Source organism: Ranitomeya variabilis, chromosome 8 (genome assembly GCF_051348905.1).
Source record: "Ranitomeya variabilis isolate aRanVar5 chromosome 8, aRanVar5.hap1, whole genome shotgun sequence".
Taxonomy (NCBI): Eukaryota; Metazoa; Chordata; class Amphibia; order Anura; family Dendrobatidae; genus Ranitomeya; species Ranitomeya variabilis.
The window spans coordinates 34,759,987-34,904,165 of NC_135239.1; the positions used below are offsets into that span (position 1 = coordinate 34,759,987).

The 144,179-nt window shown below is 43.5% G+C and overlaps 1 protein-coding gene across 1 annotated transcript; it reads left to right on the top strand.

Annotated features, from left to right (window-relative positions):
* Window positions 1-2,880: 2,880 nt before the first annotated feature.
* On the top strand, window positions 2,881-64,066 carry SHISAL2A (shisa like 2A). The gene is made up of 4 exons (XM_077278061.1): window positions 2,881-3,249; window positions 25,409-25,548; window positions 59,979-60,184; window positions 63,948-64,066. Exons 1-3 carry the CDS (start codon window positions 3,068-3,070, stop codon window positions 60,161-60,163), a joined length of 507 nt encoding a protein of 168 aa, XP_077134176.1. The 5' UTR covers window positions 2,881-3,067; the 3' UTR covers window positions 60,164-60,184; window positions 63,948-64,066.
* Window positions 64,067-144,179: the final 80,113 nt, after the last annotated feature.

The window sequence follows — 144,179 nt, forward strand, 5'->3', positions numbered from 1 at the left end:
GCGCTGAATCTATCAGCTCCGGCTTGTCACTAAACAAGTACCGACCTATCCTCCCTGAATAAACCGCCTGGACAGTGAGCAGATGTCCCGGTCTGTGATAACGTAGTAAAGGAATGATTAACCTGTGAGCGAGATCATTCCTCATTTTTATTGATTTCTCCTGCCGAGCGCTGAGACACATTAAACATATAATGCCACCAGGGTCACTCCCGTCAGCCCGGGGCGGATAATAAACCCTGCAGGAGTTGTGAATATATTCATCCAAATCCACAGGCTTCTAAATACTCTGCAATTGGGACTTTGTCATTTCAGCAAAGACTAAAACACTAATACTAAATATATAAGTATTATTTATATTTATTACTTATATTAAAGGGACATAAAGGCTGATTTCTATTTTAATATAATTGCATTAATCACAAGTAGAATAGTGACTAATGATATATATGCAATCAAGGGTGTTCTTGGTGGAAAAGGAGATCCCCAAGGTGCCCAGAAGCTCCATTTCCTAACAGACTAGGAGAAAAATCCAGGGAACTGTACCTTCAACGTACTTTGCATATATCAACAGTACAAGTAGATACAAGAAACTTTCTAATGTATTTCATCAGAGAAATCTGCTTCCATCCCCACTTATGAGCCACTTCTTTGCCTCCATCCCACCCCGCCTTCTGCACTTGGACATCCTCTTTGAAAGAACAGCTCAACTCCATCTTGCTTAGACAATAGGACTACTCAGATTGAGTAGCCTATTATACTCTTTGGAGAGATGAGGAGGGAGCAGAGTGAGGAGAGGAAACAGGCAGAGGGAGACAAAGAAAGATCATATTGAGCTTTCTAATAAGTCTTTTATCTCACTCCACAGCTGGATTTACATCTACACTGCTCAGTATTTTTGTTTCGTATCATCCATATTGCTGCTTTTTCTTCTACGTGCTAAAAAAAGAAACGAAGAACAGGAATCGATCCTCATGTGCTTTGTATAAAATAAAACACAGCAGCCAGTCTTCACCCACCAGCTCAGAGTTAATTGCAAATAAAGAAATAGAACCTTCTGAGTGAGAAAACTGGTGAACATGAAGGATACAAATTATATAATGAGCAGAAATAGTTTAACTACTTATCTACACACACAGGATAGTTTATTCTGAAAAGTTACATAAAAGTTTGGTAACAGGCTGGAACTCTTTCTGCTGCTACCACCAGGTGGAGCTGTTTACATATAAATTGATTCTTGAGTTCAAGGAGAAATGTATAAATCTCTATGCAATGAGCTCCCCCTAGTGGTGGCAGCAATAAGAGAATTTTAGTATCTTTTGGACAGAAAACCTATCTAAAAAGTTGGCAGCATTTTACTGTCTTTGTTGTGGTCAACAATCCACTTGGAATCCTCTCTTTAAACATAGTTTGTTGCAAGTCATATATGTAGCCATGTTCATAAATGTGTACACTTATATGACGCTGATTTTTTTTTCTGCATAACACCCTGTCCCTCCCAGAGGTTGAGCCCCGACCTATGTGATATAGATACATGTTACACCATCTATAGCTATGACCGATATTTCAACAGTTAAAATACCCATTCGCTATATGGTTCACTGATATTAGCCATTTCATGCTGAGTATTTTTTTTTTTTTCAGAAGATTCTTAAACATTTTTTCCATAGTAACATAAATATGCAAAAAATAAAAACTATACAAAAAAGTACCACTAAAGCTTCTGTAACAACCTATAAAGTTATTCCACGAAGAATAAATAAGTAAATAATTTTAGTGGTTATAAATAATAGATTTGACGATACTCTTGAAAAAATATATATAAATCCATGCTATAATTGCAGATTGTTTATTCTTCCTCCGAAAAGTATACATTAAAAACAAAATATATATATTTTTTCCAAAATGGAGACTTAAAGGGGTTTTCCACTACTTAGATATTGGCAACTTATTACCATTAGGATAGGTTATCAATAACAAATTGGTGGGGGTCTGACACCCAAAACTCCCACCAATCAGCGTTTTTCAGCTTTACCTACAACTAGATGTAAACAGTGCATGGAGCCCGAAGAGCACAGCGCCGTACATTGTGTAGTGGCCGTTCCTGGGTACTGCAGCTAAGCTACAATTGAGTCAGACCCCACCAATTTGATTTTGATGACTTGGGCCCCCATAAAGCTACGGAAAAGTAAAAGAAGTTATGGATCTTGGAATGCAGCAATATAAAAGCAAGCTACTTTTCTAATAAAAAAAAAAATGTTATTGTGCAAAAGTAGTAAAACATATAAAAAATATAAAAATGTGCTATGGTCATTTATATATTTTATATTACATGGTGTACGTCATAAACAAATTTAAAATGAATAATGGTGGAATTACTTCTCCTCCCCCCCCCCCTTTCCTGAATCCTTGAATCCTTACAAAAAATGAATTAAAGTTAAATACATAGCCTAAAATGATACTATCTGAAAAAAAATAATATATATATATATATATATATATATATATATATATATATATATATATATATATATATATATATATATATATATATATATATATATATATATAAAACCCATCCCAAAAAAATCATGGAAAAGAAAAAAAAAAAATTACTGCAAAATCAAAAATTTACATGTGTACATGAAGTAGGGATTGGAAATAAAATCACACGCTTTATAGGGTCGCATGCGATCATTCAGATTAATATTGAGTTTAGCTTGAACCTTTGAAAATATTGCAGTAAATATTTAGCTTTGTGTTGTTTTATTTTGCGTATTAATTGCGATCAATTGAAAGACTTCTTCTATCTTTCATATGTTGTGCATCCCATCACCACCAGAGGGAGACAGAGATGCATTTTGTGCCTGCGAGCAGTTACTGCAGCTGCTTGTGTGTAGGGAGCATCACTTGTGGTCCTGATGAGAGCGGTGATGCTGAGGATGCAGCTCTGAGGAGCTCATGCCATGCTTCTTCTCAGGACTAAAGCATTCATCTTTTTGTCCATGGGATGGTGGTAACATTGGAGCTCTTTTCATGTTGCTGACTTGGTGAAGCACACAGGAGGACTATGAGTGCGGAGTGCTCCAGTTACACCACAATGGAGAAGGTGCTGGTTGGGGCTTTTAGCTGTCCGAGGGCAGATAGTGACCTGGGAGCCATATATTGCTGTGGATTTAAGGACTTCAAATATTGCTGTGATGACCCCAACAGTTTTTTCCCCTATGAGCACAGTTACATGTGGTGGCTGAGGTAAGACGCTGTCTAAGTATCACTTTGGGATGAATGAACTTCCTTGGATAATCAAGAAACAACCGACTAAGACTCTGTTCACATGTCCACTTTAGGAACGGACAAAAGGTATAATCGATCCTGTGCATCAGCTATGTAAATTGATGGGGTTCGTTGGGTGTCCAATATTTAGAACGGAAAAAAAAATCCATTATGCAGAACTTTTTTTTCCGTTCTAAAAAAACTCCGGAATTTAGACAGACCCCCACAATAATCAATAGTGCCCCTTCTGCTTCCGGTTGTATAACTGTTGAAACCGATCGCTTATTCTGATTGTCTGTTCCTGAAATGGAACATGTGAACAGAGCCTAAAAACTCCGAAGTCAAATGTTACTTCTTTGTCTTGTTATGTTATTATTTATTTATTTTACTTTTTTATTTATACAATTTTGGAAATGTAACAGAACTGAATTTGTAACGTGATTCTTGGGTGGAGGATCACGACTTAATGAGTTACTTTGTAGCAGGAGGGTTCCTTGCGCTCTTATGGATGATATTTTGTAACATTTTATCCAAGTGGTAAACTCAGCTCTGCCAACTTTAGGAAAACATTGAGTTGCTACGTACCATGCTGTATCAGCATAGATCTAGAAAATAACAGCACTGGTTGGTAGAGATCGATTCTGTAAAACTTGACAAAGTGCTACTGAGTGCGCAGAGTTTGTGGGAAAGGACAAGATTCTGAGGAAGGGAGAACTGAGAACAGTTAGATTAGCGAGGCACAGAGATAGACTGTGGTTTAGGCAAGCTTAAAACTGTGGATGCTGTGCTGGAATTCAACCAAATTGCCTAGGATAGCGCATCCCAGAGAACTGGTGCAGCACGAGAGAAGTTTGAATAGTGGGAATGAGAGGTTTGGATTATAGGTAATGTTATCTTTAGGTGATTATCAGAATGGAGGGCATGTGTAGAGTAGTAGACAGAAATGTGAATCAGACGAGCAATCTTTACACTCAGCCAGCAAGCAATGCTTAAAGATTTCTGCTCTAAAGTTTGCAGAAGAATATTATAATACAAAATTATTCAGCATGCTACATAGGACACATGTATACACTGAACATACGTCACTGATGTCACCAAAACCTCCCAGATTCTGGATTGTACAGAGCCCTAATGTCCAATGTACATTCAGGGAATAGTTAATGGGGTGTGGTATGGGTGTGTAAGGGGCCGTGGTCATAGGAAAAATTTTGGAGTTACACTTTGCTCATCACAGTTAAACGCCGCTCAGTCATCAATTCCTGAAAGTTTGAAAGTTAGCAAGTATGATTTAAAGAGGTTCCCTAGAACTAGAATATTGATGGCCTACCCTTAAAATAAACCACCATTATCCGATTGATTGGGGTCCAACCATGGGTGTACCACCTATAGCGGTAGACCATGCTGCATCTATGGGGCCCATGAGTCAGGGGATCCGTTTTGGCACCGGACCCTGCCCAGCGTCACAATTCAAACAGTGTCTACATGTTTAGGATGCAGATATCGTGTAACAGGACAGTGGAACAGAGAGCCATCGATTCTCTCTTCCACCATTCAGCCTGTGAGTCTGACACTCCGCACAGCAGGCATGATGTCACTGAATCACACCTGCTGCGCAGAGCCTCAGTTCACACAGTGCACAGACTGGAGCAGCTTATCAGAGGGACAGGGATTACGTGAGTAGTTTTATTTATTTTATTAGTAGTTGTAGGGAACACAACACTGTGTGTGTGTGGGGGGGGCAATATACTGCGTGGAGGTGCTATAGCGGCCATCATACTTTATGGGAGTCCATTTCACCTTGTGGGGGTAATTATATTATGTGGTGGAGCAGTGGGGGACATGATACTCTATGGATGGCTATCATACAGCGTAGGAGGCCATCATACTGTGTGTGAGGATTTTTGGGGTCCATCATACTGTGTTGAAAGCTGTGAGAGCCATCCTACTGTATGTGAGGGACTGTGGGGACCATCATATTGTGTGTGGGGACCTGTGTGGGCCATCATACTCTGTGGAAAACTGTAAGGGCCATCCTACTGTGTGTGAGGAACTGTGGGGATCATCATATTGTGTGTGGGGAGCTCTGAGGGCCATCATACTCTGTGGAAAACTGTAAGGGCCATCCTACTGTGTGTGAGAGACTGAGGGGACCATCATATTGTGAGTGGGGAGCTCTGAGGGCCATCATACTGTGTGGAAAGCTGTGAGGGCCATTCTACTGTGTGTGAGGAACTGTGGGACCATCATATTGTGTATGGGGAGCTGTTGGGGCCATCATACTTTGTGGAAAGCTGTAAGGGCCATCCTACTGTGTGTGAGAGACTGAGGGGACCATCATATTGTGTGTGGGAAGCTGTGAGGGCCATCCTACTGTGTGTGAGAGACTGAGGGGACCATCATGTCGTGTATGGGGAGCTGTTGGGTCCATTATACTGTGTGGAAAGCTGAGAGGGCCATCCTACTGTATGTGAGGAACTGTGGGGACCATCATATCGTGTATGGGGAGCTGTTGGGTCCATTATACTGTGTGGAAAGCTGTAAGGGCCATCCTACTGTGTGTGGGGAACTGTAGGGACCATCATATTGTTTGGTGAGCCATGAGGGCCATCCTACTATATGTGGGGAACTGTAGGGCCATCATTCTGTGAGTGGGTTAATTTATTGTGGCTCAGGAGGGGGCATCATAATGTGTGCCCTTCTGTGACTGCACATATGCATAGTGCCCAGCCCACTTTGTGGAGTTTTTCTCTTTTGTAGTAGGGAGGGAGACCCAATTAAGACTTTTACCATGGGGCCTCATGATTTCTACATATGCCCCTGGTCCAATCTCAACAGTTGAGTCCCATTTACCTGAATGTGACTGTCATGCAAAGAGCTGCACATATGTTACCCTCATGAAACGGGCTTGTTCCTTCAATCGGCTGATCAGTAAGGTGCAGTTTGGGCCTCCATCGATCTGTTAATGATAGTCCATCATAAGAATCAGCTATAGCCTGAAAAATGATTTTTAAAAGGAAATACAGAAGTATGTATAAATTTTACCTGCTGTAAATGGTGCTGTTCTCCTAAATCCGTTGTTGCTTTTCTTTTGTTCCTGCGACTTTCCATTCTTGAGATACGGCCCCCTCTTTCATGTATGTAAATCTAGTCTTGTTAGCCAAGTGGGCGTAGTCCTCAACTTTTTCTGTGGGCATGTTCTTGAGGACCACGACCAGTTGGCTAAAAGGACTAGATTTATATACAGAGACTATATCTCGGGAACGGAGAGGTGCGGAGAGAAAAGAAAAACAACGCCGGATTCAGGAGAACAGCGGCATTGACACCATGTAAAAATGATGACAAGTGAAGGCGGAAATATCAGACATAGCCAGTGTATGAGAGTAGCACTGTGCTAGAGGAACACTGACACGTTGCTTATCTATACATATTTGTGGCGAGTGAACGGTCCTCTTCTTTGTCTTTTTCCTTTAGGTCCTCTTAAAGGCACATCTTATGGACCATACCACTGTAGTCAATCCCATGTTTACGTTACTAGGATCAGGGTGGCAATACCTAAGAAAGACCACTACACAATGGCGGGTGGCGGATTCCTACCGATCTGGATAGGTCATCAATATCTTATTCCTGGACAACCCCTTGTAGGGAACTGATGGCCATATTGTGGCCTTCACCCTTATGAAATGTGCCACCCATGAAAAACATGAATATGCTGTATTCAAAGATAATCAAACCCTCTTTATATTTCTCTCATCGCTTCATTTCTTTCCACTTCATTAGGTTAAACGGTCTATAAAGAATCTAAAAAGTATTATCAATAGTGTGGCAGCCATGGTTCCTGGTTATGGTGGTTTTTTTGCATTACCTACAAGGTCGTTAAAAACTTTTGGCCCCATCAGAAACAGTGAAGTTGTGACATGAGTCATGATAAAGCTGCAGTTTTACTATTGTGTCACCATAGATAGTGATGAGCTCATGTACTCGTTACTTGGCCTAGGGTGCTCATGAATGCACCGAGTATCGCGGGTGCTCCAGTGACATGTTCGAATCTCCACACCAGCATGTTTTTTGCTACAAAACATGCCTGGCAAAAACTGGGCAATCCCTGCATGTTTTGAGGCTGTCTAACAGCTGCGAAACATGCAACCACGGGCACTCAAACATGTCACTCGAGCACCCGCGATACTTGGTGCATGCCCGAGCACCCTAGGCAAAATCAAGCAACGAGCACTAGCGCTCATCACTAACCATAGAGCTTTATCCTTAGTTGTAAAAATATTGCAACCAATTTAACCCTGTGTATATGGAAATATTCCTGCCATGCAGTTACAGGATTATTTCTACTAGACTGCTTATTGCACTTATATATTTGTTGTAAAAAAAATACCCTGATCGAAAATGTGCATAGTGGGAGCCTGCCATAGCTTCAGGCTACATGCTAGGTTCTATGTACTAATGGATCATATTCTAGCTGCTGTGTTTGCTAAGCAGCAGTCTGAATCTGCTCAGACTGTGAGCTGCCGATAGAAGAGGTGGCCAGCAGGTGACAATGTTGGATCTCCAGTGTTGCTGGGCCAGCAGGTGACAACGTTGGATCTCTAGTGTTGCTGGGCCAGCAGGTGACAATGTTGCGTTGGATCTCCAATGTTGCTGGGCCAGCAGGTGACAACGTTGGATCTCCAGTGTTGCTGGGCCAGCAGGTGACAATGTTGGATCTCCAGTGTTGCTGGGCCAGCAGGTGACAACGTTGGATCTCCAGTCTTGCTGTGCCAGCAGGTGACAATGTTGGATCTCCAGTGTTGCTGGGCCAGCAGGTGACAACGTTGGATCTCCAGTCTTGCTGTGCCAGCAGGTGACAACGTTGGATCTCCAGTGTTGCTGGGCCAGCAGGTGACAACGTTGGATCTCCAGTGTTGCTGGGCCAGCAGGTGACAATGTTGGATCTCCAGTGTTGCTGGGCCAGCAGGTGACAACGTTGGATCTCCAGAGTTGCTGGGCCAGCAGGTGACGTTGGATCTCCAGTGTTGCTGGGCCAGCAGGTGACAACGTTGGATCTCCAGTGTTGCTGGGCCAGCAGGTGACAATAATGGATCTCCAGTGTTGCTGGGCCAGCAGGTGACAACGTTGGATTTCCAGTGTTGCTTGGCCAGCAGGTGATGTTGGATCTCCAGTGTTGCTGGGCCAGCAGGTGACGTTGGATCTCCAGTGTTGCTGGGCCAGCAGGTGACAACGTTGGATCTCCAGTGTTGCTGGGCCAGCAGGTGACAACGTTGGATCTCCAGTGTTGCTGGGCTAGCAGGTGACAACGTTGGATCTCCAGTGTTGCTGGGCCAGCAGGTGACAACGTTGGATCTCCAGTCTTGCTGTGCCAGCAGGTGACAACATTGGATCTCCAGTGCTGCTGGGCCAGCAGGTGACAACGTTGGATCTCCAGTGTTGCTTGGCCAGCAGGTGACAATAATGGATCTCCAGTGTTGCTGGGCCAGCAGGTGACAACGTTGGATTTCCAGTGTTGCTTGGCCAGCAGGTGACATTGGATCTCCAGTGTTGCTGGGCCAGCAGGTGACGTTGGATCTCCAGTGTTGCTGGGCCAGCAGGTGACAACGTTGGATCTTCAGTGTTGCTGGGCCAGCAGGTGACAACGTTGGATCTCCAGTGTTGCTGGGCCAGCAGGTGACAATGTTGGATCTCCAGTGTTGCTGGGCCAGCAGGTGACAACGTTGGATCACCAATCTTGCTGTGCCAGCAGGTGACAACGTTGGATCTCCAGTGTTGCCTGGCCAGCAGGTGACAACGTTGGATCTCCAGTGTTGCTGGGCCAGCAGGTGACAACGTTGGATCTCCAGTGTTGCTTGGCCAGCAGGTGACAACGTTGGATCTCCAGTGTTGCTGGGCCAGCAGGTGACAATGTTGGATCTCCAGTGTTGCTGGGCCAGCAGGTGACAATGTTGGATCTCCAGTGTTGCTGGGCCAGCAGGTGACAACGTCGGATCTCCAGTGTTGCTGAGATCAGTGGTTGTCACATTCAGTAGTAGGGATGGTGGTGATGTGTAACTACTCCTGCAACCAACACGCACAGAAGAAGGACATGAGCTGGATAGAAGACTTGATCTTCCTTGACATAACCAGCAGGAGTGGAGAGTGTTTCTGCTGTAGTAGAACTTGTAATACTGTTATATCTTCTTACAGTAAGATAGCGATTGTACTGACAGGGTCCTTATCAGAGCTGAACCTCGACATTTCATCACCCAACAAAAAGACTCAATATGGACACACATCTAGAACTTAAAGGGAATCATCACTTATGAACTAATTATACGGCAGCATCTGTCTTTTAAGGCTGATTACTGTCATCCCCATTGTGTGGGGGAAGTTTACAATATATAGTGATACTCATATGAGAAAACATGCTTGGATAAGGCATTAATTGAGCATGCTCGGGTGCTAATCGGCTCGGGTGCTAATCGTGCGTCTTCTGTGTGCTTGAAAAATATGTTTGAGTCCCCGCGGTTGCATGTCTCGTGGCTGTTCAACAGTCGCAACACGTGCAGGGATTGCCTGTTTGTTATGTAATCCGTTCATGTGTTGCAGCTGTCGAACAGCCATGAGACAAGCAGCCGCGGGGACTCAAACACATTTTTCAAGCACACAGAAGACTTTCGGTTAGCATCCGATCATGGCGGATAACACCTTATCCCAGCGCGTTCTCTCATAACTAATACTCACCTTTTAAAACTTCTTTCACTGTTTGTAAAAAGTTGGAAAAAATTGACTAGTTGGCAAGGCGTGCAATATCGGGGGGCACCAATCCTGCCTCGTCTGAAGATAGCATACCCACTGAGGCATGACTTTGATCCTGAATTCAGCCTCAGTCTCTCCTCCTAGAACTTTGCATGATGCAGTTCCTTGTGAACTTCACCTGAGGCTTGAGGTCGTACTGCACGTACCTAAAGAAGCAGGCGGACATGAATGGTACTGCAAGCTGCCTCCCCTATAAATGGCGACAAAAAAAAAAAAAAAAGTATAATTTTTTTTACTGAAGGTTTTTCTGAGATAACAGTGGCATGTACCCTGCTTGCAAAGTGTCTTTGCAGCGCCCCAGTCCTGGTTGCTGTAGTAATATTATTCTTCCACCAAGGGGAGTGATATTACGTCTGAAGGTAATAAAGGAGTTCATCTTTCCAGGTATCACCAAACATACACTACACTTCACACTCCAATCCACCAGGGGGAGCCATGCTCCTATCTAGTAGGGCACTCCTCACAGAAGGGTAAAACTGGTGGTTTGGATAGAAAGTTAGAGAGACGCTGGCTGGGCTTTGCCCAGGCAACACCTGTCAGGCAGACAGGGGGAAAAGGAGGAACATCGGAGCTGCAGACAGAGGATCCCTGTCAGGGGTGGGATCCTGACAGAGGCCTAGCGGGATAGAAAGCTACGGAGCTGCGCCTGTCCCACGTGCGGCAGCATCCTAAGAAAGGACACGAAGAGAAGTGTATTGTAGAGAGTGAGAAACGAAGTCACAGCACAAGGAGATAATACCGGGAGGAGTTCTGCCCCGAGATCGTCAGCCTCCTTCTGAGGCGTGTAGCCGGTGACCGGAACACCAAGGGAGTAATTGACTCTACACTTTACTTCAGAGACCGGCAGGACAGTCAATTCCAAGTTGGCTGCCCAACCTAAATACCTTTGAAGACACGGTGGCAACTTGTGGGGGTCGGGGCGTCTCTAGGGTCCCTATAAACAAGCCTCAGGCCATCAGTCAAACGGGTTTGTCCTATCTATACTATCTGGGGGACAGAGAGAGAGAGAACATCAGAAACATCCACGAAAGTTGTGAGGACTATCCCATGGTGCTCAGCAGGGAGGTACTACAACACACAGGCGCTAGTAGGAAGGCTACTGATTTCCACCTGGATAAGGGGACTCTGGATTTGCCTTCGGACCGGCCGGACTCTGCCTACCTTGTGGTCCGCACCCTGGACTGTGGATGCTGAAGCTTCCAGTAAAAGGTAAAGAGACCGCAACCTTGTGTCCTCGTTATTCACCGCACCTTACATCGTCCACTATCACCACCTACACCTGTGGGAAGCCCTGGGGATACACTTCACCTGTGGGAAGGTATACCATCTAGCTGCCATAACATCACCCCAGCAGACCCCTAAGCAGCGTCGGTCATCCTGACCAAATACCACAGGTGGCGTCACGAACCTTATACAAACTTTCCCTTTTTATTGGACGCCCCTTAAAGGGCCACGGACCGGGTCAGGCCACCATGACATCCCCTGAACTGAGAAGGACCCGGTACCGAGTACCCCATTGCCCTGACGTGGGGGCGCTCCATCTTCAGGAAAGACTAATAATTTTGTCAGTACTAGCTCTTCTCACAAGTTATGATATCACTAGTGATGGATGCTGGAGAATAACACTGGCATCGTGTGGGGAGGGGGCACAGTGGTTGTTTCACTGTGTACAATAATTTTTTGGGGCACAAAATAATAATTAAAAAAGTAGTAGTAGTGGCATTGCTTATGTAGATGATTAGTGCTGAGCGGATATACTAGTTACTCGTGAGTTCCCGAGCATGCTCGGGTGGTCTCCGAGTATTTTTAGTGCTCGGAGATTTAGTTTTTCTTGCAGCAGCTGAATGATTTACATCTGTTAGTCAGCATAAGCACATGTGGGGATTATCTGGTTGCTAGGGCATCCCCACATGTATTCAGCCTGGCTAACAGATGTAAATCATTCAGCTGCGGCAAGAAAAACTAAATCTCCGAGTACTAAAAAATACTCGGAGGACCCCCGAGCGTGCTCGAGAAGTCTCGAGTAACGAGTATATTCGTTCATCACTATAGAGGATCTTGGGGCAGTCCACATGTCCCGAACTTCTGGCCATGTGCTCAGGATCTCAGGGCAAGAGCCACTTTGAACTGTATGAGCAACAACAGTGTGTAGAGGGATCTTCCTTTGTCTCATTTGCACATAGAAGCACAAGAAGCAATGGAAGGAAAGTGGAAGGGAGAAGATACAGATTAGATATTAGAAAAAAACTTTTTGACAGTGAGGGTGATCAATGAGTGGAACAGGATGCCACGAGAGGTGGTGAGTTCTCCTTCAATGGACGTCTTCAAACAGAGGCTGCGAAGATATCTGTCTGAGATGGTTCAGTGAATCCTGCATTGAGCAGGGGGTTGGACACGATGACCCTGGAGGTCCCTTCCAACTCAACATGATGCTTTTATTAGTTTGATCCTGTGGTGGAGCAGAGAGCAACAGACTCCCTACTCCACCACTCTACATGCTGTATGTCTACAAGACGCGGCCATCATTCTAGAACCGGCAGAGTATTTATCTCATTGTCCCCTCTTTGTCCAGGGGAGAAGAGGACTCAGTTGCACAAATTAGGCTACACTAAACTTTATTTTGTTTTGTTAGGGGTGGTACAAAGGTGGCAATTTACTCTTTAGAGAAGGCGTTTAAAGGACATCATTACCTTTTAAAGGGGCAGTAATATTTTTTAATGGGGGCATTCACACAGGCATAATTACTGGGTTAGGGGTTGCAATACGTGCTTTTCACTGGAAACTATCCAGATGTCCTAACGTGGGCTTAAAAAAAACACTTTAAAGCCTAAATTAATTTTCAACTTCACAGAAGATAAAACTTCATACCCAATTCTTCCTACACATCCCTGGCATAGCTTAAGATCAATTACGCTCATCATCTTTGGTTTCATGGCCAGTGTTTGGGTCATGTTAGATATCTGAGTTGTTGTTTCTCTGTAGAAAGACTTTTGCGAAAACTGCGGATGGCTTATTATTTCCACAACGTATTCCCAATCTAAACAGCCTTTTTTTTCCCTGCCCATTCAGTAACATACAATGAAACTGAAGGTCATAGAAAACCATTTAGCAACCAAAAAGCTTAAGTCATAAGAAGAGTGGTACATTGTTTCCATAGAACATTCTCTGTGCACAATACATAGGTGATATTTTAGGAAACAAAGTAGCTTTTTAGGCAGTTTGCTATTTCACGTCAATTTGACGATTGTTTGCAGCTTCGTTGGGCTCATTATTATTTTACAGTTACGTGATTTCGATTGCTGCTTCTGTGAAGCGCGGAGTGTATAAAGTGGTTTGTCAATATCTTCATTGACTATCCTGGTTTCCAACAGAGACTGAGATTGGTAAAATGTCCATTGATTAGCATCAGATGCAGAACATTGTTTAGTTCTTGTTTTGGCATTGATCCTTCAGAAGACAATTAACCCCTTCACTCTGAGAAATTTTTCTTTTTTGCGCTTTCGTTTTTTTCCCCCCTTCTTCCAAGAGATATAACTTTTTTCTTAATCTTTTAATCTTTCCATCGAAATCACATTATGAAGGCCCCATGACATGTGAGAGCGGTTCATTCAGAAAAATCTGAATTAACCGATTATGCAAAATTTATTCAAGATTAGATAAGAGGAGGTGGCAGTGACCTATCCAAACACGTCTGCATAGAACGTACCTCTAGAATCCCAGTAAAACCCACCCAGTAACAACCCCAGATCAGGATTTGCCAGGAAACACTGCTAGAAAGACAGAAATAAAATAGTGATGTGCGAATATGCTGGGATACAGTGTTATCTGAGCATGCTCGGGTGCTAACTGAGTGTCTATGACGTGCTCAAATAATATTTTTGAGTTCCTGCGGCTCAAAGTCTCACGCAATCAGTCTTTCTAACAAACTGGCAATCCATGCATGTGTTGCGCCTGTTGCAAAGCCATGAGATATGCAGCCGTGGGGACTAGAACAGAAGGGGTCAGTGGGGAAAAAAGTATTTAGTTAGCCACCAGTTGTGCAAGTTCTCCCACTTAAAAAGATGAGAGAGGCCTGTAATTGACATCATAGGTAGACCACAACTATGAGAGTCAAAATGAGAACACAAATCCAGAAAATCACCTTGTCTGATTTGGCAAGATTTATTTTTTAAATTATGGTGGAAAATAAGTATTTGGTCATTAACAAAATTTCATCTCAATATTTTGTGATATATCCTTTGTTGTCAATGACAGAGGTCAAACGTTTTCTATAAGTCTTCACAAGATTGGCACACAGTGTTGGTGGTATGTTGGCCCATTCCTCCATGCAGATCTCCTCTAGAGCAGTGATGTTTTGGGCCTGTCGCTGGGCAACATGGACTTTCAACTCCGTCCAAAGGAAAAGTTGAACATATATAGTTAAAGCATTCTCCACTGTGATTGAGAGCTTTGACGAACTGCTTCATCAATCCAAGTTTTATGTGTAAGGGAGGAAAGACAATGTCCTTCCTATCCACTAGAGGATCATGAATGACATTCTTATCGCCAGATGCCACACTCTGTCGCTGAGGCCATTCAGTTCTCACCCAATGCTCTGCTGTAGCTCTACTGTCCCAGTAGCACAGAAAACAAGAGGAATTATGCAAGTTCAAAGAAAACAAAGATACTCTCACATTTATTGGGAGACTAAATGAAAACTAAATTTACCTTAGTGAACCGTGTAAACCGGCACTTTTCATACTCTACTTATATTTATCATGGAATTCTTGAAAATGGGCTATATACCTATAGCGCAAAAACGTGATGTGATAGAGAAATTATAAGATCAGATTTGAATTCAGCACCCTCAAATTAGTCTAAAGCTGTTCTTAAAGTCCATGCCAGAATTTTTTTTTTTGTAGACCAGTGTAATAGATAGATAGATAATAGATAGATAATAGATGATAGATATATAATAGATAGATAATCAATAATAGATGATAGATAATAGATAGATAGATGATAGATAGATAGATGATAGATGGATAGATAATAGATGGATAGATAGATAGATAGATAGATAGATAGATAGATAGATAGATAGATAGTAGATAGATAATAGTCTATTATCTATCTATTATCTATCTACTGTATCTATCATCTATCTATATATCTATTATTAATAGATATATAGATAGATGATAGATAGAAAATAGATAATAGATATATGGATAGATAGAATTAGATATAGATTTTTAAATGTCAACATAAATATTTTATCAAAAAGGCAAAAGACTGAATAAAGTGGTGGCCTCAATTGTTGGTAAAGATCATTGTGGATTTATACCAAGCTTTAGTAATGGAAACCCTTGGCATTAATATAGACAGGAAAATAGAATTATGGGGTTTCAAAGGGGGATGTGTGGTGGGGTGAAGACAAAATAGCCCTTTATGCAGATGATTTATTATTTGTTTTTGGAAGATTTTGAGAAAAATGTATTATTGGTTATACTCAAGTATAACAATCAAATTAGTAATATATCTGTATTACTGTTATTGATCTTAGGGTATCCTCAAATGAAAAAGTACATGAGGGCTTAAATATACATCCTCTGATTGACAAATTAAGAAATAAAGTATCAGTATGGAATAAATTACCCTTGACTCTCAGTTAGGGTATGTGCACACGTTGCAGATTTTCCTGTGGAATTTTCTGCCAGATTCTGCATCTCTTGGCAGAAAACGCAGGTCAAAATCCGTGCGGATTTGATGCTGATTTTCATGCGTTTTTTTCATGCGGATTTGTAAGCTAAACAAAGATCTATTATTGAACAAAAAAAAAAAAATTGTGATGTAATTTCTTGTCCAACCTCTTAATTTACATACTCCATTGAAGACTAATGTTTACACACACAGATCTATAGATAGATAATAGATAGGTATATAGATAGATCTATAGATGTATCTATCTATTATCTATCTATAATCTTTATAATCTTTATTTTTTTTATGTAGCGCTAACATATTCTGCAGCGCTTTACAGTTTGCACACATTATCATTACCGTCCCCAATGGGGCTCACAATCTAAATTCCCTATTAGTAGGTCTTTGGAATGTGGGAGGAAACCGGAGAACCCAGAGAATAACCCATACAAACTCCTTTCATGATGGGACTACTACAGTCCCATCATCGGGCTAGCTGTTACTGTAGCAGGCATAGCTGGATGGGACCAGTAGTCCCATCGGACTATGCCTGCTTACACACAGCCCCACACACACAGCCCCACACACACACATACAGCCCCGCACACACGCACACACACACAGCCCCGCAGACACCCGCAGACACCCGCAGACCCACGCACATGGAGCACCCCCAGACGCAGGGCCGCGGGGTACTCGGTACCGGGCCTCACTGTCTCGGTCCTGGGGTTGTCACGGTGGCTAGACCCGGTCCGTGACCCTGCTAAGGGATGTCCAATGAAAGGTGTAGGTGGTGGTGCGTGGTGCAAGTCGCGATGAATAACGAGGACACAGGGTTGCAGTCTCTTTACCTCTTTACTGAAGGCTTCAGGATCCGCAATCCAGAGTGCTGCTAACAGGGCTGGCTGAGACCGGCCGGTCCGATGGCACCTCCAGAGTTCCCTTCGCAGGTGGAAATCAGTGCCTCCCTTCTAGCGCCTGGGTGTTGTAGTACCTCCCTGCTGAGCACCATGGGATAGTCCTCACAACTGTTGGGTCTGTTTCTGATGTTATTTATCACAACTCGTATCTGTTCTGATGTTCTTCTCTGTCCCCCAGATGATATGGATAGGACGCACCCGTATGACGGGGTAGGCCTGGAGTTCTTCCAGGACCCTAGTGACGCCCCTCTCCCACAATTGCCCCCTATGTCTGCTTAGGTGATTTAGGTGAGACAGCCAACCTATAATTAACTGTCCTGCCGCTGTTTGAAGTAATGCTTGGAGCTTAATACTTCCTCGGCGTTCCGAGGATGTTGCCTCGATCTTACGTCACGACTCCTACTGGCATTTATCTCCTTTGTGCTGCGATCTCGTTTCTCACTTCTCCAAAATAAACCTCGCTTCTTTTCCTTTCTTTGGATACCGTCGCAATGAAGTGCAGGTGCGGTTCCGTAACATTCTGCTCTGTTCGCTAGGCCTCTGTCAGGATCCCACCCCTGACAGGGACCCCCCTGAATCTTCCCCTGCAACACCCTCTGCCACAGGATGTTGCCTGGTTCCAACCCAGTCAGCTTTCTGTCTAACTTTCTGTCCAGCCCCCAGTTTTACCAGATTGTGAGGAGTGGCCTAATCATAGAACCCTTTGCTCCCCCTGGTGGCCGGAGTGTGAAGTGTATTGGTGTCTGTGATACCTGGTCAGGTGAACTCCTTAGGTGCCATCAGACATACCATCACTCCCCTTAGTGGCGGAGCGACAGTACTGCAACGACCAGGACTCTGGGGAGCTGCACACACACACACAGACACACACAGCCCGCACACACAGATACACAGCCTTGCACACCCATGCGCACACCCACAGACACACAAACACCCGCACACAGGCACGCACATCTCCGCACACACAGTCTCCGCCCACACACACAGACTCCGCCCACACACAGTCTGCGCCCACACTCCACGCACACACTATCCCCCCTCCCAATCTGCAGCATTTTTCGCAGGCACATCCGCAGCAAATCGGCAGATCTTTTTTATACCTGACACAATGGAAGTCAATGGGTGCATGCAGAAACGCTGCAGATGCGCAAAAAAAATTGACATGCTGCGGAAAATAAAACACTGCAAATCCACGCATTTTTTTCCGCAGCATGTGCACACAAATTCTCAATTTCCCATTGATTAACATTGCTTGTGCACTACACTGCGGATTTGATGCAATTCCAGGTGTCCAAAAACGCTGCGGATCCACAGTTAAATCCGCAACGTGTGCACACAGCCTTAGGTATGGCCATACTAAACATGGTACGTCTACCCCAATTAATTGATATAGTAGGCAATTCCCCAGTCATGTTGGAAAATAAATGATTTAAGCAAATAAAAAAGAAAGTATACTGCTAACCAATTGATTTATCCAAAAATAAAATAAGAAAATAGAAATAAAAATAAAAGTCTTACTTGGCAGATCCTGAAAAACATGATGGATTATCATTCCCACGATGGCGAATATATTTTATAGCAGCTCAAGCAGTAATTCTGGTGAACAGGGAGTCTAATGTTTTCTTGAAAATAATAATTAAGGGCAATGAGGGTCTGATGAGGAATATAAACTCTGGTGGATCTGTGCCATTAAAAGCAAAGTATCCCACTCAGTACCTAATTAGGAAGATTTGGGGAAGATTAAGACAAGAGGTAGGAGAAAAGGGTATAATTAAAGATACGTTATTGTTTGATAACACAGAATCTAAAGAATTTTTTATACTACAGGATATTAGAGGGTTATTTAAAAAAAAGAACAACTAATTCCCTAACAATAGAATAGAGCATAACGTTCTGGCTGCTTGGGCCCCGGGCCCCAACGATCCCAAGATTGCTGCTTTGGAACTTTGAAAATGTGGCTTTACATCTCCTAAATGGAGCTCAGCCCCTGCTCCATTCATTGTCTATGGGACTAATCAAGCACTGGATTTGGGAGTCGCATAGACAATGAATGGAGATGAAGCATGCACACTTTTGCTCAATTTCTGATGGGGTGGCAGAGTTCCAAAGCCCCATCTCTGGGTCCCAGTGGTCGGAGTCCCAGCGATCAGCAAGTTATAATAACTACAGACCGGCCTCCAATCTCCCCTTCATCTCTAAACTCCTGGAGCGCCTAGTCTACTCCCGTCTTACCCGTTACCTCTCCACTCATTCCCTCCTAGACCCTTCACAGTCCGGTTTCCGCCCCCTACATTCGACAGAAACTACACTCATCAAAGTGACCAATGACCTTCTGACAGCAAAATGTAATGGTGACCACTCTCTGCTCATTCTTCTCGATCTTTCTGCAGCTTTCGACACTGTTGACCACCCTCTCCTACTCTCTAGGCTCCAGTCACTTGGCATTAAGGACACTGCTCTCTCCTGGTTCTCCTCCTATCTTTCTGAACGCTCCTTCAGTGTTCTGTTCTCTGGCTCCACTTCATCTCCTCTTCCTCTCACTGTCGGGGTACCTCAGGGCTCAGTCCTTGGCCCCCTTCTCTTCTCTCTCTACACAGCCCCAATTGAACAGACCATCAGCAGATTGGGCTTTCAGTACCATCTTTATGCCGATGACACACAACTATACACGTCATCCCCTGACCTTACCCCCCGCTGTACTACAGAACGCCACTGACTGTCTGTCTCCAACATCATGTCCGCTCTCTATCTGAAACTCAACCTCTCCAAAACTGAACTTCTTCTGCTCCCGCCATCTACTAATCTCCCTAAATCTGACATTTCCCTCTCCGTGGGTGGCACCATAATAGCACCCCGGCAGCAGGCACGCTGTCTGGTGTTATGTTTGACTCCGATCTCTCCTTTACATCCCATATACAATCTCTTGCCCGCTCATGCCGCTTACACCTAAAGAACATCTCTAGAATCCGCCCTTTTCTCACCATCGAAACAACAAAAACCCTCACTGTCGCCCTGATCCATTCCCGCCTGGACTACTGCGACTCTCTATTAATTGGCCTCCCCCTCACTCGACTTTCCCCTCTCCAGTCCATCCTTAATGCAGCAGCCAGGGTCGTCCATCTGGCTAATCGTTACTCGGATGTGTCCGCTCTTCACCAGTCGTTACACTGGCTGCCCATTCATTACAGAATGCAATTCAAAGTACTTGTTCTCACCCACAAAGCTCTCCACAGTGCGGCACCCCCTTACATCTCCTCCCTCATTTCTGTCTATCGGCCTAACCGACCACTGTGCTCTGCAAATGACTTTCGACTAACCTCTGCACTAATCCGTACCTCCCACTCCCGACTACAAGACTTCTCCCGTGCTGCGCCAATCCTCTGGAATGCTCTACCCCAAGATATTAGGACCATTCACAATTTGCATAGTTTTCGGCGCGCCCTCAAAACACATTTGTTCAGAGCGGCCTATCACTATTTTAGGTTTGTGTGTGTGTAGCCCATTCACTACTTCCATCTATCCCCCACCCCCTGAAGATGGCTGGACCATCATTGTAAATACACACCTGTACTTTGTATCTCCCTCACCTCATTATAGATTGTAAGCTCTCACGAGCAGGGTTGTCTTATTTTGCTTTAATTATTGTATTGTTAACGTTGTTACTTATGACTGTTGTGTTTGAAACTGTTAAACTGTAAAGCGCTGCGGAATATGTTGGCGCTATAAAAATAAAGATTATTATTATTACCCTAAGTTGTTTTTTTTAAGGGGAATAATCCTTTAATTACTGGGGAACTAAAGGTCTATTTTTTATATATCAGTTTTATGGGAATAGAAAATTGAAATCTATGAATGATCTAATAAAGGAATATGACATATGTGGCACCCCAGGAGTTCAGGTACCACAGTGGTATTGCCTTCCTCTCGGGGAGGGTAATGCCATGCCTGGAGACAGGAGGGATACCTTTGGCAGGTAATCTTACATGCAACACTTTCTGACTCCATGCCAGAAGGGGGAGCTCTAAACCCGGATTAAGGGGAACTTCCCTAGATACATCCTGGTCTGGAGGAAGAGTTAGACAGTTGGTAGCAGACAGTGGAGGAGCACAGAAGGACCTAAGAGCTAGAGGAGGGCTGTTACTGGGCCCCTCTAAGCAGAGCGCAGAAACTGGGCACTGGGAGCCCGAGGCTGTGTGGAACCAGAAGTCCCACAGCAGAACCGGAGGGCAGGAAGCTGAAAGTAACCTGCCCACATAAAACCTGAGGTACAGCAACAATTAGAGCCTGGAGTCACCGTGTACAGAGACCCCAAGAGAATGGCTCAAGTGGCCTACCATGCAGGGACTGTCCTAGGACAGAGAGTCACTGAGGACCTTGTCAGGACACTACAGGCAGCAAGGGACAGCAATCAGTTCAAAGTGGAAGGCTCCCAAACTGACCTGGCAAAGGGATTGCCTCTTGTCTTCAGGCTGCCTGGACTCCATCGACACCTGTTGCTTGTACCCTGGACTGAGGCTGACTACAACATCAGTAAACCAGGTAAAGACTCAAACCCTGTGTCCTCCATTTATTTGCCAACATTACCATCCCCGCCAAACATACCAGGAGGAAGCGTCACCATCTTTGCTGCAGTAACATCGCCCCAGAGGACCCCTTTTAGCGTCGGTCCCCTCTGACCGAGAACCAAAAGTGGCGTCACGAACACAAACTTTATTCCAACTCCCTTAAAAGGCCTTTCCCTTTTACTTGGGTGCCTAGGGCCACGGACCGGGTCGCTGCCACCATGACCACCCCTTTAATTGCGACCGGACCCGGTACCGAGTACCCCAGGCCCTGGCGGGCGACTCACATACAGGTAACATATTACAGATATCTCCAATTAAAAAGTGCTGATCAATACACAAGGAAAAGAGAGGTTGTCATGAGTGGGTCACATCCTCTAGGGATATCTGGTGTTAGAAGATCACTATTCACTACGTATTGTGAATCACAGATCTTCCATTTAGCCTGTGTGCTTGTGTCCCATATTAAATGGATTTGGTTTCCTTTGGTGCTGAAGAGATTAACGACCCTTCCTATGTTGGTTAGAAACTTGCAGCTCCATCTCACAGCTATTCCTGACCTGGTCATTTCCTCTTGCTATAAAATCAGGCCAGACCTTCTCTTCCTTGGGTGGAGAGAAGCAGAGACGCCTTTGAATATTTTTATGATGAAAGGGAAGAAGAAAGCAGTATCTAAAATGTATGGCACAATAATTTTAAAGCTAGGCATTAATAAAAAAAAGTTTAATAGTGTTAAATTGGAAAATTAATTGTTCAGATAGGATCTAGATTTTTGTATGAGTGTTTATAGAAGTGCAAAAATTTTCTAAAGAAAGGGCATCATAAAACAGCACAATTTTTATTACACACAAATTGTATTTTACGCCTAATAAATTAAAACATCATTGCTTTAAAAAGAGCTTCAAAATATCAAATTATTTTTGTTAAATATCTTGGGAATAATGAGAGAAATTTATGGAGATTGGGTATGTGGAGATATAATTATATTATTAAATTGGATGTGTGAATAGTACAAAAAGTGAAGAAAACAAGTAAAGAATCGATGTATAAACAACAATTCTTGGCCAGGAATTCAATGGCAAAAATGCTCCTAAAGTTGTTGCAATGGAAGATAGAGGTGAAAAAAGTAAGAATGTATATAAAAAAAGCTGTTCTAAAAAGGTCAATAAAAGAAGCATAAAACAAATATGTAATTAATGAAAAAGGCTAACAGATAAGGTTTGCTTTCTAACCTTTAATTTTTTGTATGCAATCAATAAAAAACTTGGGGTATGTTCTTTGGATCAAATAAGGAAATAAAAAATGATGTAATGTGTCAAGGTTCAGGGAAATTATTTTGGAATTATTAAAAGAAATCCTTTTGCTGGCCTTCTCCGGCTTTTATAGTGGCTTGAATTATTTTAATCATGGACAAGAACTAATGATAATCAATATCCTCCTTCAAGCTGGGTCTATCTTTCTGGAAGAATGGCTGACAGATCAGCTTTGCAGGATGAAGCCTTGTCACGGACCAGTGACATCAAAACTGTTTGGTCATGTCATTGATTAGATATGTCTTCTCTAAATAAAAAAAATGTAATACTCTCCGTTGTGTGACAAGATGCATTATCTTACAGAGAAATAACGTCCTTCCTCACTGTTCTTCATGTCTGGGAGTTGTGGCTGCTATGCTCCTGCCAGCTGTAGGACCCCATGTGCAATACCTGGAGCTGAATTATTATAAGGGTCCTAGGTCTTAATTAAAGTAGGGGGTCTGGTCTGGGATCTACATTTATTTAGGAGTCCTGTCTAACATCTCAGTTAATATAGGGGTCTCGTTTATGTTCTGAGTTCACTAAAGGACAATGTTCGGAACGATTTAGCATTGTGGAGCCTAAATTTAATGGTCGGGTTTGAGGTGTGAATTTATTTGGGGTCTGGTCTGGGATCTGAATTCATATAGAAGCCTGATCTGAGATCTGAATTAATTTAAGGATCCAAATTGATTTAAGGCTTTGGTTTGGGGACTGAATTAATCTTAGGGAATGCTATGGTGTCTCAAGTCATTTTGGGGTTTGGCTCGGGGTCTAAATTTATTTAGCAGTCTGGTCTAAGGTTTGTATTTGTTGTAAAGTCCTTTCTGGGGTCTGGAATAATTCAAGTGTGCGGTTTATCAATTGATTTAGAGATCTGTTATGAGTGTTACGCACCTGTCCTGGGTTCAGGCTCAACTTCCTTCACCTCGGTCCGCTGCCCACTGTTGTGCTCCACATTGGGGTTTGCAGGTTGCCCGGCATGTGACATCTCCTTAGGCCTTTTAAGGCCAATTAGGACACACACCTGTGCCTTCAGATTGTGATTGTAGACTTTAGTTTGGTATTCTCCACCTCCTTTGCACACCATGCTAACCTGCTATCTTCACTTATCCACCCTGCTGCTCCCAAGACTCCTGTGTGTGCCATATCTCCTCACTTTCCACATGCCATTGCCAGCTGCATCAACGAACAGGGTCCGTGTACTCACCTGGACCTGGGGTCCACTTCACAAAGTGAGCCTAGCAGAATCAAAAGACAGGTGTGGGTTTAGGGAGATAATGTCAGATGACGGGCAACCTGCAAAGCCCAACGTGGAGCACAACAGAGGGCAGCTGGCCGAGGTGAAGGAAGCAGAGCCTGGTCATGGCAGCGTTTGATCGAGGTCATGTACAAGCATAGAAAAGTCACTGGTTTTACAAAAGGCTATATGGGTCAAGGAGGAGTGTATGAGTTGAGGCAAAGTGACAGCCAGGCAATGGCCACGATAGAGGAAAGGCAGAGAGGCAGAAATGAGCCAAGTTAACCTTAAGTATGTCTGGTGTTTCAAGTGACATTTCAGATTTAGCTGTGCTTTGTGTATACATTAGGGATAATACTATTTCTGGCTAATCTATGACTTTTTATACTGTATTTTGTTTTATCAGTTATCCACTCACCAGACTCTATCTCTAATTTTAGTTGCCTGAGCTGATGGAAGAAGACTAGCTGCTATTATGTCTCTCTCCCACACAGCACTCAGATACATGAGGGATTTCTCTTCTTCCTGTATACATGTAGCACATGTTCATAAACAGCACCAGCCTAGGGCACATCATACAGAAGTACTGAGCAATGTAGCTGTAAATCCAGCACTAGGGTGAGATAAACACTAACTACAAAACTGCAGCCATCTGTATTTCTCTACCTCTTCTTATTCGGCTCTTCAGACTCTTCCCTTTCCCCTTTTCTACATGAACTTCAATGAGCAGTTGTAAACCGAAACTTCGGTGAGCTGGAAGCCCATCCTGTTTTGACCGAGACAGATTTCATCCTTTTTTTTGCAGAGCAAGTGATGAGTTCAAGAGGCAGAGAGGAAGAGAAAAAGTCAATAATAGAATATATTACAAATTGTCTTATATTTGCATGTATCCTTGATTTATGCAACGTTTGCTAAAATGACAGTGATCGTTTAAAGCAGAAAATCCTTTTTATCCAGGTGGAAACTGTCAGTAAGTACAGAGTGCTACAGTAAGTCATTGGGGGGTATATTCACATTGCAGATTCAGATGATTAAGAGTGTTGTTTGATAATCATAAATGGGTAAAATTGCAAAGTGCAGTTAACTTGTTATGAAAAATCAACTCCATTCTCAACAAGATATAGATCTTATTGCTTGTTGTCTAGGTTAATGGCCACCTCTGCGGTCGGTAAGTGGGAGCCGGGCTCTAGGCAAAGCGTGCACGCTTACAAGCTCTTTGCTAAATAGCTTGTAAGCACTTCTTTGAAACTGGACGGAGTACTGTGCTCCTCCGATACTGCAGAGACAATGCTACCTTTGCTTGAAGCTTTAGAGAATGCACATTTTGTGCCATTGGTGCAACGATGCCTTTGGTCCAAACTGTAAGTGATTGATATAATCATGTTGCACTATATTCGTTTGGATAGCCATAAAACTGAGCCTCTAAGTTTAGCTCAAAAGGTGGAACAAAAATGTTACATTTAATCACATAGGAACCATAAAACCTTGTGTGGCTTCACTATAATTAAATGCGCCATAAATGATGGAGGAATGTTTCAGTTTAGCAGATATATTTGTACTAATTCTATCAAATGAATATATAATTGTTACTAAACCTCATTGTATAGGCCGGTAGGCATTCAGCTTGTGCTCTTGTTTCTGCAGCGTGGGGGCGCTGGTGGGCTTATCCATAGCAGCGGTGGTCCTGTTGGCATTTATCATCACTGTTTGCGTTCTCTGCTATCTGTTCATCAGTAACAAGCCGCACAACAAGCTGGATACTGGGCTGAGCCTACAAACGGCAGGTGAGCTGAGAGTTGTTGCATTTCTAGGCTTTGAGCCATCTTGTGTATATCCTTTATGGCAGAGAGGATACCGAACTACAGAACGATGTATCGCTCTGTAATGAATCTCCGAGTTTTGGATCCATTCTATCTATAAAATGATGACTAGTTTGATATAAAAAGTTGCATAAAATTTCTAAAAGTACACCAAATGTGTTTAAAGATATGATAAAAACCTGATATAATAAATCCTTTTTCTCATGGCACATGCACTTTAAAAAAATAAATATTGCACTTTGCTGTGGTGTAGTTGGTGAGGAAGAGCTACCCTGTTATGGTTTACATTTGTGTGGTCGGGGCCATATCAAACACCTCTCATTAATATGACAGGTTTTTTTCCCTATTGTCTATACTGTTGGGCTGGACACTTACCCACTGTACATTATTCTGCTGTGTTGGTGGTTACACTTGATGTTGACTTTTTTTTTTTTGTTACAAAGTATGTCTTAGCATTTTGCTAGGGCTCACCTGGAGAGTTAGATTTATGAAGCCGAAGGTCAGGCTGAACACATGTATGGAGGCTTATGGTACAGCAGGATGGGTTTGCCAGATAATGTGTGGCACAGAGAAGACCTGGACAATGGGCTATGCCAGACAATCAAAGCATGACACACTGTAAGCTGCATAGTCAGGAGTATAGATCTAGGATGTAGAAACCATAAAAGATGACTGCAGTGTAAAGTGAATAGTCTCTAGATAGCAGTTCATAATGCTTACAATAGATGTTGGGTTAATCAGCTGGTCTGTGGAGCAGTACATGCAGGTTGCACTGGTAATTGCAGACAAATGTGATAAGTCTCTACATAATACTTTGTATGCTTACAGCAGATGATGGGTTAAACAGCAGGTCCAAGAAGCAGTAGTAGCAGGCTGTAGAACCCACAGGGGTTTGCACAAATAATTACAGCTTAAGGTGATAAGTCTCTAGATAATAGTTTGCAATTCTTATAGCTAACGATAGGTTAAACAGCAGGTCCAAAAAGCAATAAAAGCAGGTTGTAGAACCCACATGAGTTTGTACAAATAATTACATCTTAATGTGATAAGTCTCTAGATAATAGTTCGTAATTCTTATAGCTGACGATGGGTTAAACAGCAGGTCTGAGAAGCAGTAGAAGCAAGTTGCAGAACCCACATAAGTTTGCACAAATAATTACAGCTTAATGTGCTAAGTCTCTAGATAATAGTTCGCAATGCTTATAGTTGACGAAGGGTTGAACAGCAGGTCCGAGAAGCAATAGAAGCAGGTTGTAGAACCCACAGGCGTTTGCACAAATAATTACAGCTTAATGTGATAAGTCTCTATATAATAGTTCCTAATGCTTACAGCAGATGATGGGTTAAACAACAGGTCCAAGAAGCAGTAGTAGCAGGTTGTAGAACCCACAGGAGTTTGCACAAATAATTACAGCTTAAGGTGATAAGTCTCTAGATAATAGTTCGCAATTCTTATAGCTGACGATGGGTTAAACAGCAGGTCCGAGAAGCAGTAGAAGCAGGTTGCAGAATACACAGGAGTTTGCAGACATGATAGCAACTGAAGGAACTCAATCGCCAGATCATCATTTTGGGCACCATGTGCATGTGACATTAATATGATGCAAAAATGAGTTGAGTGACAGGTGTTTGGGTGGTGTGTGTAAGGCTGGAAATGTTGGTAAAGGGCCAGACGCAGTTAAGACTAACAGATGGTGGTATATGTACTGAATTTTGTACCAGTCTTAATGCCAGAACCAATGTACAAGGGTATGACTACAGTGTAAGAGCCGCATAATCCATAAAATGAGTAATATCTAAAGCAGGTGTAAACAGAGTAAATGCCAAACTACTTCTGCAGATAATGACTCAGCCACAAATCCAGATGCTATACATACGACAAAACTATTCAGCCTAATGGCATTCATAATGTGTAAAGTGCTGGACTATATATGGATCCCAATTCCCAAATATCATTTAAGTTGACCTTCGTGTTATAATTGATTTTAGCTGTCACTTATAAAAAAAGGGGGTTGTGAGATGTACTGATGACCTTCCATTAAGATAGGCAATTGATATCTGATTTGTGGGGGATTTGACACCCGGAACTGCATCTCTGTCCAGTTCTGTTGAATTAATCGTCATGGGTTCTGGCACTCAGACCCTCTCAGATTAGATATTGATGATCTAGCCTAATGATAGGACAGCTTCCTTATGTCATTTATACATTTATATAGTTTTATCATTGGAATCTGATTAATCATGAGCATGGTCAAATCCAAATCGGACATTGTATTTAGCCTGGTGTGCTTTCCATGCTATGACCTCCTATTGACCATGTCATGCCTTGACTAGCCACTTCCTTATGGGGTGCCGGAATAACCCTTAAATATGCAGTTTTATGTAAGGACAACATATTATAACTACAGGTCTGTACGTTGCACCTACAGTTAGCGCACAACAATTTGCATGTGGCGGCCCATCAGCCACGTCAGTAATCTGTGGCTGCTGGACATGAGCTTTGAGAATATCCTCTTACCTGCGGACATCCGTGGCTCCTCGTTTGTTTAGCTAGCCTGGTATGACGTCATTGATGCAGCATGATGCACATGTGACATTGCGCCATGCTGATTAATCAAAAGAAGAGCCACCAATTATCGACGGGTTTGGCCAATAGTCTAATGTGTATGGGGCACCGGACGACTGTAAAAAATGAATTTGAAATTGAAGACCTAAACAAATACAGTAAATACTTCATATACCTCTATAGGAGTTTCTGTATGATATCGAGTAATGCCACCTATTATTGACCCTACAAAGCCCTCTAAAAGCAGTAAAAGAGTAACGGTCCCTTTAATTTTTATTTAATAAATCAAAAGCACACATGAAAATAATCAACTTTGTAAAATATCTAATCAGAGAAATACGCTTCTTTCTCCTCCTGGACCTATAATTCACTATCAATTCATAGGAAAAATCTATAAAATCTGTATAAAATTGCTGAGAAGAGCATCAGGCTGCGTTTCTGCTGTAATATTAATGTTATGTATTATTAACGTTTTTTTGTTTATTCATTTCCTGCAGGGTATTTGCTCATTTTGCTTTTATCTTGGGTTTTCTCTGTTAAATAGCACAGTTCTCCTATACATTACACTTATACCAACTTACTCTCTGGCTCATTTCTTTGGTTTTGCTACAGAATGTTGTAGTTTAACTGCAATAAATGCATTGGAAATATCCTTAGGTTCAGCTGTAGAAGGGTTTTGGATAATAATTAGTGATGTGATGAGCTAACATGCTGGGATAAGATGCTATCTGAGCATGCTCGGGTGCTAACCGAGTGTCTTCGGTGTGCTCGAATAATATGTTCCAGGCCCCGCGGTTGCATGTCTCCCTGCTGTTCGACAGCCGGGACACATGCAGGGATTCATGCAGCGGCAGGGACTCGACCATATTATTCGAGCCCGTCGAAGACACTCGGTTAGCGCCTTATCCGAGCACATTCGCTCATCACTAATAATAATCATTGGTCCTGAAAAAATACTTTTAAGCTTGTCAGATACAATTTCTACCAAATAAACATTTACATGACTTATGTGAATGGGGTAAATAAAGTTATCTTGTCTGTGACCACCAACATATAGATACATCTCATTATTTTGACTCCATAACTAGGCTGTGAGAGTAGGGCACTTGATACTCCGTCTTTATGGATGTCTCTACGTACCAGTACTCACACGAAGAGATATCATCAGATAGCTTGACTCGACTACAGAGGCACGTATAAAGATTCCAGAGGAATATTTGTTTTCAAACTGAATTCTTGTCATTATACCCAATTACAGTAGGCAAAAAAGACTAATCTGAACCAGAACTGCAAGACATGAGCTTCTTAACCCTTCATCAGGCGCAATAGTCCTGACAGGCGCAGCTCACACATTTTTGTTTCCCCCTCCTCTCCAAAGCAGCAGAGGATCCCACAAATTCCAGTACCTTAATATCTTTAGGTGCTGCTTAAAACCCCCCACTCTGTTTTACCGCCGTCTTTGCGGAGAGCAGGTGTGACCTCCGTGGCCTCTCAGACTCATTGCGCCTGAAGGTTCTCACATTTGAAGGTTTGTACTTTCTGGGGTTATTTTGCTTGTCTTATGGATGAATAATGCAAAATTTTAGAATATTTTGTAGAAATAAGTAGGGTTTTCTTACAACAAGAGGGTTTGGCGGCAGTTGTGAAATTTGTGGACTTTTTTGTTGTATTACGTTTATGGTTATTATATGTTTGTTTTTTTGCATCTGATTATGTGTACTCTCTTTTAATGCATCCCTATGAAGTTACTTTTAGAGCCTAGAAATTGAGAAAATTAGATATTATAGGTGGTTTTCTAACTTGCTCCTGAACTCAGGAGTGACAGAGATGCGCCTGACTCAGGGTTAAGATGGCTGCAATACAGAGACTAAGGAAGAAGAATGGAGGGGTTACTGACATCAGAGCTAGGGAAGCAGACAGGGAGAGAGAGAGGACAAACTTCTAAAAGGCAAACTTTATTGCATTGCTACGTAAGACCAACAATACAATACTGTATGATTCCCAAGAAGTGGGACATGACACTCACATTGTTGCCACAGGTACCATATACAAAGTGTATATTACTGGATATCTCTATCAGACTCAGACACAAACCTGCTGATTCTATAATAATCCTAAATAACATGATTAATAATTACCTCCATAAGAAATAAAAATAAATTGCAATAAAATATAAAGCTGGTAATTCTTAGCTTCGGTACATTAGTCTAATGAAGTCAATTAGGTGGATAAGCTGTTTACACAAGGTCATTTGGGCGGCCGCCATAGATTTCCTGTGTTGGAGAGTTCCTTAATGAGAGAAAGCGTTAATTTAACATTGAAGTCAAGATGAACCGTGACAAAGTGTTCCAATGTGACAAGGAGCAGAACAAATTACATTTTTAATGTCCCATGAACAGCGACCTATTTTGAGTCCTTGGAATTATAAAGTAGGACAATTTTCCCTTCGGAAATTGGTAAAAGGAATTATGATTTTCTTTTGTTCCTTATACCGCACATCTATAAATTATATAATAATCTATAAATTGTTAGCTGTTTATGTCTTAGAAAATCCATAGGAGATAGAAATTAGGAGATATGTGATTTAATGTAAGTTCTGGGGAGAAGCAGATTTACATTAATGCCTCATTAAGTAACGTCCTTGGTGTATCGGTCTTACCCGGTGACCGCAGAGCATTGGCTATTACACGGGTAAATGTAATCAGGACTTCATTGCTCTGTATTGATTTCGATCTGGTGACCACATATCTGTTATCTGCCAGGATGAATTTTTATGGAAAATACAGACCTGAATTTTAATGTTATTTCTGTCTAACCGCTATAAGTGGTGGTCTTCACGTTAAATTAATTTTGGCCAAACTTGACAATTTTGGTTATTTAATGTATATTGTGAAGCCCTGCTCTATTCGAATGGCAGAGGTCTGAAAAAAGTAGGGTTTTGTTTGCAGAATTTTAACAAGTGTGTGAAATGTAATGTTACAGCTCTAATCTCCTGGTCTAACCTCCACCATGATTAGAAAATGTTTGAGTAGAGCACAGATACAAATATAGAAAAAAATGAAATAACACGGACAGTACTAGGAGAAACATTATTAAATTGGGCTGTAGTGTTCAGATAACCCTTTATCTTTAAAAACTGAATATTCATATGAAAAAAATCACAGCAGTCAATAGTTTTTTCTGTATATCAGATATGACTTGCCTATTTAAGTCTACAGGTGGGCAAAAAGAAATAATGGATCCCATACAGAGCCACCGTATAGAATCTGATTTTTATGGATGCACTCTTTAAAATAGGAAGATGTATTTAGTCTTGTAAATTTTAATGATTGCTGATGTATAAAAATGATTTCCATATGGATGACAATATCAGAGGAAAAACGATCCATTCTTTTTTGAATGAAAATCAGATTTTTTTTTCCTACGGTCTTCTGAACTTAGCCTAACTGAGATGGAAATATAACTTTAAGGGAAAAGAAAATCTGCAGAAAAATCTCATCTAGATCTAGTCCTAAAAGTGCGTTAATTTCAACAGGTTGAAGATATACAGTCACATATAACAATACAGGTATATATATATATATATATATATATATATATATATATACATAAAAAGTTAGGTCATCCATATTTCATAAGAGGACACGGCGCAAGGTCAATAATTCATAACAAATCTCCGCTCTTCTCTGAAGGATTTCTAGAAGCTCCTTTACCCCTCTTATCATAAATGCAATTTACAGAAACAAGGCGATGAATCATAAAAGGAGAATTAGTATTCCTTTGTGGAATAAGACTAATTAGGTCTCGTGTCCGGGCACAATGGCTCCTAAAATTCTTAATGACCTAGTTGAAGCCCGAGACCTCCTTGTGAGTTTATAATTATGCATCCCCTGGGATAATAATAAAGCTTTACGTGAGATCTTTTACACTTAGGATGCGCATGTCCGTGCAGACTCCATCATGGAAGTGACCGTCGTTTTCTAAAGAAACCTTCCATACGAGGTGTTACTAATAGACCTTCCTGAAGGACACACACCGTGGTGCTTTATCATCTTCCTATTAGAACCGTTTCTTGGATATGGATCCTCTACAATTACGAACAATTTGGGAATAATTATGTGTTGTCAATGGCACGGCTGTGAAGACAAGGTTGGCTTCTACGTAAGGAATGCATTATTTGTCATATTAATCCTTTTCACTTACATGTAAGGCAATGAAATGAAATTCACTCGCCAATTCCAGACTAGTTGATTATCATGGCGGGTTATGGGTCAAGATGGGTCAAGGTCATGCTGTCTCAAAACAATGAAGATACTAGAAAGCAGCAATTCACATTATATCAATAAGGCATACACAATACAACATTAATCCCTTAAGGATGCCATTATTTTGGGCCTTGAGGACAAAGCAATTTTTTTTCTGATTTTTCATCATTGCCTTTCAAGAAGCCTAGCTGTTTAATTAAGTAGTCGAAGTGGCCATACGTTTTTTTTTGTGCATTATCAAAAATGTTCTTTATTTTTTGTCTTTAGCCTTTTTTGTTCTAAAAAAAGTAGCAAAATTTGGGTAAAAAATCCAAGCGTTCAAAAAATCATTTCAGTGAGGTGTTGGGGGGAAGGAGAGGGGACTGGAGTATATTTGCTTAAAAACGTTACAAAAGTCACAATTGATAAATCAGCCAAAGATATCTGGAAAACCCACACCTTTCCCCAAATGGTGAATATGCAGCGCCCCAGAGTCCTGGTCGTTGCAGTAATGTCGCTCTCCCACCAGGGGGAGTGATGTTACGTCTGATGGTACTAAAGGAGTTCACCTGACCAGGTATCACAGTCACACACTACACTTCACACTCCAGCCACCAGGGGGAGCAAAAGGTTCTATCTATTAGGGCACTCCTCACACTCGGGTAAAACTGGGGGTTGGATAGGAAGTTAGAGAGAGAAGCTGACTGGGTTCGACCCAGAGAGGACCTGTCAGGCAGACAGGGGGAGAAGGAGGAACATCGGAGCAGCAGACAGAGGTCCCTGTCAGGGGTGGGATCCTGACAGAGACAGAGCGAGAGATAGAACATTACGGAGCTGCGCCTGCACCTCATTGCGGCAGCATCCTAAGAAAGGACATGAAGCGAAGTATTTTGTGGAGAAGTGAGAAACGAGATCACAGCACAAGGAGATAACACCGGGAGGAGGGTCTGCCCCAAGATCGGCGGCCTCCTTCTGAGGCGCGTAGCCGGTGGCCGGAACACCGAGGGAGTAATTGGCTCTACGCATTACTCTGAACTACGGCAGGACAGTTAATTCCAAGTTGGCTGCCCAACCTTTAACCTAATGAAGACAACGGAGGCAAATTGTGGGAGAGGGGCGTCTCTAGGGTCCCTATAAAATGACTCCAGGCCTACCCCGTCATACGGGTCGTCCTATCCATACCATCTGGGGGACGTAGAGAGAGAATATCAGAAACATACACGACAGTTGAGAGGACTATCCCGTGGTGCTCAGCAGGGAGGTACTACAACACACAGGCGCTAGTAGGAAGGCTACTGATTTCCACCTGCAAAGGGAACTCTGGATGTGCCTTCGGACCGGCCGGATTCAGCCAGCCCTGTGAACAGTACTCTGGACTGTGGACGCTGAAGTCTTCAGTAAAAGGTAAAGAGACTGCAACCCTGTGTCCTCGTTATTTACTGCGACCTACACCATTACCATCTATTCTACTGGGAAGCCCTGGGGACATACTTCACCTGTGGGAAGGTATTCCATCTAGCTGCCATTCCATCACCCCAGCGGACCCCTAAGCAGCGTCGGTCACCCTGACCGAATAGCACAGGTGGCGTCACAAACACTTGACAAACTTTCATCTCCTTTAATTGGGCACCCCTTAGCAGGGCCACGGACCGGGTCGGGTCACCGTGACATCCCCAGAACCCAGCCAGAGAGACCCGGTGCCGAGTACCCCATTGCCCTGCGCCTGGGGCGATCCAAATATATACATATATAAACAAAATAAATAAATAAAACAGATGAACATATATAAAAAAGACTTTAAAATAAAGTCGCAAATGAAAAAAAGGTGAAAATCATCAAAAGCTAGACGAAAATAAAAATGTCGCAAATGCAATAATGAATCGGGCCCAGAGTGAATCTTTGTAAAATGATTCCCTTATGGTATTATCGTTGGCACCTAGGAGACTGGAAAATTATTTTCTGGAATACAGGAGGTCTCACGTTTTTTTCTGGGAGTTAGCTGTTTATGAAAAATGGAGAAAATGGGTAAAAAATTGAGTTTTAGTTCTACCACCGCTGATTAAAATTAGCACAAAAGTAAAAATCGAGAAGCTGAAATTTATTAAAATAAGTAAAAAAACTACACAAAAATCGCATCTCAATATTGAAATAATGTCTTAAATGTGCCAATCATGTTTATGCTTGGAACTCTGAGCCACAAATTAAAACAGAAAATGCAGCTCTGGAGGACAAACTGCAGCTCATAACACGGAAAACACTTTGAAAACATCAGTTATAACGTATAATGTGCACATAAAATAAAAAACTAGACATGAGAACTATCTATTTTTACCATTGTCCTTCTTTAATGGCGGCGTCAGCACTTTTAGACGTGTCAGTAAATCACATTTTGGTGGCTTCGTGCATTTAACCCGGACGGATAACAAAATTAATTAACCTTTTCCATGCGATGGAGAAAGATGCAAAGCTTGCAGGTCGCTCTTATCCTGATGAGATTTCATTTTGGTACAGATGAAATTAAAAAAGGAAAATCGATGATGTTGTGCAAAAAATACGACTTAATGCAAGTAATCCAATCATTGAACAAAATGTTACTTCTCTACCCACTTCATCACTTGTGCCTCGTGGTTACATGGGTCATGATGGAGAGGTCAAGTGGTTTCTGGGAACATGTCGTTCACCGTTGTGTTCTCAATCATTGAGAAAAATGCAAGGCTACTTCACCCAGTAGGGATGAGTGGCCATTATAGCAAGAAGGCAGGTGTTGTGTCGCCATGACCCTACTATTATTATTCTCATACTGGGAATAAAAGCTGCAAGGATTATTTCAGACTTCCCTTATATTAAACTATAGAATTCGCCACTTTCATCATTCTGGTTCAATAAAACCTTTTCTCTTATGTATACAAGTCTCAAACGAAAAGAATTAATGTTGCCGGGGGACACGTAAAATGTAGAAACACCTCACTCCATATTCTTTGTGTGCCCCAGAGCCGTTTTAATAATGAAGAGTGCACCATTCTTTGTAAATTTGTCATACATTTTTTTGACTGTATATAAACCCATCAACCGGCACCAAACCAAGAAAAATGTTGATTATTTCCTTAAAATGGCACCTGTCATGGGGAAGGATATAATAGGCAGAAAGTAAGGTTTTTTTTAAGTTGATGTCTTTGGAAGCAGGAAAAATGGGCAAGCGTAAGGATCTGCGCGATTTTGACAGAGGCCAAATTGTCAACTTTGTCAGAACATTTCCAAAATGGCAGGTTTTGTGGGTTCCCAGCATGCAGTGGTTAGTACCTACCAAAAGTGGTCCAAGGATCCAGCTGGGGGGGTGAAGGGTACTCAAGGCTAGCTGATGTGTGTGGGAGTGAAGCCTAGCCCTTCTACTCCAATATCACTGAAGAGATATGTGAGTTGAGCTGAGAAGCAGCAGAAAATTCAAATTGGTTGATCCCATGGTGTTGACGGGTTTCTATGGCAGTTATAGACCTTCTTTGCCACCATCTTTGTGCACCATCTAATAAAATCTAAAATTATTCCACCCGTAAAAGGCATAAACCCCCCAAACAATTCAAAATCGCTGTTTTTCGGTTGCCAGTTAGAGTCAGAGCCAAGACAAGAGGGTGGGCAAATTTCACACCGAGGTCAGAAAACACTAGGCATCAGGAAGACAACACAAGCAATGACTACAGCACAAGCCAAGTAGCAGAACTAAATTGACTGGCAGTGGAAGTCAGAGACCCAGGGTTTAAATAGCAGGCAAGCCTCCCGGAAGGAGGAAAGGAGTAATCAAAAGACAAACAATTAACCCCATAACTCACTGATCTAGTCCCACGAATTAAACAGGACTTATACGGTCAAGCATCACCCGCAACAAAGGCACGGTGGGACCAAAAGGGACAGGAACTGGCACCGATGTTTTAGTACTCTGTAAAAACAAAACCTAAAAAAGAATGGTGAAATTGCATTTTTGTCACTACCTCACCCCATTTGGAATTTTTTCCTGTTTTTCAGTACATTATATGGTAAATTGAATAGTGTCATTCAACACTACGACTTCTACAAAGTCCGGTAAAAAAACAAGCCCTTACATGGCTACTTAGACTCAAAAATAAAAATAATGCTTTGGGCTAGGAAGGAAAAAATATGAAATCACCTAAAACAAAAATTTAACCGGTTGGAAAGGGGCTAATGACAGTCATTGCAGAATTTATAGGGGGTCGCCTAGCTTTCCACTAACACTAAGTGGCAAATAAATCTACATTGTAAGGCTAGGTTCACTTTTTGCGTCTGCGTCCCTGGAAAACTGAACTCGGACATATCCACTGATGGGGCCATTGACTGTACAGTAATGATGCAGATAGAGTCACTCTGTGCTCTGTTGGACATAATTTTCAGCCATAGGTCAACCATATCTTGGAGCCCACCTCAAATAGGTGGATACAACCACAAAATGATGTTCAAAAGAGCACACAGTGTCTGCATCATTATCGTCCATGCCCCGTTTTCCAGGGACAGTGTGAAAGCAGCTCTTCACGAACGATTCTGTTGGCACAGAAACCCATACAGTATTTGGTGCTAAGTCAACCACCCAAATCAGGCTATTACAGCTCACAAATTAAGAGAATTACCTTAATGAAGAGAATATTTTCCTTCATTATGTAGCATTCACAACTGCAGAATATGTACATTCTATTGCACCATGTTGCATTTTTGAAGAACACATCCATTTTTTTTAGCTACGTTTTTTTCAATTATGCCACCACATAAGACCAGGACAAAAGGCTGTCCAACATGTTCCTTTCATCCAGAGCTTTTTGTATCGGTAATTGAAAATACTTAGACTGTGAAGAAGCAGAGATCCTTTTCTTCCAACAGTTATTTCTTTTTATTGAATTTAAATTGCATATCTAAAAAAAATAGTTTTCTTGGAAATGACGAAATTGGAGTTGAATAAAAAAAAAAAATCAAACTTGTGTTTTTGACATCTTCATGGCCACTTCTAAAGTCCATTAATAGCACTTTCCATGCCATTTAAAAGGGGTTACTGGTACATATGACCCCTTCTCCCATTAGAGCATTCCATGGGACCCCCATCTCTCAGCCATTTGTTTTGGAGGACTGTCAAAACCCATTGATATTAACAGTATCGATTGCACCGAGAGCTGTGCTTTATTTTCCACGCCCCTTCCCAGTTGGTATTTATGGGCTCTGTACAGGTTTGCTGGGCTTTGTGGTTGGCTGTAATTTTTGGCCCCCTTTAAATAAAAAAAAAATATATATATATATATATATATATATATATATATATATATATATATATATATATATATACACATATATATACGTATATATATTTTTTTTTCCGAAGTATTCTGGCTTAGGCAATTAAAGGTTGTTATTGTGTAAAGAAAAGTTATGCAGTTTTCTAAAGCTTGGGCTACTTGAATTGTCGTTAATCTTCTAGTGATTAAATGTACTTTTTTGCATACCTTGGGAAGGTGAAGAATTATTATTTGTGCTCCTTGCTGAAGCTGGGAAAAGGAGAGCACACCAACCCTTAGTTTTCTTTATAGAGGTGAAGCATCCTTGGAACAAAAGTCAGCCGAACTCTCCAATTTCGAAGAGTTGGCCAGTCATCTCATCTCTACGACTGTACCCTGACAGATGATATCGGGAGAAATAAGGATCAGGTTATTTGAATTTAATAGGCTGTTCCTTTTGCTTGACAATTTGACAAGCCGCCATCAGAGGTGTCAGCAGCAGCTTACGGTACTTCACTTCCCCCCATCGAGAACACTTGAACGTTTGGCAAAGCCAAAACTTTCATGTGTATGGAGAAGCCAGGAGTTCAGCTCATAGTTACCTAAGAGATATGGGCACACCAGTGAAACATAGACTTTTCTCGTGTTGTGAAAACTCAGCCCAAATGCTGGGCCTGAGCTAATTGCTTCATATATGTCTATGAAGGATTTTGCTCAAGTCAGGAGACCCAGCAGTGGTGCCTGGTTTTCCAATGCTAGAACAGTCTGTGTTTCATGCAGGAGAAGAAAGCCTCAGGGAAAGATCAGAATATAGACCTTTTGTAGTACAAAGGCTCTTTATAATGCAGAACTCCAGCTGCGTTGGAGGTGGTAGTGGGACACCCTTACTCTTGGGCCCTGGAGTTGCACCAGTGATATGCTGCCCCTGGTTTTACAGATGTATTAAGCTGGCCTAGTTTTTATACACTTTTTCAGTCAATTTTATTGCCATCTAGAGGAAAGATGTTAATAGATGGACTACATAGTTTAATATGCCTGCAAGTCTGAGGTAGGGTACATATATTGTATGTCTGCTATTATTTTTTGAGGGTGGTTTGATCCATTTGTGTCCTGTTGGTACCTGTTTTGGATTTCTCCATTTTGTCCAACTGTAGTACGTAAAAATTGAAATAACACAAATCAACAAAACAGGAGATTTTCTGACCTCCCATTCTAAATCCATAGACAGCGATGTGGAGTTGGTCAAAATGCAGATATAATGGCTTCTGCTTTTCTGGGAAGATTTTCTACAAGATTTTAGAAGCGTCTGAGGGAGTTTTTGCCCCTACATTCAGGAGAGCATTTGTGAGGTCAGACACTGATGTTGGGGGAAGGCCGGGCTCACAATCTACATTCTAGATCATCCCAAAGTTGTTGGATGGGGTTGAGGTCCAGGCTTTGTGCAGCCGGTCTTGTTCTCCACACCAAGCTCCCTCAACCATGCCAATATGGGCTCTGTCCATGGTATGTACACTTTCAGCTGCTATTCCTTGACTACAGAGATATTAAATGGGTTGTCTAATCTTCTTTCTTCAGGAGCCTCCAGGTATGGCCACGGGCTTTTTTGGAAGCAGTACGCCCCTAAAAATTGCCAAGCGGCACAGTTGAATCAATGGTCTGAACTGGGCGCTCTACCATGCTGATAGTAGAGGTAGCTTTGCCTCTGTGACATTGAGGAGCACTGAAAAGAGCCAGATCCAGACAGCTCCAGAGCTGAACTTTCCAGCTGTATAGCAAATGACTTGCAAGCGCACGCTCCTTACTTATGAAAATGGCCACCTTTTATAGACCGCAACGGCGGTTGGTAACCAAGGCAATGAGCAGTAAACTGAAAAATTAAAAAGTCCCTCCATTCTTGAGAACAAAAAGAGCTTGATTGTAAAGATGCTTGTTTTTACAAGGGCTTTGTAATTTCACAAATTTAAGAAGTTGAGAATAACCCTGTAAAAACTGTGTGAAATCGATATAAAAAACGGTTAAATTAAATAATTAATTAGTTAATTAAAGAGCCACCATAAGACCATAAAATGTGTTAATCAATTCTCTCTTTAAAAGAAAAGAACAATAAAAAACTTAAAAAAATCCAGCAGAGTATACACAAGATAACAGAGAGAGCATTCATGTGTGGACCTCAGTGATCACACATCACACGGTACAAGCCACCTACACTGCCGATAGCTATTTCCCATTATATAAACCATCAGAATCTGGTAATGAGGGTCTCGGGGCATGAATTCCTGAAGCACATGGATGTTTTATGTGTCTATATTTGATCTTGCTCTCGTAGTGTCCTGTAGGTGAGTTTTAGACTAATTTGTGATGAGTTCTGTGATGTAGGAAGAATGAAGCCCAACATGACCGCGGCACTCTCTGTAAGAATAATTGGATTTTATGTTCTTTCAAAGCAAATATTAATGGCTCCGTAGGGAGAAGAAAATGTGAGGAAAGGCTAGGAATATATTTGATGATTTTTCAGTGAAGATTAGGAAGAATGGCGGTAATTATAGGGTGCATAAAACCTTACTAGAAGGGAGTAAGTACCTATGGGAGCTCGTAGTAGCTAGAAATCTAAGATCAGCTGTTGGCAGGATTTGATGGCAAGACCCAAACTAAACAGCCATGTTGTAGAGAAAAATTAAAATCCATAAAGACATCTCCATAGAGGGGACATATAACCCTTACATTGAACATATGGGATTAGTTATAGCTGGGGAAGTGAGCAGAAACTGACACTTCAACCTAAATTGAAGTAGGGACCTTCTACAGTGACCAGGTAATAACTGGAGATCTGCTCTGAGACCAGACACTAAGTTTGGGATTCATTAATTCAGAGGAGATGTACACTTCCAGGGCATGAACTTCCTCTGATCAAAGCACAGGTCACAGATCTGTTGGAGCCAGTGATCAGTGATGAATATTGGGGTTTGCATCGACCTGATATTAATGGGAGATATATTTTCAGCATTGTATTGAAGGGACGAACATAACGCATTCCCTCACATCACCGTAAGGCTATACTGACCACTAGAAACTTAATATCAGCCAAATTAATGATTCTATCCATGCCATCCATGTTTCATTTCTATAGAAAGGTAAAATTGCAATAGGTGACATGACACCAAAATTTATCGCCTGGGACCTCCAGGGGCGAGGATATCCTGAATGTTGAGAATCTTATAATCTGCTAAAAGATCTAGCACATCCCACCACCAGCGCCAATATGAGCTCAACAACTGGAGGTAAGAGGGTGTAACTTTGATCTAATAAAAAACACAGTTTGAGGGCTCTTTCACACGTCCTGATATTTCCGGTACCGGAAAAACCGGTACCGGAGATATCCGTGTCCATATGTCCGTGTGCTCAAGTGGCACATACGTGCGGCATCCGTTTGCCACCCGTGTGCCGCCTGAGGACCACACGGACCGTGCAGGAGAGACAGCACTACACTAAGCGCTGTCCCCCCCGCATGTGGTGCTGAAGGCAGAATTCATCTCCCCAGCGTTCGTTGGAGAGAAGAGATGAAAGATCTTTTTTTTTTGGGGGGGGGGGTGAAAAATAAGGTTTGCATGTGCGTCCGCGTCCCCCCCCAGTGCGCCGCCTGCCCCCTTGCCGCAGAAATACTCACCTAGCTCCCGCGATGTCTCCTCTCTCCTCTCAGCGCTGGCAGCTTCTCCTGTGTGAGCGGTCACGTGGTGCCGCTCATTACAGTCAGTGAATATTCCCTGACTGTAATGAGCGGTCCCACGTGACCGCTCACACAGTAGAGGCTGCCAGCGCTGAGAGGAGAGAGGAGACATCGCAGGAGCTAGGTGAGTATTTCTTCTGCAAAGGGCCGGGCGGCGCACTGGGGGGGGAGGCGGGGGCACATGAAAACTTTATTTTTCACAAAAAAATACAAAAACTTGATCTTTCATCTCTTCTCTCCGGCGGGGGAGAAGAGATGAATTCCGCCTTCAGCACCACACGCGGGGGGGGGGGGGGACAGCGCTTACTGTAGCGCTGTCTCTCCTGCGGGTGGTACGTGCACACGGAGGAGAGTGCACACTGTTCTCCGTGTGCACGTGTGCTGTCCGTATTGTGGTCCGTGCTGCCGGTAGAAAACGGACATGTCTACGTGTTTTCAGCACGGACATACGGTCCGTGTGAAAACACGCACATGTGCATAGACCCATTCATTTGAATGGGTCTACGTGTGTCAGTGTCTCCGGTACGTGAGAAAACTGTCACTACACGTACCGGAGACACTGACGTGTGAATGAGGCCTGAATGTTTGTCATTGTTCATCCTGGAAGTCATAGTTTGCTGTGAGAGTGTTCCATTTTCACAATCGGAGTGCTTCACTCCATAAAGATAAGAGCAATTCCTATAACATCAGGTTTAGTATTTTCCTTTCAATTTTCATTTTTATTTTATGTAATTGTATATATCATATTGTTTTGTTCCCATTTTACATCATATTGTATATTTTTTATAAACACTGCCTCTGTTTCTTGATTAAATATATAAAATTTAGTAGGTCTGTTCCTCTTGTTCTGTAAACCGCACCACTGAAGCCATATGCTACCTGTACAGGAGTCCAATTGGCCTGTATAAATGATCGGTGGTGGCAGCTAGTGGTTCATTCTGTTATTGTGCAGTTGGCAGTGACCGTACTGGGGTATATATGTATATTCCATGCCTTGAAATCGGAAGCCATGGGGGAACGGCTGTGGTGTAGTGGGGTTCCAGGAGGCAAGGTTGCTGCTGCAGGAGTGGGACAATGCTGCGGGCCCTGGCTGGAAGGAAGGGTTGCTTGGCGGTGCATGAGTGTGTATACACACATAAATGTCAATCACTGGCATAAATTAATATCAATAACTACAATACTAGACATTATTCAGCTCTGCGACTCATGTAACAGCTTCCCCTTAAGAATTAAAAAAAAAAAATCCTTTAAAAATAGCTTTCAGGCTGGAAAAATCTGATAACCAGACGATAATCTTCTCTGTAAAATGTAGTGTATCTCTCTTCTAATTTACCATTCACAAGCTCATGAATGGAAATGCTTACAGGTCACGACATTATTATTATGTCTGAATATATTATTAAAGCTAAACCGCTGTTAGCACTTTCATTAAATTAAGATGTAATACATTCGTGTGACCATTCTACACCAGTGCAGAGAAAGCTTTTACTACAGCTGACTTAATAACCCAAAGGACGTCAGGCTGATACAAGATATTTATGATTTATTAAATTGCAGAGCGCAGCAGTGATTGTAACTGTTCCTATGGACGTGTGTAATCATCATGATCTTTCAAGTAGCACTTGAGTTAACATACCGGCCAGATTCATCATTTTTTTTTTCATATTACTTTCCTTTTTCTTTTGCTTTGTGGTATGTGCTGCTGTTTTTTTTTTTTGCTCCAAATTCTTTAAAATGGTGCACGAGGTTCATGAACTTTGCACAAAATAAAAAAAATGCTCTATACTTTTGTCTTTACTTTTACTTTACTTTTGTTTTCACGACTTAGTGCAAACAGTCGCATGTTCCTCTAATTGTCATAATATTTGCACAAAAATATCAGACATGAATAAAATTGCTCCGAAGAGGATTTTAGTATATTTGCACCAAAAAATTGCAACTTTTTTTTTTTTAAGTTTTGATCGATGAATCAGGTGAAAAAATCAGCAAACTTGAAACCTTGCCTACAATGACAAACTTAAAAAGGTGAATGCATATAAATTAGTTTTTAAAAAAGGCTCAAATTAAAACAAAAATAAGGCGCAAATGAAAAATAGATAAAAAATCACCAAAATCTACATACAAAAAAGGCACAAATGCAATGAGTCAGGGCCAACGTTTTACTTTAGGAAATTTCATAATAATCAGAATTATTATTGATTTGCTGTGGATATGCTGCTGGGTGTGAGGATTGGACCCACTATGAATTTTACTTATTATTTCAGATTTTTTTTCCGCAGTGGAACCAAAAATCAATTAAAATTTTTCCTGCACAGGGTTTTGAAAACAACATTCATGTACATAGTATACAGGGAGGAGAGGAGGAGTTGTAGTTGGGAGTTTACCGCGCTGGAATATGACTCTACAGAGGTAGGAGTTTCGCACAAAGGATGCCGATCCCGCTGGTAAGCACATCCAGCTCAGAAGAAAAAATAATGAGGATCTGTATCTGGGACACGGCCATCTGAATAAAACAAGAAATTGATTGAAAAGACATTTAAAATCAGGAATAAAAAAATGGAAGCCTGACGCATTTCTGGCGCAGCAGAACCAATCACCATAGAGCATGTACTAATTGCATTACTGTAATACCATTAGTATATGCTCTATGGTGATTGGTTCCTATATATATAGTACAGACCAAAAGTTTGGGCACACCTTCTCATTTAAACAATTTCTGTATTTTCATGACTATGAAAATTGTACATTCACACTGAAGGCATCAAAACTATGAATTAACACATGTGGAATTATATACTTAACAAGAAAGTGTGAAACAACTGAAATTATGTCTTATATTCTAGGTTCTTCAAAGTAGCCACCTTTTGCTTTGATGACTGCTTTGCACACTCTTGGCATTCTCTTGATGAGCTTCAAGAGGTAGTCACCGGGAATGGTCTTCCAACAATCTTGAAGGAATTCCCAGAGATGCTTAGCACTTGTTGGCCCTTTTGCCTTCACTCTGCGGTCCAGCTCACCTCAAACCATCTCGATTGGGTTCAGGTCTGGTGACTGTGGAGGCCAGGTCATCTGGCGTAGCACCCCATCACTCTCCTTCTTGGTCAAATAGCCCTTACACAGCCTGGAGGTGTGTTTGGGGTCATTGTCCTGTTGAAAAATAAATGATGGTCCAACTAAACGCAAACTGGATAGAATAGCATGCCACTGCAACATGCTGTGGTAGCCATGCTGGTTCAGTATGCCTTCAATTTTGACTAAATCCCCATCAGTGTCACCAGCAAAGCACCCCCACACCACCACACCTCCTCCTCCATGCTTCACGGTGGGAGCCAGGCATGTAGAGTCCATCCATTCACTTTTTCTGCGTCGCACAAAGACACGGTGGTTGGAACCAAAGATCTCAAATTTGGACTCATCAGACCAAATCACAGATTTCCACTGGTCTAATGTCCATTCCTTGTGTTCTTTATCCCAAACAAGTCTCTTCTGCTTGTTGCCTGTCCTTAGCAGTGGTTTCCTAGCAGCTATTTTACCATGAAGGCCTGCTGCACAAAGTCTCCTCTTAACAGTTGTTGTAGAGATGTGTCTGCTGCTAGAACTCTGTGTGGCATTGACCTGGTCTCTAATCTGAGCTGCTGTTAACCTGCGATTTCTGAGGCTGGTGACTCGGATAAACTTATCCTCAGAAGCAGAGGTGACTCTTGGTCTTCCTTTCCTGGGGCGGTCCTCATGTGAGCCAGTTTCTTTGTAGTGCTTGATGATTTTTGCCACTGCACTTGGGGATACTTTCAAAATTTTCCCAATTTTTTGGACTGACTGACCTTCATTTCTTAAAGTAATGATGGGCACTCATTTTTCTTTACTTAGCTGCTTTTTTCTTGCCATAATACAAATTCTAACAGTCTATTCAGTAGGACTATCAGCTGTGTATCCACTAGACTTCTGCACAACGCAACTGATGGTCCCAACACCATTTATAAGGCAAGAAATACCACTTATCAAACCTGACAGGGCACACCTGTGAAGTGAAAACCATTCCCGGTGACTACCTCTTGAAGCTCATCAAGAGAATGCCAAGAGTGTGCAAAGCAGTCATCAAAGCAAAAGGTGGCTACTTTGAAGAACCTAGAATATAAGACATAATTTCAGTTGTTTCACACTTTTTTGTTAAGTATATAATTCCACACGTGTTAATTCATAGTTTTGATGCCTTTAGTGTCAATGTACAATTTTCATAGTCATGAAAATACAGAAAAATCTTTAAATGAGAAGGTGTGTCCAAACTTTTGGTCTGTACTGTATATATATATATATATATATATATATATATATATCGTCTGTGTGTTTTAACTAATTGCGCCTCTGCTGCGCAAGAAACGCATTGGGATTCCGATTTTTGTTCGTGTTTTTATGTGTTTTTTTATTCAGATGGTTGTGCCAGATAAAGATCCTCATTACTTTTTCTTCCCTACATGGGATATGGGTTGTCCTTGGGTTTGACTTAAATTCCATGCCAAAATATGCACTAAATTTTTGTGTCAAATTGTACAATCTTTTAAAATTGAAACTGAATACCTTCTCATGTTGATGCTGCTTCACTGATTCTGGAGCAGTTTTTTTTCTTTTTCTTCTGTACCCCTCTGTTCCAAAGTTATGACCCCCTAATAACAAGGGTTACATTTTTCGCTTCAACCAACCGAGTGAGTACAGCATAACTTCTCTGTGGGCATGGCCATGTTTTGATTGGCCAGAGTTAAAGGAGATAGCAGCAAACGCCCACACCCAGCTGGTTGAAGGGAAAATGGCATCTTTATTTCCTGGGGGCATAACTTTGGAACGGAGCTGCACAGAAGAAAAAGAAAAACTGTTTCAGAATTAGTGGAGCAGTACCAATTTTAGAAGATGCTCATTTGAAATTAAAAATATCCAGTGAAATGTCCCCTTTAAGAGAGAAAATATAAACTAAACCCATACTATGTATATTTATTATTATTATCATGTGTTCTCGTTTATCGCCTCCTTCTAATAGCCTTATCTGACAGAGCGGTGTTTCTGGCTTATACAATATGGACTGTAAACACAGCAAATAGACTGGCATTACCATTTACCATGTAATTCTGTCCGGAGGTTTTTCTCTCTTGTCTGTGTGATAAATGACACTGTTGATTATCAGCACCGGTGATACGTGTAAACACAATCTTCTGATCACTCAATATCAGCCAGCAACGCAGATGTCACCACCACCCAAGGCAACCAGATCCTCAATTTATCTTCATATTGATCAACCTAACAGGCAGTAGTTTTCTATAGACATGTGCCTTCTTGTCCCACAGTAAGCAGATGCGTTGGAAGTAGGAAAAATGGGCAAGCACAAAGGATCTAAGTGACTTTGGCAGATGCCAAATTGTGATGGCTAAATAACTGTCAGATCAACAAAACAGCATAAAATGTATATATTGAACAGCGCTCCATCCAGGTGTAAAAGTCTTCAATACAAACTTTATTTAAGCCATAGTAAAACAGCGACGTTTCGACCACAACATGGTCTTTATCAAGCATGCTTGATAAAGACCATGTTGTGGTCGAAACGTCGCTGTTTTACTATGGCTTAAATAAAGTTTGTATTGAAGACTTTTACACCTGGATGGAGCGCTGTTCAATATATACATTTTGGTCTGACGATATCCAGGATGGTTCCCTGGATGTGGAACGAACGCCCCAGTCAACAGTGAGTGCTGTCAGCCTGTTTTGTTTTTTTGTGGACAACAAAACAGCATGTCTTGTGGTGTATTCCCAGTATTCAGTGGTTAGTACTTTTACTAACCTCTCCTTGATTCAGTGCCAGATGCCGTGTCTTCCTCATTCTGTTGACCTTCTCCTTGGCCATAGCAACCCAACACAATCTTCTAACATAACACTCCCAGGTATTACAGGCCGCTTTAGGCAGAGGTATGCTGCCTGAGTATTCAGGTAGTTAGCATCCATGCTGCTACCCTGAACTGATTCCCTGCCCTGCTTACTTCTTCCTGACAGACCTGCTGGGTAATACGGCTTTATCGTTGATCGGTTCTGTCTTAGACTGTGTGACAAACCAAGCTCTGCTACTTTGCTGGGTAACTCTGCAATACCACTGGCTAGATCTGCCTAGAACTTTGTGACAAACCCAGAATACCTATATTACTGCGTCAACAATGCCATACTGCTGCCAGCTCTGTATTGAACTCTGTGACAAACTTAGCTCTGGTATATCACTGAGACTGAGTCAACTTTGCAATTTCATTATGCAGCTCAGCTCTTTTCCTCATTGCTGATTGTCCTTGGTTTCCTTTGTGGATTACAACTCTGTTACACTTCTTGTCGTAAACTCATATCTGCTTAATCAGATCTCGTGATTCCCGTTTGTTCCTCCTGGTGCTGTTCTGCTTGAGTTGTTCCATATGGATCTTCCTGCTGCACCAAAATCATCAGTCAATTCTTCTCATGTGAAAAAAGGGCTGTGAGGATCAACGTCATCAAATGAGATGTAGCAAGCACCTAGCAAAAGTGGACTGGCAGTGGTAGCAGGAAATCATTAGGTGACTGTATGCTAATTTTTTATTTTTATAGCACACTCAGTCTGACTCAGATCAAACAGTTAGGTCCAAAAATATTTGGACAGTGACACAAGTTTTTTAGCTGTTTACCAAAACATATGCAAGATACAGTTATATTATCAGTATGGGTTAAAGTGCAGACTCTGAGCGTTAATTTGATGGTATGAACATCCTAATTAGAATAAGGGTTTAGGAATTGCAACTCTTTAATATGTAGCTACCTCTCTTTAAAGGGACCAAAAGTAATTGGGCAATTATCTTAAAAGCTCTTTAATGAGCAGCTTGGGCTTTTGCTTTTCCCTGGTTAATGCATCATCAACTAAGCTGGTAAAAGGTCTGGAGCTGGTTACATTGCATGGACAGATGTCTTGACATTCTCCTTTAGAATTTGCTGTTATGGATCAGAATTCATTGTTCCATCAATGATGGGCCGAGATGCATTAAAACAGGCCTAAACCATGGTACTACTACCACCGTGTTTCACAGATGGTATGAGATTTTCTATGCTGCAACACAGTATTTTTCTTTCTCCAAACATAATGCTACTTATTTAAGCTAAAAAATTCTGTTTGGGGCTCATCCATTCACAAGACATTGTTCCAATAGCCTTCTGACTAGTGTTGAGCATTCCGATACCGCAAGTATCGGGTATCGGCCGATATTTTCGGTATCAGAATTCCGATACCGAGTTCTGATACTTTTGTGATATCGGAAATCGGAATCGGATCCATATTCATGTAAAAAATAAAGAATTAAAATAAAAAATATGGATATACTCACCCGTTCGGGGGCCCCTGGACCTTACCGATTGTAACCGGCGGCCTCCGTTCCTAAGAATGAGCAGTTTAAGACCTTCGATGACGTCACGGCTTCTGATTGGTCGCGTGCCGTTCATGTGACTGCTCACGTGACCAATCACAGGCCGCGACGTCATCGCAGGTCCTAAACTCCTCAGGAGTTTAGGGCCTGCGATGACGTCGCAGCCTGTGATTGGTCGCGTGAGCGGTCACATGCGCGGCACGCGACCAATCACAAGCCGTGACGTCATCGAAGGTCTTAAACTGCTCATTCTTAGGAACGGAGGCCGCCGGTTACAATCGGTAAGGTCCAGGGGCCCCCGGACGGGTGAGTATATCCATATTTTTTATTTTAATTCTTTATTTTTTACATGAATATGGATCCCAGGGCCTGAAGGAGAGTTTCCTCTCCTTCAGACCCTGGGAACCATCCAGGATACCTTCCGATACTTGAGTCCCATTGACTTGTATTGGTATCGGGTATCGGTATCGGCGATATCCGATATTTTTCGGGTATCGGCCGATACTATCCGATACCGATACTTTCAAGTATCGGAAGGTATCGCTCAACACTACTTCTGACTTGTCCAGGGGATCTTTAGCAAACTACAGACAGGCAGCAATGTTCTTTTTGGAGGAGAGGAGTGGCTTTGTCTTTGCAATCCTGCCATTCACTCCATTCTTGTTCAAAAACATCCTAAAGGTGGACTTATGACCATTAACATTAACTAATGCGAGAGAGGCCTTTAGTTGCTTAAAAGTTACCTTGGGTTCCTTTGTGCCCTCACAGATTATTATACCCCTTGCATTGTTGGTCGACCACTCCTGAGGAGGGTAATAACGGTATTTAATTACCTCCATTGTACACAACCTGTTTGACTGTGGATTGATTAATTACAAATTCTTTAGAGATGGTTTCACAACTTCTTATAACCTGATGAGCATTAACAACTTTTCTTCTGAGGTCCTTAGAAATCATCATCCTTTGTGCCATGATACACTTCAACAAACATGAGCTGTGTAGATCAGACTTTGAAAGATCCCTGTTCTTTAAATAAAACCATTTGTTTTATTTTGTTATTTTTATCTACTTTTAGGAATTGTGTGAAAATCTGATTGGTTTAAGGTCTTATTTATGCAGATATATGAAAATTTCTGAAGGGTTCAAGCACGACTGTGTATACACAAACAGCAGAGAAGTAGGTTTAATCAAATATCTTGCAGCTCGGGATATGGTAGACCACAACAATAGCAGAGATGTATATACAGTCAGGTGTCTTCCAGCTGGGATACAGTAAACCACAGGAGCAGCAGAGTTGTATTGTGTAGCTTATTAGCAGAGCTGAACATAGCTGAAAGAGCGATAGCAACAGGATTTGCCTGACTGAGCTAGGATGTACTGTAATAGTTGAATGCTGGAATTTTTTATTTTAGTGGTGAAAAAATATTCAGAAATTTGTAAGAAAAAAATGGTTTCTGTTGCCATTTTCTCACACGTGTAGCTTTTTAACTTACCTTTGATGGATCTGTAAAAGGGTTTCATTTTTGTGTGGCAAGCTGATTCATTCCATTTTGGAGTTAGATGTTTTGATTGCGGTAACCAAAAAAATGGCAACTCGATGTTTTTGTTGTTCTATGGTGGTTTTTTTATGGGGTAAATAATTTTATGTTTCGATGTGTCGGATTTTTATGAATGACGTGATGCTTCTTAGTAGGTTTATTTTTCAATGTCTTTATTTTCAATACATTCCATTCTATATGTATATATTTTGCATCGTTCTAGGACGTTGTAGGGCATCGTGACAGTGACATAGGCAGAAATAAGATAAAAAGATAGAAATGAGATCTGCATTGCAGGAAATCGCATAAAAAATATACATATATACATATAAAAGTATTGGCACAAAAACAAGGAGTGTTATACAGCACATCTCCCAACCTTGGGATTTCTAAAAGAAAGGATTGGATGTAGTCAGGGCTCATTCTGCTGCCTGGGAGACGTGAACATCGGAAATCTTATAAATTCAGATGAATGCGGAGAGCATATGTTGTTCAGACTTTTTGAAACCTTGAAAATATAAAGAGACTAACAAAGGCATGATAATACTTAAATACTACAAAAATGTATAAGAGCTGTATATCAGCACTTGAAAAATATTTCTCGATACACTCAAAATGACTGTGCCAAGAAGTGCAAAATAATTAAACATCCACACTTCCCTTCTTGATCCTTGTCTTAGTTGGATTGTCCCTGACTTCATCCCTCTTGCGTAAGTTGAACCAATAAATCTAACGTCTCCTTAAAGTATGTATGTAGACTACAGTAAGGGACATGTAATGATGAGAGCTGGTTCCTGAAGAAGGAGTGCTCCGAGTCCAGAGCCCTGGAAGAAGTAATGCCGGACAGGGAAGGAAAAGGGATGGTGGAAACAGAACAGTGTGTGGTTGTCAGCCCTTGTACAGTAGTTGAGTAGAAATTAGTATGGTATTAAGTTTGTGAACGAGGAGGCTTAGGCAGCAGGGTAGTTGCAGACTCCGAGACAGTGTAGAAAAGTACGAGGGCAATGGAATCCTCTCAGTCCTTTTGCATTGCCAAGAGAATATAAGTTGAGCCTTTACCATGAGTTCTGTGTCTGCGAACAATAAAGGATCATGAGGCCATTTATGTCGGGGTTTGTTTTCCATCCATGGAGTGGGCTCACTCACAAATTTGTCTTAGAACGCGACCATGAATAAATAATGGGATCTAAATATCCTCCAAGAGGAGCTTCATCCAACCACCCAGGAGAAATTTGGTGACAAGTCTTTTTCCAGCATGATTTAACATAATAGCACAAGGCAATAGAGATAACAAAGTGGCTCGTTGTACAAAACATTGACATTTTGAGTCAATGGCTAAGAAACTCCCCAGATCTCAATCCCTATGAGAATGTGTGTCCAATGCTCGAAAAGTGGGAGGACAAACTAAAATAAAAATATTGGAAAAAGAAAAGTGGGAGGACAAACAAAAATTATGATAAACTTCAAGATTTGATTTGGCAAGTAAAAAGGATGTCATCAGCCGGGATTTGACAGAGAAGTTGATATCTACCATCCTTGATGGGATTTAAAGGCAGGACTCCTACACGACGCAAAGCAACAGTGCTAACCTCTGAGCCACTCTGCTGCCTTTTGAACAGCTGCACTTTCTTGTCCATTTTTATGGTCACATTGTTTAGGCCAAATATGTGACTTTTAAAGAGGACCTGTCATTTACCATACATTCATATTTTTGTTTTACCTGGTATAAATGTGGAGCGCCCCCACTGCCGCAGGGCCGAGGGGTACCCGGTACCGGGCCTCTGAGTCTCTGTTCTGGGATTGTCACGGTGGCTAGACCCGGTCCGTGACCCTGCTGAGGGGCGTCCAATGATAGGTGTGGATGGTGATGATGTTATGGTGCGGTGCAGGTCGCAGTAAATAACGAGGACACCAGGTTGCAGTCTCTTTACCTCTTTACTGAAGGCTTCAGGATCCTCAGTCCGGAATACGGTTAACCGGGCTGCGGGAGTCCGGCCGGTCCGATGGCACCTCCAGAGTTCCCTTTGCAGGTGGAAATCTGTGCCTACCTTCTAGCGCTTGTGTGTTGTGGTCCTCCCCTGCTGTGCTTACGGGATAGTCCCCACAACTGTTGTGTCTGTTTCTGAAGTTCCCTCACAACTAGATTTTGATGTTCTTCTTCGTCCCCCCAGATGATATGGCTAGGACGCACCCGTATGACGGGTAGGCTCGGAGCTCTTCCGGGACCCTAGTGTCGCCCCTCTCCAACTGTTGCCCCCTATGTCTTCTTAGGTGATTTGAGTGAGACAGCCCGCCTATAACTGACTGTCCTGCCGTAGGTTTGAAGTAAGGCCTGGAGCTCAATACTTCCTCGGCGTTTCCGGCCACCGGCTACGCGCCTCAGTAGGATGTTGCCTCGTCTTACAGCACGACTCCTACTGGTGTTTCTCCTTGTTGCGTTGATCTCGTTTCTCACTCAGCACAATAAACCTCGCTTCTTGTCCTTTCTTGGGGTACCGCCGCGATGAAGTGCAGGCGCGGTCCCGTAACGTTCTTGTTATGATCCGGTGACCTTGGAGCCGCATGAGACTTTCTCTGGAGTAGGTGGAAACTGTACTGACCGCAAACCCTAAACTAACACCGCAACTAGAAGTAGCCGTGGGGTGTACCTAACACATCCTAGACACCTCGACACAGCCGGAGGACTAAATACCCCTATAGATGGAAATGGGAATTCTATCTTGCCTCAGAGCAGAACCCCAAAGGATAGGCAGCCCCCCACAAATATTGACTGTGAGTATTAGAGGAAAGACACACACAGGCAGAAAACAGGATTTAGCAAAAGAGGCCACTCTAGCTAAATAGAAAAGGATAGGACAGAATACTAAGCGGTCAGTATTAAAACCCTAAAAATATCCACAGCAGATAATACAAAAATTCCACCATCTAACTAAAGACATGGAATGTATATCTGCATCTCCTGAGAATCCAACTTGACTGAAGAAATCCAAATATAGTCTAAGCTGGACAAGAAAAAACAATGAATAGTACTGAATTGTAAAGCACACAGCATGTGTGCTGCAGAAACAAAAACCCAGACACTTATCTTGGCTGATTTGGCAGCAGGGCAGAAGGAACCAGACAGAGATGTAAAACCTCCAAGAACAATGGACAACTGGCAAGGGCTAATGAATCCTGCACACCTAAATACCCAGTCAGAGCTGCAATCAGCAGGAACACCTGCTCAGGATTGCAACCCAGGGAAAACTGTATTACCACCAACAACCACCGGAGGGAACCCAAGAGCAGAATTCACAACAGTACCCCCCCCCCTTGAAGAGGGGTCACCGAACCCTCACCAGAGCCCCCAGGCCGATCAGGATGAGCCATATGAAAGGCACGGACCAAATCAGCAGCATGGACATCAGAGGCAAAAACCCAAGAATTATCCTCCTGGCCATAACCCTTCCATTTGACAAGGTACTGAAGCTTCCGCCTCGAAAAGCGAGAATCCAAAATCTTCTCAACCACATTCTCCAACTCCCCATCAACCAACACAGGGGCCGGAGGATCAACAGAGGGAACCACGGGCACCACATATTTCCGCAATAAAGATCTATGGAAGACATTATGGATAGAAAAAGAGGCCGGAAGGGCCAATCGAAAAGACACTGGATTAATAATCTCAGAAATCCTATAAAGACCAATAAACCGAGGTTTAAACTTAGGAGAAGAAACCTTCATAGGAACATGACGGGAAGACAACCAGACCAGATCCCCAACCCGAAGCCGGGAACCAACACACCGACGACGGTTAGCAAAACGTTGAGCCTCCTCCTGAGACAACACCAAATTGTCCACCACATGAGCCCAAATCTGCTGCAACCTGTCAACCACAGAATCCACACCAGGACAGTCAGAAGGCTCAACCTGCCCCGAAGAAAAACGAGGATGAAAACCAAAATTACAAAAGAAGGGCGAAACCAAGGTTGCCGAACTAGCCTGATTATTAAGGGCAAACTCGGCCAATGGCAAGAAAGCCACCCAATCATCCTGATCAGCAGACACAAAGCATCTCAAATAAGTTTCCAAAGTCTGATTAGTTCGCTCGGTCTGGCCATTTGTCTGAGGATGAAATGCAGAAGAAAAAGACAAATCAATGCCCAGCCTAGCACAAAAGGCCCGCCAAAACCTAGAAACAAACTGGGAACCTCTGTCGGACACAATATTCTCCGGAATACCATGCAAACGAACCACATGCTGAAAAAACAACAGAACCAAATCAGAAGAGGAAGGCAATTTAGGCAAAGGCACCAAATGAACCATCTTAGAGAACCGGTCACAAACAACCCAGATAACCGACATCCTCTGGGAAACCGGAAGATCAGAAATAAAATCCATAGAAATATGCGTCCAAGGCCTCTCAGGGACCGGCAAAGGCAAAAGCAACCCACTAGCATGGGGACAACAGGGCTTGGCCCGCGCGCAAGTCCCACCGCCTCGAAAGGAAATGGGAATTCTATCTTGCCTCAGAGCAGAACCCCAAAGGATAGGCAGCCCCCCACAAATATTGACTGTGAGTATTAGAGGAAAGACACACACAGGCAGAAAACAGGATTTAGCAAAAGAGGCCACTCTAGCTAAAAAGAAAAGGATAGGACAGAATACTAAGCGGTCAGTATTAAAACCCTAAAAATATCCACAGCAGATAATACAAAAATTCCACCATCTAACTAAAGACATGGAATGTATATCTGCATCTCCTGAGAATCCAACTTGACTGAAGAAATCCAAATATAGTCTAAGCTGGACAAGAAAAAACAATGAATAGTACTGAATTGTAAAGCACACAGCATGTGTGCTGCAGAAACAAAAACCCAGACACTTATCTTGGCTGATTTGGCAGCAGGGCAGAAGGAACCAGACAGAGATGTAAAACCTCCAAGAACAATGGACAACTGGCAAGGGCTAATGAATCCTGCACACCTAAATACCCAGTCAGAGCTGCAGTCAGCAGGAACACCTGCTCAGGATTGCAACCCAGGGACAACTGTATTACCACCAACAACCACCGGAGGGAACCCAAGAGCAGAATTCACAACAGTTCTTTCCTGTTCGCTAGGCCTCTGTCAGGATCCCACCCCTGACAGGGACCCCCCTGAATCTTCCCCTGCAACACCCTCTGCCACAGGATGTTGCCTGGTTCCAACCCAGTCAGCTTCTCCCTAACTTCCTATCTAACCCCCAGTTTTACCAGATTGTGAGGAGTGGCCTAATACATAGCACCCTTAGCTCCCCCTGGAGGCCAGACTGTGAAGTGTATTGGTGTCTGTGATACCTGGTCAGGTGAACTCCTTCAGTGCCATCGGACGTACCATAGCCCCCCTTAGCGGCAGAGCATCAGTACTGCAACGACCAGGACTCTGGGGCGCTGCACTCCCCCCTGGTTAATTCCAGTACTCCTGGACTGGGAAGAAAACAACAATACATGTCAGCAAAAAGACATACAATTTTGAAATGCAATAACAATAAGCAAATTTTAACAGAGCTTCCCTTTATGGGAGGTGAGGACACTTGAACGTTACAAACATGGTTAAATACTTTGAATAACATACTATAAATAACTTTTCTTACCCAACCGGGTATTCTAAGTGCAAATTTTTGAACAATAATTTAACGTTGCCTTTAAGGACGTACACGCTGAATCCACTAAAGACCTTCTTATAAAACACTATAAGGCTAATCAACTTTTTCTTCACTTTCCATCCTTACATCTGCAGGACCGCCTGACTATCTGCCCCAGGCCTACTGCCTCTCGCTCTGTTGCAGGACCGCCCCTTTCCGCCCGGGCCTACTGCCTTTCTGCTACTATACACAGTATAGAACTTATCAACCTTCTCTCAGTTCAAGATCGCTGAGCCATCTCGGTATGGCTCCAAGGAGGACTCACCGACTAACCCCATACGGGTTCACTTCCTGTCCTCATTCTCTACCACATTATTAAACATTTCTTACAATTAACTAGCTAACTACATATAACTTCGACATGTAAGCATTATTCAACTTTAAGTGCTATTGGTGAACGTCCCCTTTAAGAAGGGACCAAGTCTCTCGGATGTAGTGCAACTTCTCAAGCTGCAAGTTCGTATACAGCAAGGACTCCGGTGCTGTTTCCAAGAACAGTTTCTTCGCAAAGAGTCCTTTTCTTTGTAAAACCAGTAGAGGGCACCTTTAAGAAGGTGCAAACTATTTACAATAAGTTTGTAATCATGCAGTGTTCATGATCCAGCAGTTCTTTTCAACAATGATAAGACGAGAAACAAAAGCAGAAGAAGGGATCCCGGGTAAACAAAGGGATCCCTTTAAGAGTAACCCTGGACGGGTTGTAGCAGCAAAAAAGACACATAGAAAGACAAACAGTTAACTATTTACATCCTTGTCGAACATTAGGGCTTCATAGTATATTGCAAGACATCAGCCGGTAGTGGACATCTCCTGACCGTGGCGGCTTCGGTCCCTGGTCTCCGGCTGATGCGGTATCAGGATCGGTGGTTGATCTCTCAGGTGCAATCAGGTCACCCGGTGTCTGGATTTGAAGGCTAACCCTAGCTGCGAGCTCAGTAGCCGCAACAAGGCGTACGGTGGCGATAGTAGCAAGATCTGTCAAGTCTGGTTCAATCATGGTTGAGGCAACAGGTGACGCCCCCTCAGGCCCACATCATGGGACGTTCCGAGCGCACCATCCTTGTGCACTCCGGTGGCGGGTGTAGGTCACCTGATCCCCCCTTTGCAATAGTGGGTCACCATATCGGTTGCGGAAAGGAGTCTTCACGTTGCAACTGGTAACGAAGACGTCAGTCGGTAGTCCCGGTTCCTGTATGGAGCCCCAACCCCGCTTTGGGTGAAAGGCCAGCACAGTTCCCCGCTTTACCACGTCTTTCCTGCCGTGCGCAGGCTTTGGATGTTTCACTTTTGGTGCGTCAGTTTGTTCTGTCTCTTTTCGGTTTTTCCAGTGTAAGATCAGGCATTGTTTATATTGCTCCCAAGTGAGCACAGCAAGGGTGAGGCCCTCCTCCCTGGATCCATCTGGCCGGATCCAGGGGGTGTCCCACTGGAGGATCACCCCTTCTGAGCTCATGTCTATGGCTTCTCCCATCTTGGTCGGTAGTGGAGGTACCAGCTTCCCCATCGTGTCAGGGGTGAGGATCACCCGCTCCACCGAGAGGAAATGGTTATTGTTGGGGTGCGGAGCGGTCGCGGGAGCGGGACCGGTCAGGGGAGCGGGACCGGTCAGGGGAGCAAGATCGGTCGGGGGAGCAGAATCGGCCGGGGGAGTAGGGGCGCCTTCCATACCTGCGCCTGATGTGATTCCACCGATGTCGATCCGTTCCGCCGACAAGGACACTGGAATTGGCTGCAGCCCGGACCGCGGCTCCTCCAAGGCGGCCTCTCGATGTGGCTCCGCTCTCCATGGCTCAGCACCTGCTGGCTCCATGGTCGGAATAGGTAGGCTCGGCTCCTCCGCCGGCGGCTCCAAGGAGTTCAGATCCTTCAGCTGCGGTGGATGCGGTTCCGCCTCTGGTGGGTGAGGGCAAGCCGGGATCACTTCGTCGTCGCTCGGGCACCTGCTGATCATCTTCGCTGTCTTGAGATTGGCAGCCGTGCATGCACCTGACTCCGCCATTTCTCCGGGGTCGAGCTCCCTCTTCACCTCGTTCCCGCCGTTGCAAATCAGGGGGCGGTTCTCTCTGCTGCTGGGCAGGTCGTCATCTCGCAGCAGAAGTCGGAGGGGGCGGTCGCTGCTTTTGGCGCCGCTTTGGTAGTCTCCTCCCATGACACGCCCTTCTTCTTCCTCTGAGCTCTCCTCAGCGCTGTAATGACGGCGGTTCTTGGCGGGAACTTTTGGCGGCAAGTGGCAATACACAGTCTTTGCAATAAGTCACAGTCCAAGTATAATAAATCACAGTTCCAAGGCACACATGACCTGATTCTTCAGGCTTAAGTAGATCCTGTTCGTGACGCCAAGTTGGAGTGCCCCCACTGCTGCAGGGCCGAGGGGTACCCGGTACCGGGCCTCTGAGTCTCTGTTCTGGGGTTGTCACGGTGGCTAGACCCGGTCCGTGACCCTGCTGAGGGGCGTCCAATGAAAGGTGTGGATGGTGATGATGTTATGGTGCGGTGCAGGTCGCAGTAAATAACGAGGACACCAGGTTGCAGTCTCTTTACCTCTTTACTGAAGGCTTCAGGATCCTCAGTCCGGAATACGGTTAACCGGGCTGCGGGAGTCCGGCCGGTCCGATGGCACCTCCAGAGTTCCCTTTGCAGGTGGAAATCTGTGCCTACCTTCTAGCGCTTGTGTGTTGTGGTCCTCCCCTGCTGTGCTTACGGGATAGTCCCCACAACTGTTGTGTCTGTTTCTGAAGTTCCCTCACAACTAGATTTTGATGTTCTTCTTCGTCCCCCCAGATGATATGGCTAGGACGCACCCGTATGACGGGTAGGCTCGGAGCTCTTCCGGGACCCTAGTGTCGCCCCTCTCCAACTGTTGCCCCCTATGTCTTCTTAGGTGATTTGAGTGAGACAGCCCGCCTATAACTGACTGTCCTGCCGTAGGTTTGAAGTAAGGCCTGGAGCTCAATACTTCCTCGGCGTTTCCGGCCACCAGTAGGATGTTGCCTCGTCTTACAGCACGACTCCTACTGGTGTTTCTCCTTGTTGCGTTGATCTCGTTTCTCACTCAGCACAATAAACCTCGCTTCTTGTCCTTTCTTGGGGTACCGCCGCGATGAAGTGCAGGCGCGGTCCCGTAACATTCTTTCCTGTTCGCTAGGCCTCTGTCAGAATCCCACCCCTGACAGGGACCCCCTGAATCTTCCCCTGCAACACCCTCTGCCACAGGATGTTGCATGGTTCCAACCCAGTCAGCTTCTCCCTAACTTCCTATCTAACCCCCAGTTTTACCAGATTGTGAGGAGTGGCCTAATACATAGCACCCTTAGCTCCCCCTGGAGGCCAGACTGTGAAGTGTATTGGTGTCTGTGATACCTGGTCAGGTGAACTCCTTCAGTGCCATTGGACGTACCATAGCCCCCCTTAGCGGCGGAGCATCAGTACTGCAACGACCAGGACTCTGGGGCGCTGCAAATGCCACTGCTCTTCCGAATCTGAAGTTGATTTTCCTTTGTTCCTGCTCCTCTCCATTGTTGCTCTTTCTACCCTGTAAGTAAATTTATTGTTTTTAGCCAAGTGGGTGTGGCAATAAGCTTTTTTTTAATGGGAGTCTTCTTGATAATACTGCTCAGTTTCTAACAAAACAAGATTTATACACAAGTAAAAAGGGGCAAAATCTGAGGAACGGAGAGGTGCAAGAACAAAAGAAAAACACCGTCGGATTCAGGAGAAAAACGGTATTCACACCAGGTAAAAAAATACATATTTATGGCAAGTGATTGGTTCTCTTTAAATCCATTTCGGTGAACCTTGGTTTTTATGTAACTTAGAGAATTAGCGCTATGTACTATTATCAATAAATCAATTTTTAACTAAAATTTTACTCTGGAAGAAAAGTCCTACATATGTGACTCGTTCTCAGCATTTCTGTCAAATGCAGCTGAAATATATGATACTGCAATTAATTGGAAATTCCTCCTTTTTTTTCCATTAGGCATAGAACAAAACTCTTTGGAAGGTCCCAGCAGATCCAGCCAATCATCAGTGCCCAACGGCTTTAAGCGGCATTTTCTGAGCCATAAATTGGACTGTGACAACCAACCCCAGGACCCGGACAGACTGTTTCAGAGATGTTTCCTTGCAACTGTGACAACAATCAATGTACAAGGACCTTCTTGAGCTCAGCTGTCATTATAACACGTACGTATATATCATTTCTTCACCTCTGAAATTCGTTCTGCACTGACAGCTTTATCACTCCCACTCTGTGTTATGGCCAGTAACATATTTTTTTTTTATATTTACTTTGGGAATAACCTCCAGTTCTAGAACTAATTTCTTATACTTCATTTTTTCATAAAACATTTTTCTTGATCTGTAACGTATTTTCATCCGTTTTTGTTCGTATGCTAATCTAAGGAAAGTGTCGGCTGATTTTTTTTGAGAATAAAGTGCATCCCCCCAAGTCTGATCCTTCATAATGAATGTTACACATGGCAAATTTTTGTTCAGATTTTCAATTTTTGCAGCATGTTGAAAAGGAAAAAGAAGATTGAAGGTTTCCGTGCAAATATTCATTATGTGAAAGCAATGTGACAAAAATGTGATAATAAAAGAGTTATTATTGAAAATCCTAGTGGAAACGTCTTGGAATAGGCTGTAGCTTGGAGTATCCATTGATAAGTTGGACAATTTAAAGAAGAAGTGCACTTTAAAAGGTTATTCCTCCAAATCACAATGTCGTCTTATTGTATACATATTTTCGGTCCCCTTCAACTTTCCAACCCTTTTCCACATATCATGCTTCAAACATAAAGATACCAAATGTAAATTATTGGTGAAGAATCAACAACAAGTGTAACACAATTGTGAAGTTGAACGAAATTTATCGGTTATTTTAAATTTTTGTGGAAAATCAAAAACTGAAAAGTGGGGCATGCAATATTATTCGGCCCCTTTACTTTCAGTGCAGCAAATTCACTCCAGAAGTTCATTGTGGATCTCTGAATGATCCAATGTTGTCCTAAATGCCTAATGATGATAAATATAATCCACCTGTGTGTAATCAAGTCTCCGTATAAATGCACCTGCTCTGCGATAGGCTCAGGGTTCGGTTTGAAGCAGAGAGCATCATGAAGACCAAGGAACACAACAGGCAGGTCCGTGATACTGTTGTGGAGAAGTTTAAAGCCGGATTTGGATACAAAATGATTTCCAAAACTTTAAACATCCCAAGGAGCACTGTGCAAGTGATCATATTGAAATGGAAGGAGTATCATCCCACTGCAACTCTACCAAGACCCGGCCGTCCCTCTAAACTTTCATCTCAAACAAGGAGAAGACTGATCAGAGATGCAGCCAAGAGGCCCCTGATCACTCTGGATGAACTGCAGAGATCTAAAGCTGAGGTGGGACAGTCTGTCCATAGGACAACAATCAGTCGTACACTGCACAAATCTTGTCTTTATGGAAGAGTGGCAAGAAGAAAGCCATTTCTCAACGATATCCATAAAAAGTGTTGTTTAAAGTTTGCAACAAGCCACCTGGGAGACACACCAAACATGTGGAAGAAGGTGCTCTGGTCAGAAGAAATCAAAATCGAACTTTTTGGCAACAATGCCAAACGATATGTTTGGCGTAAAGGCAACACAGCTCATCACCCTGAACACACCATCCCCACTGTCAAACATGGTGGTGGCAGCATCATGGTTTGGGCCTGCTTTTCTTCAGCAGGGACAGGGAAGATGGTTAAAATTGATGGGAAGATGGATGGAGCCAAATACAGGAACATTCTTGAAGAAAACCTGTTGGAGTCTGCAAAAGACCTGAGACTGGGATGAAGATTTGTCTTCCAACAAGACAATGATCCTAAACATAAAGCAAAATCTACAATGGACTGGTTCACAAATAAACGTATCCAGGTGTTAGAATGGCCAAGTCAAAGTCCAGACCTCAATCCAGTCGAGAATCTGTGGAAAAAGCTGAAAACTGCAGTTCACAAACGATCTCCATCAAACCTCACTGAGGTTGAGCTGTTTGCCAAGGCAGAATGGGCAAGAATTCAGTCTCTCGATGTACAAAACTGATAGAGACATACCCAACGCAGCTGTAATCGCAGCAAAAGGTGGCGCAACAAAGTATTAAGTTAAAGGGGCCGAATAATATTGCACGCCCCACTTTTCAGTTTTTAAATTTCCACAAAATTTAAAATAACCAATAAATTTCATTCAACTTCACAATTGTGTTCCACTTGTTGTTGATTCTTCACCAAAAATTTACATTTGGTGTCTTTATGTTTGAAGCATGATATGTGGGAAAAGGTTGAAAAGTTCAAGGGGGCTGAATACTTTTGCAAGGCACTGTATTTACTCATTTGTGCCTGTATATCTCAGTTTTAAATCTGCCCTGTTTTGCATATGTCACTGCCCCTCCAGGATCTCTGTACCCTCCAGTTGCCATTGGAACCTTCCTGCTGTAGTTCCAGTTCTTCTGGACGATCATGTACAGTGCAGTGTCTCTCTGCAAACTTTATGCCGACATAGCACCGTTCTGGGATGTGTCTATAATGTAGCTGCTCCTGTGAGGGATGTTATCACTGGAAAGAGCAGAACTTCCTTCCTTACAGCATGGAACTCATAACAAAAAGCAACAGTGTGCTGTTTTGCTGATAGCTAAGAGGAGCGATGTACTGCAGTCTATGGCTGTTTAGAGAGGGTTGAGAGGAATTATATAGGGTGGGATGGGGCTGTCCATAGAGGGTACTGAAAGGAAAGTTATTCTGAAGTATGGGGCTGTGTATAGAGGGGCTGAGATTAGCTATATACTGCAGGGTGGGGCTCTACAGTATATGAGTGGCTGAAAGGAATGATCTACTAAAGGATGTGGTTTTATATAGGGGGCTGAGAGGCATGATATATTGCAAGATGGGGTTGAATATAGGATGCTGAGAGGAGTGATATTCTGCAGCATGGGGCTCTATATAGAGAGGCTGAGTGGTGCCGAGTTGTGTTTATTGCTTGTTATGGAGAAATCAGTGATGTGAAACTCCAAATGCTGCTCTGTTGATGCATATGACAGAAGATAATCCTCTGCCATATGGACTGAAAGAGTTTTTTTTTAAATATTTTACAAACTTTGCCCCTCATCTATCCTGCTTTCACAGCTCTTTGTCCAGTTCTTGCTCCCTCATGTTTTCTGGCACTGACTCCTAGGCCTCTGGCTTATTTCACTCTGACTAGGCTGCAGCATGTCATTGATGTGTACGACATGCATCGCGCCTCACATGACCTCGGCTCACCGCACATCATAGATGTCAAAGATGTGCGTGTGGTCTGTTCATATGGGTCGTGTCGGAGGCCAAGCTGTCAATGCTAAAAGCCAGAGGGAACAAATGGATGATCAAGTAAGGAGTACATGTGTGGGTCAATGTATGTTTTATTGTTTTTTAACCCCTTGCTTGTCCTAAAATGAGCCCATATATATGGTAACCTGGCTGGCTGCCACTTTTCTAGATTCAAGACAAATCGAATCACAAAACATTTGGATTTTGGTAATTCTGATTTTTTTTTTGTGCCATTCCAAGTGCTTTTGATTTGATTCAAATCGATTTTCTCATATCCCCTTAATACCTCTCTTCCCTGTTGGATTCAATTCTAGTTTTGCCAAAACACTTCGATGAACCACAAGGATACCAGAACATAAATGGTAGAGGAAAATTTGCAAAACATGATAAATCCTGCACAAAAAATAAAATATTTAATACAAAAGCATTTATGATCATTAAGGTTTTAACCGTTAACCAGATACTAAGGCAAAATGGAATCGTCATCATGATGCATTCTTAAAATTTAGAGATATCGACAGATTTAAGTCTCTATATCAATAATGTCGCTTTTGAAAGTCATTCTAGTCAGTCTTGGTTCTCATGTCACTAATTTGTATTTCCTTCTTCCTTTCTCCATAGGTCATTGTGCTCTGATTCAGTGTTTTCAAACAGCTGCTTGGCTTCGATCGCCCGTTCCTGCCGCCTTACTACACACGTGCCACGCATTTCATCAATAAACATTTTTATTGCCTCTTTTACATCCGCTTGTCTTTGTGTGACATTTGTACTAATCTTTCTTTTCCCGGAACACAGTCTCATTGCTTAGAAATAAAAAGGTTCTGTGGGCTTTGATGGCTTTCCAGTTGCCTTATAAATGAGTCTACGAAGGATCGAATGTAACAGAAATGTTAACGTTTGCTTCTGGATATTTGATAAATGGGCTCCGTTCTTCACAATAAAAAATAACATCGGCTTAGAAAAGCATTTTGGAAACACAGTGGGGCAGAGTTATCAAATGATGGAACAGCGAAACTATCTTTGTTGCCCATAACAAATTCTGTAGAGGTGCCAAATTGTGCCCGTCTCCCCAGCTATACACAGTGTCTGCCTTATCCTCTTGGTTGCTGCCACCAGTTCCTACACAGAGCGCAGCAGTCTAGATAAGCTTGTCATCAGCTCCTGAGCTCTGCAAAGGCGGCGATCGAGGCGATCATACATATCTCTCAGAATATGCCGAGCTCAGGAGCTGGTGGTACTCTAACCTCAACTACTGCATTCTGCATAGGCAGCAACTGAGATGACAGAGGCTGAGCAGCTCTTAGGGTTAGGTTACGGTTAGGGTAATAAAATATAATACATTTGGCTCAGTGGATAGCACTGCAGCTTTGCAGCGCTGGAGTCCTGGGTTCAAACCCCACCAAGGACAACATCTGCAAAGAGTTTGTATGTTCTCTCCGTGTTTGTGTGGGTTTCCTCCGGGTTCTCTGGTTTCCTCCCACATTCCTAAGACCTCCTGATAGGGAATTTAGATTGTGAGCCCCATCGGGAACAGCGTGCAAACTGTAAAGCGCTGCGGAATATGTTAGCGCCATATCAAAATAAAAGATTATTATTTATTATTATTATAAATACTGAATTTAGGGTTAGGTTACAGTTAGGGTAATAAAACATAATAAACATAATAAAATATATAAATAAATGATGAATTTAGGGTTAGGTTACGGCTAGGGTAGTAAAACATAATAAATATAATATATAAATAAATAAATAATGAATTTAGGGTTAGGTTACAGTTAGGGTAATAAAACATGATAAACACAATAAAATAAAAAATATATATAGGATTAGGTTACGGTTAGGGTAATAAAACATAATAAATATAATAAAATATATAAATAAATAAATAATGAATTTAGGGTTAGGTTACGGTTAGGGTAAAAAAACATAATAAACATAGTAAAATATATAAATAATGAATTTAGGGCTAGGTTTACGGTTAGGGTAGTAAAACATAATAAACATAATAAAATATATAAATAAATAATGAATTTACGGTTAAGTTACGGTTAGGGTAATAAAACATAATAAACATAATAAAATAAATAAATAATGAATTTAGGGGTAGGTTACAGTTAGGGTAGTAAAACATAATAAACATAATAAAATATATAAATAAATAAATGAATTTAGGGCTAGGTTACGGTCAGGGTAATAAAACATAACAAATATAATTAAATATATAAATAAATAATGAATTTAGGGTTAGGTTACGGTTAGGGTAATAAAACATAATAAATATAATAAAATATATAAATAAATAAATAATGAAGTTAGGGTTAGGTTACGGCTAGGGTAGTAAAACATAATAAATATAATATATAAATAAATAAATAATTAATTTAGGGTTAGGTTACAGTTAGGGTAATAAAAAATGATAAACACAATAAAATAAAAATATATATATATTTTTATAATATATTTTAATCAATATATAATTTATATATATATTTATATATAATTATATATAATAATATATAATTTAAAAAAAATATATATATATAAATAATAAAGAAACATAATAAAACTAAAAAAAATGAAATAAAAAGTAGAAGAAAAATACAAACTACATAATTTTGCTGTGAAAAAATCTGCAAGGGATTTTTTCCATACAAGTCCTGGCACAAGTGAATATACCCTAAAACTAAGCTGCAGATAACTTGTAGTGAATGCATCAGAGGCAAGTGTAAACTAGAGAGTATTACCAAGAAATAAAGCAGCATTCTGTAGCGCTATAGCATACAAACATGAAGTATATGAAATTTGAATTGCATTACTGCTCTAGAAAATGAGAAAAATTGCAGCAATGCAATTCAAATTTCATATATGTCATGCTTGCATGCTATAGCGCTACGGAGTGCTGCTTCATTGGCTTGTTATAAATGGAGATATGGCTACTTTTAGTAAGGACCTGTTCACACCTGATTTCTGTTTGGATGTAACAGTCAGTCTTTTGATAGTTTTAAAATAACGATTAGTCACATAAAAATGCCACTAGTGGTAAAATAAAGAAAAAGTTATAATAAAAATTTGACAATCTTTTTAAAGCAAAGTATAATAGGTCTCATTATTTTAGCTCAATGTTGAACTTGTGCCTTTAATTCACCTTTTCAAAGGCTCTTCAGTAGAGTTGGTACAAACGATTCTCAGTACCCCGCTCAGCCGCCATGTCAGTAATCCATATCCGCACCCGCGGCTCTTCTTTCGATTAGCCGGCCTGGCACGACATCAAATGTGCGTCACACCACAACGATGGGATACCACTTCCACCTTCAAAGTACCAAAAGTGGTGCATTATGATGAGCTACTGGCCTGCAAAGGTCCCACATAATCTTCTTGTACAGGGGTCTCGTACTGTGACCACCCTTGTGTCTATGGAACAAGATCCTTCAGTTTATCTCCATCATTATAAATAACATACAGGTCTGTAGTAATTAATGAGCAGATAATTGAGGCGTTTTTGGGTCAGTTACTATCATTACTAAAGCAACAAATAATGAATTTCCAGATTCCAAATGAGGTGAAACACATGTTACGAGGCCAACTTAAAGATCTACTAAAGAGCACTTGAAATGGCGCCTGCAAGAACATTCTTAATTGGCGTCCCGATGTAACTTATAACAACTGGGCTCTATCATTAAAATAAAAAATATCTGCAGGATAGGGGTTTTTTTCTGTTAATATTAAATTCTAACGATGGGTAAATCTGCTGAAATTCGAAGTTCGCAGTTCACTCGAAACCTCCCCAAGAGATTAAATTTTTATAAAATGTATTTAATGTGATCCCCTAAGCATAATAATTGTAGGGTAAAAATAACCTGTCGAGGCCTTCAGCTACACAACTCATGACGTGTGTCCTGAGGCCAGGGGTCTGTCATTTTTAAAATAGTTTTGATTATTTGAGAGTATTTTTTCCAACTTCCCCCATTGCTGCGGTTATATTAGAACAAGTGGGAAAATTGCAGGAGTTCAGAAAAAACTAAACTAAAATAAAAAAAATATATATATACTGTAATGTATATACGGTATATATATTGACAGCTAGTACACCTCTGCGCTACTTAGATACCTGCTTTACTAACAAATTTGCACTTATATCAGTAAGTGGCCGAAAGAAGAGAACCATATGCAGTAGTAATGATAAAATGTAAACTTTATTATAAGACATTAAAATACAAAAAAGAAAAAGGCACTAAAACATAAAACAGCAAAGTGTCCAGTAGGGAGGATACTAATCCTATCCAGAGAGAGTAGATCAATTAATAAGTATATACAGGGTGGGCCATTTATATGGATACTCCTAAATAAGATGGGAATGGTTGGTGATATCAACTTCCTGGCATCTAATATTAGGCTGTGTAAAAAAGAAAAATATATATAGATTTTTTTCTCACTCATATCATGAAAGTAAAAAAAATAGAAAAATAAAAAAAAATATAAAAAATAAATTTAATATACAAATAAAATAATTAGATCATTTTCTAATTAAACATTTCCTTTAATCTTGATTTATTGCATTTAGTCTCAGAGCTCCTGGTATCTCCTGCTGGTTCAGTGTCTATACAGAGATTTGTCCTGTAGATACTATCATGACAACGGTGGGGAAGACTCTGGTAAATGTATCTAGACTTGCACCATATCGATCCTCTTACAGATCGTTCATCAAGGCCGTTAAAGAAAGCGGGAGTTCAATATTTGTATCCCAACACTGTTGCAGAATAATTAGTTGCATCAATTAGTTTTATCAGCCGCCACACAAATTGTGAGTTCAGCTCTGGAGAATAAAGTACAAATAATACATCTAATAAATGCACAAAGTTACTTCCATTTTTTCCAATAATCCTGCCCATCAGAGACCCTGAAGAAAAGACTGAGAATAACAGCGCTTGTGAGTTTAGGTAGACTCAGATGAGCTCAGCCGTGACTGATATCAACTCAAAGGGGGGTTCATGGATATCCTAGTAAAAAGAAAAATATATATAATAAAACATAAAATATCATCTTAGGCTTTTATGAGTTCTTAGGAAGCAAAAATGTGAAATCTCCCCAAAAATAATGCAAAACGTAAAAGGCACAAGCCCCATAGCCTACCCAGCTTTATATCTCACAAAATAGAGATGCAAAAATTCTGTAAAAAGTGCAAGAAAATTGACAAAGTTTGCCTGGTTAACCCCTAGCATACATGAAAAACATCAAACATTCTAGTAAGAGTAAGATTTTTTTTTAATGATTTTTTACCGATCATTTTATGTGCCCTATTTACCTTCTTCACACTTAATTTTAATGTAAGTTGATTTATATAGAGTTACATGATGATGGGAGAATAAACTTGCAGGAAACTTGCAGGTCTAGTGGCAACATCAGGAGTTTACGGCTGCCGAACGGAAACCTTGAAAACCACTTCCTACCAGTCAGCATCTACTGCTTCCCTTTTGATTAGCCAGACCGATGCACGATTTTTTGCCACGATGCTTAATAAAAGAGTAGCTGGGGATGCCAGCAGGTGGGAGGCAGTTTGTAGATCTTACGTTCGAAAGCCATGGATTCCTGACATTGCCACTAGTCCAGGGTCCTGCAAATAAATTTACACATCTCCATATAAGAATGGTGATATACTATGGATTAATGCATTATGCAGCACAGCAGAGTCAGCGCTAGAACATGTTAAATTTGGGCAAATACCAGGAGACCTAAATACTCAGCCTAATGTCCTGCCTAAATCTGGATCTTGCCCTGGACTATAGTCTCATTGCATAATCGCCTTATTGGAGTTGTAGTTCCTCCGCTCTATGGCCTTCTCATTTTAATACTAGACAGATTCCCACCGTTGCCGGCTCTGGTTTCTTACATCCTTTATAGGAGTTCCAGCATTGAAATGATGACATTATTAATATTTAATCTGCTATTGATATTCCATGAGTGAAGAATATTAACGTAAGACCTTGCTGTAGTGAAAACAGTCTGGCTTATCATTACAACCACAGGACGTCACGTGCGAACGATTTTGGGTTAGTTTGGCCACTGCTCTCTCTTGGGCAGCATTGATAACCCAGAGCCTCTGGGTCAGGGCATTGATACTATGGGTCACAGTGCCCTTTCAGCAGCATTGGCAACAACCAGAGACCTGGCATGGAAGCACAGATGGGCAACCAATAAGCACAGAACAAACAAGCAGACAAATGGGGATAGCACAGGAGCTCATGGACAGATGGGAAACACGCAAAGAGGGGGCAGACACAAACAAAAATGGGGTAGGGGACAGCACCAAGCTAGTATACATTACTTACATGCTGTACATTGCCAGGACCCATTATATAAGACACACATCACTGTTCACATTACATGGAGAACAGTATGACACTATACACATGGCGCGATTGTTGTCTTCAGTGGCGGGAAAGCAGCAGAACAGATCATCACTATTACACTCGCCTCATGCAGCAATATCGGTGATGTCCCGTGACCAGTGCAGCCAGTCAGAGGCCTACATTACCAGTACAGTTTCCAAGGTTGGGAGTGGAGAAGGATTTTTGGTGACATCATGGTCATGTGACCAAAGGTCCATCACCCTACGGAAGGATGGAGGAAACGAGAACCCGAAGAAACTGAGGTGAGAACCTCTGCGCTCTCCATCTGTATGGAGTTTGTCTTTCTAACATACGGTGCGTGGGTAGCATACAGAGAGTGTGTAATATGCAATTTGTTTGCAGCATGAAGTTTGTTTGTGCAGCATAGTGTGTGTGTAACAGCCGCAATTTAAAATACCGGCAGTGCAGATGAGAGTTTGTAGGTGAAACACGAATCAGTAAAAATGTTTATGTATTAGGTGACTGGATCATTTAGGCTAGAACAAAAATCACTGATCTCCACAGCAAACAGATGTTGTGCTGTCAATAACATGATACTGTACGGGGACCGCTAAAAAAGTGGGCACAGCGATTGGTAGAGCAGCAGTCAACTTTCTTGCCCTCCCCAACCCTATCTTACATGGAGTGCAAGTTTGGCGCCAGGCAAGGAAAGGCTGTTAAAAAGCTTTGCCCCCGCAACTTGCCGCCCTAGGCACAGGCCTTCTAATCAAGGGAAAGAAAAGTTGTTGTTCCAGCGTCTGCTAAAATAGTTCTTTCTTTATTTTAGGTCCATTAAAAATTTACAAAAATTACAAAGGTTCTATAGACAGGGCAAGGGAGCAAGAAGCGTTTGAACACTCACTTGCGTTCTTTATCACAGCTGTGATGGACCTAAAATAAAGAAAGAACTATTTTACCAGACGATGGAACAACAACTTTTTTTTTTCCTTGAGTATAATATCTGGTGTGGATCCACCTGGTTCCGTGCAAGCTGGGCTTCAAGTACTAGGTGAGCTGGCTTTCTCTTTACCATATGTGACAGGACTTCTAATGCCTACAGGATAATGAGGTTGTCGGTGAAAGCCGTTCATTCCACGTCCCTTACGGTCCTATATCATTTTAAGATATATCCTTACAAAGGAGGAGACCACACACTGCAGCTGAATGAGGTTGTGACTTGGGGAAAAAAAACAACTAAAAATACAACCATGTGACATTCTACTGCAAAATATCACAGTCTTGTTGTCACAGTATGGCAAAGTTATATTGCGTTGATTGCATTTTTCTTTAGTCCATCTTGAAAGAAAAAAATATATATAATGATAACAAATTAAATTAAAAATACAAGGTATGGTCCCAGTCTTATTTTTTATGTATGGAAAGTGCCGGCAATTTGTCAACAATTTAAGAGATTGTGACTAAATGTAATATGAAAGAAGTCTCTGAAGGACTGATACAAATTGCAATTCCATGTATGGTTAGTGGTAGGTCTGAGCATAAATTTCTCCAATCTATGAGTATATTGATTGCTCGCTGTAACACATGCCTGGATTACATCGGATCTGGTTACTGTAACAGCTTAGTTTTGAAAATCACAGTTTGCTAACTGTTCCCCATACACCTGCCAGAAGGAGACAGATTGGAAGGAGACAGATTTATATTCCATACTGTCCCCTGTAACCAAGGAAGAGAACAATTCTCTGTTGGAATTTTAATAATTCATGTTTCACGTAAATGTATTCACCAAAAGCATTAGCATTTGAGCATATTCCTAAAAGCAAAACGTCACTGGAGTTTAATGCATATTTTACGATATACTGACGTTTCATCATCATCATCATCATCATCATCATCATCATCATCATCATGCAGAAATTACTGTATGGCGATATATTGCATTAAAACTACACAAGGAAACTGTAAAATGAGTTAAAAGGTTTCTGTCCACCTTTTTTATTCTAAAAGTATCTAAAATAAAAGATAAGGAGATTTTGGAAATCATCCTGATTATTAACACCGCAAGATTTTGTGTATACAGTTCCGATGGAACTCTAACATTTGGAATCCGATGGAATTCTAAACATTTTACAGTTCCGATGGAAATCTATGTCTCTCACATCAGAAAGTAACATTCTATTTTATCTGTTCTTGCAAATATAACAAATGTATACCAGCGAAATATAGAAACAGTTGGAAAGATTTAGAAATGAAGAATCAGACTACAAAGGGTATGTCTGCGGTCTGCAGCCAGGGGGATCTCTGGAGCCATAGCAATCGGGTGATTGAAACGTTGTTTATTTATTTTGCAGCGCTCTACAGACTTTATCATTACTCACTGTCCCCATTGGGGCTCACAATCGAAATTCCCTATCAGTATGTCATTGAAGAAATGAGCTGAAACACATGTTGGGATAAGTGCAATGTGTAGGTGCACAGTAACACTGAGGCTATGAACATACGTAATCTAGGAAAAAAGCAAAATAAGCAAATACTGTACAGTTAGTAAATAAAATGTAAATAACGTAGGATACTTAGTTGACACTATTTTGGAAAAAAAAGTGTAAAAACCATCTCACAATGACAAGGGTCGTATTATAATGCCATTTATTCCATGGTGCTTTACATATGAAAAGGGGTATACATAATAAAAAAAACAAGTAGCCTTTGCAATCAGGATGGTCTATCTTTAGTATTAAAACTCTATATGTGTCAGCAAGCCACAATAAACGAGGACCAAGGCCGGAGGCTGACTTCTGCATACCGACATGGGCTGCCCATGAGGTCACTGCCATTCACCGCCCATCATGGGCAAACTGATGTATGCTGATTGGTCGGCATCGTGTATTGCAGTGTAGGGAGCCAGCGGGTCTCTGCACCACAATACATTTCAACTGAATGTACGTCCGAGGACGCTCATCCAGGCGAAGCTGACGCTGGCGTTGGGGACCCCCTTCCATATGGGTCCGGTTGCGGTTGCATCCTCGGTGACTGCAATTGTAACTGGAAAGGGTTATCATCAAAAACTATACTATGCATTATAAATAAATCATTAAAACTTTCTGATTTTAGTTTTGGGGGTGATATAGAAAGTTGTGCTTCCAGCAAAGATCCGGTCTTCACGGGTTATTTGAATAAAAAGTAACTTTATCTAGAATAAGAATAACAATTAAAAAGGAATCAATAAAGATGAAACATCAGAAGAAACACGTGTGCATGGGGACAACCCCATAGTTAGAAGGAAGTCTCCCTTGCACCCCAAAGGGCGCGGCATTTCATTGAAAACTGTGGGGATTATGCGAACATCGAAACCCCCCAAAATGTTCAGTTTTCAAAGTTCATTTTATGACTGATGGATGAACACATTGTTCTCATACAGATAACGAAGTCAGCATTGTCCTTGGGCTTTTCTGTTCTTACATGAGAAAGACAAGAATGACTCGACAATAAGACTCCATCCTACGTCATTCTTGCAAAAACATATTTTCCATTGAAAGCAGATATATGTGCAATGCAATGCGGTATATATATATATATATATATATATATATATATATATAGTAATAAAGACATAATGAAATAATACCGTAACCTGAAATGTTGCACAAATAAGCCTGTTCCAGCTTGTTGTAAGCAGCCTTCAGAATATTGCATTTGCTTTATAAATTACATGTTGGGCTACCAAACCTTTTGTCACTGAGCGATGTACTATTAAGTCGTGGCAATTATGAAAGTAAATGTATTAACAGGATTTGGAAACATTGCTTTATTTTTACACATATACAAGGTTTGGGTTTATTATTGCAGCTCAGATCCATTATAGAACTTATCTGCAATACCATGTCCAACCTGTACACTGGAGAGACAATGTTTTGCAAGAAAGTGATTTTTCAAGTTTAACTTATACCCCTAAACCAAAAATTGCCAGACAATGGGAAAAAGTGTTGCTAAATGCAAAAAAAAGAAAAAAAAATCCAACCGTATGCCCTCAACTGGGCTACTTTCTGTAGTTTTGCTAAAATCACAGTTTTATTAGCAGGAGATTATCACTGGAGGACTAGTATACCTCCTGCCATGTTGTCCTCCATAGTCATGAGCTGTGTCTAACCCTGCCCCGCCACTGATTGGCAGCTTTCTGCCTTTGCTTAGTGAACACAGTGATGTGTCACTTTCTGGGCTACGTGTTACAGTTTTGTTAAAATTATTGTTCTGCAGATCTACCAGTTCTCTGAACGCTGAGCTGTATATAACTCCACTCACACCACTGATTGGCTGCTTTCTGTGTCAGCTGTACATAGGCAGTAAGCAGCCAAGCAGTGGTGAGAGCATGACTTGACTAACTGGCAACAGGCAAATAGTCCTCTAGTGATAATCTTCTGCTGATAAAACTGTGATTTTATCAAAACTACAGCAAGCAGCCCAGTAAGTGACACATTGCTGGAATCAGGGTCAAAATTGCATTTGCAAAATTGCAGTGGAATCATTCCGTCTGAAAAACCCGTCTCACATTGAATGTACTCTTCATATAAACAATTGAGTTTAGAAAGCTGATTAACCCATTACTATCACATTGAAGTTATCCGAGCAGCACATGGAGATCCTTCCTGATACCCAAACTGATCAATCCAAGCATATTCTTAGCACCCAACAATCATCCTCACCCCAGATCTATAACAATAAGGTTTTTACCTGCAGCATAAACTGCAATTTATAATATATCAATGCCGGAAAAAAATGAACGTTTATAGAATAGTTCAAAGCTCAACCCATGCAGAGCGCTGAGACGTAAGACACTAAAGTTCTGGCCGCACTTATATGACTCTCAGCTTCTTTCTACAATTGATTTATTAATGATAGAAAAATAATATGTGTAATTACAGCGAAGAAGTAACACTTGTCGAGTACTTGTGCGAAAATCAATATAATTGTGCCTGATGATTGCTCATTATATAATCACTCATCTCCGTGACCTCTCGAAGACCTTCTCGTTGAGCTTAGTCTACAGTATCACATCCTGTAATATTGCTACATAATAGTGGTAAATGTAGCATAATTATCAGAATTATGTAGAAATATTGAATTTTGGACGGTGTTTATTAAAATGCACAAAAAATAATAAAGAAAATCACTTTCCTTAATCTAATTCATTTCTATAATTCTATTTTGTTTCATATTACAAATATATATATATAAACTTATTTTCTGTGTATCTCAGCCATCTCTACCTTTTTCAGTATCCAATCAGTGTATAGCTGCAAGACAACTGGCTGCAGCAGGAGCCTCCCCCCACCGTCCTGTCTGCTGTAGATCACTAAGCCCAACCCTCTTTGTGAAAGGGGTGGGGCCAGGGGCGTAACTACCGCGGTCGCAGGGGTCGCAATTGCGACCGGGCCCGCAGTGCTTAGGGGCCCACCCAGTCCAGCAGACTGGGCGGGCTCCTAAGAACTCTAAGCTACAAAATGGGCAGCCGGCCCTTTAAATAATTCTTCCTTACAGGCCCTGCTGCGCGTGCACTCGCGATCACGGGTGGGACTGCACTTGACCCGCAGCAGAGCCTCTCCACCGCAGAGAGCCGCACACCACTACTATAGCTGCCACTGCTCTGTGCGCACAGGACCTGTGATGAGGTCACAGGAGGGGAGGAGTTGGAGTCACATGATCAAGGGCTTCCGTGTAGTGCAGGACAGTAGTGCAGTGCTGTTTGTCATCATGCTGGAGGAGGGTAAGCTTTTGTGTGAGGTCAGGAGGGGTTTGTGTGGATGTAGCAGAGCAGTGTGTGTATGAGGTGTACGGAGCGGAGCCGTGTGTGTATGAGGTGTACGGAGCGGAGCTGTGTGTGTATGAGGTGTACGGAGTGGAGCCGTGTGTGTATGAGGTGTACGGAGCAGAGCCGGGTGTGTATGAGGTGTACGGAGCAGAGCTGGGTGTGCATGAGGTGTACGGAGCAGAGCTGGGTGTGTATGAGGTGTACGGAGCAGAGCTGGGTGTGTATGAGGTGTACGGAGTGGAGCCGTGTGTGTACGAGGTGTACGGAGCGGAGCCGGGTGTGTACGAGGTGTACGGAGCGGAGCCGGGTGTGCATGAGGTGTACGGAGCAGAGCTGGGTGTGCATGAGGTGTACGGAGCGGAGCTGGGTGTGTATGAGGTGTACGGAGCGGAGCCGGGTGTGTATGAGGTGTACAGAGCGGAGCCGTGTGTGTATGAGGTGTACGGAGCGGAGCCGGGTGTGTATGAGGTGTACGGAGCGGAGCTGGGTGTGCATGAGGTGTACGGAGCAGAGCTGGGTGTGTATGAGGTGTACGGAGCGGAGCCGTGTGTGTACGAGGTGTACGGAGCGGAGCCGGGTGTGTACGAGGTGTACGGAGCGGAGCCGTGTGTGTATGAGGTGTACGGAGCGGAGTCGGGGGTGTACGGAGCGGAGTCGGGGGTGTACGGAGCGGAGTCGGGTGTGTACGAGGTGTCGCATCTCTGCTTCAGGAAAATGGCCGCCGCGATCTCCATCTGGGCACGCGCGGCATCCTGCGGCCATTTTCCTGAAGCCGCGGCCAGCAGAGCGCCGCTTCTGCGCACGTGCGGCCAAAGGAAGATGGCCGCCCCACCGATCACCAATGAAATGTCGCACATCACGCTATTTTCACACCCCTGTGCAGTGGATTCTGGACTTGAGCATGCGCACACCACTACGCCACCAACGGAAAACTAAGCAAGATCTGGGGGAAGACACCACGCCCATCTGACCAGACCAGCCTGATTGACAGGCGAAAACGACTACTTTGGTAACGTATTTCGGCAGCATAGGTGGGGAATCGGGGTCCACAAAATACACTATTGCAATGCACAGCTCAGGCCCTATTTAACAGTATTTTTATCTCATACGGAAAAAACGGGGTGACAGGTTCCCTTTAAGAGAAAGCCAAAATAACCCCGGGACAGAAGGCGAGAGCAGGGGGGAGGTGCGGGACAGAGCCGCTTTAGGCTAGTTTCACACTAGCGTTAACTGCAATACGTCGCAAATGCGTCGTTTTGCCGAAAATACGCATCCAGCAAAAGTTCTTGCTGGATACGTTTTTTCGTCATAGACTAACATTAGCGACGCATTTGCGACGCATTGCCAAACGTCGCGTCCGTTTTGCGACGCTTGGGCGTGTGGTAGCGGACCGTCGGGAGAAAAAAACCTTACATGTAACGTTTTTTGCTCCCGACGGTCCACTTTTTCCGACCGCGCATGCGCGGCCGGAACTCCGCCCCCACCTCCCCGCACTTCCCCGCACCTCACAATGGGGCAGCGGATGCGTGGGAAAAATGCATCCGCTGCCCCCGTTGTGCGGCGGAGACCACACTAGCGTCGGGAACGTCGGCCCGACGCACAGCGACGGGTTGTTCCCGACGCTAGTGTGAAACTAGCCTTAGTCGCTAGTGTGAAACTAGCCTTAGTCAGGAGAAGCTGAGGAGCTGCAGCCGGTTTACATCAGCCACCCCTGTACCAGAGAGGAGATTGTGAGTTGTGTATATGAGCTGGTATCTCTGGTGTGTGTGTGTGTGTGTGTGTGTGTGTGTGTGGTATCTGTAGTGTGTGTGTGATAACTGTAGTATGTGTGTGATATCTGTAGTATGATGTGTGTGTGTGATATCTGTAGTGTGTGTGTGATATCTGTAGTGTGTGTATGTGTGTGTCATATCTGTAGTGTGTGTGTGTGTGTGTGTTATCTGTAGTGTGTGTGTGTGTGATATCTGTAGTATGATGTGTGTGTGTGTGATATCTGTAGTATGTCTGTGTGTGTGTGTGATATCTGTAGTGTGTGTGTGTGATAACTGTAGTATGTGTGTGATATCTGTAATATGATGTGTGTGTGATATCTGTAGTGTGTGTAATAACTGATGTGTGTGTGTGTGTGTGTGTGTGTGATATCTGTAGTATGATGTGTGTGTGTGTGATATCTGTAGTATGTGTGTGTGAGGCAGCGGCGTAACTACTACGGTCGCAGCTGCAAGCGGCTCTGGCAGGTCAGGGGGCCGTGAGTCCCCTTGAGCCTGTCTCCCTTATGCTTATGTCCCCATGTGCCAGTCTCCCTTGCCCATTAGTCCCTGTGTGTCCCCATGTGCCTGTCTCCCTTGTCCCCTTATGCTTGTGTCCCTTGTCCCCGTGTGCCAGTCTCCCTTGCCCATTAGTCCCTGTGTGTCCCCTTGAGCCTGTCTCCCTTATGCTTGTGTCCCCGTGTGCCAGTCTCCCTTGCCCATTAGTCCCTGTGTGTCCCCATGTGCCTGTCTCCTATGTCCCCTTGTGCTTGTGTCAGTCTCCTTTGCCCACTAGTCCCTGTGTGTCAGTCTCCCTTTCCCACTTGTCCCTGTGTGTCCCCTTGTGCTTGTATCCCTTGTCCCCTTGTGTCAGTCTCTTGCTCACTAGTCCCTATGTGTCCCCTTGTGCCTGTCTCCCTTGTCCCCTTGTGCTTGTCCCTTGTCCCCGTGTGTCAGTCTCCATTGCCCACTAGTCCCCTTGTATCAGTCTCCCTTGCCCACTATTCCCCCACTATTCCCCGTGTGTCAGTCTCCCTTGCCCACTAGTCCGTGTCCCCGTGTGCCAGTCTCTCTTGTCCACTAGTCCCCGTGTGCCCTTTGTGTCAGTCTCCCTTGCCCACTTGTGTCAGTCTCCCTTGCCCACTAGACCCCTTGTATCCTTCTCCCCTGCCTCCTAGCCCCCATGTGTCCCCTAGTGCCTGTCTTCCTTCCCCCCTTGTTCCCTCTCCTCTGCCCCCTCGTCACCATTTGCTCGTGTCTTTGTCACTGCCCCTGTATGGAGGGGCTGCATTATACTATGAGGGGGGCTGCATTGTATTCTATGGGGCTTACATTGAATTTTATGGCGGGGGGGGCCCCATTTGGAAGTTCGCACCGGGGCCCGTAACTTTGTAGTTACGCCACTGGGTGGGGCATCAGACATCTTCCAGCCAGCAAATGGGACTGATTTGCAGAATATTAACCTTTGTTTTCTGCAGGATGTTTACAAGACTGACTGTTTTACAGCTGCAATATCATTGGGTGATTGATACAAGCAACAAGTGTACAGTTTCCCTGCAGCGCCCCCGGTGGATACATCGAGCATTACAAAATTCCTATTAAAATGAACAGACTTTGCCTCAAATCCGCGCTGTGGCTGCTAGATGAGGATCCTGCCATTCTATTCATTCTGATTCTGAACTCCCCAATATTGTCTTTTAAAGACAATAAATGACTTATTTAAGTTGAGGATCTGCTGCCAAGAGCAAATTTAGACTTGAAATATCACCTGACACCGATTGCTTTGTATCAAACATTATGCTGTACTGTGTAGTTTTAGGCACCTTTGTATTTTCTTGGCCTGGTCCCACTATCATCTATCTTGAACAGATCGCGGTCAGGCTATAGATCAAAGTTTAATGTACGCTGTGACAGGGCGCCAATAACTAGAAATGCTCGTTGGAGCTGAAAAATTGTCGCCTTATAATTGAGGTATCGACTGCTGAATGATAAACTGCGGCTCCTTCCTGTCCTAATTGTAAATGCTAACGTCCTCTATAGTATACCTTATTAATTACAGCAGTACCTACAAAGAAAAGGCTTCGTTAACCCCTCGGGCCGTGTTCACACGTTCAGTATTTGGTCAGTATTTCGCATCAGTATTTGTAAGCCAAAACCAGGAGTGGGTGATAAACACAGAAGTGGTGACGTGTTTCTTCGATACGTTTCCTCTGATTGTTCCACTCCTGGTTTTGGCTTACATACACTGGTGTAAAACACTGACCAAATACTGAACGTGGTCTTAACGCTCCAAGATTTGATAGGAATGTGCCCATCATGCTGATTACATGAGGCAGTACCCGCCCAATCGGCTGACTGACCCAGTTCCTGGTAAAACTGTAGGGATCGGTGGGAACACTGATCAATGCAGTTTAACCCCTTAGATACTACTATCAGTAGCGACAACGGTGCCTAAGCGGTTTGACAGGGGGAGAGAGCTTCCTCTGTCAGCCCTTGGCATCCCTCTAGCCTAATCATAAGGAAGTGTGAAGCTTTCTAACAATGACTCCATGACTGCCATCTTAGCCCTCTTATTAGATCCAGCAAGCAGTATGTGTTTTTCTGCACATATAATGCATACTTACCAACAATATTACACTTTAGCTTGTTGTTTTACCCCAGCTTACAATCACAGCCCAAACATTTCCCCCCTTCAGTACTGGCTAGGTGGGTCATATGAGATCAGGTTTGACTAGCAGTCCGGTGCCTACTTTGATGTACAGACATGATGTCAATCTGTGACATCATGTGAACTATAGGATGATATCATCACCTATCAAATCCCTCCTGGAAGATCTTGGACCCCTTCACACCCAGCTCTGCCCTTCGCGTCCTTTGTGCATCCTCCATGCAGCTGAACATATTGATGACAAAGTTTGATTGATGAAAATACCTAAGAGAAAACCTCTTAAAACTCTGTTTTAATTTTTTATTCATATCTAAGGGGTAACATTTCTCCTTGTGGAGAGTGACAAGTCAGGCCTGGCATGTCAGAGTGAGAAGACTAAAGGCCCCGTCACACATAGCGATTTACCAACGATCACGACCAGCGATACGACCTGGCCGTGATCGTTGGTAAGTCGTTGTGTGGTCGCTGGGGAGCTGTCACACAGACGGCTCTCTCCAGCGACCAACGATCAGGGGAACGACTTCGGCATCGTTGAAACTGTCTTCAACGATGACGAAGTCCCCCTGCCGCACCCGGGTAACAAGGGTAAACATCGGGTTACTAAGCGCAGGGCCGCGCTTAGTAACCCGATATTTACACTGGTTACCAAAAAAACAAACAGTACATACTCACCATCTGATGTCCGTCAGGTCCCTTGCCGTCTGCTTCCTGCTCTGACTGAGTGCCGCCGTACAGTGAGAGCAGAGCGCAGCGGTGACGTCACCGCTGTGCTGTACTTTCACTTTGCGGCGCTCAGTCAGTGTGGGAAGCAGACGGCAAGGGACCTGACGGACATCAGATGGTGAGTATGTGTAGTGCCCCCACTGCCGCAGGGCCGAGGGGTACCCGGTACCGGGCCTCTGAGTCTCTGCTCTGGGGTTGTCACGGTGGCTAGGCCCGGTCCGTGACCCTGCTGGAGGGGCGCACAGTTTATGAAGTGATGGATGTAGGTAGATGATGGTGGTGGTGATGCTGTAATGGTGCGGTGCAGTAAATAACGAGGACACCAAGTTGCAGTCTCTTTACCTCTTTACTGAAGATCTCTGGGTCCTCAGTCCGGAATCCGGATAACCAGGCTGCGCAAGTCCGGCCGGTCCAATGGCACCTCCAGAGTTCTCTTAACAGGTGGAAATCTGCACCTACCTCCTAGCGCTATGTGTTGTGGTCCTTCCCTGCTGTGCTTACGGAAAGTCCCCACAACTGTTGTGTCCGTTTCTTAAGTTCCCTCACAACTCGATTAGATGATGTTCTGCTAATCCTCCGTCCCTCCCTGATGTTACGGTTGGAACGGCACCCGTATGACGGGTAGGCTCGGAGCTCTTCCGGGACCCTAGAGTCGCCCCTCTCCACAAGTTGCCCCCCAAGACTGCATAGGTGATTTAGTTGAGACAGCCCGCCTTAGACTGACTGCCCTGCCGTTGGTTTAGAGTATTGCTTGAAGCTGAATATTGTAATACTCCCTCGGCGTTCCGGCCGCCGGTTGTGCGCCTCAGTAGGATGTTGCCTCGGTCTTACAGTACGACTCCTACTGGTATTCTCCTTGTTGCTTTGATCTCGTTTCTCACTCAGCACAATCTATCTCGCTTCCAGTCCCTTCTTGGGTACCGCCGCTATACTGTGCAGGCACGGCCCCGTTACGTTCGCTCAAGTTGCCAAGCCTCTGTCAGGATCCCACCCCTGACAGGGACCCTACTGAATCTTCTCCCACAACACCCTCTGCCACAAGGTGTTGCCTGGTTCCAACCCAGTCAGCTTTCTGACCAACTTCCTGCCTGACCCCCAGTTTACCCACAATGGTGGGGAGTGGCCTAGTGAATAGAACCCTTAGCTCCCCCTGGTGGCCCGGCGGTGAAATGTATTGGTGTCTGTGATACCTGATCAGATGAACTCCTTCAGTGCCATCAGACGTACCATAGCTCCCCTTAGTGGTGGAGCCACAGTACTGCAACGACCAGGACTCTGGGGCGCTGCACTCCCCCCGGTTAAATCCAGTACTCCGGGACTGGGAAGAAAACAACAATACAGGTTAGCAAAAAGACATACAATTTTGTTGAGTGCAATAATAATAAGTATACTTGAACAGAGCTTCCCTTTATGGGAGGTGAGGACACTTGAACGTTACAAACATGGTTAGATATCATAGCAACATGCTATAAGTAACTTTTCTTACCCAACCGGGTATTCTACTTAGTACAAATGCTCGAACAATAATTTAACATTGCCTTTAAGGACGTACACTCTGAATCCACTAAAGACCTTCTTATAATCACATTATAAGGCAATTTTAACTTTTCATTCTCCTTCTTTAAATCTGCAGGACCGCCTGTCCTAACGGCTCCAGACCTACTGCCTCTCCCTTCTTTACAGGACCGCCCCTTTCAGCCCGGGCCTTCTGCCTTTTCAACTACTATACATAGTATAGAACATAACATCACTTTCGGTTTGAAATCACTGAGCCATCCCTACGTAGCTCCTAAGAGGACTCACTGACTAACCCCTTACGGGTTCACTCTCTGTCCTCATTTTCCTATCAACATTATCAAACATTTTTCACAATTAACTTGTTAAATACACATAACTTTTTCATGTAAACATTATCATCACTTTCTTACGTCAAGACATTATTGCTACCTGTCTTAAAGCAATATCACCATTTAAGTGCAACAGGTGGACATCCCCTTTAAGAGGTGACCAAGTCTCTATGAGGTAGCATATCTTCTCAAGCTACCAGTCCATACTCAGCAAAGGCTCCGGTGTGGTATCTTCACAAAGAGTCCTTCTTTAAGTAAAACCAGTAGGGAGCACCTTTAAGAAGGTGCAAACTATTTACAAGCAGTTTGTATCATGCACTGTTCATGATTGCGGCAGTTCTGGAAACTTGTACAAAACTTAGAAAAAGTAAACAAAACAATAGGGATCCCGGGTCAACAAAGGGATCCCTTTAAGAGTTAACCCTAGACGGGTTTAGCAGCAAAACAATAAAACAGTAACTATTTACATTCTCATGGTATCGTGTTGTGGATTCTGTTTGTGGGCTCCCTCTGGTGGTTACTGCTGGTACTGGGTGACTTTGGTGGGTTGCGGCCTTTGGTTTCCACCTGTCCATCAGAGGCTGGGTGTTTCCTATTTTACCTGGCCTTTCTGTCATTCCCTTGCCGGCTATCAATGTATTCAGATGTGCTCTGTTTGGTTCCTGCCTACCTGCTCCCAGATCTTTCAGGATAAGCTAAGTGCTGATTTTCAGTTGTTGGTTTTTTTGTCCAGCTTGCTTATTATGTCTCTATGCTAGCTGGTAGCTCTAGTGGACTGAGGTTCTCCCCATGTGCCATGAGTTGGCACATGGGTTCTTGTAATCTCAGGATGGTTTTTTGATTAGGGTTTTTTGCTGACCGCTCAGACCCCTTTTGTATCGTTCTGCTTTCTAGTTTACAGCGGGCCTCAATTTGCTGAACCTATATATATCATCTCTATGTGTGTGCCTTCCTCTCATTTCACCATCAATACATGTGGGGGGCAACTATACCTTTTGGGGTTCATTCCTCTGGAGGCAAGTGAGGTCTTTATTTTCTCTGCAGTACTAGTTAGCTCTTAGGCTGGTGCGTGGCGTCTAGAACCAACGTAGGCACGCTCCCTGGCTATCTCTAGTTGCGTTTGTCAGGCGTAGGGCAGCGGTCAGCCCAGGTTCCATCACCCTAGAGCTCGTCCGATATTTTGTATTACTTTGCTTGTCCCTTGCTATCCCTAGCCATTGGGATTCATGACAGTATAGCCGGCCCACAAAGTGTTAATTGTTTGGGCTGAAGCAGGAGAAAAAGAAGTGTTTAAGGGAATTTTTTTTTTTTTTTTTTCCTTCAGAGTTTTGCTGCCTAGCCCTTAATTGCTGTCTAGCTGCTTCTTACCTCCTCTTAACCCTTGAATGGCTCTGATATTAGCTGTTTAACATGGATGTCCAGAGTTTGGCTTCCAGCCTGAGTAATCTCGCGGCAAAAGTTCAAAACATACAGGATTTTGTTGTTCACACTCCCATGTCTGAACCTAGAATTCCTATTCCAGAGTTCTTTTCTGGAGATAGATCTACCTTCCTGAATTTCAGGAACAATTGTAAATTGTTTCTTTCTTTAAAATCTCGCTCCTCTGGAGACCCTGCTCAACAGGTCAAGATTGTAATATCTTTCCTGCGAGGCGACCCTCAGAATTGGGCATTTGCATTGGCACCAGGGGATCCTGCATTGCTCAATGTGGATGCGTTTTTTCTGGCATTGGGATTGCTCTATGAGGAACCCAACCTGGAGATTCAGGCTGAAAAGGCTTTATTAGCCCTCTCTCAGGGGTATGATGAAGCGGAAATATATTGTCAAAAATTTCGGAAATGGTCGGTGCTTACTCAGTGGAATGAGTGCGCCCTGGCTGCAAACTTCAGAAATGGTCTTTCCGAGGCCATTAAGGATATTATGGTGGGGTTCCCTACGCCTACAGATCTGAATGAGTCGATGGCTATGGCCATTCAGATTGATCGGCGTTTACGGGAGCGCAAACCCGTGCACCAGTTGGCGGTGTCTTTTGAACAGGCACCTGAGACTATGCAATGTGATAGAATTCAGTCCAGAAGTGAACGGCAAAATTATAGGCGGAAAAATGGATTGTGTTTTTATTGTGGTGATTCAGCTCATGTTATATCAGCATGCTCTAAACGCACAAAAAGGGTTGATAAATCTTTTGCCATTGGTACTCTGCAGCCTAAGTTCATTTTGTCTGTGACTCTGATTTTTTCACTGTCTTCCATTTCCGTCGATGCCTATGTGGATTCGGGCGCTGCCCTGAGTCTTATGGATTGGTCATTTGCTAAACGCTGCGGTTTTAGTCTGGAACCTCTGGAAGTTCCTATTCCTCTGAAGGGAATTGACTCTACACCATTGGCTATGAATAAACCGCAGTATTGGACACAAGTGACCATGCGCATGACTCCCGTTCATCAGGAGGTGATTCGCTTCCTTGTACTGTATGTTATGACCCCAATGGCGAGGGTCTCAGAGGAACGTGGAAGTCTGCAGAATACAAAAATCCAGCTCATAGGGCAGTGGTAACTGGGTTGACCATATATCTACTCCTAACGCCAACACTAGAAGTAGCCGGGGATCATTCCTACGTTGATTCTAGATGACACGCGCCAGCCGGAGAATCTAGCTACCCCTAGTAGAGGAAAACAAAGACCTTTCTTGCCTCCAGAGAAGGGGACCCCAAAGCTGGATAGAAGCCCCCCACAAATAATGACGGTGAGGTAAGAAGAAATGACAAACACAGAAATGAACCAGGTTTAGCACAGAGAGGCCCGCTTACTGATAGCAGAATAAAGAAAGGTAACTTATATGGTCAACAAAAACCCTATCAAAATCCACACTGGAAATTCAAGAACCCCCGAACCGTCTAACGGTCCGGGGGGAGAACACCAGCCCCTAGAGCTTCCAGCAAAGGTCAGGATATAGATTTGGAACAAGCTGGACAAAAATACAAAACCAAAACAAATAGCAAAAAGCAAAAGGCAGACTTAGCTGATATAACTGGAACCAGGATCAGTAGACAAGAGCACAGCAGACTAGCTCTGATAACTACGTTGCCAGGCATTGAACTGAAGGTCCAGGGAGCTTATATAGCAACACCCCTAACTAACGACCCAGGTGCGGATAAAAGGAATGACAGAAAAACCAGAGTCAAAAAACTAGTAACCACTAGAGGGAGCAAAAAGCAAATTCACAACAGTACCCCCCCCTTAGTGAGGGGTCACCGAACCCTCACCACGACCACCAGGGCGATCAGGATGAGCGGCATGAAAGGCACGAACTAAATCGGCCGCATGAACATCAGAGGCGACCACCCAGGAATTATCCTCCTGACCATAGCCCTTCCACTTGACCAGGTACTGAAGCCTCCGCCTGGAGAGGCGAGAATCCAAGATCTTCTCCACCACGTACTCCAACTCGCCCTCAACCAACACCGGAGCAGGAGGCTCAGCAGAAGGAACTACAGGCACAATGTACCGCCGCAACAAGGACCTATGAAATACATTGTGAATAGCAAAGGACACAGGAAGATCCAGACGAAAAGATACAGGATTAAGGATTTCCAATATCTTGTAAGGCCCAATAAAACGAGGTTTAAATTTGGGAGAGGAGACCTTCATAGGAACAAAGCGGGAAGAAAGCCACACCAAATCCCCAACGCGTAGTCGGGGACCCACACCGCGGCGGCGGTTGGCAAAGCGCTGAGCCTTCTCCTGTGACAACTTCAAGTTGTCCACCACATGATTCCAGATCCGCTGCAACCTATCCACCACAGAATCCACCCCAGGACAGTCAGAAGGCTCCACATGACCCGAAGAAAAGCGAGGATGGAAACCAGAGTTGCAGAAAAAAGGCGAAACCAAGGTGGCGGAACTAGCCCGATTATTAAGGGCAAACTCAGCCAACGGCAAGAATGTCACCCAATCGTCCTGATCAGCAGAGACAAAACACCTCAAATAAGCCTCCAAAGTCTGATTGGTTCGCTCCGTCTGTCCATTAGTCTGAGGATGGAAAGCAGACGAAAACGACAAATCAATGCCCATCCTACTACAAAAGGATCGCCAGAACCTGGAAACGAACTGGGATCCTCTGTCTGACACAATATTCTCAGGGATGCCGTGCAAACGAACCACGTTCTGGAAAAACACAGGAACCAGATCGGAAGAGGAAGGCAGCTTAGGCAAAGGAACCAAATGGACCATCTTGGAGAAGCGATCACATATCACCCAGATAACGGACATGCCCTGAGATAGCGGAAGATCAGAAATGAAATCCATGGAGATATGTGTCCAAGGTCTCTTCGGGACAGGCAAGGGCAAGAGCAAACCGCTGGCACGAGAACAGCAAGGCTTAGCTCGAGCACAAGTCCCACATGACTGCACAAATGACCGCACATCCCTTGACAAGGAAGGCCACCAAAAGGACCTGGCCACCAGATCTCTGGTGCCAAAAATTCCCGGGTGACCTGCCAACACCGAGGAATGAACCTCGGAAATGACTCTGCTGGTCCACTTATCCGGGACAAACAGTCTGTCAGGTGGACAAGACTCAGGCCTATCAGCCTGAAATCTCTGCAACACACGTCGCAGATCCGGAGAAATAGCTGACAAGATAACTCCATCTTTAAGAATACCAACAGGATCAGCGACTCCAGGAGCATCAGGCACAAAGCTCCTAGAAAGAGCATCGGCCTTCACATTCTTTGAACCTGGTAAATACGAGACAACAAAATCAAAGCGGGAGAAAAACAATGACCAGCGGGCCTGTCTCGGATTAAGGCGTTTAGCAGACTCGAGATACATCAGATTTTTGTGATCAGTCAAGACCACCACACGATGCTTAGCACCCTCGAGCCAATGACGCCACTCCTCAAATGCCCATTTCATGGCCAACATCATAATTTCGCTCGGCAGGCGAAAACTTCCTAGAGAAAAAGGCACAAGGTTTCATAACAGAGCAACCAGGGCCTCTCTGCGACAAAACGGCCCCTGCCCCAATCTCCGAAGCATCCACCTCAACCTGAAAGGGAAGTGAGACGTCAGGCTGGCACAAAACAGGCGCCGAAGTAAACCGGCGTTTCAACTCCTGGAAAGCCTCCACGGCAGCAGGAGCCCAGTTAGCTACATCGGAGCCCTTCTTGGTCATATCCGTCAAAGGTTTCACAATGCTAGAAAAGTTAGCGATAAAACGACGGTAGAAGTTAGCGAAGCCCAAGAACTTCTGAAGACTCTTAACTGACGAGGGCTGAGTCCAATCAAGAATAGCTCGGACCTTGACTGGGTCCATCTCCACAGCAGAAGGGGAAAAAATGAACCCCAAAAAGGGAACCTTCTGTACACCAAAGAGACACTTTGAGCCCTTGACAAACAAAGAATTTTCACGCAAAATTTCAAAGACCAACCTGACCTGCTCCACATGCGAATCCCAATCATCAGAAAAAACCAAAATATCATCCAGATAAACAATCAAAAATTTATCCAGATACTTCCGGAAAATGTCATGCATAAAGGACTGAAAAACTGAAGGCGCATTGGAGAGCCCAAAAGGCATCACCAAGTACTCAAAATGACCTTCGGGCGTATTGAATGCGGTTTTCCATTCATCACCTTGCTTAATGCGCACAAGGTTGTACGCACCACGAAGGTCTATCTTGGTGAACCACTTGGCACCCTTAATCCGGGCAAACAAGTCAGACAACAGCGGTAAAGGATACTGAAATTTGACAGTGATCTTATTTAAAAGCCGATAATCAATACAAGGTCTCAAAGATCCGTCCTTTTTTGCCACAAAAAAGAATCCCGCACCAAGAGGGGAAGAAGACGGACAAATATGTCCTTTTTCCAGAGACTCCTTGATATATGAATGCATAGCGGTATGTTCAGGTACCGACAGATTAAACAGTCTTCCCTTAGGAAATTTACTGCCTGGGATCAAATCTATAGCACAGTCACAGTCCCTATGAGGAGGCAGTGCACTGGACTCAGACTCACTGAAGACATCCTGATAATCAGACAAATACTCCGGAACTTCCGAAGGCGTAGAAGAAGCAATAGACACAGGCAGGGAATCCTCATGAATACCACGACAGCCCCAACTTGAGACTGACATAGCCTTCCAGTCCAGGACTGGATTATGGGTCTGTAACCATGGCAGCCCTAAAACGACCAAATCATGCATTTTATGTAAAACCAGGAAACGTATCACCTCGCAGTGTTCAGGAGTCATGCACATGGTAACCTGAGTCCAATACTGCGGTTTATTTGCTGCCAATGGTGTAGCATCAATACCCCTAAGAGGAATAGGATTTTCTAATGGTTCAAGAGTAAAACCACAGCGCTTAGCAAATGAGAGATCCATGAGACTCAGGGCAGCACCTGAATCTACAAACGCCATGACAGGATAAGATGACAGTGAGCAAATCAAAGTTACAGACAGAATAAATTTAGGCTGCAAATTACCAACGGTGACAGGACTAACAACCTTAGCTATACGTTTAGAGCATGCTGAGATAACATGTGTAGAATCACCACAGTAGTAACACAAGCCATTCCGGCGTCTATGAATTTTCCGCTCATTTCTAGTCAGGATTCTATCACATTGCATTAAATCAGGTGTCTGTTCAGACAACACCATGAGGGAATTTGCGGTTTTTCTATCACATTGCACCGAATTAGGTGTCTGTTCAGACAACACCATGAGGGAATTTGCGGTTTTGCGCTCCCGCAACCGCCGGTCAATTTGAATAGCCAGTGCCATAGTATCATTCAGACCTGTGGGAATGGGAAAACCCACCATAACATTCTTAATGGCTTCAGAAAGGCCATTTCTAAAATTAGCGGCCAGTGCACACTCGTTCCAATGTGTCAGCACGGGCCATTTCCGAAATTTTTGGCAATACACTTCAGCCTCGTCCTGCCCCTGAGACATAGACAGCAAGGCCTTTTCTGCCTGAATCTCAAGATTGGGTTCCTCATAAAGTAAACCGAGCGCCAGAAAAAACGCATCAAGATCAGCCAATGCCGGATCTCCTGGCGCCAGCGAAAAAGCCCAATCCTGAGGGTCGCCCCGTAAGAACGAAATAACAATTTTTACTTGCTGAGCAGAATCTCCTGATGAACAGGGTCTCAGGGACAAAAACAATTTACAATTATTCACGAAATTCCTAAACTTAAACCTGTCTCCGGAAAACAGTTCAGGAATCGGTACTTTAGGTTCTGACCTAGGATTTCTGATAACATAGTCTTGTATGCCCTGCACACGAGTAGCCAGCTGGTCCACACTTGTAATCAAGGTCTGGACATTCATGTCTGCAGCAAGCATAGCCACTCTGAGGTAAAGGGGAAGGAGAAAAAAAAACCTCAGAATCTTCTTTCTTATAATCCCTCTTCTGCAATGCATTAAACATTTAATACTGGCCTGGCAAACAGTTATGACCCCAATGGCGAGGGTCTCAGAGGAACGTGGAAGTCTGCAGAATACAAAAATCCAGCTCATAGGGCAGTGGTAACTGGGTTGACCATATATCTACTCCTAACGCCAACACTAGAAGTAGCCGGGGATCATTCCTACGTTGATTCTAGATGACACGCGCCAGCCGGAGAATCTAGCTACCCCTAGTAGAGGAAAACAAAGACCTTTCTTGCCTCCAGAGAAGGGGACCCCAAAGCTGGATAGAAGCCCCCCACAAATAATGACGGTGAGGTAAGAAGAAATGACAAACACAGAAATGAACCAGGTTTAGCACAGAGAGGCCCGCTTACTGATAGCAGAATAAAGAAAGGTAACTTATATGGTCAACAAAAACCCTATCAAAATCCACACTGGAAATTCAAGAACCCCCGAACCGTCTAACGGTCCGGGGGGAGAACACCAGCCCCTAGAGCTTCCAGCAAAGGTCAGGATATAGATTTGGAACAAGCTGGACAAAAATACAAAACCAAAACAAATAGCAAAAAGCAAAAGGCAGACTTAGCTGATATAACTGGAACCAGGATCAGTAGACAAGAGCACAGCAGACTAGCTCTGATAACTACGTTGCCAGGCATTGAACTGAAGGTCCAGGGAGCTTATATAGCAACACCCCTAACTAACGACCCAGGTGCGGATAAAAGGAATGACAGAAAAACCAGAGTCAAAAAACTAGTAACCACTAGAGGGAGCAAAAAGCAAATTCACAACAACTGTATAATTTACATGATGTACTAGTGCTTGGTCTGCCATGGTTACAAACTCATAATCCTGTCCTGGACTGGAAAACAATGTCTGTGTTAAGCTGGGGATGTCAGGGGGTTCATGATTATGCACCTCCGATTTCAATCGCTTCATCTACTCCTTCTGAGATCCCTGCGTTTTTGTCTGACTATAGGGATGTTTTTGAGGAGCCTAAGCTCAATTCGCTCCCTCCGCATAGAGATTGTGACTGTGCTATAGAATTGATTCCTGGCAGTAAGTTCCCTAAGGGTCGTTTATTTAATCTGTCACTGCCAGAGCATACTGCTATGCGGAATTATATTAAGGAGTCCTTGGAAAAGGGACATATTCGTCCATCTTCGTCCCCTCTGGGAGCAGGTTTTTTTTTTGTGGCAAAAAAAGATGGTTCCCTGAGGCCTTGTATAGATTATCGCCTTCTGAATAAGATTACAGTCAAGTATCAGTATCCATTGCCATTATTGACTGATTTGTTTGCTTGCATTAAGGGGGCTAGGTGGTTCACTAAGATAGATCTTCGCGGTGCGTATAATCTGGTGCGGATAAAACAGGGTGATGAGTGGAAAACCGCATTAAATACGCCTGAGGGCCATTTTGAGTATTTGGTAATGCCTTTTGGACTCTCCAATGCTCCGTCAGTCTTTCAGTCCTTTATGCACAATATTTTCCGTGAATATCTGGATAAGTTTATGATTGTGTATTTGGATGATATTTTGGTGTTTTCTGATGACTGGGAGTCTCATGTTCTACAGGTCAGGAAGGTGTTTCAGGTTCTGCGGGCCAATTCTCTGTTTGTGAAGGGCTCAAAGTGTCTCTTCGGAGTCCAGAAGATTTCTTTTTTGGGGTACATTTTTTCTCCTTCTACTATTGAGATGGATCCCGTCAAGGTTCAGGCGATTTGTGACTGGACACAACCTACATCTGTTAAGAGCCTTCAGAAGTTCTTGGGGTTTGCTAATTTTTATCGTCGGTTCATTGCTAATTTTTCCAGTATTGTTAAACCTTTGACTGATTTGACTAAAAAGGGTGCTGATGTTGCTGATTGGTCTCCTGTGGCCGTGGAGGCCTTTCAGGAACTTAAGCTCCGGTTTTCTTCTGCTCCTGTGTTGTGTCAACCAGATGTTTCGCTTCCTTTTCAGGTTGAGGTTGATGCTTCCGAGATTGGAGCGGGGGCGGTTTTGTCACAGAGAAGTTCTAATGGCTCGGTGATGAAGCCATGTGCATTCTTCTCTAGAAAATTCTCGCCCGCCGAGCGCAATTATGATGTGGGTAATCGGGAGCTTTTGGCCATGAAGTGGGCATTTGAGGAGTGGCGTCATTGGCTTGAGGGTGCTAAACATCGTGTGGTGGTCTTGACTGATCACAAGAATCTCATTTACCTTGAGTCTGCCAGGCGTTTGAATCCTAGACAGGCTCGTTGGTCGTTGTTTTTTTCTCGTTTCAATTTCGTGGTTTCATACCTGCCAGGTTCAAAGAATGTGAAGGCAGATGCTCTTTCCAGGAGTTTTGTGCCTGACTCTCCTGGAGACTCTGGGCCTACTGGTATCCTTAGGGATGGGGTAATATTGTCCGCCGTATCCCCAGACTTGCGACGTGCATTGCAGGAGTTTCAGGTGGATAAACCGGATCGTTGTCCACCAGAAAGACTGTTTGTTCCGGATGATTGGACCAGTAGAGTCATCTCCGAGGTCCATTCTTCTGTGTTGGCTGGTCATCCTGGAATATTTGGTACTAGAGACTTGGTGGCCAGGTCTTTTTGGTGGCCTTCCTTGTCTAGGGATGTGCGTACCTTTGTGCAGTCTTGTGAAGTGTGTGCTCGAGCTAAGCCTTGCTGTTCTCGGGCCAGTGGGTTGTTGTTATCCTTGCCCATCCCGAAGAGGCCTTGGACGCACATTTCCATGGATTTTATTTCTGATCTCCCGGTTTCACAGAAAATATCCGTTATCTGGGTTGTGTGTGACCGCTTTTCTAAGATGGTTCATTTGGTGCCCTTGCCTAAGTTGCCTTCCTCCTCTGAGTTGGTCCCTTTATTTTTTCAGAACGTGGTTCGTTTGCATGGGATTCCGGAGAATATCGTTTCTGACAGGGGATCCCAGTTTGTGTCTAGATTTTGGCGGACATTTTGTGCCAAGATGGGCATTGATTTGTCTTTCTCGTCTGCATTCCATCCTCAGACGAATGGCCAGACGGAGCGAACTAATCAGACCTTGGAAACTTATTTGAGGTGTTTTGTTTCTGCTGATCAAGATGACTGGGTTGCTTTTTTGCCACTGGCCGAATTTGCTCTTAATAATCGGGCTAGTTCTGCCACGTTGGTTTCTCCTTTTTTTTGTAATTCGGGGTTTCATCCTCGTTTTTCCTCTGGTCAGGTGGAGTTTTCGGATTGTCCTGGAGTGGACGTGGTGGTGGACAGGCTGCATCAGATTTGGAACCAGGTGGTGGACAATTTGAAGTTATCTCAGGAGAAGACTCAGCAGTTTGCTAATCGCCGTCGCCGCGTGGGTCCCCGACTTCTTGTTGGGGATTTGGTGTGGTTGTCTTCTCGTTTTGTCCCTATGAAGGTCTCTCCTCCTAAGTTCAAGCCTCGGTTCATCGGTCCTTATAGGATCTCGGAGATTCTTAACCCTGTATCTTTTCGTTTGGATCTCCCAGCATCGTTTGCTATTCATAATGTGTTCCATCGGTCGTTGTTGCGGAGGTATGAGGTGCCCGTTGTTCCTTCGGTTGAGCCTCCTGCTCCGGTGCTGGTGGAGGGAGAATTGGAGTATGTTGTTGAGAAGATCTTGGATTCTCGTGTTTCCAGACGCAAACTCCAGTATTTGGTTAAGTGGAAGGGTTATGGTCAGGAGGATAATTCCTGGGTGGTCGCCTCCGATGTTCATGCGACTGATTTGGTCCGTGCCTTCCATAGAGCTCACCCTGATCGCCCTGGGGGTTCTCGTGAGGGTTCGGTGACCCCTCCTCAAGGGGGGGGTACTGTTGTGGATTCTGTTTGTGGGCTCCCTCTGGTGGTTACTGCTGGTACTGGGTGACTTTGGTGGGTTGCGGCCTTTGGTTTCCACCTGTCCATCAGAGGCTGGGTGTTTCCTATTTTACCTGGCCTTTCTGTCATTCCCTTGCCGGCTATCAATGTATTCAGATGTGCTCTGTTTGGTTCCTGCCTACCTGCTCCCAGATCTTTCAGGATAAGCTAAGTGCTGATTTTCAGTTGTTGGTTTTTTTGTCCAGCTTGCTTATTATGTCTCTATGCTAGCTGGTAGCTCTAGTGGACTGAGGTTCTCCCCATGTGCCATGAGTTGGCACATGGGTTCTTGTAATCTCAGGATGGTTTTTTGATTAGGGTTTTTTTGCTGACCGCTCAGACCCCTTTTGTATCGTTCTGCTTTCTAGTTTACAGCGGGCCTCAATTTGCTGAACCTATATATATCATCTCTATGTGTGTGCCTTCCTCTCATTTCACCGTCAATACATGTGGGGGGCAACTATACCTTTTGGGGTTCATTCCTCTGGAGGCAAGTGAGGTCTTTATTTTCTCTGCAGTACTAGTTAGCTCTTAGGCTGGTGCGTGGCGTCTAGAACCAACGTAGGCACGCTCCCTGGCTATCTCTAGTTGCGTTTGTCAGGCGTAGGGCAGCGGTCAGCCCAGGTTCCATCACCCTAGAGCTCGTCCGATATTTTGTATTACTTTGCTTGTCCCTTGCTATCCTTAGCCATTGGGATTCATGACAGTATCGAGGTTTATTCCTCCAGATCTGGGGGTGGCTTCCGTGAGTACCACCCACCACCGGCTACCACATAGAGTGCATCCGCACCTTTAATGGGGGTCTGTGTACTCACGGTTCTTCTCGGGGTGATGGTCCGTAGGCATTTGGCACACAAGGAGATTGGAGCAATGACCGCCGGTCCCGGGGACTCATAGGAAGGTGGCACAGTCACTTCTGGCTTGTATTTGCGTACGTGCAAAGCGTACCACCCTTTGTCTCCCCAGTGGCGGGTGTACCGAACGTGGTCCCCCGGGTAAAGATCCCGGCCTGGATGCCCCTCGCTGAGGTGTGCCTCCACATCCCTTCGGTTTACGAATACCTCCAAGGCGAGGCCGGGCTCCTTGATGAAGCCCCAACCTCCCTGCATCCGGAAAGTGCTAACGACTCCATAGCGCTGCGGGCCCCAGTCCTCCTCAGCCGCCCGCCTAACCTGGTTCTTGGCCTGGAGGTCCTTTTCCCGTTCGGCCTGTCGGCGGAGCTCTGTCATGGTTCCCAATGGCAGGGGAACGTCAGGACACATAAATAACGAACGAGCTCTTGGGTGATGGAATCTCGAGCTGACCGTGAGCTAAACCTACCACACAACTAATAGTGGCCGGGGGGCGTGCCTACGTTTTATCCCTAGACGTCTCTCGCCAGCCGGAGAACTAACTTACCCTAGTAGAGGAAAAAACAGACCTGGCTTACCTCTAGGGAAATTCCCCCAAAAAGGAGACAGAAGCCCCCCACATATATTGACGGTGAGTTCAGAGGAAAAGACATACGCAGTATGAAGGTAGGTTCAGCAAAGCGAGGTCCGCTTACTAGATAGTAGAAACATACAAAAGGGAACTGCACGGTCAGCTGAAAACCCTTTTAAAATACCATCCTGAAATTACATTAAAACTTATGTGTCAACTCATGACACCGGAGTGGTAATTTCAGCCCACAAGAGCTTCCAGCTACAGAGAAAGACTTAACTGTAAACTGGAACAAAAATGCAAACAAACTTAGGACTAAGAGTCCAACTTAGCTGATCAGTAGTCTAGGAGCAGGAACATGCAACAGAAAGGCTCTGGTTACATTGATGGCCGGCAAGGCAATGACTGAAGAGCAGGATTAAATAGGAACTCCCCACTACTGATGAAAACAGGTGAACTGAGAAAGAAAACACACCCGAGTCACCAGTACCACCAGCCACCACCAGAAGGAGCCCAAAAACAGATTCACAACAGTACCCCCCCCCCTCAAGGAGGGGGCACCGAACCCTCACAAGAACCACCAGGGCGATCCGGATGAGCCCTATGAAAGGCACGAACCAAATCAGAGGCGTGAACATCAGAAGCAGTTACCCAAGAATTATCTTCTTGACCATAGCCCTTCCACTTAACCAGATATTGTAGTCTCCGTCTGGAAATACGGGAGTCCAAGATTTTCTCTACAACATACTCCAATTCACCCTCAACCAGCACAGGAGCAGGAGGCTCGGTAGAAGGAACAACCGGCACCTCATACCTCCGCAACAACGACCGATGGAAGACATTATGGATAGCGAAAGATGCCGGAAGGTCTAAACGAAAGGATACAGGGTTAAGAATCTCCAAAATCCTATAAGGACCGATGAACCGAGGCTTAAACTTAGGAGAAGAAACCCTCATAGGAACAAAACGGGAAGACAACCACACCAAGTCCCCAACACGAAGACGAGGACCAACACGACGACGGCGGTTAGCAAAATGCTGAGTCTTCTCCTGGGACAACTTCAAATTGTCCACCACCTGTCCCCAAATCCGATGCAACCTATCCACCATAGTATCCACTCCAGGACAATCCGAAGACTCCACCTGACCGGAAGAAAAACGAGGGTGAAACCCCGAATTGCAAAAGAAAGGGGAAACCAAAGTGGCAGAACTAGCCCGATTATTGAGGGCAAACTCTGCCAACGGCAAAAAGGCAACCCAGTCATCCTGATCCGCAGACACAAAACACCTCAAATAAGTCTCCAAGGTCTGATTAGTTCGCTCAGTCTGGCCATTAGTCTGAGGATGGAACGCAGACGAAAAAGACAAATCAATGCCCATCCTAGCACAGAATGCCCGCCAAAATCTAGACACGAACTGGGTCCCCCTGTCAGAAACGATATTTTCCGGAATACCATGCAAGCGAACCACATTTTGAAAAAACAGAGGAACCAATTTGGATGAGGAAGGCAACTTCGGCAAGGGTACCAAATGAACCATCTTTGAAAAACGGTCACACACCACCCAGATAACAGACATTTTCTGAGAGGCAGGGAGATCAGAAATAAAATCCATAGAGATGTGAGTCCAAGGCCTCTTCGGAATAGGCAAGGATAACAACAATCCGCTAGCCCGAGAACAACAAGGCTTGGCCCGAGCACAAACATCACAAGACTGCACAAAAACTCGTACGTCTCGAGACAGGGAAGGCCACCAGAAGGACCTAGCCACCAAATCCCTAGTGCCAAAGATTCCAGGATGACCTGCCAACGCAGAAGAATGAACCTCCGAGATGACTCTACTGGTCCAATCATCAGGAACAAACAGTCTACCAGGCGGGCAACGATCAGGTCTATCCGCCTGAAACTCCTGCAAAGCCCGTCGCAGGTCTGGGGAAACAGCAGATAATATCACCCCATCCCTAAGGATACCTGTAGGTTCAGAATCACCAGGGGAATCAGGCTCAAAACTCCTAGAAAGGGCATCTGCCTTCACATTTTTAGAACCTGGTAGGTATGAGACCACAAAATTAAACCGAGAGAAAAACAACGACCAACGCGCCTGTCTAGGATTCAGGCGCTTGGCAGACTCAAGATAAATCAGATTCTTGTGATCGGTCAATACCACCACCTGATGTCTAGCCCCCTCCAGCCAATGACGCCACTCCTCAAAAGCCCACTTCATAGCCAAAAGCTCCCGATTACCAATATCATAGTTTCGCTCGGCGGGCGAAAATTTTCGAGAAAAGAACGCACAAGGTCTCATCACGGAGCAGTCGGAACTTTTCTGCGACAAAACCGCCCCAGCTCCAATCTCGGAAGCGTCGACCTCAACCTGAAAAGGAAGAGCAACATCAGGCTGACGCAACACAGGGGCAGAAGAAAAGCGGCGCTTAAGCTCCCGAAAGGCCTCCACAGCAGCAGGGGACCAATCAGCAACATCAGCACCCTTTTTAGTCAAATCAGTCAAAGGTTTAGCAACATCCGAAAAACCAGTTATAAATCGACGATAAAAATTAGCAAAGCCCAAGAATTTCTGAAGGCTCTTAAGAGAAGTAGGTTGCGTCCAATCACAAATAGCCCGAACCTTGACAGGATCCATCTCAATGGAAGAAGGGGAAAAAATGTACCCCAAAAAAGAAATCTTTTGAACCCCAAAAATACACTTAGAACCCTTCACACACAAGGAATTAGCCCGTAAAACCTGAAAAACCCTCCTGACTTGTTGGACATGAGAGTCCCAGTCATCCGAAAAAATCAAAATATCATCCAGATACACAATCATAAATTTATCCAAATATTCACGGAAAATGTTATGCATAAAGGACTGAAAGACTGAAGGGGCATTTGAAAGACCAAAAGGCATTACTAAATACTCAAAATGGCCCTCGGGCGTATTAAATGCGGTTTTCCACTCATCCCCCTGCTTAATTCGCACCAAATTATACGCCCCACGAAGATCAATCTTAGAGAACCACTTAGCCCCCTTTATTCGAGCAAACAAATCAGTCAGCAGTGGCAAAGGATACTGATATTTGACTGTAATTTTATTCAAGAGTCGATAATCAATACACGGCCTCAAAGAGCCATCTTTTTTAGATACAAAGAAAAAACCGGCTCCTAAGGGAGATGAAGAAGGACGAATATGTCCCTTTTCCAGGGACTCCTTAATATACTCTCGCATAGCAACATGTTCAGGTACGGATAAATTAAACAAACGACCCTTTGGAAATTTACTGCCTGGAATCATATCTATGGTACAATCGCAATCTCTGTGAGGAGGGAGTGAACCAAGCTTAGGCTCCTCAAAAACATCACGATAATCAGACAAAAATGCCGGAATCTCAGAGGGAATAGATGATGAAATGGAAACCAAAGGTACGTCCCCATGAGCCCCCTGACATCCCCAGCTTAACACAGACATTGCTTTCCAGTCAAGGACTGGGTTATGAGATTGTAACCATGGCAATCCAAGCACCAAAACATCATGTAGATTGTACAACACAAGGAAGCGAATCACCTCCTGATGGTCTGGAGTCATACGCATAGTCACTTGTGTCCAGTATTGTGGTTTATTACTAGCCAATGGCGTAGAATCAATACCCTTCAGAGGTATAGGGACTTCCAGAGGCTCTAGATTAAACCCACAGCGCCTGGCAAAGGACCAATCCATAAGACTCAAAGCGGCGCCAGAGTCGACATAGGCGTCCGCGGTAATTGACGATAATGAACAAATCAAGGTCACAGATAGAATAAACTTAGACTGTAAAGTGCCAATTGAAACAGACTTATCAACCTTCTTTGTGCGTCTAGAGCATGCTGATATAACATGAGTTGAATCACCACAATAGAAGCACAACCCATTTTTTCGCCTAAAATTCTGCCGTTCGCTTCTGGACAGAATTCTATCACATTGCATATTCTCTGGCGCCTTCTCAGAAGACACCGCCAAATGGTGCACAGGTTTACGCTCCCGCAAACGCCGATCAATCTGAATAGCCATTGTCATGGACTCATTCAGACCTGTAGGCGCAGGGAACCCCACCATAACATCCTTAATGGCATCAGAGAGACCCTCTCTGAAATTCGCCGCCAAAGCGCACTCATTCCACTGAGTAAGCACAGACCATTTACGAAATTTTTGGCAGTATATTTCAGCTTCATCTTGCCCTTGAGATAGGGCCATCAAGGCTTTTTCAGCCTGAATCTCTAAATTAGGTTCCTCATAAAGCAACCCCAAAGCCAGAAAAAACGCATCCACATTGAGCAACGCAGGATCCCCTGGTGCCAATGCAAATGCCCAATCTTGAGGGTCACCTCGGAGCAAGGAAATTACAATCTTAACCTGCTGTGTGGGATCTCCAGCGGAGCGAGGTCTCAGAGAAAGAAATAATTTACAATTATATTTGAAATTCAGAAAACGAGATCTATCTCCGGAGAAAAACTCTGGTATAGGAATTCTAGGTTCAGATATAGGAGCATGTATAACAAAATCCTGTAAATTTTGAACTTTAGTGGCAAGATTATTCAAACCTGTAGCCAAACTCTGAGGATCCATTTTAAGCAGGTGAGATCAGAGCCATTCAAGGGTTAGAAGGAGAGGGAGACAAAGACTGCAATTAGAGCTGAAATGCAACTGATTCAACTATAGAGCAAGCACCAAGGAAACAAAAAAAGACAAAAAAAAATTTGCAGACTTCTTTTTCTCTCCTTTCTTCTGCCAACAGTTTTAACACTTGTCCGGCCATACTGTCATGGTTCCCAATGGCAGGGGAACGTCAGGACACATAAATAACGAACGAGCTCTTGGGTGATGGAATCTCGAGCTGACCGTGAGCTAAACCTACCACACAACTAATAGTGGCCGGGGGGCGTGCCTACGTTTTATCCCTAGACGTCTCTCGCCAGCCGGAGAACTAACTTACCCTAGTAGAGGAAAAAACAGACCTGGCTTACCTCTAGGGAAATTCCCCCAAAAAGGAGACAGAAGCCCCCCACATATATTGACGGTGAGTTCAGAGGAAAAGACATACGCAGTATGAAGGTAGGTTCAGCAAAGCGAGGTCCGCTTACTAGATAGTAGAAAGATACAAAAGGGAACTGCACGGTCAGCTGAAAACCCTTTTAAAATACCATCCTGAAATTACATTAAAACTCATGTGTCAACTCATGACACCAGAGTGATAATTTCAGCCCACAAGAGCTTCCAGCTACAGAGAAAGACTTAACTGTAAACTGGAACAAAAATGCAAACAAACTTAGGACTAAGAGTCCAACTTAGCTGATCAGTAGTCTAGGAGCAGGAACATGCAACAGAAAGGCTCTGGTTACATTGATGGCCGGCAAGGCAATGACTGAAGAGCAGGATTAAATAGGAACTCCCCACTACTGATGAAAACAGGTGAACTGAGAAAGAAAACACACCCGAGTCACCAGTACCACCAGCCACCACCAGAAGGAGCCCCAAAACAGATTCACAACAGAGCTCCTTCTTGCGGGCCCACTCTTCCTCCTGTCGGCGTAGCTGCTGGCGGTATTCTCGCTGGTGGATAATCTCAATGCTCTCCCCCTCAGGCTGGGCCTCTCCAGGGAACCCGATCAAGTTGGTGGTAGCGCGGGTCCACTCGAAGGTCATCCACTCACCCTGGAGGCTCACTGTTATGACCCCAGTGGACAGGGTCTCAGAGGAACGTGTAAGTCTGCAAGATACAAAAATCCAGCTCATAGGGCTGTGGTAACTGGGTTGACCAAATAGCTACTCCTAACGCCAACACTAGAAGTAGCCGGGGATCATGCCTACGGTGATCGCTAGATGACTCGCGCCAGCCGGAGAATCTAACTACCCCTAGGAGAAGAAAACAAAGACCTCTCTTGCCTCCAGAGAAAGGGACCCCAAAGCAAGATACAAGCCCCCCACAAATAATAACGGTGATGTAAGAGGAAATGACAAACACAGAAATGAACCAGGTTCAGCAAAGAGAGGCCAGCTTACTAATAGCAGAATATAGCAAGATAACTTATCTGGTCAACAAAAACCCTATAAAAATCCACGCTGGAGATTCAAGAACCCCCGAACCGTCTAACGGTCCGGGGGGAGAACACCAGCCCCCTAGAGCTTCCAGCAAAGGTCAGGATACAGATAGGAACAAGCTGGACAAAAATACCAAACAAAACAAAAGCAAAAAGCAAAGAAGCAGACTTAGCTTGAAAAACAGGAACCAGGATCAGAGGACAAGAGCACAGCAGATTAGCTCTGATTTCAACGATGCCAGGCATTGAACTGAAGGTCCAGGGAGCTTATATAGCAACGCCCCTGAACTAACGGCCCAGGTGAGGATATAGGAAAAGACAGACGCTCCAGAGTCAAATCACTAATGACCACTAGAGGGAGCAAAAAGCAAAATCACAACAGTACCCCCCCCTTAGTGAGGGGTCACCGAACCCTCACCACGACCACCAGGGCGATCAGGATGAGCGGCATGAAAGGCACGAACTAAATCGGCCGCATGAACATCAGAGGCGACCACCCAGGAATTATCTTCCTGACCATAGCCCTTCCACTTGACCAGGTACTGAAGCCTCCGCCTGGAGAGACGAGAATCCAAGATCTTCTCCACCACGTACTCCAACTCGCCCTCAACCAACACCGGAGCAGGAGGCTCAGCAGAAGGAACCACAGGCACAACGTACCGCCGCAACAAGGACCTATGAAACACGTTGTGGATAGCAAACGACACAGGTAGATCCAGGCGAAAGGATACAGGATTAAGAATTTCCAATATCTTGTAAGGACCAATAAAACGAGGTTTAAATTTGGGAGAGGAAACCTTCATAGGAACAAAGCGGGAAGAAAGCCACACCAAATCCCCAACACGTAGTCGGGGACCCACACCGCGGCGGCGGTTGGCAAAGCGCTGAGCCCTCTCCTGTGACAACTTCAAGTTGTCCACCACAAGATTCCAGATTTGCTGCAACCTATCCACCACAGAATCCACCCCAGGGCAGTCAGAAGGTTCCACATGACCCGAAGAAAAACGAGGGTGGAAACCAGAGTTGCAGAAAAACGGCGAAACCAAGGTGGCGGAACTAGCCCGATTATTAAGGGCAAACTCAGCTAACGGCAAGAAGGTCACCCAATCGTCCTGATCAGCAGAGACAAAACACCTCAAATAAGCCTCCAAAGTCTGATTAGTTCGCTCCGTCTGTCCATTAGTCTGAGGATGGAAAGCAGACGAAAACGACAAGTCAATGCCCATCCTACTACAAAAGGATCGCCAGAATCTGGAAACGAACTGGGATCCTCTGTCTGACACAATATTCTCAGGGATGCCGTGCAAACGAACCACGTTCTGGAAAAACACAGGAACCAGATCGGAAGAGGAAGGCAGTTTAGGCAAAGGAACCAAATGGACCATCTTGGAGAAGCGATCACATATCACCCAGATAACAGACATGCCCTGAGACACCGGAAGATCAGAAATGAAATCCATGGAGATATGTGTCCAAGGTCTCTTAGGGACAGGCAAGGGCAAGAGCAACCCGCTGGCACGAGAACAGCAAGGCTTAGCTCGAGCACAAGTCCCACAGGACTGTACAAATGACCGCACATCCCTAGACAAGGAAGGCCACCAAAAGGATCTGGCCACCAGATCTCTGGTGCCAAAAATTCCTGGGTGACCTGCCAACACCGAGGAATGAACCTCGGAAATGACTCTGCTGGTCCACTTATCAGGCACAAACAGTCTGTCAGGTGGACAAGAATCAGGCCTATCAGCCTGAAATCTCTGCAACACACGTCGCAGATCAGGAGAAATAGCTGACAAGATAATACCATCCTTAAGAATACCAACAGGTTCAGCGACTCCAGGAGCATCAGGCACAAAGCTCCTGGAAAGAGCATCGGCCTTCACATTCTTTGAACCTGGTAAATACGAGACAACAAAGTCAAAACGGGAGAAAAACAATGACCAGCGGGCCTGTCTAGGATTCAGGCGTTTAGCAGACTCGAGATACATCAGATTTTTGTGATCAGTCAAGACCACCACACGATGCTTAGCACCCTCGAGCCAATGACGCCACTCCTCAAATGCCCATTTCATGGCCAACAACTCCCGATTGCCCACATCATAATTTCGCTCCGCAGGCGAAAACTTCCTAGAGAAAAAGGCGCAAGGTCTCATAACAGAGCAACCAGGGCCTCTCTGCGACAAAACGGCCCCTGCTCCAATCTCTGAAGCATCCACCTCAACTTGAAAGGGAAGCGAGACATCAGGCTGGCACAAAACAGGCGCCGAAGTAAACCGACGTTTCAACTCCTGGAAAGCCTCCACGGCAGCAGGAGCCCAATTAACCACATCGGAGCCCTTCTTGGTCATATCCGTCAAAGGTTTCACAATGCTAGAAAAGTTAGCGATAAAACGACGGTAGAAGTTAGCGAAACCCAAGAACTTCTGAAGACTCTTAACTGACGAGGGCTGAGTCCAATCAAGAATAGCTCGGACCTTGACTGGGTCCATCTCCACAGCAGAAGGGGAAAAAATGAACCCCAAAAAGGGAACCTTCTGTACACCAAAAAGACACTTTGAGCCCTTGACAAACAAAGAATTTTCACGCAAAATTTTAAAGACCATCCTGACCTGCTCCACATGCGAGTCCCAATTATCAGAAAAAAACAGAATATCATCCAGATAAACGATCAGAAATTTATCCAGATAGTTCCGGAAAATGTCATGCATAAAGGACTGAAAAACTGAAGGGGCATTAGAGAGCCCAAAAGGCATCACCAAGTACTCAAAATGACCTTCGGGCGTATTGAATGCGGTTTTCCATTCATCCCCTTGCTTAATGCGCACAAGGTTGTACGCACCACGAAGGTCTATCTTGGTAAACCACTTGGCACCTTTAATCCGGGCAAACAAGTCAGACAACAGCGGCAAAGGATACTGAAATTTGACAGTGATCTTATTTAAAAGCCGATAGTCAATACAAGGCCTCAAAGATCCGTCCTTTTTAGGCACAAAAAAGAATCCCGCACCAAGAGGGGAAGAAGACGGACGGATGTGTCCTTTCTCCAGAGACTCCTTGATATATGAACGCATAGCGGTATGTTCAGGTATCGACAGATTAAACAGTCTTCCCTTAGGAAATTTACTGCCTGGAATCAAATCTATTGCACAGTCACATTCCCTATGAGGAGGCAATGCACTGGACCTGGACTCGCTAAAGACATCCTGATAATCAGACAAGTACTCCGGAACTTCCGAAGGCGTAGAAGAAGCAATAGACACAGGCAGGGAATCCTCATGAATACCACGACAGCCCCAACTAGACACTGACATAGCCTTCCAGTCAAGGACTGGATTATGGGTCTGTAACCATGGCAGCCCCAAAACAACCAAATCATGCATTTTATGTAGAACGAGAAAACGTATCACCTCGCGGTGTTCAGGAGTCATGCACATGGTAACCTGTGTCCAATACTGCGGCTTATTTTCTGCCAATGGCGTAGCATCAATACCCCTAAGAGGGATAGGATTTTCTAATGGTTCAAGAATAAAACCACAGCGCTTAGCAAATGAGAGATCCATAAGACTCAGGGCAGCACCTGAATCTACAAACGCCATGACAGGATAAGATGACAGTGAGCAAATCAAAGTTACAGACAGAATAAACTTAGGATGCAAATTACCAACGGTGACAGGACTAACAACCTTAGATATACGTTTAGAGCATGCTGAGATAACATGTGTAGAATCACCACAGTAGTAGCACAAGCCATTCCGGCGTCTATGAATTTTCCTCTCATTTCTAGTCAGGATTCTATCACATTGCATCAAATCAGGTGTCCGTTCAGACAACACCATGAGGGAATTTGCGGTTTTTCTATCACATTGCATCACATCAGGTGTCTGTTCAGACAACAACATGAGGGAATTTGCGGTTTTGCGCTCCCGCAACCGCCGGTCAATTTGAATAGCCAGGGACATGGTATCATTCAGACCTGTGGGAATGGGAAAACCCACCATAACATTCTTAATGGCCTCAGAAAGGCCATTTCTAAAATTAGCGGCCAGTGCACACTCGTTCCAATGTGTCAGCACGGACCATTTCCGAAATTTTTGGCAATACACCTCAGCCTCGTCCTGGCCCTGAGACATAGCCAGCAAGGCTTTCTCTGCCTGAATCTCAAGATTGGGTTCCTCATAAAGTAAACCGAGCGCCAGAAAAAACGCATCAATATCAGCCAATGCCGGATCTCCTGGCGCCAACGAAAAAGCCCAATCCTGAGGGTCACCCCGTAAGAATGAAATAACAATTTTTACTTGTTGAGCAGAGTCTCCAGACGAACAAGGTTTCAGGGACAAAAATAATTTACAATTATTCCTGAAATTCCTAAACTTAAATCGGTCTCCTGAAAACAGTTCAGGAATCGGAATCTTGGGTTCAGACCTAGGATTTCTGGTAACATAATCTTGTATACCCTGCACACGAGCGGCAAGCTGGTCCACACTTGTAATCAAGGTCTGGACATTCATGTCTGCAGCAAGCTTAAGCCACTCTGAGGTAAAGGGGAAAAGAAAAAAAAAATGAGAGAGGGAAAAAAAAAACTCAAAATTTTCTTTCTTATAATCCCACTTCTGCAATGCATTAAACATTTAATACTGGCCTGGCATACTGTTATGACCCCAGTGGACAGGGTCTCAGAGGAACGTGTAAGTCTGCAAGATACAAAAATCCAGCTCATAGGGCTGTGGTAACTGGGTTGACCAAATAGCTACTCCTAACGCCAACACTAGAAGTAGCCGGGGATCATGCCTACGGTGATCGCTAGATGACTCGCGCCAGCCGGAGAATCTAACTACCCCTAGGAGAAGAAAACAAAGACCTCTCTTGCCTCCAGAGAAAGGGACCCCAAAGCAAGATACAAGCCCCCCACAAATAATAACGGTGAGGTAAGAGGAAATGACAAACACAGAAATGAACCAGGTTCAGCAAAGAGAGGCCAGCTTACTAATAGCAGAATATAGCAAGATAACTTATCTGGTCAACAAAAACCCTATAAAAATCCACGCTGGAGATTCAAGAACCCCCGAACCGTCTAACGGTCCGGGGGGAGAACACCAGCCCCCTAGAGCTTCCAGCAAAGGTCAGGATACAGATAGGAACAAGCTGGACAAAAATACCAAACAAAACAAAAGCAAAAAGCGAAGAAGCAGACTTAGCTTGAAAAACAGGAACCAGGATCAGAGGACAAGAGCACAGCAGATTAGCTCTGATTTCAACGATGCCAGGCATTGAACTGAAGGTCCAGGGAGCTTATATAGCAACGCCCCTGAACTAACGGCCCAGGTGAGGATATAGGAAAAGACAGACGCTCCAGAGTCAAATCACTAATGACCACTAGAGGGAGCAAAAAGCAAAATCACAACAGCTCACGGGCCGCGCGGTGGGCCGCAAGGGGACATCAGCGGTCTTTAGCGTCTCCCACGGCCGCTCGCATTCAAGACGGCTACACACCCGTCCGGGTGGTCTGGGTGGAGGGGCGTCTACGTCCACAAGCAGGGGCTTTTCGGCCGCCCGGGCCGGATTGATGGCACCATCCGCCTCCGCTACATCCCCGGCGTCAGCCCTCCTCTCCTCAGCTTGCGGTGCCAGCGCTTGGGAATGGCGCGGCTCCTCGCTGGTAGCGGCTTTTCGCCGGCACAAATTCCGAAGCTGACGGCAGAGCTCCTCCACTTCCGCCCCGAGAATTTCCCGGTCCTCGCAGCCTGGTGAAAGTTTGCTCAGCTCCCATTGGTTGGGACTGGCGCGGGCCTTCTCCCCCTCTTCTGGGTGACCCTCGCTCGTCATCTTGCCAATCCGGCTCTGCCTCGTGTCGTCCAGGGTTTCTGGTTTTACCCCTTCCGGATAGCGGTTCCTCTTCCCGCCGCCGTCCCAGATTAGGAGGTGGGCTTTCCTTGTTGATGGGCATATCTCCCGAACATAGTAGTATCTGTGAGGGGCTGGCTCAACCTTCGCGCCATTCTTCCAAGCTACTCCCACGACGACACGCCCCATTCGCCCCGCTCGCCACATAATGTCTCAATGGCGGCGGCTTTTGGCGGGAACCTTTGGCGGCAAGTGACAACACACAGTCCTTGCAATAAGTCACAGTCCAAGTACAACAAATCACAGTTCCAAGGCACACATGACCTGATTCTTCAGGCTTAAGTAGATCCTGTTCGTGACGCCAAGTTGTAGCGCCCCCACTGCCGCAGGGCCGAGGGGTACCCGGTACCGGGCCTCTGAGTCTCTGCTCTGGGGTTGTCACGGTGGCTAGGCCCGGTCCGTGACCCTGCTGGAGGGGCGCACAGTTTATGAAGTGATGGATGTAGGTAGATGATGGTGGTGGTGATGCTGTAATGGGGCGGTGCAGTAAATAACGAGGACACCAAGTTGCAGTCTCTTTACCTCTTTACTGAAGATCTCTGGGTCCTCAGTCCGGAATCCGGATAACCAGGCTGCGCAAGTCCGGCCGGTCCAATGGCACCTCCAGAGTTCTCTTAACAGGTGGAAATCTGCGCCTACCTCCTAGCGCTATGTGTTGTGGTCCTTCCCTGCTGTGCTTATGGAAAGTCCCCACAACTGTTGTGTCCGTTTCTTAAGTTCCCTCACAACTCGATTAGATGATGTTCTGCTAATCCTCCGTCCCTCCCTGATGTTACGGTTGGAACGGCACCCGTATGACGGGTAGGCTCGGAGCTCTTCCGGGACCCTAGAGTCGCCCCTCTCCACAAGTTGCCCCCCAAGACTGCATAGGTGATTTAGTTGAGACAGCCCGCCTTAGACTGACTGCCCTGCCGTTGGTTTAGAGTATTGCTTGAAGCTGAATATTGTAATACTCCCTCGGCGTTCCGGCCGCCGGTTGTGCGCCTCAGTAGGATGTTGCCTCGGTCTTACAGCACGACTCCTACTGGTATTCTCCTTGTTGCTTCGATCTCGTTTCTCACTCAGCACAATCTATCTCGCTACCAGTCCCTTCTTGGGTACCGCCGCTATACTGTGCAGGCACGGCCCCGTTACGTTTGCTCAAGTTGCCAAGCCTCTGTCAGGATCCCACCCCTGACAGAGACCCTACTGAATCTTCTCCCACAACACCCTCTGCCACAAGGTGTTGCCTGGTTCCAACCCAGTCAGCTTTCTGACTAACTTCCTGCCTGACCCCCAGTTTACCCACAATGGTGGGGAGTGGCCTAGTGAATAGAACCCTTAGCTCCCCCTGGTGGCCCGGCGGTGAAATGTATTGGTGTCTGTGATACCTGATCAGATGAACTCCTTCAGTGCCATCAGACGTACCATAGCTCCCCTTAGTGGCGGAGCCACAGTACTGCAACGACCAGGACTCTGGGGCGCTGCATATGTACTGTTTGTTTTTTTTTACATTTACGCTGGTAACCAGGGTAAACATCGGGTTACTAAGCGTGGCCCTGCGCTTAGTAACCCGATGTTTACCCTGGTTACCAGTGAAGACATCGCTGGATCGGTGTCACACACACCGATTCAGCGATGTCAGCGGGACCTCAACGACCAAAAAACGGCCCAGGCCATTCCGACACGACCAGCGATCTCACAGCAGGGGCCTGATCGCTGGTACGTGTCACACATAGCGAGATCGCTACTGAGGTCGCTGTTGCGTCACAAAACTTGTGACTCAGCAGCGATCTCGCTAGCGATCTCGCTATGTGTGACGTGGCCTTTATAGGCCATGCATGCAATAAAAATGTTTGACTTTAAATAAGGGCTTTTTAATCTCGAAGGATATCGTGTTCGGAAGCACGTGCGAGAGCTCTCATGGAATAATTCCCGTTGTGATTTGAGAGGGACCATGCAACTGCCTCACAATGAACTTTCCCGTCCTTCCACTGGGAACGCACTAATGAAACTAATTCAATCTAAAATATATTGCCGGGGCTCTTCAGTCCGCAGACTCTCCGCCTTATAATACCGCAATGTAGCGGCTAAATAAATTGCATTTTTCATGAAAAAAAACCCACACAGGAGTTCTTTGTTCAAGCACCATCCTTATAATTTGAGAACTTGATCATTTAAATTGAAAATTCGTCACTGGACTCGGAATTAAATGTATCGTGTGGAGTAAAGCCATCAGAAAATAATACGATTTCCTATTTGTTTTCTGCATTGTGCGAGAAAATGTAAACGTTAAGTATATTAGTTTTAATAAGTATTTAGCGCAATCCGTATTCTGCATATGGTTAGGTTTGTTTTACTTTGCAAATTCTTGTTAGTGGTGGATTAAAGCAAATCTGCTACAGGGTACATGGTGGAGATGATCAAAAGGATTCGCAGGAGCCTGGTCCTGGTCCAGCAGCCAAGTTGGTAATCTCTGTCCTCCGACCAGAATACTGCGAATCTCACCATACCTGCCGAAATCCCCTGCGCCTCTTCTGTTTTGTCCTGTATACCCTGTCACAGCTTCTCTCAATGATCTTTTGAGAGATATGATAAGAGTCTAGTTGGCTGCAAGAATCCAAATGGCATCGCGCTGCAAATACGGGAAAAGCGTGACAGCGTGCAGTAATGTTACAGTAAAGGGATAATAAACACAGCGGTGCCACAGTACTGGGATAATGAACACAGTGATGTCACACTATGGAGAGAATACACAAAGTGACGTCACAGTACATAGATAACAAACACAGTGATGTCACAGTACAGGGATAATACACACAGTGATGTCACAGTACAGGGATAATACACACAGTGATGTCACAGTACAGGGATAATACACACAGTGATGTCACAGTACAGGGATAATACACTCAGTGATGTCACAGTACAGGGATAATACACACAGTGATGTCACAGTACAGGGATAATACACACAGTGATGTCACAGTACAGGGATAATACACACAGTGATGTCACAGTACAGGGATAATACACACAGTGATGTCACAGAACAGAGATAATATACATTGTGATGTCATGGTACAGGAATAATAAACACAGTGATGTCACAGTACAGGAATGATAGTATAATACACACAGTGATATCACAGAACAGAGATAAAAAATGCAGTGATGTTACAGCGCAAGCATAATGAATATAGTGATGTCACAGTGCAGAAATAATAATCAGTAACGTTACAGTACAGGGATAATAAACACAGCGATGTCACAGTACAGGGATAATGAACACAGTGATGTCACAGTAAAGAGATAATAAATACAGTGATGTCACTGTACAGGGATAATAAACACAGTGATGTCACAGTACAGGGATAATACACACAGTGATGTCACAGTACAGATATAATAAACACAGTGATGTCACAGTACAGGGATAATAAACACAGTGATGTCACAGTACAGAGATAATGTACACGGTGATGTCACAGTACTTGGATAATGAACACAGTGATGTCACAGAAAAAAGATAATAAACACAGTGATGTCACAGAAAAGAGATAATGTACACGGTGATGTCACAGTACAGGGATAATAAATACAGTGATATCACAGAATAAAAATCATCATGATAAGTACAATAAATCTTTAACAAAACATATTTAGTGTTACGATATGGGAAACATAGTGAGCACTCGAAAAAGGTTTGAAAAGCAAATCTCTATTAACGAAAAAATGCAAAAATAGGTAAAGTGAGAATAGAGAAAATATATACACTGATGTCACAGTACAGAGATAATAGACTCGTTGATGTCACAATACAGAGGTAGTAATCACAGTGATGTCACAGTGATGTTGATGAGGATGGTGAGTGATTGGTTGGGTATGCCCCAGACGCAGGGCCGCGGGGTACTCGGTACCGGGCTTCTCTGTCTCAGTTCTGGGATTGTCACGGTGGCTAGACCCGGTCCGTGACCCTGCTAAGGGGCGTCCAATGAAAGTTGTGAGAGGTGGTGCGTGGTGCAGGTCGCAATGAATAACGAGGACACAGGGTTGCAGTCTCTTTACCTCTTTACTGAAGGCTTCAAGGTCCTCAATCCAGAGTACGGTTAACAGGGCTGCAAGAGACCGGCCGGTCCGATGGCACCTCCAGAGTTCCCTTTGCAGGTGGAAATCTGTGCCTACCTTCTAGCGCCTGTGTGTTGTAGTACCTCCCTGCTGAGCACCACGGGATAGTCCTCACAACTGTTGTGTCTGCTTCTGATGTTATTTCCCACAACTTATGTCTGTTCTGATGTTCTTCTCCGTCCCCGAGATGATATGGATAGGATGCACCCGTATGACGGGAAGGCCTGGAGTTCTTCCGGGACCCTAGTGTCGCCCCTCTCCCATAATTGCCCCCTATGTCTTCTTAGGTGATTTTGGTGAGACAGCCAACCTAAAATCAACTGTCCTGCCTCTGTTTGAAGTAATGCTTGGAGCCTAATACTTCCTCGGTGTTCCGACCACCGGCTACGCGCCTCAGTAGGATGTTGACAAAAAGGGAAATGATCCAGCTGGAGGTGGAGGCAGTTCAGACTTTGTGAGACTTTATTAGACAACTAAAGCAATAAATAGTTCTTCAACAAGAAAAATCTTTAGATAGCAAACACCTGGCACACCAGTGAGGAGGATCAACGCGTTTCAACTATGAAGTCTTACTCATGATCTGCCTAATAGTGCAATGAGAGCATATATATATATATATATATAGTTTTTTATAGTGTGCACAAGACATTGATTGGACAAACAATTAAAAATGCAAAAAAAAAAAAAATTTGCAAAGGAGAGGGAAAAAAAATTGCAAAGGAGAAAAAAAAAAAAAAAAAAAAAGGGAAAGAAAAAGGGGAATCACCAGTTAAAATTATCATAGAAATAACAGATTGACATATGAAATACCCTTAAGAGACATTGCTAGAACATTACTTGAACATTAATTAATATTGCTTTATTAAATCATGTCTAGCATTAAGGCCATAGGGAATACGTGTGTCTAACATAAACATCCAATACGTTTCCCGATTAAAAAGTTTCTGCTGTAAGTTACCTCCTCTCGGAGGTTTGTAAACCTTTTCTATTCCACAGAATCTGAGGCTAGTTAAATTACCTTTGTGCATGTTGTAAAAGTGTCTGGACACAGCTGAGGCAGAGAGGGCTTTAGAATTCACTGCATCTGATAAATGCCGTCTCACTCGTACTTTCAGTGGACATGTAGTGCAGCCTATGTACTGAACTTTACATGTAATACATTCTATTAAATACACTACATTTTCGGTGTTACAATTAATGTAGTCATGTATATCAAATTGTTTATGGTTGTGAAAAGATGAGAATTTGTTAGTTTTATGCACATAGTTACATGTTTTGCAACGAGTGGCTCCACATCTAAAAAACCCTGTGGCGTTGAGCCATGTAGCTCTGTTAGTGTCCCGTAGAGAGCTGGAGAATAGACTTGGAGATAGGATCAAGCCCAAGGTGGGAGCTCGTTTAGCAACGAATTTGGTATCGCTCTGTATTAAAATTTGTTTTAATTTGTCATCTTGTTTAACCCCTTCCCGACATCTGACGTTATAGTACGTCAGATGTCGGGTCCCCTGCTTTGATGTGCGCTCCGGCGGTGAGCGCACATCAAAGTCGCGACATGTCAGCTGTTTTTTACAGCTGACATGTGCGCGCAATAGTGGCGGGTGAAATCGCGATCACCCGCCGCTATTAACTAGTTAAATGCCGCTGTCAAACGCAGACAGCAGCATTTAACTACCGCATCCGGCCGTGTGGCCGGATATGAGCGCATCGCCGACCCCCGTCACATGATCGGGGGTCGGCGATGCTTGTACATTGTAACCATAGAGGTCCTGGAGACCTCTATGGTTACTGATCGCCGGTGGCTGTGAGCGCCACCCTGTGGTCGGCGCTCACAGCACACCTGCAAATCTGCTGTGTAGCAGCGATCTTATGATCGCTGTTGCATAGCAGAGCCGATCGCGTTGTGCCTGCTTCTAGCCTCCCATGGAGGCTATAGAAGCATGGCAAAAGTAAAAAAAAAAAGTAAAAAAAAATGTGAAAAAAATAAGAAAAATATAAAAGTTTAAATCACCCCCCTTTCGCCCCAATCAAAATAAATCAATAAAAAAAACCCCCAACCTACACATATTTGGTATCGCCGCGTTCAGAATCGCCCGATCTATCAATAAAAAAAAAGCATTAACCTGATCGCTAAATGGCGTAATGAGAAAAAAAATCGAAACGCCAGATTTACGTTTTTTTGGTCGCCACGACATTGCATTAAAATGCAATAACGGGCGATCAAAAGAACGTATCTGCACCAAAATGCTATCATTAAAAACGCCAGCTCGGCACGCAAAAAATAAGCCCTCACCTGACCCCAGATCACGAAAAATGGAGACGCTACGAGTATCGGAAAATGGCGCAATTTTGTTTTGTTTTGTTTTTTGCAAAGTTTGGAATTTTTTTTCACCACTTAGGTGAAAAATAACCTAGTCATGTTAGGTGTCTATGAACTCGTACTGACCTGGAGAATCATAATGGCAGGTCAGTTTTAGCATTTAGTGAACCTAGCAAAATAGGCAAGCAAAAAACAAGTGTGGGATTGCACTTTTTTTGCAATTTCACTGCACTTGGAATTTTTTTCCCGTTTTCTAGTACAAGACATGGTAAAACCAATGATGTCATTCAAAAGTACAACTCGTCCCGCAAAAAATAAGCCCTCACATGGCCAAATTGACAGAAAAATAAAAAAGTTATGGCTCTGGGAAGGAGGGGAGCGAAAAACGAAAACGGAAAAACGGAAAAAGCTCCGGGGGTGAAGGGGTTAAGCATGGGTAAATGATTCTTGACAATATCCACGATCTGCCTGTATTGTGAGCTATATGGGGTACTGAATACTACATTATTATTGTTTTTCTGGGGATTATTATAAGTAGATTCATAATTTTTCGTTGTTAATAAATTTTTGCGATCTACTTTGGAGATTTTTCTACGTGCTTTGTCCAGATTCCATTTAGGATACCCTCTATGAGAAAGACGCTCACAGGTTTTCTCTGTCTCTGCCAAAAAGACGTCATTATCAGAGCAATTCCTTCTTGTTCTGATAAGTTCACCATATGGAATGTTATTTATGACATGATTTGGATGGCAGGAATTGGCTCTAAGAATTGAATTACTTGAGGTCGGTTTTCTATAGGGAGTAATCTCAACAGTATGTTTTAGTGTATTACCTGGGAGATTCAAATCCAAAAAATTGGTGTGTTTTTTCTGAAAGGAATGGGTGAATTTTAAATTAAAATTATTATTATTGATATGATCAACAAATTTAGTCACTTCCTCCTGTGAACCCCTCCATACTAGGATCAAGTCATCTATATAGCGACCATACCATACAATATGTTTGCATATATCATTATCATCATTGTAGATATGGCTCTCTTCCCATTTCAACATAACAATATTCGCTAAAGAAGGCGAGAATTTAGCGCCCATACTCACTCCCGTTAGTTGTCTGAAAAACCTATTGTCAAAACAAAAGTAATTATGATTAAGTAAAAAGTCCACTGCAGATATTAAAAAACTTTTTGTATCATTATTATAGGGAGAGTATGTATCCAGATAGTATGACAAACTCGACAATGCCACTGAATAGGGAATTGATGGATATAAGCCTCCACCTCCAGCTGGATCATTTCCCTTTTTGTCTTCATTTGCTGTGGGCGCTCACCCCGAACCGTGCTGGGCGTTGGCAGGTCTGGGGATTTTGTCTAAGACCGGTAAGCTGACTACATTCCTTTTTTCTTTTGTTATTCAGTAGGATGTTGCCTCGGTCTTACAGCACGACTCCTACTGGTGTTATCTCCTTTTTGCTTTGATCTCGTTTCTCACTCTCCACAATAAACCTTGCTTCTTGTCCTTTCTTGAGATACCGCCGCGATGTAGTGCAGGCGCGGTTCCGTAACGTTCTTTCCTGTTCGCTAGGCCTCTGTCAGGATCCCACCCCTGACAGGGACCCCCCTGAATCTTCCCCTGCAACACCCTCTGCCACAGGATGTTGCCTGGATCCAACCCAGTCAGCTTCTGACTAACTTTCTGTCCAGCCCCCAGTTTTACCAGTATGTGAGGAGTGGCCTAATACATAGCGCCCTTAGCTCCCCCTGGAGGCCAGACTATGAACTGTATTGGCGTCTGTGATACCTGGTCAGATGAACTCCTTCAGTGCCATCAGACGTACCATCACTCCCCTTAGCGGCGGAGCGTCAGTACTGCAACGACCAGGACTCTGGGGCGCTGCAGTACAGTTTAACTCTGTGACAATAAGATCAGGAAATCTGCCCCCCTGATGTGTTGGGTTTTGGAACTCTGTTTCAGCTAGATCTCCATCTATTACAATTTTAGTAATGAATTTTAAACCTACAGAGCAACATGATTAGAAATTAATTTTTTGGTTATTATGATTATTCTTGTTTTTTTGTACGTTTAATGGAATTGTGTGTTTCTTATTTGTAAGCTAAAACTGGGGTGACCTGTATGCTTTTCTGTTTTTATAAATGCATTTTTCACATGAAGAACAAACATATGAAATTATTCATGATGACAATAATTATTTCTCAATAGGCGTGAGGGCTCTCTGCAGACATCAGAGGTAAAAACAAAATGTGTGGGATTTTTAACAAATTACATTTAGTGTTTTGATGTTCTTTATGTAGTTTATTTACTATAAAACAGGCAGATACAGCAAATCAAAGGCTTTTAAAGTAGAGGTGAAACATGTTTCCAACAAAATTGGTCATTTGATGAGCAACAGTGACCAGTTCCCATTTTTTACTTTGTATAATGCATCCCTGTAATAATACTATATGGACCATAACACTAAGATCTGTGCATTATCGATAATGATGCCATTAACTACCATAGATACGGTTCATCATTCACGTTTTTATTTAATGCACTACACCATGTAAGAATACTTTGCAAACTAAAGATTGCACCAAGAAAAATTCAGAAGAAGCCCAAAATGTGGTGAAACGTCAAGTGTAGTTTTGGTCTGAAATGTCTTATAACTAAATAATTTCCCAGAAAAGTTTATATGTTGTGCCTTAGGACTCATTGTGTTATTTTATATGCTACTTACCGATCTAGGGGAATAATGTTTTTACCAGTGAAAATCAGCTGGTGTGAGAAGTCTTATAGACCAGACAATGCGCCTTGGGAAAAATGGAACGCAAATCATCTCCTCTCCAGTGGAAAGAAAGCTATCTGTCTAATTTCTCCAACTTTTAGCAAAGGTCCAACTTTTATCATTCCAAGGAAACAGCTGATTTTCCCAAGTGAGGATTTCTTGGACAGACATTTGCTCTTGCAGGATGTTCAGATACTATTGTTATAGATACTAATTCATGGCAGTGTTCTTGGGCAAACTTGTGAGTGAGCCCTCTCCTTGGATAAAAAGCCCCCATGTTCTCAGGATGCCTTATTGTTGGCATGACACAGGACTCATAGTATCGCACACCTATTCTTCTCCAGACAATCATTCTTACAGATGTCCCAAACATTCAGTAGAGGGCTTCAAAAGAGAAAATCACCTTACCCCAGCCCTCTGTAGTTAAATCCCTGTACTTCTTGCAGTAGTCATCAGGGGGGTGCAGGATCCTCCAGCCACCATCTTACATTCCTCTTCACTTTAATTATGGTCGTCCTTGACCATACCAAACCTAAAAGGAAGGGTTAGCACACAATAAAATATATGCAATCATCGCCTTCATCTGGACATCTTCCTCTTACTTTTCGGTTAAGGGGCACAAGAATAAAGTGTCCATATCCCTTAACAGAGGCTCGTAGACCAACACAGCAACAACCTTTCCTGTCCAAGGGCACAGTTCTTAAGATTCCTGACCCAACAAGGACACAGGGTCGCCCGTCTCCCCTCCACTCACCAACAGTCATTAGGACTTGGGGACACAGTCATTTAACTGCACAGCTCTGCCTACACAACAAGCACACAGTCCCTTGAGGACAACATTCTTACAAGGAGGGAAAAGTCCTTTCAGAACAAAAACACAGGCCTTACACCAAAAAGGTACTAGAAATAGTCCTTCAAACTAAGGCTCTTCTGCCTTAAACTGAGCTTTCGCTGGAGGCCCGATTGGTCTCCAGTCTTTCACTGAGTAGGGGTTCTCCAGAACTACCCCTCTTTCCAACATAGCCTACTTTGGCTCACCGGAACTAGGGCTGCAGGAGGACGCTTCTGCTCAGAGGGCACCTTAGTCAGTTCTCAGGTGTCTTTTGAAATCTCTCCTTATTCCACACAGGGCCAATAAACTTCCAGACAAAGTTATCACTGAGACTACCTGTACATCTGCATTAGGCTTCCAGAGTGAAGTCAAGGCCCTAAATCCTTCCCGGAGCACCGCTACCATCTTCCTCCCTTCAGCATACCGCTGCTTAATGCTTCTGAGGAACTGACGGCACCTGCTTTGGGTTGAATTCCTCCAGATGGTAGAGAAATTAATATTCAATTCATGGACAACAGATCTGGTTGACGTTTCTGCAGTCAGCATGCCAATTGCACGCTCCCTCAAAACTAGCGACATCTGTGGCATTGTGCGGTGTGATAAATATGCACATTTTAGAGTGGCCATTTATTGTGGCCATCCTGAGACATACCTGTGCAGTAATCAATAATCATGTGTCTAATCAGTATCTGGATATGCCACACCTGTGAGGAAGATGGATGATCTCAGCAAAGGAGAAGGTCTCGCTAACACAGATTTAGGCAAATTTGAGAACAATATTTCAGAGAAATGGGGCTTTGGTATAAATAGAAAAGTCTTAGATCTTGGAGTTCAGGTCATGAAAAATGAGAACAAAAGCAAAAGTTTTGCATTTATATTTTTGTTCAGTGTAGACAAAATGTTCTTAAATGTAGCCACCAGCATCAATAAGGGCAACCCAGAACAATTGTGAGTGAGAAGTAATATGTGAAGGTTTGTACCAAAAGTCTGCTGAATCTAATATAAAAAGCCCCGAGCTTCTTCTTAGGAGAGAAGATTTGGAACGTCTTAGTAAACGTAGAAGACAAAGTAGAAACAAGGACAATGCGCACACTGTTCCTTCTCTGATACAGCGCGGTCACATTAATGGGTAACATCATTTCGCCTTTCTCCATAGACATATGTGATCTTTAAAAATCAATCTCAATTTTAAAGACAGAAACAGGGGAATGGATATAAAACTTTGTTGTTTTTTTAATTATTCGGTAAATTTTGCACCAAGAAACCCAGAAATTCAAGAACCCTACAATACAGCTGAATCTGAATAAACTAGGGAATGTGTTGAAGGGGTTATCCGGGCTTTCGGTACAAGTCTGCAGTCTATCTATGTGACTGCAGACTGGTGAATTCTCATAGTGCGCAGTGTACAAACAGTCAGGATTCTCGAATTCTGGAGCCAAAAGCTGGCGGGCGCGTGATCGTAAAGTATGTGAATTGCATACATGGGGTCACTTGCCAACTAGACTTGTGCAGGCTCGCTCAGTGCAAGTGCAGTGAGCAATGTTGGCTATGTCAAGTCGTAATGCAGCAGGAAGTATGTAAATTGTGTCGAAGAATCCTGACAGGCTGCACACTGTGCGCTGTGAGAATTCACAAGTCTGCAGTCACCTAGAAGAACTGCAGACTCATACCCCAAGGCCGAACAACTCCTTGTAATAATAATGTGCCACTATAATGCAACTAGCTCATTTGCTTAAATATAATAAAACTGTGATGTAAATTTACGGTAGAGTTAAAGGCTATAGACATCATAGGGCGCATTTTACTTTACTTAAATTTATGTATTTTTGGCTAAAACTCATTTTTTCAATTTGGTTTCATTGTAAATTTTGCACTTTTTGCCTTCTCTAGCCTCTGTATTTCACTGTCTGTCACTGGCTGCTGGATGAGTTAAATAAGAACCTTTCAGAGAGCTCGCTTTGACGGTTTGAAAGAGTTTGTACATTTTTACAGATCTTGTCTTTTCTGAGTAAAGATCACATGAAAGTTTAACTCAACTTTGATGTGGTCAGCGGTCAGGAATCAACACAGAGGAACTCAGTAAAATACAGATAAAAGAGTTACAAATGCACTATAAGAACAACCTCACTGATGGATTCTCAGTTAACTCATTCTACAGCCTGCAAAGTACAGAGAAACCAACAGCCTTAATAGGGATTGTCCACTGATCGGACAACCCCTCCTCAATCACTATATTCCCCCATGTCAATTAATAATAGCCTGTACTCATCTCCGCTGTGGCTGCTCAGGTACAGTAATTACATTACATTAGTGGATGCACATTTCTCAAAATAGTTTAAAAGTGGCCAACCCCTTTAAAGGGGCAGATTATGGTGCTGCTTTCTCATCTGACCTGTAGGACCATTCGGGTCTATGTTATAGATCCAATGGCATTCTATGTGCCGATATTCAGGAAGGTCTTGTGTTCTCTCCTAGAAGAGGGTGCTAGGAAGTGCCAATTGTTTGCCTATTAAATGTTTTGGAAAATTGGGCAGGACTTCAGAGTTCAGAGTTGTGCCTGGTTGTTGACAATTTTCGACTTCCTGCTGTTAGGCCTATGTCACATCAGCTTTTGTCTATGCATTTGTCAGTAAATTTCTCAAATCTGTGTTCCCCTAGCCCTAATAAATCTCCTTTCGTGTCTATTAAATCGCTGGACTCGTTAAATCCCATTACATGCTACATGCATCTGATACATTTCATAGAGGTGCGCCAACAGGAATTTGTGGAGTTGGATAAATTGTGTGGTCGCAGCTGGCGTCCTGGACGGCTCATCCGTACAGATGAAAAAGGCATTTGTTTCTTTAATTATAAGTAGTGAGATAATTAGACGAGTTTTCAAAGGAATGAACTGAAGATTGCATGACTTATGGGGAACCGCTAAAATTGAAGAGCCTACCCGATCCGAAATGGTGTCAGTGAAGAATCCCTCTTTCTATCTATCTAGAAACAAATAGATAAAACCAGTGGAAAATCTGAATTGTAAAGTGCTGCGGAAAATCTGATTTGTAAATTGATGCGGAAAATATTGGCGCCATAGAAGAAAAATAGCATATTATTATATTATTAATGAGGCTATGTGATGTTTTGGCTCATAGTGGCAGAGCCTTTCACAAGCTTGCTGACCCTACTTTTGGGATTTCTTTTTACCCCTTCACCCCTCAAGCCAGTTTTCACCTTCATGACCAGGCCAAATTTAATCATTTTGACCAGTGTCATTTTATGGGGTAATAACTCTGGAATACTTCAATGGATCCCAGTGATTCTGAGATTGTTTCTTCATTACATATAGTACGTCATGGAAGTCATAAAATTTGTTCAATATGACTTTTGGTTATTTGTGGATATATTGTAAATTTGGCAAACATTTTGAAAATGCTGCAATTTTTAAACTTTTAATCCTTATTCCCTAAAACCAGAGAGTTATGTCACACAAAATAGTTAATAAATAACATTTCTCACATGTCTACTTTACATCAGCACAATTTTTGAAACATAATTTTTTTGTTAGTCAATTAGAAGGGTTAAAAGTTAGCCAGAAAGTTCTAATAGGTGGCACTAGAGTTCTAGTCCTCTTCCTCTCTGAAGAGACAATTTGCAAATTTCCCAGAGGTGAATTGCGGCTTTAAGTCTCCTCATCTCGGCATGCTTAGCATGCCAATCTCCGCAAGGAGAAACAATACTTCTCTAATTTTTCCCACAAAATTTACTAAACCATTTTTTTAGGGCCCACATCACATTTGAAGTGACTTTGGGGGCCTATATGACAGAAAATACCCAAAAGTGTCACCATTAGTGATGAGCGAATATACTCGTTGCTCGGGTTTTCCCGAGCACGCTCGGGTGACCTCCGAGTATTTGTTAGTGTTTGGAGATTTAGTTTTTATCACAGCAGCTGAATGATTTACATCTGTTAGCCAGCATAAGTACATGTGGGGGTTGCCTGGTTGCTAGGGAATCCCCACATGTAATCAAGCAGGGTAGTAGTTATAAATCATTCAACTGAGGCGATGAAAACTAAATCTCAGAGCAGTTAGAAATACTCGGAGACCACCCGAGCATGCTCGGGAAAACCCGAGCAACAAGTATACTAGCTCATCACTAGTCACCATTCTAAAAACTGCACCTCTCAAAGTCCTTAAAACCACATTCAAAACTTTTATTAGTCCTTCAGGTGCTTCACAGGATTTAATGAAATGTGGAAAAAACTAATGAACATTTTTCTTTTTTTCACAAACATTTTACTTTAGTCCCATTTTTATTTTCACAAGGGTAACAGGAAAAAAGGGACCCCAAAATTTGTTGTGCAATTTCCCCGAAGTACGCCAATACCCCATAAGTGGGGGAAAATTACTGTTTAGACGCATGGCAGGGCTCAAAAGGGAACGTGCACAGTGGATGACTTTTTGAATGCAAAAATGGCTGGTTCCTAGTTTTGGAAACTAGACTCCTCAAAGAATGTATCTAGATGTGTGTTGAGAACCTTGAGCCCTCAGATGCTTCACAGAAGTTTATAATGTTTTATGCTGATCGAACTGTATGGCAGCTTCTGTTTTGCAGGACAAGATGTTTTCAGCTATACCATTTTTATTTACATTCTTTTTTTATTGCTCTTTATTCCACTTTGTTCATCAGTATGATGCCTAGTTTTATTTGTTTAATTTTTGCGGTCTTCACTGAAGAGGTTAACTAGTGGGATAGTGTTATAGGTTGGGTGGCGATACAAACCGTATACTTTTTTTCCCCAAAAAAAATACTTATTTATGGGTACAATATATTTAGCTTTTTTATTATTTTGTGAATTTTTTATTTTTTTTACTTTTTTTTTTACTGTTATACTTAGCCCCTTTATGGAACTTTCACATTTTGCAGTCTGATCAGTGTTATAAAGCATTGAAGTACATGAGCATTGTTATGCTTTATAAACTGTCACTTCTGCACTGACACACAAGCTTATTAGACCATGCTCTGACCATGGTCTAACAAGCTTGCTAGCCTGGTGACCCGGATGTAGTCAGGACAACATCGGGTCACCATGGCAACGATCGGGTCCCTGAAATGATGCCGCGGGAGTGTCAATCAGAGGGGAGAGGGAGCCCCTCTCCCTGCCTTTTAAATTCTACAATCAATATCAATCACAGCATTTAGGGGGTTAAACTTCTGCTCATGGCAGTGCGAGACGGGTTTCAGCTGTCAGATTCGTGCGTGCTCAGCTCCTGTGTGAGCAAAACCGCCATGACGTATCCATACATCCAAGGTCACTATCATACCACTGCTGCCGCCTCCTCGCTCGCTCCCGGCCTCTGCTTCTTGTGCGCGCGCGCATACCAGGTTCAGTGCTGCGCGTGCGCACTTCTGATCTTCTGTCGGCGCTCCTCTTCGTCTCCTCTATGGTCCTGGAGGACTAGTACCCGGAAGTCGGCGCTCCTTATTGTACTCTCTATGGTTCTGGAGGTCTGTTACCCGGAAGTGCTACCCTGTCTTTAGGTATTTAAACTGCTTCCTGCCGTCCCTCTGTGCCTGGTTATCATTTGTTCCTTCAGGTGTTCCTGGCCGCTCTTAGTCTCTGTGAAGTTCGTTTTCCCTCTGACTTTGGGTTTATCCTGTCTTTCCTGTATCCTTCTAGCCTCTGCATTCCCTCAGTTCCTCCACCAGTCCCTGCACTGCTGCAGTTTACACATCAGTCCTGTGTCTCTGCAGTACTCACCTATCCTGTGGTCCTACTATCTCTGCCTCTTCTTGGTCTTCTCCCATCCTGGTACTCCAGCTTCCGTGGCGATAGTCCCTTACGGGCCTGCCCCTAACTCCCTGTATAGGGGGCGGCCTATCTGGTCAGCTCGTCCGTGAGGGGTTCGTCGTCGCGGTCTAGAGGGTCCACTTTCTGTTTTCCCTCTTTGAATCGTCACACTCACAATAGGACTGCACTCGGATGACATCTGAGTGCAGCCTGATTCTTACAGCATAACAGTCGGGAAGGGGTTAATCCATTAACAAAACACTGACAAGCACCTCCTTATAGAATGAAGCAAGTGTGAACAGGTGCAAGTTGCTGCAGCAGCATGATTCCTATATAATGCAATGACTGCAGCTTGCACCTGTCCACACTTGCTTCTTTTTTTTAGAAGGTGCCGGTCAGTTTTGGGCCTTTTCTGGCCTGGATCCTCTTGAATGACTTATGCAGCGCCGCTGGCGTCAATTATTTCAGGAGGTCATTCGGTGCATTCTGCCCTGTGGCTCGTCCCATCCTGATGCTCTTCTGATGACGACCCCCATCTATCACCTTGCCCGTGCTTGTGATGCCGGTCACTGACTAGTTTGGGGACTCTGTCTTTGGAATCCAACCTGGAAAATCCCTACCTTCTTTATCGGGTAAACGGGTTTTCCGATTAAATAAATTTGCTATTTACAAAATATGTGATAAATGTATGATCTCTGGGGGTCCCAAGACCCCAAATCCATCACTAAAATGGGGGTCCTGATCTCCCATTGTTGCTTGCTAGGACTAAATAGCTTGCCATGGTCGCACACGCCCATCGCAGCTCCATTCACTGCCTATGCGAAAGACGGAAAAGGCGTAGTACGCAACTCAGGTTCAAGGATTTACTTCTCTGGTGACAATGGCAGCAGATACTCTCAGCGGACGAGAGTATTGTCACCCAGAGGGTTTTTTATGTGATTTTTGGCACCGGTACTGCCAAAATTCACATTAAAAAAGATGTTGATTTTTTTTATAAATGTTAAAAAAAATATCATGTTAGTTCTGTACATTTTTTATGGTTAAATCATGGCAAAACATGATTTTTATCCAGGCTTTTGTGAGGTTTTTGCAGCCGAAATGCACCAAAAAAGACAGCTGCTCATAATATGATTAAAAGTGCATCAAATCAGCATAAAAATTAATTTAGTTCCGCATTTTTTTAAGATGTGGGTTTTTAAGCTAGAAAAATACAGATAAAAAAAACTTTTACAATAAACTTACAATTTATTCACAATTTCTTAGCAGGTTATTTGAGATGGGATTTAGAAAGCAGACATTCCCTTTAAGAAATATTAATATTAATGCCCTGGACATAATTATAAGACTCAGTGCCCCGGTGGGGAGAAGGAGACGAATTTACTGATTGGAGAGAAGCAATATGTCACCAGTATTAGGGCATAAGTCTGAATATGTTCTTATAATGGAGGATATACATAATACATTATGGGTAATGAACTGCACCTGGCGGATCTGCTCCTGGTGACTAGTATCCTGCCACTGCTTAAAGTCTAATTAGTAATGAAGGAAAAAACTATATCAAGTTCACTGTTAATACAATTAGTGAGACACTAAATTAACAGTAATGGAAATATGGAGGAAAGGAGCTAAAATCCCCGACGTGTTAATTATTCTTAGTTGCCAAGGCAACAAGAGAGGATTTGCATTGAATGCATGTGGTTAAGATGGGAGCCGAAACGATGTGGTCAGAAAATGGCAAAGATTGCTGGGATCTGTAGTTTCACAAATAGCTCATTAGAGACTTACAAACACTGTGTGTTGTCATATATGTAAGATAAACCTTAACATTAAAGGGTTATTCCATCTACAAGATACTATCCCAATATGTAGTAGGTTTAATCATAATAATAATAATAATAATAACAACAAATACCTCCAATTAGAAATGCAGTATAGTTTTTGTGATTCGCTATGTCTCTTTCCCCATGTGCAGACATTGTAGGACCTTAGGTATTCATGGTTACGACAACTAGCAACTTGATGTCACTATATCAGTGGTCATAACCATGGATACCTAAAGTCCTGCAATGCCTGCACATGAGGAAAGAGACATAGCAAATCAGAAAAACTATATTACATTTCTAATTGGAGATATTTGCTAGTGTTATTATTATTATTATTATTATTATTATTAATAAACCTACTACATATTGGGATAGGAGCTTGGAGTTGGGAATACTCCTTTAACACCTTAACGACCGCTGTTACGCCTTTTAACGGCGGCAGTTAATGGGTACTTATTCCTCAGCGCCGCTTTTTAACTGCACTGAGAAATAAGGTTATAGCGTCCCCCAGCGTCAGAAAATCTCCAGGGTCTCAGCTACCAGGTGTAGCTGAGACCCAGGAGAACACGATTCGGGTCGGTTTTTAGCGCCCCGTCTTGCAATCGCCGTTATTCCTGCAAAAAAAAGTCCAATTTTCCATTTATTTCTTTCTCATCTGATATGATCTAGCACATCAGAAGAGAGAGAAATGGGGTCCCCCTAGACTACCGGTACCTCTGGTGTCCCCCGGTCCCTCCGGCTCTGTCACCCGGCCCTCGACGTCTTCTTCCGGGAAGAAAATGGTGGGTGCATGTGCAGTGCGCCTGCCGAGATCTGCAGGCTGGCACCCGGCAACAGTAGGAGATTTTTCCTATTGGTTCACTATGATCACTGTCATAGACCCTATCACAGTGATCAAAATAAAATAAAGTAAATCAAACCCCTCTTTATCACTCCCTTAGTTAGGTAAAAATTTAAAATATATATTTTTTTCCATTTTTCCATTAGGGTTAGGGTTGAGACTAGGAGTAGGGTTGGGGTTAGAGCTAGGGTTAGGGTTGGGGCTAGTTTTAGGGGTTAGAGCTAGGGCTAGGGTTGGGCTAGGGTTAGGGTTGGGGCCACGGTTAGAGCTAGGGTTAGGGTTGGACTAGGGTTGGGCTAGGGTTAGGGTTGGGACTAGGGTTAGGGTTGGGGTTAGAGTTAGGGTTGGGCTAGGGTTAGGGTTGGGGCTAGGGTTAGAGCCAGGGTTAGGGTTGGGCTAGGGTTGAGCTAGGGTAAAGGTTGGGGCTAAGGTTAGAGATGAGGCTAATGTTGGGGTTAGGTTGTGTATTTGTATAATTAATCGCAATTGAATTTTAATTGGTCTTATTGAAAAGTGAACAGTTGGAAGCAGGTGTATGGGGCGGGCTCATGCAGCGAACCCACCCCATACCCAGCAGATGAAGGCTGAGTATTACAGCCAAGACCTGCCGCTAACAATTGCAAATGGATGCCTCTGACAGCTCCATTTAACACGCACCAACGTCTGAGTACTTCCGCCTATCGGTGTACCCGTGACATGATCGTGGCTCACCGATATGTTGCCATGATTGCCGGAGCTTATCTTTATGGAACTTCTTTGAAATCCTGCCCATGGCCAAGCATCAAAGGAGACTGTGATTTCTGCTATATGCAGCGATGTTATGGCATAGTTGCATACAGCACAAGCGATCGGACAATCGCATCTTCAAGCCCCTTAATAGGTCTAACAAGAACATTAAAAAAAATTTAAAAAAATCTGAAAAATGTTTAAAAAAAAAGTTAAAGTTTAAATCACCCCTTTCCCCCAATTGAAAATAAAAATATTAAAAAAAAATAAAAATTACACATATTTGGTATCACCATGTCCAGAAAAGTCCAAAAAACAATTAGCCCGATCGGTAAACACCGCAAATGGAAAAATTCAAGAACGCCAAAACTACATTTTTTTTGGTCCCCACACTCTAACTAATAAAAACATTATGTCGCCCAGCAAAAAATAAGCTATCATACAGCTCCATTGGACCAAAAAAACCAAAAAATAAAAATGTTACGAGTCTCCACGAAATATTTTCTTTTGCAAACATCAGATTTTTTTTTCACCATTAAAATTATAAATAAACTCGACGTGTTTGGTATCATTGCAATTGTATTGATGAGGAGAATCATAGTGCATGCTAATTTTTACTACAAAAATTATATCGTAAAAACGTGAAGGGTTTACTACTCCGGATGAACACCACACTTGGACGCCCATTGAAGTTAGTGTTGGTTGCACCTACGTAGCTGTTCTCTTTCCTAACCTCCCGATATGCAACTCCAAGAAGTGAGAGGATATCCTCTACATCTATTATATACATATAATTTTCAATATTATACTAGGGAATAATCTTCCCCCCAGTTTAGATTTTCTCATACATGGGAAAATATTCAGAAAAATTCCCACGCTAGAGTTCATATGAGTTTATGCCACCAGGGGGCGCAGCACCGCAAGTCTAGGTAGCTACGCTCCCCTGCATTCCATTCATTTCCCTGTTTTTACAGCCAGGAGCAACAGCTGCATTAGTATGCTCCTGGTTGTAAAATTATTTAACCCCTTCAGATGGATTTACATTGTGAGACATGACTGTATGGCAGGTGTGATGGTGTGATATGTTATGTGGGTATCATTTTGTGTATATTTCTATTTTACTTATTTTCATGGTGTTGAGTTGTTATTTGCCATCTGATATTCTCCCCACAGTTCTGTATTGTTATCTCTCCACAGGGTCAGTGAATAATGTTGTTTGCTAATATGCTAATGACATGTTGACCTAGCTTGTTGAAACAATGAGCCCCTGTGACCCACCCCCCTAACCTGTGAATGGGGAGGTGAGACACAGATCAGTCTTGTTTGGAACTATGAAGTGAACACAGCATGTCAGAGAGAGAAAGAAGGGAATATGGACTGTTATCCTCTGTGCTGGATTGTTGGGTGTTTATTATCACCGCAGAAAAAGACACTTTTTCAAAAATAGAGCAAATGACTAATTAAAACTTAACATTTACTTCAATTATATAAAACACTCAATAACATTCACGATCTAAAACACATATGGCTGCTGACAAAGTTACAGGGTGCACAAACTCCCTACCAGACCAACTGTCTGTACCCTTCCTAGCAGCAGAGGTTGGCACCCTATATAAACCTGCGCAATGGCGCCTGTTATGGTTCTCAATGGCAAGAGAACATAGCCCAGCATACATAGGAACTAGCTCTTGGAAGGATGGAAACTTAAACTGACCATGAACTAAACCTGCCGCACAACTAACAGTAGCCGGGTAGCGTAGCCTGCGTTTTATCCCTAGACGCCCAGCGCCGGCCGGAGGACTAACTAATCCTGGCAGAGGAAAATATAGTCCTGGCTCACCTCTAGAGAAATTTCCCCGAAAGGCAGACAGAGGCCCCCACATATATTGGCGGTGATTTAAGATGAAAATGACAAACGTAGTATGAAAATAGGTTTAGCAAAATCGAGGTCCGCTTACTAGATAGCAGGAAGACAGAAAGGGTACTTTCATGGTCAGCTGAAAACCCTATCAATACACCATCCTGAAATTACTTTAAGACTCTAGTATTAATTCATAACATCAGAGTGGCAATTTCAGATCACAAGAGCTTTCCAGACACAGAAACGAAACTGCAGCTGTGAACTGGAACAAAATGCAAAAAACAAACAAGGACAAAAGTCCGACTTAGCTGGAAGTTGTCTGGTAGCAGGAACATGCACAGAAAGGCTTCTGATTACAATGTTGACCGGCATGGAAGTGACAGAGGAGCAAGGTTATATAGCGACTCCCACATCCTGATGGGAACAGGTGAACAGAGGGGATGATTGTTGTGAATTTGGATTCTGGGCTCCCCCGGTGGCCGCTTGTGGAATTGGACTTGTCATCCTCTTTCCTGTTTCACCTGTTTCCATCAGTAGTGGGTGTCGCTATTTAAGCTCATTTCTCTGGTGGTTTCTTGCCGGTCAACAATGTTATCTGATGCCTCTCAGTGCTTGTTCCTGCTTCTAGACAACTACTAGATAAGTTGGACTTTTGTCCATGTTTTGTTTTGCCTATTTGTTCCAGTTCACAGCTGAAGTTTTGTTACTGTGTCTGGAAAGCTCTCGTTGATCAGGGATTGCTACTCTGGCGTTATGAGTTAATGCCAGAGTTTAAGGTAATCTCTGGATGGTGTTTTGTTAGTGTTTTTCTGCTGACCATGAAAGTATACTATCTGTCTTCTGCTATCTAGTAAGCGGACCTCAAATTTGCTAAGACTATTTTCCTGCTGCGTTTGTTGTTTCATCTGAACTCACCGTCATTATATGTGGGGGGCTACTGTCTTCTTTGGAATATTTCTCTAGAGGTGAGCCAGGTCTTATATTTCCCTCTGCTAGCTATTTAGGTCTTAGGCCAGAGCTGGGCATCTAGCGATAAATAGGAAATGCCACCTGGCTATTTCTAGTTGCGCGGCAGGCTTAGTTCATGGTCAGTATAGTTCCATCTTCCGAGAGCTTGTCCCTCTATAGGCTTGCTATGATCTCTGCCTGCAGAGATCATGACAGAATGGTATTATTCAACAGTACAACTCGTCTAGCAGAAAATAAACCCTCATATGGCTATATGGATGGAAAAACTAAGAAAAAAAGTTATGGCTCTTGGAAGAAGGGGAAGAAGATGGACGAATATGTCCCTTTTCCAAAGACTCCTTTATATATTCCCGCATAGCAGCATGTTCCGGCACAGACAAATTAAACAAACGACCCTTTGGATATTTACAACCCGGTATCAAATCTATGGCACAATCGCACTCACGGTGCGGAGGTAACGACCCAAGCTTGGGTTCGTCAAAGACGTCTTGATAATCAGAGAGGAACTCAGGGACTTCAGAGGGAATGGACGACGAAATAGAAACCAAAGGTACGTCCCCATGAATACCCTTACATCCCCAGCTCAACACAGACATTGCTCTCCAGTCCAAGACTGGGTTGTGAGACTGCAACCATGGCAATCCCAGTACCAAATCGTCATGTAAATTATACAGCACCAGGAAACGAATAATCTCCTGGTGATCCGGATTGATACGCATGGTTACTTGTGTCCAGTATTGTGGTTTATTATTAGCCAATGGGGTGGAGTCAATCCCCTTCAGAGGAATAAGAGTCTCCAAAGGCTCTAAATCAAAACCACAACGATTGGCAAAGGACCAATCCATAAGACTCAGAGCGGCGCCAGAGTCAACATAGGCGTCCGTGGCAATGGATGACAAAGAGCAAATCAGGGTTACAGACAAAATAAACTTAGACTGAATGGTGCCAATGGAAACAGACTTATCAAGCTTCTTTGTACGCCTAGAGCATGCCGATATAACATGAGTAGAATCCCCACAATAGAAACACAATCCATTCTTCCGTCTAAAATTCTGTCGCTCGCTCCTGGACAGAATTCTATCACACTGCATACTTTCTGGCGTCTTTTCCATAGACACCGCCAGATGGTGCACCGGTTTGCGCTCCCGCAGACGCCTATCAATCTGAATAGCCATTGTCATGGACTCATTCAGACCTGCAGGCAAAGGGAACCCCACCATAACATCCTTAACGGCATCAGAGAGACCTTCTCTGAAAGTTGCCGCCAAGGCGCACTCATTCCACTGAGTAAGCACAGACCATTTACGGAATTTTTGGCAGAAAACTTCAGCTTCGTCTTGCCCCTGAGATAGTGCCATCTTCTTCTCCCTTGGGAGCTGGGTTTTTCTTTGTCTCAAAAAAAGACGGCTCTTTGAGACCATGTATTGATTATCGGCTTCTGAATAAGATCACTGTTAAGTATCAATACCCATTGCCATTGCTTACTGATTTGTTTGCTCGTATAGAGGGTGCTAAGTGGTTCTCTAAAATTGATCTTCGTGGGGCGTATAATTTGGTGCGGATCAGGCAGGGGGATGAGTGGAAGACCGCATTTAATACGCCCGAGGGCCACTTTGAGTATTTGGTCATGCCTTTTGGTCTTTCTAATGCCCCTTCAGTTTTCCAGTCTTTTATGCATGATATTTTCCGCGATTTTCTGGATAAATTTATGATAATATATCTGGATGATATTCTGATTTTTTCTGATGACTGGGACTCTCATGTCCAGCAGGTCAGGAGAGTTTTTCAGGTTCTGCGGTCTAATTCTTTATGTGTGAAGGGGTCTAAGTGCGTTTTTGGGGTCCAGAAAATTTCCTTTTTGGGGTATATTTTTTCTCCCTCTTCCATTGAGATGGATCCCGTCAAGGTGCAAGCTATTTGTGACTGGACTCAGCCCTCCTCTCTTAAGGGTCTTCAGAGATTTTTGGGCTTTGCCAACTTTTACCGCCGATTTATTGCTGGTTTTTCGGATGTCGTTAAACCACTGACTGATTTGACCAGACAAGGCGCTGATGTTGCTAATTGGTCCCCTCATGCTGTAGAGGCCTTTCAGGAGCTTAAGCGCCGTTTTGCCTCTGCCCCTGTGTTGCGTCAGCCTGATGTGAATCTGCCTTTTCAGGTTGAGGTTGACGCTTCGGAGATCGGAGCTGGGGCAGTGTTGTCGCAGAAAGGTTCCGACTGCTCCGTCATTAGGCCTTGTGCCTTCTTTTCTCGCAAATTTTCGCCCGCAGAGCGGAATTATGATGTTGGGAATCGGGAGCTTTTGGCCATGAAGTGGGCGTTTGAGGAGTGGCGCCATTGGCTCGAGGGGGCTAGGCATCAGGTGGTGGTATTGACTGACCACAAAAATTTGATTTATCTTGAGACTGCCAGACGCCTGAATCCTAGACAGGCGCGCTGGTCTTTATTTTTTTCTCGCTTTAATTTTGTGGTGTCATACCTACCGGGTTCTAAGAATGTTAAGGCAGATGCTCTTTCTAGGAGTTTTGACCCGGACTCTCCTGGTAATTCTGAACCCACAGGTATCCTTAGGGAGGGAGTAATTTTGTCGGCCGTTTCTCCTGATCTGCGGCGGTCCTTGCAAGAGTTTCAGGCGGATAGACCGGATCGTTGTCCGCCTGATAGACTGTTTGTTCCGGATGATTGGACCAGCAGAGTCATCTCTGAGGTACATTCTTCTGCATTGGCAGGTCATCCCGGAATTTTTGGTACCAGGGATTTGGTGGCAAGATCCTTCTGGTGGCCTTCTCTGTCACGAGATGTGCGAGTCTTTGTGCAGTCATGTGACGTTTGTGCTCGGGCCAAGTCTTGTAGTTCTCGGGCTAGCGGACTGCTGTTGCCCTTGCCTATTCCTAAGAGGCCTTGGACACACATCTCGATGGATTTTATTTCAGATCTGCCTGTTTCCCAGAAGATGTCTGTCATCTGGGTGGTCTGTGACCGTTTCTCTAAAATGGTCCATTTGGTTCCTCTGCCCAAGTTGCCTTCTTCTTCTGAGTTGGTTCCTCTGTTTTTTCAGAATGTTGTCCGATTGCACGGTATTCCTGAGAATATTGTTTCTGACAGAGGTACCCAATTTGTGTCTAGATTTTGGCGGGCATTCTGTGCTAGGATGGGCATAGATTTGTCTTTTTCATCTGCTTTTCACCCTCAGACTAATGGCCAGACCGAGCGGACTAATCAGACCCTTGAGACATATCTGAGGTGTTTTGTCTCTGCTGACCAGGATGATTGGGTTGCTTTTTTGCCATTGGCAGAGTTCGCCCTCAATAATCGGGCCAGTTCTTCCACCTTGGTGTCCCCGTTTTTCTGTAATTCGGGGTTTCACCCTCGATTTTCCTCCGGTCAGGTGGAATCCTCGGATTGTCCTGGAGTGGATGCGGTGGTGGAGAGATTGCATCACATCTGGGGGCAGGTTATGGACAATTTGAAGTTGTCCCAGGAGAAGACTCAGCGTTTTGCCAACCGTCATCGTCGTGTTGGTTCTCGGCTTTGTGTTGGAGATTTAGTGTGGTTGTCTTCTCGTTTTGTCCCTATGAGGGTCTCTTCTCCTAAGTTTAAACCTCGGTTCATCGGCCCTTATAGAATATTGGAGATTCTTAATCCTGTTTCTTTCCGTTTGGACCTCCCTGCGTCCTTTTCCATTCATAACGTTTTTCATCGGTCGTTATTGCGCAGGTATGAGGTACCTGTTGTACCTTCAGTTGAGCCTCCTGCTCCGGTGTTGGTTGAGGGTGAGTTGGAGTACGTTGTGGAGAAAATTTTGGACTCTCGTGTTTCCAGACGGAAACTCCAGTATCTGGTCAACTGGAAGGGTTACGGCCAGGAGGATAATTCTTGGGTCAATGCATCTGATGTTCATGCTTCTGATCTTGTTCGTGCCTTCCATAGGGCTCATCCTGGTCGCCCTGGTGGATCTGGTGAGGGTTCGGTGCCCCCTCCTTGAGGGGGGGGTACTGTTGTGAATTTGGATTCTGGGCTCCCCCGGTGGCCGCTTGTGGAATTGGACTTGTCATCCTCTTTCCTGTTTCACCTGTTTCCATCAGTAGTGGGTGTCGCTATTTAAGCTCATTTCTCTGGTGGTTTCTTGCCGGTCAACAATGTTATCTGATGCCTCTCAGTGCTTGTTCCTGCTTCTAGACAACTACTAGATAAGTTGGACTTTTGTCCATGTTTTGTTTTGCCTATTTGTTCCAGTTCACAGCTGAAGTTTTGTTACTGTGTCTGGAAAGCTCTCGTTGATCAGGGATTGCTACTCTGGCGTTATGAGTTAATGCCAGAGTTTAAGGTAATCTCTGGATGGTGTTTTGTTAGTGTTTTTCTGCTGACCATGAAAGTATACTATCTGTCTTCTGCTATCTAGTAAGCGGACCTCAAATTTGCTAAGACTATTTTCCTGCTGCGTTTGTTGTTTCATCTGAACTCACCGTCATTATATGTGGGGGGCTACTGTCTTCTTTGGAATATTTCTCTAGAGGTGAGCCAGGTCTTATATTTCCCTCTGCTAGCTATTTAGGTCTTAGGCCAGAGCTGGGCATCTAGCGATAAATAGGAAATGCTACCTGGCTATTTCTAGTTGCGCGGCAGGCTTAGTTCATGGTCAGTATAGTTCCATCTTCCGAGAGCTTGTCCCTCTATAGGCTTGCTATGATCTCTGCCTGCAGAGATCATGACAGATGATGCACACAAGTTCAATTCCACCAGTGGCCACCGGGGGAGCCCAAAATCCAATTTCACAACAGGCGCCCCTGCTCAACGTAGACTGATCCTAACTGGCCCTAATAGGCCCTGTCGTGCGGAAGATAGGTTACACATCCAGCAGACCATACATAACAGACAGACATATAATTGTCACAAATAGTGCAAGAGGTGTGTTCATTTGTTAACACACCCCTAACAGATGTGTGTTGCACTCTAATAGGCCAAGAAAAAAGGGGGAAACAAGTATATATATATATACAGGCTTGTGCAATAGTGTGTTAGCTTATTATACACACTAAAAAGTGTAATGCACTATTCGTTGAGCCTATAATAAGGCTCAACGAATGAACTATATATGAACTAATCTGTTCATATACACAAGTATGTTGAATTCTCGACGCGTTTCCCCTGTATAGGTTCATCAGGAGACATACTTATATATAAAAAAGGAACAGATTAGTTCTATATGAAATTATTTGCTTATATCAGCTGATTAATCTATGTCACTGTATTTTTGTGAACTTGCACCTTGTTGCACTATTTTTGCACTTTATTGCTAGTCTTTATTCCATCACGTCCTGCCTAATTGTCCTTATGGAATAGGGTGAGTTTGGGACAGTCGACTAGAGCGGGGGGCGCCACTTGCGCAGGTATCTAGGGTGCCAACCTCCGCAGGCAGGTAGGGTGGAGGTAGGTTAAGAATAGGGGTACAGGCTAACCTTATTATAGGCTCAACGAATAGTGCATTACACTTTTTAGTGTGTATAATAAGCTAACACACTATTGCACAAGCCTGTATATATATATACTTGTTTCCCCCTTTTTTCTTGGCCTATTAGAGTGCAACACACATCTCTTAGGGGTGTGTTAACAAATGAACACACCTCTTGCACTATTTGTGACAATTATATGTCTGTCTGTTATGTATGGTCTGCTGGATGTGTAACCTATCTTCCGCACGACAGGGCCTATTAGGGCCAGTTAGGATCAGTCTACGTTGAGCAGGGGCGCCATTGCGCAGGTTTATATAGGGTGCCAACCTCTGCTGCTAGGAAGGGTACAGACAGTTGGTCTGGTAGGGAGTTTGTGCACCCTGTAACTTTGTCAGCAGCCATATGTGTTTTAGATCGTGAATGTTATTGAGTGTTTTATATAATTGAAGTAAATGTTAAGTTTTAATTAGTCATTTGCTCTATTTTTGAAATAGTGTCTTTTTCTGCGGTGATAATAATTGAGGTAGGACGCTTCCTATAAGGATTTATTCTGTGAAAAATTGTTGGGTGTTTATCCTGTAACTGAACTGCATTTGTGTTCTGGAATATTTTATCCTTTGTGTGGTGGATCGTATATATGGACCTTTCGTACTTTTGCCTAAATAAAGGTCTTGGAATTGTTGACTCTTCGCTGGCTCTGTTGATTGTGTGATACCGGAGAAGGAACCTGTGACAGCAGGTATGGAATATTGTAGCTTTTTTTTTTTTTTTACAGAACAAGGGTCTTCAGGTGGATTAAGCGTACAATAAAGATTATGTGTATATTTATTTCATTAAAATAGTTTATTCATAATGTGTGTATTATAAACCCTTTACTACTAATGGATTAATAATAGATAGGTGTCTTATTGACATCTCTCTATTATCAACCAGGCTTAATGTCACCTTACATTAGCAAGGTGGCATTAACCCTTTATTACCCCATATCCCACCTCTACACGGGAGTGGGAAGAGAGAGGCTAAGTGCCAGAATATGCACCTTTTCTGGGGGTGGCGGGGGGCAGATGTTTTAGCTGGGGGGGGGGAATAACTATGGTCCCTCTCTAGGCTATAAATATCTGCCGTCAGTCACTGGCTTTCCCACCTTGGCGGAGAAAATTGCACTGGAGCCCACGCCAGTTTTTTCCGTGATTTAACCCTTTATTTTAACACCTAGAGCCCCCAAATATTGTGCACAGACACTACTAACATTAGTAGTGAGGAATATGTAAAAAAATAAGGGATATGACATGGTTTACTGTGTGTAAAGCATGTCTCATATCCTGTCGGGTTGTCTCCGTGTTTTGCACATGGACACATGGTCCCTGAAAACACGCTGACATATGCAGAGACACATTTATTTTAATGTGTCATTGTCTCCGGTATGTGAGGAAACTGTCACCACACGTACTGGAGCCACTGACGTGTGAAACCGACCTTAGAGAGTGAGATTACTATGTCAAGTTTCACTCATTAATGACACATTTTAAGCAAATTGCGACTTTTAGTCCATATTAAAAATGGTTGCAACATGAATGTTTTTGATCTGTACCTTTTTTAAGACATCCATGACCTGTCTAGGATATGCAATTTTATGTATTTAGATAATGGTTTAATAAATGATGTAAAACATTTATAAGTTCAGTTTAGGAAGTTCAGAAAATAAAATGTCTCAATTTGTCACAGTCAGGAAAAAAAGTACACCTTTCTAGAATTCCGTGATTTTATATATCAGGACATACCAAAATAAAATTGTTCTTAGCAGTTCCTAAAATTAGTAAATAAAAACCTCAGATATTCAAGAACAGATGACAAACTACATCATGTGTGTATACAGTATATTTAACAGAAGTAGGTGTCAATGCAAAAGCAGCATGAAAAATTAAGTACATCCTTGCTGGTTTTATCGGAAAGGGTAAGTATCAGCCAGATGCTGCTATTCAATTTCCCTTAACCCTTTCACGACCTTGGGGTTTTCCATTTTTTGTGTTTCCGTATTTTTTCTCCCCCTATTCCCAGAGCCATAACTTTTTTGCTTTTTTCTGTCAATATGGCCATGTGAGGGTTTTTTTTTTGCGAGTAGAGATGTACTTTTGAACACCACCATTGGTTTTACCATGTCGTGTACAGAAAAACGGGAAAAAAATTCAAAGTGCGGTGAAATTGCAAAAAAAGTGCAATTCCACCCTAGTTTTTTATTTTTGTTTTTTACCATGTTCACTAAATGCTAGAACTGACCTGTCATTATGATTCTCCAGGTCATTACGAAGTTTGCAGATACAAACATGTATAGGTTCTTCTTTATTTAAGTGGTGGAAAAAAAATCCAAAGTTTGCAAAAAAAAAGGGGGCCATTTTCAGAGACCCATAACGCCTCCATTTTTGAGGATGTGGGACTGGGTGAAGGGGTTTGTTTTTTTCTCGCTGAGCTGTCGTTTTTATTGCTACCATCTTGGGGTAGATATGATTTTGATTGCCTGTTATTGAATATTATTGTGATGTTTCTTAGACCGAAAAAACATAGTTCTGGCGTTTTGATTTTTTTTATCGTTGCACCATTTACCAATCATATTATTTTTTTATATTTTGATAGATCAGTCGATTCTGAATTCGGTGATAGCAAATGTGTATTTTTATTTTTTTATTGTTTATATTTTTGAAATTTTTTTAAAAACATTTTTTTTTACTTTTTACTTGTTTCAATAGGCTCCATGGGAGACTCATAGTAGAGTGGCAATGACAACCACAGGGGTCTCCTGCAGACCATGAGTTGTCATGCCAACCCATCAGCACCCCGAAGTCATGTGAAACGGTGCGGCCATGATAAATGCCGCAGTCGGAGATTGACATTTGCATTTAACATGTTAACAGCAGTGGATGGATCACGATTCCACCACCGGTTGTTGGGGGCACATGTCAGTTGTGCCAGAAAACATGCGGATTCAGAGCCGGAGCCTGCATGGAATGCAGGGACACGACCTATGACGTATATATACGTCATAGATCACGAAGGGGTTAATTAATTGTTCTTCAGCAAATGTGACCTCCTCTATAAACGATAAAGGTTGCACCATTATTTACCAAAAATGATTACTCTAGAAAATCGAAAATGCATTACTGCCATAGAAAATAGGAAAAAAGCGCTATATAATGTACATATGAAATATTTATCTGCAAAAATTTTCCTATTTTCTATGGCAGTAATGCATTTTCAATATTCTAGAGTCTTGAAAATGCATTACTGCCATAGAAAATAGGAAGATTTTTGCAAATAACTATTTCATGTGTACATTATATGGCGCTTTTTTCCTATTTTCTATAGCAGTAATGCATTTTCAATAGAGTAATCATTTTTGGTAAATAATGGTGCAGCCTTTATCATTTTTCAACTTATATGTTTTTTGGTTGGCGCCTGTTCACACTAGCTTAGATGTGCTGGTCTTGTTCTCTATTTGTATTAAACCTCCTCTATAAAAGCATAAGTTTTGGTAGTTTGCTTGTCTGGATCAACCAAGCCTGTATTAACACAATGCCAAGGAGGAAAATGTTCAGCAATAATCTTAGAGAAGCATGGTTGCTGTCCATCTGTCTTGGATGAGTTATAATGCCTTCTCAGAAAAAAATTGTAGTTCATATTTCTTCATTGAGAAATATTGCTCTCAAGTGGAAAACATTGAAGACAGTTGACAATCTTCCAAAGCGCTTGAGGGAAAAATAAAGAATACAAAATGCGCTACATTGGGTCAGTACAGCAGGGACCCCCGAAAAGGTAGAAGAGAAAGGTAAAATTGGTGCTTACCTTATAAAGTTGTGATAAAATAGGCAACACTATTGGGTACGGACTTACTGGTAGACCTATGATGGAAAAACGTCCATGTTCCTAGCAAGTCTGAACAAAGGTGGGTGGATGGTGAAATCCTGATGTCGGGGACATAAGTGACTATTGCACTGGCATCATCCAGCTGTCAACATGGCAGAACATTCCACAGGCAACAATTAATAACCTTATTGATGCAGCCGAGGTGTGTAAGGGCTCCTTCTCACGAGAAATATGTCCGAGTCTCGCAGGTTAAAACCCTGCTCTGGCGCCGGCACTCCAGAGCGGAGCGTGCGGCCGCACAGCAATACATGGAGCTCCATGCTCCGCTCTGGAGTGTCGGCGCCAGAGCAGGGTTTTAACCTGCGAGACTCGGACGTATTTCTCGCAAGTGAGAAGGAGCCCTAAGGCTACTTTCACACATCAGGTTTTCAGTGTCAGGCTAAATCCGGTGAATGTTGGAAAAACTGGATCCGGCGCAGATTGTGAAAAACTGATGCGACGGATCCGTTTTTTTGACAGATCCGGCTAGCATATCTAGAGTATTGGATAAAAATTTTGAGCATGCTCAGTTTAAAAAAACGGATCAGGCCCCCGGATCCGCCTTTTTCCGGATCCGGCACCCTCCGGCTCCGATAGGCTTCCATTCTAGCAAACAGCCGGAAGCGCCGCATCCGGCGCTTCAGGCTTTTTCGCCGGAGACAAAAAACGTTGCAATGGACGTTTTTTCAAGAAACCAGAAGCGTCAGATTTGTCGGATCAGGCGAAAACCGGACGAAACACAATGTCATCCGGTGCAATCCGGCACTAATACAAGTCTATGGGAAAAAAACCTGATCCGGCGGCAACATTCGCCTGATCCGTTTTTTTGAAAATTAGCCGGATTTAGCATGACACTGAAAACCTGATGTGTGAAAGTAGCCTAAGAGCGAGGGATTCTGTGATTTCCATAATTTCACAACTTTAAGTTCTTGGTGTTGCAATGTCAATGTTGAGAAGTGGAGCAGTGGAACATATATATGTGTGTGTGTGTGTATGTATATATATATACATATATATATATATATATATATATATATATATATATATACCACTCTTTGCAAGGGTTGGTACAATCTAGGGATATTTTTAGTTTCCCCATTTCTAACTTTACCTTGTAACTGATGTTTTAGTCTACTTGTTACTATGCACACAGGAGTATCATCTTCCTTTTATGATTATTTTTCCATTCTTACAGATCATCTAAAAAAAAAGCTGGATTCAATTTACTTGGACTTGCCGCTGGCAATACTGTCAGCTCCAATCACAAATCAATAGATACATCATAATGACTCATTGATTCTTTTGTATAATGCAAGCTATAAAACTGGCGGTACAAAGAACGGAATGAAGACATTTGCTGTCAGGTTCCTCAATAGTAGAATGTATTATCCTTCTCGAAACACAACAAATGCAAATATGAGGTGGAGTCCATCATTGAGAACATCTGATGTGACAATACAGAATGATTTGATGATAGATAGATGTCCATTGCATGTTTTTAATTGGGTTCAACAGTCTGTTGGTAGCTCCGAGGACTCTGAACATATTAATCCACCTCTTAATTTCCATTAAGCTATTGATCATTATCAAGAAGGTCAAATCCCATTTCCTCAATCTTTGGATCATTGATTGTCTCTAAGTAGGAGAGGTGACACATACAGCAATGTATTGCCTTTTTTAAATAACAGTTTTCAATGAGACATTTCATCACATGAAATTTAATGCCCAGCTAGTTGGAAATGTAGTTTTTGGTCACACCCAACAATTGGTGGTGGGATCAGTAAATTATCTAATTTGTTTGGGTTCTACAAATTTTGCTCCAAGGGGACAGTGTGTGGTATAAATTATCTCCAGGTCACAGCAGCCATTCAGAATTAAAAAAGACATGTCAGCAGTGTGAGCAGCCTCTTCTTACTTCAGCACCCCTGGTATCTCCAATATCAGATCGGGTAGACATGGCAGACAGCAGTGTGAGCAGCCTCTTCTAACCTCAGCACTTCTGGAATCTCCAGTATTAGATAAGATACACACGGTAGACAGTAGTGTGAGCAGCCTCTTCTTACCTCAGAACCACTGATGTCTCTAGTATTAGATCAGATAGACACAGTGGACAGCAATATGAGCAGCCTCTTCTTACCTCAACACTCCTGGTAACTCCATCATTAGATTAGAAATACAGGATGGACAGCAGTGTGAGCAGCTTCTTCTTATCTCAGCTCTCCTGGTATCTCTAGTATTAGCTCACATTGACAGGGTGGACAGCAGTGTGAGCAGTCTCTTCTTACCTCAGGACCCCTGGTATCTCCAGTATTATATCAGATAGACAGGGTGGACAGCAGTGTAAGCAGCCTCTTCTTAACTCATCACCCCCAGTATTTCCAGTATTATATCAGATTGAAAGGGTGGACAACAGTGTGAGTAGCCTCTTCTTACCTCAGCACGTCTGGTATCTCCAGTATTAGATCAGATAGACAGGGTGGACAGCAGTGTAAGCAGCCTCTTATTATCTCAGGACCCCTGGTATCTCCAGTATTATATCAGATAGACAGGGTGGATGACAGTGTGAGCAGCCTCTTCTTACCTCAGCATCCCTGGCATCACTGTGTTGGTTTTATTTTAAAAGTATTTGCGTCTTTGACACCATCCCTTTAATCAATGGTTCCAATCTTTCAGATATTATTTTTTTGAGGGAAATACTTAGCTCATGGTATTCTACTTCTTACAATATTGATAGAGAAGCGACTATCAATTTTTATTAGCGGTGATACAACAGAAAGACTTTCTGCTCTTCTCATTCTACACATTGTAATCGGAGGGATAACACAAAGTGTTGAAGGATTTCTTGGAATTCCATCTACCTATAGATCTATAAATAACACTATATACCAATTAGTCACATTGACCTAAAGCCTTCGCAGGCATCTGTAATCCAGAGTGGTGCTGTTAAGCCTACAGAGAAAACATTCTTTATTACATGAGTATATATAAAAAAATATATGTTGTCTATTTAATGGTTGAAAGAAAGAACAATGCTGAGTTTTATTATTAAACTCAAGGCTGTTGGGACTTAATTTTTGGAATAAGAGCTTGGTGTAATAATAAGAGTATGGAGATTCTTATTGACGGGGGTAACCAGGCTATCATAAGTGTACTTTACAAATATTCTTCATACTTACTAATGGAAGAGTTGTGCTAGAATTAACACTTGTAATTAAGCATTAGTCAAGGTTATAAACCGACACTTTTTCCATGCACTTCAAAGTAATCCGCTCTTTTAGATTTGGCTATAAAGTCCTAATGTTGTGGAATTATATTCAATCCTTTAATATCAGCTCGTTGATTTTCAAGTAATAGAGATCACAAGTAGTTTTACTCCAATGGCCATAACCTTAAGCTGTCCTTAAAGAGAACCTGCTAGCTGATTCATGTTGCACAAACCATAGACCAGATCCTTCTGTCATGCTTTGATGGCCTTCAGTAAGGAAGGGGTGCTTCAAACTGTCCCTGGAACTGGGACCCTAACTATCCAGGTCCCTGAGGTACTCTTGATGGTAGAGAGGACTGAGTCTGCGACCTTACTATGCTCCTGTTAATCCCTGGTCTGTCCCCTCCCCCACCCCTTGAGGCATGGGACATAAATGTAATGTAAAGAAGACAAAAAGACAAAATAAGGATAACAGAAAACCTTTATCATACAAAAGCATAAACCAACAATAGGGAGGAGAATATGAGCAGGGAGGAATAAACTAATAGGGAACAGGGACCAGGAGATAAACACACAAGTACTACAGCAAACCACAGAACACTACTACAACTCTACTACAACCACTTAGCTTTAGCACTGTAACGGGCTGGGTAGTGGGACCACTGTGCAAAAGCCCAAGGAAAACCTGGAGGGGTGTGACTAGGAGCCTCACCCAATCCGACCACGGACACGCAGCAGCTGATGAAACCACAGTCCGTGGAGAGACAAGGGAGGTGATCCAGGTGCTACTCCAGGACTGACCTTGGGTAGATAGTGGCTGACCCGTAGGTACAGATAGCTGGAATGAAGCGGGGGAATGTCCAACAGATGCAGGCAGAGAAGATGACAGGAACCACAGGTGCAGACAGGACAGTCTGATGGAGAGGTGAGCACTGACGTGTGCAGCTGGCTTGGCTGCTGTTGAAGAAAGGACTGGCGGGTGCAACTGGCTCGGCTACCATTGAAGGAAGCACTGGCGGGTGCAGCAGACTGAGATGCAAGTACAGGAACTTGAGAACTGGCACCGCCATGTTGGAGGAGGCAGTTCAAATAGTTAGTGACCTCCAACTATTGGCTGGGGACACGTAAGATGAACTCGCGTGGCCCCTTTAAGAAAGAGGAAGGGCTAGCAATGCACGCACCCCAGGCAGCAGCAGACCTGGGAGGAGCAGGGCAGGAGTCTTGATGGTGAGTGCTCTGGTGTCTCTACAGAGATAGAGGGACTGCAGGCAGAGATGCGGGCGCTACAAGCACACAAGACAGGAAGACAAATCTTTCACTGGCAGGGACAAGAAGGTCCGAATAGTTTTAGTTTTTATAGGAAGAGGTAATGACCACATCAAAAGCAGCTGAAACGGAGCGGTATGTTTCTGACCAGCATAGAGAGGGTCGTTAACCTCTTCCGCACCAGAGGAAACTAAATCCATTTAATGTGGGACACAAATCAAACTATCTCTAAAGAAGACCTGTGATTCATTACCCTTCATGGCCGTCTAAATCCAGATCTTCCAGGGGGACATGACAACTCCGTGTCATTCACTGATGAGAGGCAAACACTCCTAAACATTTGTCTGCAAATGGTGTGTCTAGTTTGGCTTTTATCCTAAGTCATGTGGTGAGGCTCGTTAAAGGGTCCTCATTGTCTTTTAGGATTTCTTCGTCCAATTGGTGGCCTCTCTGAAGAGGCTATTTGTATGTCTCTCCCCTCACTCTCTCTAATAGAGCGTTGGGATCCGCATCTATCTGACATTTATGGCATATTCTCTGGATATATATATATATATTTTATATATAAGGGGTAATAATAATTTAATTAAAAGGCCAGTAAACAATGCAGTAATGAACAATGCATAACATAGGGGTGCAAATACATATACGAAACATCTGAGCTGTCCCTCCGTGGGTGTAAAATGCAAAAGTCAGAATAAAGAGTCCACCTATCATGTACCATTAATGCTACTTGGGTGTTTGGGACCACCTAGGCATCAGGACCCTGATGATAATCATCAAATGATAATTCTCGACAACCCTGGGGCAATGAGACAATTAACTAATGAACAAAACTTCATAACGTGAAATTTCCATAATTGCAGTAAATGTATAGCAGACTGGCTAATTGCTACACGTGGAGGTTTATTTTTAGCATAATTAGAAATGTATCACCGTTTGCACTTATCTATCTGCCGTTTATTCTTTTATAGCGAGTGCACTCTACCTAGCAATGTCTCGGATAGCAGAAAACGTGTTAGTCATGATACAGCCATTACTTGTCACTAAGCTCCCTCGTCAGCTCATAGTTAACCCTTGTATAGCACTAGATTCCTGCAGAGTCTACAGTATATATGTAGGAAGGGGGAGCCAGGGAGGAAGTTATGGCCGATCGTAATCCCTGTATCACCCGCTGGTCCCATCCCTTTAAAGTACCTCAGTGCTGCTCCTCTG

Excerpts from the sequence above, each read along its gene's own strand:
- SHISAL2A (XM_077278061.1), top strand. The coding sequence starts at position 3,068 with ATGAGTGCGGAGTGCTCCAGTTACACCACAATGGAGAAGGTGCTGGTT. Across the intron at positions 3,250-25,408 it reads AGTTACATGTGGTGGCTGAG|CGTGGGGGCGCTGGTGGGCT; the intron begins GTAAGACGCTGT and ends TTGTTTCTGCAG. Across the intron at positions 25,549-59,978 it reads GCTGAGCCTACAAACGGCAG|GCATAGAACAAAACTCTTTG; the intron begins GTGAGCTGAGAG and ends TTTTTCCATTAG.